The sequence below is a fragment of the Bos javanicus genome, chromosome 7 (assembly GCF_032452875.1).
Source record: "Bos javanicus breed banteng chromosome 7, ARS-OSU_banteng_1.0, whole genome shotgun sequence".
NCBI lineage: Eukaryota > Metazoa > Chordata > Mammalia > Artiodactyla > Bovidae > Bos > Bos javanicus.
In genome coordinates, this window is record NC_083874.1 from 2449326 (window position 1) to 2593504 (window position 144179).

At 43.2% G+C, this 144179-nt stretch overlaps 5 protein-coding genes, 1 long non-coding RNA gene and 1 pseudogene across 13 annotated transcripts; 2 read left to right on the forward strand and 5 right to left on the reverse strand.

Moving 5' to 3' along the window:
* Positions 1-320: 320 nt before the first annotated feature.
* Positions 321-22148, reverse strand: ZNF454 (zinc finger protein 454). 7 transcript variants are annotated; one of them, XM_061421318.1, is made up of 6 exons: positions 21885-22148; positions 20929-21230; positions 20571-20672; positions 18234-18360; positions 17744-17833; positions 321-3976 (listed from the first exon to the last, which is right to left on the reverse strand). In XM_061421318.1, exons 3-6 carry the CDS (start codon positions 20601-20603, stop codon positions 2643-2645), a joined length of 1584 nt encoding a protein of 527 aa, XP_061277302.1. In that variant the 5' UTR covers positions 20604-20672; positions 20929-21230; positions 21885-22148; the 3' UTR covers positions 321-2642. The 7 variants fall into 7 exon arrangements, with proteins under 7 accessions (XP_061277302.1, XP_061277298.1, XP_061277301.1 ...); XM_061421314.1 differs by lacking the exon at positions 21885-22148 and adding an exon at positions 21580-21665; XM_061421317.1 differs by lacking the exon at positions 21885-22148 and having other exon boundaries at positions 20571-20669; positions 21070-21422.
* Positions 22149-23082: 934 nt separating this feature from the next.
* ZFP2 (ZFP2 zinc finger protein) lies at positions 23083-28604 on the reverse strand. 2 transcript variants are annotated; one of them, XR_009737295.1, is made up of 2 exons: positions 26857-28604; positions 23083-23324 (listed from the first exon to the last, which is right to left on the reverse strand). XR_009737295.1 is itself a non-coding variant. In XM_061421322.1 (1 exon), exon 1 carries the CDS (start codon positions 28602-28604, stop codon positions 27210-27212), a length of 1395 nt encoding a protein of 464 aa, XP_061277306.1. In that variant the 3' UTR covers positions 23083-27209. The 2 variants fall into 2 exon arrangements, 1 of the variants encoding a protein (XP_061277306.1); XM_061421322.1 differs by having other exon boundaries at positions 23083-28604.
* Positions 23083-111816, reverse strand: RNF187 (ring finger protein 187). Its single transcript, XM_061424566.1, has 10 exons — positions 111733-111816; positions 110018-110494; positions 108470-108562; positions 108041-108262; positions 60847-61031; positions 49830-60165; positions 39854-39947; positions 30432-30554; positions 30043-30132; positions 23083-28681 (listed from the first exon to the last, which is right to left on the reverse strand). Exons 1-6 carry the CDS (start codon positions 111814-111816, stop codon positions 60039-60041), a joined length of 1188 nt encoding a protein of 395 aa, XP_061280550.1. The 3' UTR covers positions 23083-28681; positions 30043-30132; positions 30432-30554; positions 39854-39947; positions 49830-60038.
* An 8220-nt stretch (positions 111817-120036) lies between these two features.
* On the forward strand, positions 120037-121450 carry LOC133250299 (uncharacterized). The gene is made up of 2 exons (XR_009737296.1): positions 120037-120491; positions 120683-121450. It is a non-coding gene; the product is annotated as an uncharacterized LOC133250299 (long non-coding RNA).
* Positions 121451-128876: 7426 nt separating this feature from the next.
* On the reverse strand, positions 128877-137024 carry LOC133251773 (protein SAAL1-like; annotated as a pseudogene).
* Positions 134329-138173, reverse strand: LOC133250301 (histone H2B type 3-B). The gene has a single exon (XM_061421324.1). It carries the CDS (start codon positions 138121-138123, stop codon positions 137743-137745), a length of 381 nt encoding a protein of 126 aa, XP_061277308.1. The 5' UTR covers positions 138124-138173; the 3' UTR covers positions 134329-137742.
* Positions 138174-138370: 197 nt separating this feature from the next.
* Positions 138371-143371, forward strand: LOC133250300 (histone H2A type 3). The gene has a single exon (XM_061421323.1). The coding sequence runs from the start codon at positions 138436-138438 to the stop codon at positions 138826-138828; it is 393 nt and encodes a 130-aa protein (XP_061277307.1). The 5' UTR covers positions 138371-138435; the 3' UTR covers positions 138829-143371.
* The last annotated feature ends 808 nt before the right edge of the window (positions 143372-144179 follow it).

The following is a 144179-nucleotide window of genomic DNA, read 5'->3' on the forward strand; positions in this document are numbered from 1 at the left end:
GGCTTGGGTAAAGAAAAGTCCCTGTCAGTAACTGCTCAACTCTTTTCTAACGCCATGCAGACTGGCTGGCAGAAGCGAAGGTGGCTGAGGGACTCTAAGTCAGAGTTCTCAAAAATGCACTTTTGGGGTTAAGCCAAAGGCCAGACTGCTGGTGTGCAGAGTCAGACTACTTCAGATTTTAAAAGTACAAAATAGCACCCAGGCAACTTTTGGCTCCCTTAGTTGAGAAGGTCATACATAAGGTGTTAATAATGTGGCAGAATAAAGTCACTGCTAATAGTTAGGTCAGATGAAGTATAAATACATCCAAGTCGGCTCAGGCATTTTTAATAGGCCGTTTATTTTTGCCTTCCCAGACAAGGGAGTGACCAGTCATCTCAGAGGTCTAATTTCATGAAGACCCAAGCCTAACAGGAGCGGTCTCAGGGAAAATGGACTGTCATTGGATGGAGGGCCATCAGACTGCACTAATGCTGGTAGGACAGCTGCTGCAGCTGTCGCTGGGATGAGTGGCAGCAGGAAACTTAGCCCAAAGGCAAGCAAACACCAAGGGGCAACGGCTCTTATTAAAAAAAAAAGGAAGAACTCAGCTGAGAAATGTGTTTCTTGTGAGGGATTCAAGGTAAGGAGGTGACAGGACCAGTGGGACACAGGGATAGTACTGAAAGCAGATCTCTGCAGCAGTGAGCAGTTTTCCAAGTTTATTGTTGGATCTGGGGTTGCCAGCCCTGAGAAGCTACAGATGAACATGTATGGACCCAGGGCATGATGGGTTCCAAGCAACCTCTTGAAATGCCACTTCACCTGCAGGTCATCCAGGGAGAAAGGATGAGTTGTTGATCACCTAACAGGAGATAGCAACCCAAGTATGCGGCCTTTATTAGGTGGTAGCTGAATTTAGAGAACTTGGGACTTTAAGCTACTGGAAGCTTCCAAGTCTATGTTCAACCTGAAGTCCTGATTCCACCATCACAAAGAATATCCTCTCCTATAACTTGGAGCTGAGGTACAGCTTTCATGGGGGCTGGCAGGTCACCAGCTTGATGGAGAGCACTTTCACAGACCAGGAACCTGCCACACTGCTTCCCAGATGACAGATGACTTGCTCTTCCACCTTCATGCCTTAGCATGCTCCAGCCTGCAGTAGTGTGGGCTCCTCATTCTTTGTGATGGGGAAGGGGAGGTGCCATGAGGGGCTGTATTTGAAGGCACATGGATGTTATTTTATCTGTGATTTCTACTGACAGCACTAAAGAATTAAAGATAGTGAGGGAACTGTACCTGCAGGACTAGAGTATCACTCCAACTTCTGGGAGCGGCCCCTGCCACAGAATGTCACTCCATGGAATTACTGCTGATCACTCCATGGAATTACTCAACATGCTGCTCAGTACTGTCAGAATGGGGTAGTCTTTAAATGGTAGAATACCCAGATGGTGGAGAGGAAATGGCAACTTTTAAATGCAAAATCAGAAATTCAAAGCTCTCTCCATCTTCCGTGAACAGAGTTGATACCTTCAGAAAAGTAGACAACAGGAAGGCAAGGAACAGGATCCAGCAGTTCAATATTCTGGGAGCAACAAATATACTCTAATGCAGTGCACACAGAGGACTGCCCAGCCAAGGGAAAGGGTGGTTAAGAGCATTCTGACAACCCGCCTGAGGCTCTAACCTCATCAGCTGCACATCATGAAATGGCAAGTCACAGAAGCAGAGGTGGCCCAGAACATAGAGGTTTTAGAATCATCACACCCAAAGTTGAGCATGTCCCTGACTGCCATGTGTCGAGTACTACAATGCAGAACAATTGCAAGGAAATGTCTGCATAGACTATGTCCCTAATTTAGGGATTATCCAAGGGTGAGAGTCAAGCTGAAGCCCAGAGGAACTGGGTAACTCAGGAATTTAGATCAACCTCTGCCTTCCAGACAGGGGTCCCGTGTTCCGAAAGCTGGGTTTAGTGCAATATCCAGAATCATGGGCTGTGTATGAGGTCAAGTCACCAGTCCTCAAGAGCAAACTGGGTGGTAGTAATTGACGTGATGCTACCAATTAGGAGTTGCTAAATCAAAAAAGGACACGCTGTTCAAATGAATTATCCCAGGAGGAGAATACAAGTAAGAAGCCAGTGGACATAGGAACCAGGGAAATCTGACAAAAAGTGGTTTGAAGCAGAAGGCAGGAAGCATAATTTAACTCCTGGGCCAATGCATAGATAACTGTACTTTCTTTACACTGGTGTCAGCAGTAAGGGGTGAGGAAAACAAAGGTTCCATTAAAGGCAGAAATCCTCCTACAAGTAAAGTAAAATGCTTACAGACCATTTTCTTTTTTGTTCCTTTGCTTCTCAACCTTAATTTTTACAATTTTATAATTTCTCTTAATGGTGAACTAATTTCCATGTTGTTAATGAAGGTCCATTCTGGTTCTGATACTTGGTAATTCAGACTAATTAAATATCACTGCTATTCAACCAAGATACTTCCTGAAGTATGAAGAGTATTTGCCATTCTTAAGGTCTCAAAACCCAAACTAGTGTGAACCTTGACTCTCAGTAAAAAAATGACTATCTTCAAGTAAGCGTTCATGGTTATTCTCCTGCATTCAATAATTAATACACTCAGTCTCAAGGCTCTTCCATGTCACTTTTCTCCTATATGATGTCTCTGATGCTGAATGAGGTTTGCAGTCTGGTTAAAAGCTTTCCCACATTTATTACATTTATAAGGTTTCTCTCCTGTGTGAATCCTCTGATGTTGAGTCAGGTGTGTACTTCGGATAAAGGCTTTCCCACAGATTTTACATTTGTAAGGTTTTTCTCTAGTATGAATTCTCTTATGCTGAGTGAGGGCTGAATGGTCGCTGAAGGCTTTCTCACATATATTACATGTGTAAGGCTTCTCCCCAGTATGAATTCTCTGATGTTGGGCTAGGGCTGATTGGTCCCTGAAGGCTTTCTCACACAAACCACATCTGTAAGGTTTCTCCCCAGTATGGATTTTCCGATGTCGAGCGAAGGATGAATTATCCCTGAACGCTTTCCCACATTCATTACATTTATAAGGTTTCTCCCCGGTATGAATCCTTTGATGTTCAGTAAGGGAAGAGTTCACCCTGAAGGCCTTTCCACATTCATTACATTCAAAAGGCTTCTCTCCAGTGTGAATTCTCTGATGCTGAAGAAAACTTGTACTCTGATTGAAGGCTTTGCCACATTCATTACATTTATAGGGTTTCTCTCCACTATGAATATTCTGGTGTTTGGTAAGATGTGCCCTACACACAAAGGCTTTGTCACATATATTACATTTAAAAGGTTTCTCTCCAGTATGTATTCTGTGATGGTGGGCAAGGTGTATGTTTCGGATAAAAGCTTTTCCACATAAGTTGCATTCAAAAGGTTTCTCTCCAGTATGAATTTTCTGATGATAAGTAAGTGAGGAGCTCACTGAGAAGGCCTTGCCACATTCTTTACATTCATATGGCTTCTCACCAGTGTGAATTCTTTGGTGATGGATGAGGTGTGTGCTCTGGTGAAAGGCCTTCCCACATTCTCTACATTCATATCGCTTCTCTTTAATAACAATTTTCTGATTTGCATTAAGTTTTTCACTATGAATCTTCTGATGTTTATTGAGGGTTGAACTCTTAGTGAAGACTTTTCCACACTCACTACACTCAAAGGCTTTTTTGCTAGATTGAAATCCCTGACTTTGAACAAAAGATGAGTTCATGGTGCCGGGTTTCCCAGATTCATCACATTTCTGGTCGCCAACCACAGACGAAGTTTTCTCATGAGCAAGCACCACTTGCTCCAAGTTTATCTCCTGGCCTCCACGCTGCCATTCCAACAGGTCATCATATTTCCAGCAACTATCTCTAGTGAATCTTTCCTTTATCATCCACTGACCCAATTCTCCTTCAGGAATATCTGCCTTGAGAATAGATTTCTTATTCATAGGTGTAATCACCCAGTCTGAAAGACATTAAAAATAAACATGTCTGTTTTATCATAGTAAAACATCTAGTTGGGATAAGAACATGACCTTGTTTATAATGCTAACAAAGAAGTTGCAATTTTGAAGACTTCTTGAAATGAATATAGAAAAAGGGGAGAAGAGGTGGATAGAAGACATGGCAGGACCGGGTTGATTAAATATACTATGTATGAAGCAGGAAAATTTGGAGATGGCATTCAGAAATCATAGGCCTGAGTAAAATATTTATTTTCTTTGTGATTACAGAGAAGTTACCTGAATTTTAAAGTCTCGAAAAACCTATACAGACTGCAATATGCTAACAGATAAGGGAAAAAAAAAAAAAAAACATGCATCTTATCTATTTTAGTGATATGGGCTTTAAAATAACCTAGATGTGGCCTTAAGAAACCACTGCAACTAGAGGTCAACATCTGGTAGAAAAAAAGTTCAGCTTTCAGAGTAACTACTAAAACCAGCATTTATGTTTTGTGAACTCATTTCAGCATTCAGATGGAAAACAGAAAGTCAGGCTGTGAAACACTGATATCTACTAATCAAGTTAGGACTTTCTGCTGTGGTAAGGGCTTCCCCAGTGGCACTAGTGGTAAAGAACCCGCCTGCCAGTGCAGGAGATAGAAGTGACACTGGTTCAGTCCCTGGGTCGGGAAGACTCCCTGGAGGAGGAAATGGCAACCCACTCCAGTATTCTTGCCTGGGGAATCCCATGGACAGAGAAGCCTGGTGGGCTGCAGTCCATAGGGTTGCAAAGAGTCAGACACGAATTGAAGTGACTTCACACACATGCACGCTACTGGTAAGGAAGCAATGTCTTCAAACCTATATGAATGTGACATTGATATGAGGAAAATGTACCATGATGATATATATGTGAGCACAGAAAATTAGGAACAAAGCAGAAAATCTGCCAGGATACATCCAGTATGTCTTGGAGGCAAGGCCCTGAATTTGGGGAAAGGACTATACTAGTCATTAGAAATGGGACTCTGCTACTGGGATATGGGTCATGGTCTCATGAGTTGTCTGGTAAGATGATTCCTCTCCCCACAAACAAACTCCACACTTACTCAACAACATTCTCACTTGGTCTCATGGTAGCCTGATATTAACAAGCAGAATTCTGAATGCACATTAGTTTCTGGTACATATTTGTGAACGTCTGTCTTTTGTCTATTTAAGACTTTGTACCAAGAAATGCAATGATAAGCACTTGATATTAACATAGATGATGCAAAGATTCCTGGGAAAGCCTATCAAGAACAAGCCTCCCTCAACACTTTTTTCTCCTACTCCCTCCAGAAAATCTATTAAGAGCTATAATCATTATCATCATCATCATCTCCTTGTACTTATCTGGAAAAGAAAGTTAAACAGGTGCACTTCAAGGCTAAAATCCTTGTGAGCTTAGAATAACATATCTTCACTCAAAAGAAAGAATGTTTAAACACCTGTTTTGCCAAATCTCAAAATCTTAAGAACTGACTTTTGCTTCTGGACCTGATAGAGTGGCCCTGTGGCAGACCAATATTATTGCAAAAAATAACTGAAAAAATCTGCATAGAAAAAAGAATCTGTCTAAAGTCATCAGATATAACTTGAGACCAAAGTGATAGTCTAACATTTGAGAGAGAACAGAAATGCAGAAAGGTGATCCAGTTTTTTTCCTCACAGAATTTGATGAATTCTTAAGTTTCTCAAGGTAAGAAACTAAGCTAAGTAGAAATTCAGAATTCTCTATAGTCTTACAGTACCATTGAGCCAAAAACTGGAGTTCAGGACCTTCTTGGGGTGGGGTGAGTGATGGTCACAGTAAACATATAAAGCTCTCAGCTGGGACTCCTGGAGGGCTACAACTCAGTAGCAAGGGCTTCTTGAACATTCAACCCAATCTCCAGCTAAAGAGTCCCTGATGGATTAGGAAGGTTTGCTTTCACTCCTGCTGTCTACCAGAGGGAAGGCAAGCTTTCTCTGGAGGGAAAATAACATCATCCAGAGCCTATTCACTCCTTCATACATAATGTCTAGGATTCAGTCTTAAAGTACCAGGAGTACTAAGAAATTATTGAATCAAGATAAAAAGCAAATATTAGACAAAGATCCTCAGAACTCAGATACCAAAGTTATCAGACATGGGGTTTAAAAATAAGTGTGAATACTATGTTCAATAAAACAGATAAGAATGAGAATTTTAACAGTGAACTAGAACCAAAGAATCAAGTGAAAATTCTAGAACTGAAGAATATAATAAATGAAATAAAGAACCCAATAGATGGATTTAACAGTATATTATTGGACATAACAGAAGAGAGGAGTGTGTGCTGTGCTTAGTCACTCAGTGGTGTCTGTCTCTTTGTGACCCCATGGACTGCAGCCCGCCAGGCTCCTCTGTCCATGGGGATTCTCCAGGCAAGAATACTGGAGTGAGTTGCCATGCCCTCCTCCAGGGGATCTTCCCAACCCAGGGATTGAACCCAGGTCTCCCTCATTGCAGGTGGATTCTCTACCATCTGAGCCACCAGGGAAGCCCAGCAGAGCCTATGCACCACAACTAAAGAATAGCCCCCACTCCCTGCAACTAGAGAAAAGCCTACGCAACAAGGGAGACCCAGCACAGTCAAAATAAAAATAAATAAACAAAATCATTTTAAAAATATTATTGCACAAAATAATACTAGAAATGTTTTGAGAGGTTGAACATATATACATAATTAAAATACATAAGAAAAGTTAACACAAAAGATGAAAAAAAAATAGCATTGTTTCAAGTTATTAGCATTGCCTGGGAATTACTTGTTTTGGATAGTAATAACCTGGTTTTATTTACTAGACTTAGAAATAAAAGACAGTTAAAGAAGATACAAGCTCTTATGGGGGAATATAGAACAATAAAAATAGGTGATTCAAGAGAAGGCAAGATAGAAGACAAAAAAGAGATTTAAAGCTAGTGAGTAAAATTGAAAATAAATAATAAAATAGCAGACAGCCAATACTATATATATATATATATATATATATATATATATATATATATATATTAGCAACTGGTCTAAATTATCCTATTAAAAACTAAGGTTATGAGACTGTATTTAAAAAAATAAAATCCAACTATAAGCCACTCATGAGAGTATTACCAGAGATACAGACCCAGAAATAAAAAGAAAGAATAGAAAAGGATGTATCAAGCAAGCACTAACCACAAGTAAGCTGGTGTACCTATACTACTATCAGACAAGTCTCATTTAATTAGAGAAAACAGACTTTTAAATTGTTCACATTGACTAAAGGTTTGTTCAATTATCTAGGAATATATAACAAATCTATATTTTCATGTAACATAACTTCAAAATGTATAAAGTAAAAATTGGGACAATAAAAGGAAAAAAGAAATCTTAACAATGATAGATGTTTGCACACCATTCTCCAAAACTCGATAATCAAACCATTAAGAATAGGGGTGATCTGAGCTATAAGATAAACTTGACCTAAATGATATACTGAATATTCGGAATACCCAACAATGACAGAATATGTATATTTAAGTCCATACATAACATTAACCAAAATGGAGAAGGAAATGGCAATCCACTCCAGTATTCTCGCGTGGGAAATCCCATGGACAGAGGAACTTAGTGGGTCACAGTCCATGGGCTCGCAGGAGTCAGACACAACTTAAGTGATTAAACCACCACCACCAAAGTAGGATAAACACATTTCACACGACACAGATCATTCAGAATGTGTACTCTGAACTCAGTGGAGTTACACCAGAAATAAATAGCAAAATACCAAAAAGGTAGTTAGAAAATCCACAGATATTTTAAAACTAGTCCATACATTTTAAAATAACTGATAAAACAAAGAAGAAATCACAACACAACTTGAAAATATTGTAAACTAAATGGTAACAGAAATATGAAACATAACAAAATGCAGCTACAGCATGGTTAGAAAGAAATGTATATCTATCTATCTATATCAATTATCAATCTCAAGAAATCAGAAAAATAGAATATTAAATACAAAAGAGAAAGGAATAACAAAAATAACAGAAATCAGTAACTTAATTAAAAATCGAAAGACCTCTATCAAGACTAATGGAGAAAGAAAGAAGGCACATATTACCACTATCAAGAATGATATAGCAATACGGACACAGACAGAGAGAACAGACTTGACCCAGTGTGGGAAGGAGAGGGTGGGACAAACTGAGAGAGCAGCATTAAAACATAAACATTCCCATATGTAAAATAGATAGCTGGTGGGAATTTGCTGTATGACGAAGGGGGCTCAACTAGGTGTTCTGTGACAACCTAGAGGGGTGGGATGGGGTGGGAGGTGGGAGGGAAGTTCAAGAGGGAGGGGACATATGTATACCTACGGCTGATTCATGCTGCTATATTGCAGAAACCAACACATCAATGTAAACCTCCAATTAAAATAAATAAATTTTATTTATTTATTATCCTCCAATTAAAAATAAATAAATTTAACAAAATAATGATAAAGGTGACATCAAACAGATTCTAAAGAGATTTATAAGATAATAACATAATGAGTAAACTTTATGCCAATAAATTAAAAGACTAAGTTCTAGGAAGGTATACTATACCAAAACAGACACACACACAAACAGAAAATCTTAACGGTCCTATATCTAATAAATAAATTGAATCTTCAATTTAAAACCTCACAGGGGCTTTCCTGGTAGTCCAGTGGTTAACAATCCTCCAGCCAACGCAGGGTATACAGGTTTGATCTTGGTCTAAGAAAATCCCATATGCCTTCAATCAAGTAAGCCATGTACCACAACTGCTGAGCCTGTGCTCTAGAGCCTAAGAGCCACAAGAGAGGCCACTGCAATGAGAGGCGCAGGCACCACAATGAAGAATAGTCCCCACTGGCCACAACTAGAGAAAGCCCATGTACAGCAGTGAAAACCCAGCGCGGCCAAAAACAAAACAAATAAAAAAACTCTCATAAAGAAATTTCCAAGCAGATGGCTTACTAGTGAATTCTTCTCATCATTTAAGGAAGTACAGTCTGATACAAATAGGCCAATGGGACAGATTACAGACCCAGAATCAGACCTGTGCACATGTAGTCCCCATATGTATGACAAAGGTAGACACACTGCATACAATGGGGGAAAAATAGTCTTTTCAGTAAACGGTCCTGGGTCAACTGAATACCTATATGGAAAATAAGGAAAATAAATCTTCCATAGAGGAAAACACAGACGATCTCCATGACTTTAAATGTCTTTAGTAGAACACAAAACACATTTACTGTAAGGGAAGAATACCCTGATTAATTGGATTATCCTAAAAATTTAGAACTTTGGTTTATCAAGTAACACCATTATTTCAGATGTGAAATAATATTTATAATATACCTATATAACAAAGAAGCAAACCCCAAATATGCAACCTTACAATTTATCAATGAGGAAAGATTAGCCAACTAAATAGAAAATAAGGGAAAGACTTATAGAAATTTTACAAAAGAGAATATTAAATGATTAATAAAAAAGTTAAAAGATGATCAACTTCAGTCATAAATTGAGATACAATGAGATACTCCATACATCTGCTGCTGCTGCTACTGCTGCTAAGTCACCTCAGTCATGTCCGACTCTGTGCAACCCCATAGAAGGCAGCCCACCAGGCTCCCCCGTCCCTGGGATTCTCCACTCAAGAACACTGGAGTGGGTTGCCATTTCCTTCTCCAATGCGTGAAAGGAAAAGTGAAAGTGAAGTCGCTTAGTCGTGTCTGACTCTTAGCGACCGTGGACTACAGCCCACCAGGCTCCTCCGTCCATGGGATTTTCCAGGTGAGAGTACTGGAGTGAGGTGCCATCGCCTTCTCCACATACATCTTCTAGAAGGGTGAAAATATTTATTGACAATACTAAGTATATAAGAGGATATGGAACCCTCATATCCTGCTGGCTAGAGTATAAACTGGTATAACCACTTAAACTGTTTGGTTTAAGTATATTAAACTTGCATACTCAAGCACTTGCCCAAGAGAAATGTACAATGTATGTTCTCTAAAAGATGTACAAGAATGTTCATAATAGTTTCAGCACTACTGATAGCTCCAAGCTGGAAATAAAACAAAGATCTAGCAGTAGTGGAATGTACAAATGTGGTAGGTTACGCAGTGAAGTATCATACTTCAGTGAGAACCAACCAGCTACTGCTGCACATGACAACACGGATGAATCTCAAACATACACCATGGAAGGGAAGAAGCCAGACACAGAAGAGTAGAAATGTTTGATTCCATTTATTAAACGTTTTAAAACAGTCAAAGCAAAGCTATGGTCGGGGTAGTAATCATCTTTAGGACAAAAGAAACAGAAAGGATGGGAGGGGGTTTCTGGTATTCAAGTAACATTCTATTTCTTGATATAGGTGCTGGTTATACTTTTTATAGTATTTATATTGTAAAAATTATGCTTATAATTTATGTATTTTCCTGTGTTAGAACTACTTCAACAAAAGCCTACTTTAAAAAATCTGGGAGCAGCTTTCAAAAATAATAATAATTATAAAATAATTTACATATAATTATAATATTTATAAATAGTAATAATAATCATCATCTGGTTCAATAAAAACAATTGTTAACTTTCCTTTGTAGCAGCTATTAGACAGCTATGTCTATTAAAGCCTTTCCTTGATTGTGATCATAAAAACTCATCACCTATATATATAACAGAAAATTGGCTTTTTAATGTTTTGTGTTACAGGAAAACACCCCTCTAATTGTATGTCAACAAGGGGTCAAACACACTCTGGTTCTGGCACACTGAAGATGAACTGATATGGAGAAAGACTGGATCCTCAAGTCAGTTCTCACTGGGGCCCAGGTCACTTCATGGGGGCTGAATTAGGAGCAATACCCATAGCTGCATTGACCCAAATTAAAAAAACAAAGTATGGTTTTAAACAATTAATATGTAACTTGAGGGTATCAAGCAAAGCATGCAAGTAGTATGATCCAAACCCTATACAACGTAGTCAAGAGGTCACACCCAGAGAGGGCCCAGAAACTGACCCAGTTTCCTCCAAATCATCAGAAGTTTCAAGACCTGGCGCCATCAGGTACATCTGAGAGTGGCAGTGGGTAAAATAAGGAGTACTGGTCAGTTTGTGTGTGTTAGGTGCTTCAGTCAAGTCCAGCTCTTTGCAGCCCTGTGGACTATAGCCCATCAGGCTTCTCTGTCCATGGAATTCTCCAGGAAAGAATACTGGAGTAGGTTGCCATTCCCTTCTTCAGGAGATCTTCCCGACCTGGGGATCGAATCCAGGTCTCCTGCATTGGAGGCAGATTCTTTACTGTCTGAGCCCCGAGGGAAGCCCAAGGTCAGTTTAGGAAGACTTTATTGCCCCCAGGTCTTCTCCAACTCAGAGAAAAAAGAGAGCTTCTCTCTCCCAACTGAGGAAAACCTCTTAAAAAGAGGTTTTTAAGCAATCAAAGAGAAAATCTGAGAACACAGTGCCTATAAAGGGAGATGAAAGTGTTTTTGAAAATCATTATATTTAGAGGTAAAATATTTTAATTGCAAAATGTGAATAAGAGCTTACAAATAACACAAGAGTTCTTGGAAATTAAAAACGATGGCAGAATTTGAAACCTCAACAGAGAATTCCCACCATAAACAACTGGAAAACCAGGGGAGAAAATGAACCAACTATTTTTAGGCAATGGACAAATGACAGGGAAACACTGATTAAGACATTTTAAAAATCGCGACAGATGAAATGGAAGGCACCTGTCAAAAAGACACCTGTCAAAACGGAAGAAACCTGTCAAAAAGTAGAACAAAAAAATGCATAAAGATGGAAATTTTAATACAAAGCTAAAATTACAAGACCAGTCCAGGAAGTATCAGGCATACCATCAAGAGCAAATAGAGAAAGCTTAAGGTGGAAATTAAAAAATACTAGAAGAAAACGTCCTAGATCCGCAAGGCAGAAATTCAGGTGGAAGGCTCACCAGTGCTTAATGGATTCAAGCATAGGACCATAACAGGGTCCATCACTGAGAAACACTGGAGTAAATGAGGAGATCCTGCAAGCTTTCAGAGAGGAAAAATGGATCACAAACGATGAAGAACCTCAATGATTTTGGATTTCTCAATATCAGACTGAGGACTACAAAATACTAGAGCAATGTCTTCAGAATTCTGAAGGAAAAAAGACATCCACTGCTGAATTCTACCACTGTTATGGGAGAAAAAAAGACATTGACAGATGCTAGGTGAGCAAAAACTTATTCCCATGCATCCTTTCTTTGGAAGCTACTGGAAGATATGTGCCACAAAAGGAAGAAAGAAGCCAAGAAAAAGGATGACGTGGGACATGTGGGCCAGGAAAGATGGGATTTGTAGGAGGATGATAGCTAAGGCCCTGCGAGAACAGAGCAGGTCAGACTGCTCCAAAAGAAATTTTCCAGGAAAATGAAATTGTTAGGATGACTGCCAATCTAAACTTCTTGAGAAGAGATGCAGACAATGAGGCAAGGTCCGAGATTAAATTAAACTAAATGAACCCCATGAAAGACTGCTTAGGAAAGCAAAGGCAAAAGTCACAATTACTACATGGGTCAGCTGTGAATAGCGCTTCAGAATGTAAACACTGACTATTTCTCTGACCAAAAATATACTATACTGGGAAGACAGGGAATGGAAAAGGTAATAAGATGAACAGTTGGGGAAGTGAGTTTAGTCCTCACTTTTTAGAGGAGGAATTCAGTAAATAATACCTAAAACTGAGGTCAATAGGTAGCAATATAAACACATTCCTTGAAGACACGGAAGCAAATATACCAAATAATCTGCTGAAAGGAGAGAAAATGATTATTTCTAAAGAGGAGAGAATGGGGATAAACAGGGACAAGAGGCCATCAGTTTTCATAACGCATACTGTAATTTCATTAAACTAAATGTATTATTGTGATGAAATTTAATACTGAAAATAAAGAAAAAGAACACACTCCAAAAAAGTCAAAGGAAAGAACTAATGAAGAGCACTATTTAATGAAATAAAGATAAAATAGAAAGTATCAATAAAGTTAAAAATGTATTTATTAAATTTATTAAAAAAGGGAAACTTTGATAAGATTTATACAGGGAAAAAATGGAGAAGGAAATGGCAACCCACTCCAGTACTCTTGCCTGGAAAATCCCATGAACAGAGGAGCCTGGTAGGCTGCGGTCCATGGGGTCGATAAGAGTCGGACACAACTGAGTGACTTCACTTTCACTTTTCACTTTCATGCATTGGAGAAGAAAATGTCAACCCACTCCAGTGTTCTTGCCTGGAGAATCCCAGGGACAGGGGAGCCTGGTGGGCTCCTGTCTATGGGGTTACACAGAGTCGGACACGACTGAAGCGACTTAGCAGCAGCAGCAGCATACAAGGAAAAAAAGACAAAAGTAAATATTATTAGAAAACAATTACACTTTGATTCAACAAATACATAATGGGACCTGGTGAGCTGAAATACAAGAGCAAACATGATCAAGTCTTTCTCTCATGGATATAAGGATAGAAAGGATCATTTTAAAAGGACACAGAAAACAGTAAAATAAAGATCATTAAGACTAAGACTGATTAAGAACTTCAGCCAATAAAGAAAGAGAAAAGATAAGCTATAGACTGGCACACATATTAACTGATAAAGTATTAGATTCCTGAATATCTCCTACAAGCAAATAAGATAAACTGTAAAAGAAAAGTGGAGGAAGAATACGAATATTTCACAGAACACAAATAATCAACAAATGAAAAGATGTTCAATTCCACTAGGAAACAAGGAAGCGCCAATTAAAATCACAATGAGATAACATTTCTCAGGAAGTTTGGCAAGTTCCTGTTACTCTGGCAAGTAACAGGAACTTGCATCAACTATTAGTATAATTAGGACCAATTAATTTAATCAGCAGTCTGGAACCATCTAGTACAGCTGAAAAAGTATATACTCTTAAACCCAGTATTTCTACACCTATGAATACACCTAAAGAAACTCCCAAACAAGGCCCAAATATTTAAGGAAGCATGTACAAGAATATCCAGTCAGCAGTATTAAAAAAGCAGCAAAAAGTCTGGAAACAACCTACAGCCTGTCAACAAAACAGATTAAGGTATAGCCATTGAAGAAGTATCAAGCGCAGTTAAAAATGACTAAAGCTACACATCTCAACAAGGATTTTTAAAATGCAAGCTGTGAGACTTCCAGTGGTTAAGACTTTGAGCTTCCAATGCAGGTGGCTCGGGTTTGAGCCCTGGTGGGAAAACTAAGAACCCCATACGATATGGCTTGGCCAAAAAGTTAAAAAAAAAAAAAATCAAGCTGTGGAAAGGTATCTATAGTACAATACATATATATCAAGCTTTAAAGCATGCAAAGCTAAACAACATTGCTCAGAGCTATGGATAAATGTGGGCTTCCCAGGTGGCGCCAGTGGTAAAGAATCCTCCTGCCAATGCAGGAAACACAAGAGATGCAGGTTCGATCCCTGGGTCGGGTTTGATCCCCTGGAGTATGAAGTGGCAACCCACTCCAGTATTCTTGCCTGGAGAATCCCATGGACAGAGGAGCCTGGTGGGCTACAGTCCATGGTTTCACAAAGAGCTGGACACGACTGAAGTAACTTGGCATGCGTATACGGATGGATAAATGTGGCGAAGGGCATGAAGAGCCAGCACTGGAGCTAATGTAAAATTCAAGCTAGGGGCTCTCTGGTATGAAAGGAGGAAGATTTGGTGAGGAGGGACATATCAAACTTCACAGGTGCAGCTGTGTTCTGTTTCTTAAGCTGGACCATGGAGTATGGGGGCTGTTTGCCTATTCTTCAGACTGTTCAAAATACACCAGTATTTTTAGGCTTTCCTTGTGGCTCAGCTGGTAAAGAATCTGTCCACAATGTGGGAGACCTGGGCTTGATCCCTGGGTTGGGAAGATCCCCTGGAGAAGGGTAAGGCTACCCACTCCAGTGTTCTGGCCTGGAGAATTCCATGGACTATAGGGTCGCAAACAGCTGGACATGACTGAGCAACTTTTACTTTCATGCAGTGTGGGGGCTGTTTACCTATTTTTCAGGCTGTTCAAAATAGTACATGTTCTGTTCTGTAGACAGGATTACAGTATCAAAATACATCTGTCTGAAGTTAAAAAAAAAAAAAAGGAAATGATAATGCTAAGTGTTAAAATAAAATAATAGAATGAAAGAGAAATAAGAGCTAATTCTCTACAAAATGTCTCAACAAATTTTAGAGAAAAAAATGCAGATAAAAATGAGAAAGAGGATATAATACAAAATGTTAAAATTATAGATGAATACCATGCACAGTTGTAAATGGATACATTTTATAGCTCAAAAAAAGGTAATTTAAAGCTAAAGGGCAAAATGTGCAATTGATATAACAAAAAGAAACAAAAGATATAAACAGATTAATAAATAAGGAAAAAATGTAAAAAGTTACTAGCAAACTACTTAAATTAAGAGATAAGGCAGTTTTCTTCAGGTTTACTAAGCGAACCATTTCTGTAAAAGTAAAGCTATTTTGGAGAAGGGTGGAAAATGACACAGTTTGAGCGGCATGCTGGTTTAACCCACATCTTGCCTTGCATATGTTGAAATTAGTTAACCACACAGAAGCTTGTTTTTCTTTAAGTAGAGTTAATCATCTTTGCCTTACAGGTTGTTAAGGTTGAAATGGGGCAGCTAACACATCTCCAGAGATCACCCAGCAAGGTGCTGATCCACAAGGGCTCAAAAGTCAGCTCCCTGTGTGTACTAGCTCAAAGCCCAGGGAAGAGAAAAATTTTAAAGGAAAGCTACCAGAAGGACTTTTTCTTACTATGAAGAAAATTAAGTATCTGTCTAAATCAAGAGTGACTGATGCAACAACAGAAAAGTCATAGATAAACCTATTATCATTGTTCTATATGGTCTTTTAAGTTCTAGCCAGTAATTAAGAAGTGAAACAGAAAGAAGAAAACCTAAAACTAAAAATGATTCATTGAATAAAAAGAATAAGAATTGGAGAGTGACATGAGGGGAATAAATATTTGGAAATGACTACCACTTTCTTATAGCAGCAATTTGCAGTTGAAAAACAAAAGGAAAGAGGTTATATTAAAAAACAAAAATATAACTTTAACAAGAAATTGAAGGAACTTTATTGGGGTAATTCTCTGGTGGTCCAGTGGTTTGGTCTCTGCCCTTCCACTGCTGGGAGCCTGGGTTTGATCCCTGGTCAGGGAACTAAAATCCCACAAGCCTCATGGTGCAAAAAACAAACAAACAAACCCCAAAACCATATTAGGAGATCTAAAACAAGATTTCTTTCCGTGTCTGACTGGCTGACCACTAAACATCCTTCATGAATCAGCTCATGGTTTGCGGTGTTGAGGACATTCAGAAACAAGAGGTGCTGGAGCAGAGGTTTGTGAAATGCACCTGGGAAGGGCTGAATTATGATCCCCTGGATTTTCATGTCATCACTCACACCTGACTCTAAAATCCCTTCTAGGCATAAAAGTCCTCTTCAATTTCACAATTGCCCCACAGAAGTACAATAAAGAATTTGTGTCAATGATGAATAATGCAAGAATAAAAAGAATAAATGATGTTATTATGCCAGAGTACTGGGACAGTGGATTCATTTCTTTTAATTCCCACCCCATCTTTTTTTGTTATAACACTGCTTGTATAATACAGAGTGAAATACTAAAAATGCCTTAGTTTGGCTGTAATAAACATACAAACTCAGAACACTACTGAGGCAAGTTAAAAGATTTTGATAACTGAGTTTTGGCGTTCAGACATTTAAATTCTGTAACAGATTAGATCCTAGACATTCTAGGTAAAGTTATTTACTGTAGGATACAAAGTCCTCCCTACTTCATTGGGCTTCTGTGAAAAATCAATAACAAAAGGTTTTTAAAAATATTTCGCAGTTGGCAAAATGCTGGCAGAAAGTGAAAATGTTGTAATGTCCTGGATAATGCAATAGCTCTCTAGAGTATTCCCGGATTTGGGGAGAGGCACCCCTGCTCCTGCTCTTGAGCTGCCAGATCCAATGGGTTCCTCAAAACAAGTAACAGCCACTAAACTAGCGTGGTCTCTGTATCCCTAGGCAACAAGTCTTTGGCCCTTACTAGGTGCCAAGCACTTTGCTGGGTATGAGCAAAACAAAACATGCAATAAATCTGGCTATGCTTGTGTGGTACTTACAGCCCAGCGCAGCATCAGCAGAAGGTGGAGAATAGTACAATGCTGGGTGTAGGTACAGGTGGATGAACAAACATGGAGGTGGTGGAAGAAATCTGCCATGTCTGTCTGGAAGAGCTGCCTCAGTGGGCACAGTGACTGGCCCTGAGGACCGGAAGCTGCACAGCTCTGTTTAACCCAGTGCTCTCCCTCCTCACTGGAGGAATCTGAGCAGAGACTGCATGCTCAGGTGCTCAGGGAACAACAGGACACACAAGCACAGTGCGTGGCACAGAGCTGCCCATCTATGCCAAACAGAGAAAGAAGGAAACTCACAGAAAGGACGGTCCGGAGAGGCACAAACTGCCACAAGAAAGGAGTGCCAAACGCACATGGGGACAAATGTGGCAACAAAGCATTTAGGTGAATGTGAAGGGAAAGGTGCTGGTTTCTCAGTCCACAGGCCCGGTGCACATGCTGAGTCGCTCCCAATGCCTCCCACATGCAGGATGCTTACCAAGACAGAAGCCTCCCAAGGAGTCCTCTGGCATCCACTCTTCCCCTTTTCCCAACTGGGAAAACATATCTGGTTTGGGTCCTAAGAGTCCTGTTTTTGAGGGAAAAAAAAAGGGGGGGCCATATTTGTTCATACCAGAGATAAAATCACTGCAAGAATGAGACCTGGAACTTCCTGGAAAAGGTGACATGATAGGGGCCCAGGGTAGAGGTGAGTTCCCAGGAGGAGGAAAAGAAGGTTCAGGGGTAACAAAGCCAATCTGTTCCTGTCCTTCTCCCTGCTAGAAGGGAGGGAGGATTTGACTTCTAGTCGCCTTTGAGACATCTGCACTTAGACTCCAAAGAGCCCTGTGCCCAGGACACAAAGGAGAGGCACAGACATAACATCCTTAGAACAGCTCACTCCCAATCCAAGCTGCTGTATGGAACCAGTTCAAGGATTCCCAAGAAACCTCCCATTTGAAGATGAGCCTCCAGAGGCTCCCACTTACCCAGGGACACCAGGTTGCTGTAGTTCTCGAGCATGACATCCCTGTACAGGGCCCTCTGGGCAGGACTCAGCTGCGCCCACTCATCCTGGGTGAAAAGTACTGCCACATCCTTGAAGGTCACTGATTCCTGTAAGGGCAAACCCATCCCCGTTGACTGGGGGCTTCCCCCTTATGCGGCTCTCTGGGAAAGGCTTCAGCCAGGAGCTGGCTGAGACCTGCGGGAGTGTTAGCACAGAGGGAGCTGGTTTTCTGTGAGAGGGGAAGCATTTCCTCAGGGTCTCTAAGGGTCGAGCTTTTATCAGACTTAGTTTCCCACTCTGAAGAAAAGTAGCTGCTCATTTTGTCCAAAACATTTTCTCCCATCTCCATCAAACTGCCACAGCCCTGCCTGTATCCCCATCACTATGACCAATCATACCAGGTCTTGGCTTCAGTATTACATCTTCAGCACCCCTCCTCAACTGTTCCCATATCATCTATGCACGGTCATTCAAGCACTGCCTCACTTTACTGAGTTCTGGTTTACTTTCTATTTCCCCCACTGGACTGTTAACTCCAAGAAGCTACGGACCATTTCTACTTCTCCCTTGTCTTGCCATCATGTCTTCTAGAGCATGGCCCATGCACCCAGCACCCATTATATATGTATTACTCAGCAACTCCTGTTTTTCTTCAGCTGTTCACCTGCTCACCCTCAATACACACATACCATTCCCATGAAACAGTCCTTCTGAACAATGTGACCTTATTCCCTCTGATCACAACTCATCCCTTCTGTGGAAACTCTGGACAAGAGGCCAAGGGAGCTAGTGTGCACTGAGACAGAAGAGTTAAGTGGAGGCCCAGAGAAGAAAGCGAAGGGTCCAAGAGAAAGGACTCTCAGATTATTCTAGACCTTCCCTGCAGAGCTGAAGTACAGCTGCATTTTCGCCTTGACTTTGGGTGATACCCAGTATCCTTCCAATAAAGGCCTGCTTTTACTTAGTCTGAATTGGGTCTCTGTTACCTGTACCCAGAGCTTTGCACAAAGCAGGCTGAACCAAGGAACACTTGTTTGACTGAATCCATAAACCAATCTGTCAAGACCATTGTTCACCTTTGTATCCCAGGCACGGGACATAATATTTGGCACATTTTACACCCCTAACATAGGTTTTTTGAAAGGCAACCAAAAGTATAGCAGCCTGTAAACCCAAGACAATTGTGTGACACCAAAAATGAATTTGAGGAAAAGTCCAGGGAAGGGAAATATCACAGTGGACTGGCACCGTGAAGAAAGGTTTCAAAGAAAAACCGGTGCTTGAGATGGGCTCTAAAGGACAAGCTAGAAATCAAGGAGAAGGCTGAACAACCAATAAGCTTGGACTGGGTTGACACAGTACTTTCAGTCAGCGGCTCAACTCTTTCAGTGACTTCTGCCACAGATTCCTTCCCTGGACAGGTTTACATGTGAATGAATTAGAACAAATTCACCAAATTCATCAGAATTTATACACTCAAATGAATGCTGTCTCCTTCAAAGTGGAGTCCATATCCTTATTCTAAAAAAGCTAGCACTGCTGAAAGTTTTTTAATAATTTATTGAAATTGAAAACATACCATTTGAAAGACTTCACTGGTAACCAACATTCCTCTGAAGTAAAAAACCAAATATCATTGGAAAAAAACTGCTACTGTTGCTAAGTCGCTTCAGTCGTGTCTGACTCTGTGCGACTCCATAGACAGCAGCCCACCAGGCTCCCCTGTCCCTGGGATTCTCCAGGCAAGAACACTGGAGTGGGTTGCCATTTCCTTCTCTAATGCATGAAAGTGAAAAGTGAAAGTGAAGTCGCTCAGTCGCGTCCGACTCTTAGCGACCCCATGGACTGCAGCCTACCAGGCTCCTCCATGGGATTTTTCAGGCAAGAGTTCTGGAGTGGGGTGCCATTACCTTCTCCGTTGGAAAAAAAGTGTCCAGTAAATCCTACCTTCCTAAAAAAGCATTCCAACTTCACTCTTCTATCACTGTGTTAGGCATTGCCTTTATCACATTAGACCCTTAATTTTAGTTGCTAGTGGAAAGAGCGCAGGTTTCCACTCTGGACCAATCTGGGTTTCATGTCCAGTTGTGTCGTTTATATGACCTTTAGCAAGTTCCTGAGCTCTGACAACCACCAGAATGAACCCAGCAAGCGGGGTAGAAAGCATGGGAAAGGAAGCAAGTGGGTCAGGCTCCTGAGTGAGATGGACTGGGAGAAAAGCTTCTGGTGAGGAGAGAAACATGCCCACCCTCTTCAACCATTACATTCAAATCTAAGGCCATTTAGAGGGGGAAGCCCACAGTGAACCCTCACTCACCCGGACCATGGCGGGCAGGCACCTGACTGCCATTCCTTCTTCTCTGATGAGCCTTTTTAGAGACAAGCAGAGTGGAAATCCTCAGGCTGGAAACACCTTCTACTGTTCATGAGGAGAGGACTGGGTCAAAAGATATCACACAGCAGTCCAAAGGGGGGCTTTGAGCATTCACACCCTGGGAATCTGCTAATACCCCAAACAGTGAATTCTTAGTCCCTGTTTGCTCCCAATCCTCTCTCCTCTTCGGGGATATTTCTGCTGGCCTCCACTGTAAAGGGAATAGCTCATCTTGCTGCTACTCCCACCACCCCCCCCCCCATCAATTTCCCCCTAGCAATATGAGTCAAATTCTCAGTACCTTTCCTTCTGTATCTTGACTTTTCCTTGAAAAAAGCATCCTCCAGCCCGATTTCACACTTTTTACACACCCTCTGGCCTTTTGCCCTTAAATTATGCTGAGAGATCTCAAGAAACGTGTGACTCCTGCCTGGACACCTGCCTAATCCTGGGAGGGGAGTAGAGGAAGTAGGGAAGGAGGGTCGTCTTCTTTCTCCTCAAAAAAAGAAGCTAAGAAGGCTGCATCTTCACTGTCGAGACGTCTCTCAGGCTATGCTGTTCTCTAGCCTCAGGCCTCCTTCTCTGGGACCCGGTTTGGGTGACCTGGAGAGAAAAGGTGGGCGAGAAGCAGTGTATCTGTGGGGGTCGGGTGGGGGTGTCGGACGCAACTTATTTTAATCGTACAACCCACCCACCGGCCCTCTGCCTCTCAGCTAAGTCCCTTGGGGAGCTGCTGCAGTGGTTGCGCCGCTGCAGACCCGGCCTCAGCGAGTTCCAGATACAGGGAGCTGAACCACACCAGGAGCATCTACCACCGAGCGTAAACGGGATTACCGGAGTTGGTTCCAAATCACAAGCCAGTGACCCTGACCGTATCTTTCTCCACATGCACCCGCGGATTCGGACCCTAAACCCGAGCCCACACTTGGCCTTTTTGTCTTTGGAATCTAACCTTGGCCATACATCCAGGGAAGTTTGGGGCGTCAGATCAGCGCCCTTCAGAACGGACCACTACCCAGACCGACTCGGTTTTCAGCCGCCCTTCCCACCAGCTCCACCACCCCAAGGCTGCTCCCGCTCTCCCGATACGGCTTTGGCCACCGTGCCTAGTCACCGCTGGGTTGCCCTTCGAGGAGCCTCTGCCAGCGGTGAGATCCACACCGCCACATCGCAGGCAGAACACAATGAGCTGGGCTGCAGTCGGGGTCGGAACTGCGCTTGCGCGTTGCCGAGGGACCTGCTCCGCCGGATTCTCACCGGTCCGAGAGCTGCCGCGCTCCTGCTTCGCAGACTCCACTTCCCAGAAGGCATATCGGCAGCAAACGCCGGCCTCCGCGCGGGGCGGAGAAAGTGACGTTGCGCGCCTGCGCAGGTAGCCCCCCGCTCCCCGCCCCGAGCCCGGGCCAGAGAGGGTTCGGTGTCGAAACTACATTTCCCAGGGACTCGCCTGGTGGTCACGGTTCCCCAGGCAGGTGACCCCCCAACACGCTGATCTTCACGTGCGGATTTGGTTCCGTTCTGGTCAGCATGACGAAGACAGACACCAGCGAAAAGTTGACAAAGGGATACGGGAGGTCATGCCGGGCGAGCGGCGCCTGATCCGACGAGGAGAGCGGAACCGGGACGCGCCTCAAGTTCTCAGTAGGAGACAAGTCGAAAAGGAGCGTTCCCGAGTGAAGAACCGCGCGATTACTAGCGAAGGCAGTGGGGCCGTGCTTCGGCCACGGGAACGCTAAAGATGCTAACAGTGGGTCCTGGTGTTTGGGCCGGAGCGTGGTTCGGGCGATGAGTGGGACGCGGGAACCAGGTCGACAGAGGTGCGGGCAGATGACTGAGGAGGCTGCTGTGGTAGTTCAGGACTCAGCGGATGCTGGCTGGGAACAGAATGGTGGCCACAGGACAGAGGGCATGGTGCGAGAAACGTCCACGAGGTAGAATAAATTTGGTTCTCCACGTCTTAGCAAGGAGCCCTGATGCCAAGGAGTTTGTATTGTACAATTGGGTGCTGTTTAGAGAGATGGTATTTATTTTTGTGGACAGTATCTTGCGGAGGCGGGCAAGGATGAGATAAAGTATAGAAAACTCCAACTGGAGATATTTAGTTGCCTTTGAATATGTATTTTCTGGGAGCTCGGAAAGTAAACATGAAAGGGTTTTATCTCCCCCCAACCCCACCCCGCCAAAAAAAAGTCAATAATGAGACCTGAGATGTGTCAATTAGGGAACTGTTGGCCACATCTTAGAAAGCAGTGTTTACTTATGGCATTCTGTTTTCGTTTTTACTATTTCATTCTGTAGACACCTTTGGAGTGTCCGCTTGTGTCAGGCACTGTTCTAAGGACCGGAGAAACAGTGAAACCGTGGCATGCTGCCGTACATGGGGTAGCAAAGACACGACTGAGCGACTGAACAACAGCACTGTTGCAGGTTGAATTCTACTAGAGGTAGTACTCAATAAACAGAAAATATTTTATTAGGTAGTGATGACACACTGAAGGACTGATGCGGAAGCTCCAATACTTTGGCCACCTGATGCAGAGAACTAACTCATTGGAATGATGCTGGGAAAGACTGAAGGCAGGAGAAGGGGACAATGGAGGATGAGATGGTTGGATGGCATCACCGACTCCATGGACGTGAGTTTGAGCAAGCTCCGGGAGTTGGTGATGGACAGGGAAGGCTGGCGTGCTGCAGTCCCTGGGGTCGCAAAGAGTCGGTCACTACTGAGTGACTGAACTGAACGGATGACACACTTAGGCTGTTAGGTTTAGAGTGTGACTGGGTGGGGAAGTGGGGATTATTTTAAGTAGTACTTTGAGTTCTCTTTGAGGAGGTAACATTTGAGCAGAGATCTGAATGCAGTAAGGAAGGAAAACATGTGAATATTGGGAAGAGAACAGAAATGCTGACCAGAGATAGAGGCGTTGTTGGTGAGTCTGTGGTTTAAGAAGGCCACTATGACAGGAGAGGGCAGTCAACAACGGAGAGCGGGAGAGGAGATTAGAAGGGACTAGAGGGCTTGAAGGCCATGGTAAAAAGTTTGGGTTTATTCTATACGTTATAGGAAACCATCAAAGGGGTTTAAGCAAAAGAGTGGTGTGGCTGAATACATTTTGACAGAATCAGTGGTCTGCTTTGGGGAGAAAAGGCTGTGGTGGGGCTAGAGCTAATACAGGGAAAGCAGTTAGAAGGCTGTTACAGCAGTGGGGTAATAGGAGGAGGAGAGAGCCTCCTACAATTATATAACCTTCCTACAAGGTATTTGCTTTGAGAGCCCAAGATAATTGAGATAATTAAAGGCTCTGGATGCCATGCTAACAAGTTTGGATATTGTTCATATATATGAAAATGATAATATTTATTTAGCACTAATATGTGTTGGGCACTAAGCATTTTACATTAGTACTGAATGTAATCCAAAGCTATAAGGTCTGCACTGTTAACAAATAAGAAAATTGAGACAGCGATACATTAAGTGCCTTGCCCAGGGTCCCAGGAATCCTGCCCCTGCTGGGAAGAAAGGTGCAGGAGTTTCCGCTTTCCTTGTTGCTCAGGATGGCTGAGCACTGACATATGAGGACCCGAAGCTTCCAAAACTCCTGAAAAAGTGAAACCTTCATTTATCTGACCCACTTCTCCTGCTGCTCCCTCTAAAGGTTAACATTTTACCAATTTGGGGTTATCACATCCATCTTATAGGCTTTAGTACATTTTATTCTTCCTCTCCTCCTCGTCCTCTGCCTCCCTTTGAGCCTTTAATTTTGCTACATTTTCATTTTTCATCTATTTTCTGCCTCTCTGCTTCCTTCTTCCCTTCATTTCTATCTTTTGAGATCAGGTGGGGAACAAGAAAAACAAATATATGAAGGGAAAGGAAGAAGCTGGTGTAAGGGAGAGACATTATTTAAAATCTAAGTTTCTGAGGTTATAATTAATTGTTTCATTCCCCCTTAGTCCTTGCCTTTTTTTTTTTTTTTTAAACTCTGTAGAGGTCCTGTAGCCCATAGAGATCAAAATGATGTAGTTCCAAACACTCAAGAGTCCATGGGAAACCTCCATTGCTATCCAGAAATATCTTCTGTACCCATTGTTTCTTGTTCGCCCCTCTCCCAGTGGAAAGTTTCCTTCCTCCTGTTGAAAAAGATCCCTGTGGCCTCTGCCTCTGTCCTAGATCTGATTTCCCCACTTTGAACTGCACATTCCCTCCTCTCTGCACTTTCAGGCTCTCCCATGCAGTGATAAACATGCTCAATTCTTCTGCCTTAAATCATACAAACGCTCCTGGCAGATTATTTGTTGGCTAAATCAACACCTTTCTCAATCCCCCCCTTTGCTTACCTAAACTCCACTATAGAGGCTGGAAGAGCTAAATATTTTTTTCTGACTCCTTTGCTCCTAGCCTCCATGCAACACAGCACCTATGGTCAATAAGATGTAATCAGAAGTCTGCTGAGGGCTTCTGGGAAAACCTTTTCTGATAAAAGGCACAGATGTTGCTGGTGCTACCCACCCCTTCTTCCTGCTTTGAATGCAGATATTTTACCTGAACTATGGGAGCCATCCTGTGACTTGATGAAAAAGTCATGACACTCAAGGCACTGAATTATTTTGCCTTTGAAACAGTGCCAAGCACCTCCAGATTAGTTATGGGAGAAAAACAAATCCCTGTTTGCTTGCAAGCCATTGTTTTTTGGGCTTTCTGTTATTTGTAGCCAAAAGCTTTCCCTCTCTCAACCACAGTCTCCCTCTAGTTACCTTCCTAAATCTCTCCTTTGTCAATCAAGCTATTAAGTCCTTTTCAACCTTTAACTCACTCTTCAACCCGCTAAAAATTAGAGATTATAAAAAACCAAAGGCCATTTTCTATTTTTACCTTATTGTAGCATTTGAAAATCTATCTCTATGCTAAAATTCTTTTACTTCTATGCCACCACCTTCTCCTGATTTTTCTGTTTTTCTTTTTTTTGCCTGTTTTTTCTCCTCAGCTTCTACTAATTTGACATCTCCCACTTGTGTGTGCTAATTCATGTCTGACTCTTTATGACCCCATGGACTGTAGCCCACCAGGTTCCTCAGTCCATGGGGATTCTCCAGGCAAGAATACTGAAGTGGGTTGCCGTGCCCTCCTCCAGGGGATCTTTCCAACCCAGGGATCAAACTCAGGTCTCCCTCATTGCAGGCGGATTCTTTAACAGCTGAGCTACCAGCAAAGCTTCTTAGTTTAGCCTTCCACTTACTGCATTTAAAGACAGTACTCCCAGAATCCCCTTTTATCACCACCCTTCTACTTATTCAACTGCCTATCAGTAATCTTCATTTGGATACTACTCACTCATAAAATGCCCCCAGACCAAACTCATCATTGCCCCACAAAGTCAGTCAACTTTTTGTGTTAATTATGGCAGCCATCCACCTAAATAAATCTGAGTGCTCACACTTAATTACCACTATACCTAGATCCTGCCTTATCATTGCTTGAATTCTTCCTTTTCTCTCCCATCCCACTGCTAGTTTCTTAGTTTAGCCCTAGGAAAACAAAGACTATCTTTTTCAGTTTGATTTCCTAATCATTTTTATCACCTATAAATGAAATTGCTTTAACTACTCTCATAACTATAGATCTATAAAATCTCTCCCTATGACTGTTTTCAATATTTTATGAGTTGTAAAGATTTTGTTAATAACATCAGATTCTCATGTCTGTTAGTGTTTAGCTTCCTCTCCTTATCACTTTGATAGTTAAGAGTACAATCCAAAGATGTGTTTGAATCCTATGTACTCTAAGACTATATTTGTTATATTGTTTTCTAAATAATTAGCTTATTAACAATAGTTTAATGACTGTTATTGGAGAATTAAAACAGCATGCTATTGTGTTAAGATCTGTACAATTATTCTGTCATCTGGTAGCAACCAGCCAATATTTCAGAGGAGAAAGTAAAAGGGTGTAGAGGAGGACATGAAACAATCATAGAAGTTGGTGGAGGTACAAAATTTTGACTGAACAGATTCAGGGAAACCAGATTGTGGAATAGGAGCATCTAGATAACATATATAAGATGGTGAAAAATCAAGGATTTTCAAGCATTCATTATATTTATGGGATTGTAGATTGTAGCGATCTTGGAGCCTTCTAAATCTAAAAATCCCTCATTTACCAAATAAGGACACTGGGACCTGGTGAAAGTAAGTGACTTGTCCAAGTTAGTAGCAGATCAGGACTACATACCAGGTCTTTGGGCTGTCCAGTTAAGCACTCTCACATTTTCTCTCCAGTGTGAAGTCTCTGATGTCCAAAGGAGAATCTGCAGTATAATACAATAGAACTTATCTTCAGCATGAATCCTCACTGCTTAGAACATTAGTTATTTAAATGTTCTGGTATAAAGTAAGTTTTACTTTCTGAATCAAGATTTCTCTCCACTTTTATGTGGTTTCTCTGCAGTGGTCTGTATTTTCTGACATGGTATATTATACAACTAAAAAATTACTGGGATCATTACATTTATTAGGTTTCTATATTACATGATTTATCTGATTACCACTGAAGAGTTAATCATGATGAAGGGTCCCATGTTTTCCTCACGTATGAGTTCTCTGATGCCGTGTAAGATTTGTACTCCGACTGAAGGCTTTTCCACATTCATTACACTGATAGGGTTTCTCTCCTGTATGAGTTCTCTGGTGCACTATAAGGGATGAATTCTTAATGAAGGCTTTTCCACACTGATCGCATTCATAGGGCTTCTCACCAGTATGAATTCTTTGATGCTCAATAAGGTATGCACTCTGGCTGAAGGCCTTTCCACATTCACTGCATTCATAAGGCTTCTCTCCAGTATGAATAACCTGATGTACAGTAAGGGATGATCGCCCAGTGAAATGTTTTCCACATACCATACACTCATAAGGTTTCTCTCCAGTATGAATTCTCCGATGTTGAGTAAGAGATGAATTCTTACTGAAAGCTTTCCCACACTGATTACATTCAAAAGGTTTTACTCCAGAATGAAGTCTCTGATGCTCTATAAGGTATGTACTTTGGCTAAAGGATTTCCCACATTTGTTACATTTGTAGGGTTTTTCTCCAGTATGATTTCGCTGATGCAGGGTAAGAGCTGAGCTCTTACTAAAGGCTTTTCCACATTCACTACACTCATAGGGTTTTTCTCCAGTATGACTTCTCTGATGTACAGTAAGATGCATACTTTGACTGAAGGCTTTTCCACATTCATTACATTCATAGGGTTTTTCTCCTGTGTGAGTTCTTTGATGCACTGTGAGATTCATACTTTGGGTAAAAGCTTTACCACATTCATTACATTTGTAGGGTTTCTCTCCAGTATGAATCCTTTCATGTTGAATAAGGGATGAATTCTTGCGGAAAGCTTTTCCACACTCTTTACATTGATATGGTTTCTCTCCAGTATGAGTTCTTTGATGAACAGTAAGGTTCATGCTCTGACTGAAGGTTTTCCCACATTCATTACATTTGTAGGGTTTCTCTCCAGTATGAATTCTTTGATGTACAGTAAGTGAGGAACGTTCAATGAAGTGCTTCTCACATACATTACACTTATAGGGTTTCTCCCCCGTATGAATTCTCTGGTGCTTAAGAAGAGACGAACTCTGGCTGAAGGTTTTCCCACACTCATTACATTCATAGACTTTCTCTCCAGCAAATATTCTTTGAGTTTTAATTAATTCAGCATTTTGTTTAGTGTCTTTTCCATGTGAATTCCAGTTGTGAGGACTTTTCCCCACAGGAATAGTTTGTTGTATATCAATGATTGAACCCTGACTGGAGCATCTTTCAAGTTCATTACCTCCACATGTCCTTCGCTCAGTGAGGGTTTCCTTATGGGTAATGTGCACTTGGCCCAAATGTCTATCCTGGTTTTCCTGTTGCCCCTCTAACCAATTATCAGGTTCCCAGGTTTCCCCTAAAGAAGAATGCCAGAGACCTTCCCTTTCCATTATTACCCCATAAGATAAATCTTCAAGAACTTGGGCTTCGTTGTTGACTCTTTTGTTTCAAGTCTTGGTCTTCCAGTCTGAAAAAAATAAAAATTCAAAATTGTTTCTATACTAGATTGAAACCTGTATAAGATGGGAATAAGAGAATGCAACTGAGAATAACTATATGGCACATTTGAGAGCTTCCAAGGATGTCCCTATAATTAGGAAGAGAATTGGAAGGTAGGGAAAGAACAGTGAGCCACCGGTAAATAACAGAGGAACTAGAAGCAGGTAAGCAGAGGAAAGAGTGAGCCTATATGCAGGAGGGACAGATACTGAAATCACCAACTGTTGGACAAGGCTAAAAAAGGAATATGGAACTAAGAGAAGATATACAGAGAAGTTGGGATTAGGAAGCCATAGCAGATTTACCAGCAGTTTCTTCTTTTCTGCAGGCTGCCTATAATTCTGATATTAAATCCTCATAAAACATAGTAGTGTGACATAGTGAAAAGATTGTTTACACTGGAGGCAGACAAACTTGGGTTTAAACACTAGCTGTTAACACTTAGCATCTTAAGTACTTACTTGTTTCTCTGAATCTGAGTTTCACAGATATAAAATGAGGATGCAAATAATCTCATAAGGACTAAGTAAATTAATGTATATAAACTACCCTTAGGGTACATATTTGTCTGGAAGATAAAGTATCAGAACACACTTGAAACTTAAACTCTCAAGGGAGGATGGCACAATCTCAAAGAGCTCCTCCCTTCTGCCCAAGGAGCCTGTGATTTTCTCACTCTGTTTAGGGAAGAGAATCCTAAAGGGCCCTACCCTTTTCTAAATACCCATTCCTTGAAAATAAGAACTAGTGGTAGAGGCAGGTAGGGGAGAATCTGTTGAACTGCTTGAAATGGGGCAGGAGGAAAGGCCTTGTAACCACTCAAGACTTTGTTTTCACTGATCCCATTTCTTATCCCAGATATAGTGGCCTGGAAGCAATGAGAGGCAGAGGACAGGAAACTACAGTCTGAGAATCCACTTGTCAGGTTGATCAAAATTACCAGAGCAGAAATAACAGTGAACCAAGAGATCAAAGGCCTATGGGCAGGAAGCTCTACTGTGAAAGCAAAAGATATGCATGAACTGGACTTTATCCTTCTAATCTGACCCAGTTACACAGAAGAAGAGAAAAAGTGGAAAGCCAAGCAGGGTCCACCTGTAAAACACACACACCACCAAGTAACCTCAAAGAAGGCCTATCCAGTCAAGTGTGAAGTACCAACAAGTGCTACCCAGTAACAACACAGAGGACATAGGGTATATATTCACACTGTTAGACAAATACAAACACACAGCAAATGGTACAGGTCTCAAGAGACTCAGGGACCTCTGAAGTGGTTTCTCCCCAAGGTGACACTCATAAAACAGGTATTTGCAGCCTGATCCTTACCTGGGGAGATGCACCCAGGATGTTCTTTTGTCATCAGGTTCAGTTCTCAACCCAGCTGAGAAATCACATTAGGTTTGGAAAGCTGATGTCCTGCTTAGGAAGAAAAACACTACATTTGAGTTCTGAACTGAGCATAAAAATCACTCCCAGCATGTCTTATCCCTTCCTTTTCAGGGCTTCTGGAAGTATGTGGCTTCTGAGATTTCCCATTTTTCCATTCTCTACAGAAAAGACCTTTCACCTTGAGAGGACACCAAGGAACTACCCTAAAATAATGTCCTGTAGTATCAGGATTTCAAGTACAAATTCAAAAATTCCAGAGGCTATACAAGCTGTCAGTGGTAGGAAAGATGGTAATAGGTAGGTTTTGAGTTACAAGAAGTCCTTACCCAGTGAAACCAGGTTCCTATAGTTTCTCAGCATCACTTCCCCATACAGGTTCCTCTGAGGAGAATCTAGATGGATCTGCTCCTCCCAGGTGAAGTCCGCAGACACATCCTTGAATCCTGAAACTATAAATTCCTGCTTAAAAAAAATTATGCCAATAACACCTCTGAGGGAAGTAAAACAAAAATAACAAAAAACAAGCAGCATTAGACAGGATAGGATAAAGAGATCTGTGAGAGAAAATGTTACCTTCCAAAAGAAACTGAATATCTGCAACAGACATTATTATGAAACAATCAGGGACAGACATAAGGAGTAATAGGGAAAGACATTGAAGGCTGCTCTAGATTAGCAGTGGAGAAGAGTAGATGGTATTCTGATTGTATCCTATTTACCCCACTGATGAAAGGATGGATTCCCCACCCTAAATAGCATAAGATGACCAAATATATGACACACAGCACTGGACAGAAGAGACTGACAGCAGTTATTAGTCACATATTCTCACAACCTGGGGGAGGACACGCCACACCATGCAAGACCATTTGGTGGTCATACTCAGAAACAGTGAGCCAGCATGGGCTGTGGGAGGCAGGCTTTATACTGACAGGAGGGCGATATGACCCTTGGCTACCATGGGAAGATATGATTGGCTTGTTTAAACATTTTCAAGCTGGTAGGAAGGTAAAAAACCATTAGGTTGAGGATTAGTACAAGTGTACCTGGCCAGACTGACGGGAGCCAGTTGGGTGGGGAGCCCTTCCCACTAGGTGGGAGCATATCCAGTGAGAGCAGGGGAACTCACAGCTAGGTCTCTGGAGCTCCCTAAGGCTCAAAGTTGTAGAGACAGCACATGGAACTTTAGGCTTTACAATAACTGGGTAAAAACTCCAGTTAATGGGGGGAAAGCATGTATAAATAGGATAAATCTAGAATGTGGCTGGTCTGTGAGACAACCAACAAAACACCCAGCTTGACTTGAAAATGGCATTTCAAACTTACAAGCCCATTTGGGCCTTGTTTTCCATCTCTTAGACGAGGAAATAAAACTAAGAAATCACTATGTTTGATAAGTGTGATGGTTAATTTCACATGTCAACTTGACTGGGCTAAGGTATGATCTGAGAGTTGGTAAAGCATTATTTCCGGGTATTTCTGTGAGAGTGCTCCCATTTGAATAGGTAGATTGAGTAACAAAAAGGTGGAAGGGCATCGTCCACTCCACTGAGGGCCCACACAAAACAAAAAGGCTGAAGAAAGGTGAATTTGCTCTCTCTGCTTGAGCGGAGATAGCCAACTTCTCCAGCCCTTCAACATAACTCTCTTAGTTCTTGAGCCTTCAGACTCAGACCAGGACTTAGATCCTCAGTCACTGGATCTCACACCCCTTGGTTTGGAGTGGGACTGAAGCACTGGCTTTCCTGGGCCCTCTGCAGTACAGATGGAAGGTCATGGGAACTTTTCATCCTCCATAACTGTGTGAGCCAACTCCTCATAACCTCTCTGTATATCGACATATATCCTGTTGGTTCTCTTTCTCTGGAGAACCCTAACTAATACAAGAGGGAACACTAACTGAGTGGCAGTTACACTAAATGATAACTCAACTTGTACTCAGTTTTGTACCAAGAGGAGATTCATATGCCTCAGCTCATTTAACCCAAAGGACAACCTGCCAAAGTGATAGAATTAAAGTCATCGTTTTACCGATGAGGAATCTGAGGATCAAAAAGGTTAGTACATTCAAGTCATACAGCTTGAACCCAAGGCCATCCAACTCCTCATGTTGTCAGAAAGCCAAGAAAAGATCCCAGAAACTCTCAGCAAGCGTAAGAGTGAGAGAAAGACAGAAAGGGAGATGGAAAGAGACTCAGGACTGAAACTCGGGGGGAAAGGGGTTTCAAGGAAGAAGGGCTAGTCAACACTATCAGAAGTCAGGTAGGTCAAATAGCTTGATGGTTGAAAAGAATGTCTGATTTGAAAATTAGCTAATTTCAGAAGAATGAAGGAAGAAGTCAGCTTACAGTGGATAAAACAATAAATGGAAGATGAGGAATCAGAAGCAGCCAGATGAAATTACTTCAAACTTTTTGTAAAGATGAGAAAAAAAAAAAACTGTATGAAAAGAAGTAAGGAATAAGTTGTGGAAATAAAGCAATGGAAAAGGTTGCATTTAAGGACAGAGAGCACTGTAATATGTGAATAGGCAAAAGAGAGAAAAGGACTGATGAGTTCAGAGATGGAATGAAACCAATTTCCAAGCAATTTGGATATTTTACATCCTACTGGCTATGAACTCTAGAAAAAGTGTCAACCCTGAGGCACAGAGTTTACTGTATTTCTTTCTACCTCATTATTTATTTTCTCCTAGTACTTTTAAATCAACATATTAAAATAACAAAAACATGTTAAAAATTACTGACAAATATTGTCGAGAAAAGTAAAAGCTACTTGTTGTTCAGTTGCCAAGTCATGTTGGACTCTTCACAAACCCATGGACTGTAACATGCCTGGCTTCCCTGTCCTTCACCATCTCCCAGGGTTTGCCCAAGTTCATGTCCACTGAATCAGTGATATCATCCAACCATCTTATCCTCTGTCACCAAAAGTAGCTACTAGTAGTATATAAATACATGGCAGAAATTCCGTTTTATGAAAGGAAAAAAAGAAATGAGAAAAATCATCAGTTTGAAAAATGTTCTAAAGAAAGAGGAAGAAACAAGAAAGCATAATAATGATAAATCATTAAATAACAAAAGAAAGAGTCAATACATGTATAACAACAAATGTAAATGGGTTGGCTTTATCTATTAAAAGAGAAAAGCAGTAAAATTGGCTTAAAATACAATTATATGACACATACAAAAGACCTTGGATAATTACATGGACAGAGGAGCCTGGTGGGCTATAGTCCATGGGGCTGCAAAGAGTCAGTCGCAACTGAACAACTAACACATACATACATATAAGAGACACACAAAACACAAACCAAAAAGTTTTAAAAAGTGGGGATGCTAGAGAAAAGACATGGGCATCCCAGGTGGCTCAGTGGTAAAGAATCTGCCTGTAATGCAGGAGATACAGGAGATGCAGGTTCAACCTCTGGATCGGGAAGATCCCCTGGAGGAGGAAACGGCAACCTACTCCAGTATTCTTGCTTAGAGAATCCTATGGACAGAGGAGCCTGGTGGGCTACAGTCCATAGGGTAACAAAGAGTCAGACATGACTGAGCAACTGAGCACGCAAACACACAGACAAGATACAGCAGGCAAAAGCAAATAAAAAACAGGGAGGAGACTGTATCAAACAGGTAAGGTAGAATATATGTGGAAATAAAATATAAGCCCCTTTATGAAAAAGGTAATAGATCATAAATATGATACCCTCTTTCTGGGCTTCCCTGGTGGTCCAGTGGTTAAGAATCCACCTATCAATGCAGGGGACACAGGTTCAATGCTTGGTCCGGAAAGATTCTACATGCCATGGAGCATCTAAGCCCACACGCTGTAACTACTGAGCCCAGGCACTGCAACTACTGAAGTCTGCATGCCCTAGAGCCTGTGCACTGCAATGAGAAGCCACCATAATGAGAAGCCCACACCCCTCAGCTAGACAGCAGACTGTGCTCACCACAACTAGAGAAAGCCACGTGCAGCCACAAAGACCCAATGCAGCCCCAAAATTTAAAAAATAATAATAATAAAATTCATTTTAAAAAACAATGCATTAAAAAGCAATAATAAATATTATATTCTTTTTCCAAAAAATTAACTTACTTTCAATGTTAATAATAAGGCAAAATTAAAAGCCCAAATTTAGACTCTGATGGGTTATGTTGGTCTTCTCTACCTTCCTAGATTCTTCTCATTCCCTCAAGTGCAGAACCTACTACCCCCTCCACTCCTGCCACAGGCCGCAGAGCTTGTCCCTACTATGAAGCACACTATGGAACCCTGGGCAGATTAGTATAGAAAGCCATTTTAAAAAGCTACAATGAAACTTAACTGTACCAGTCATAAAATGTATTTGTTGCTAATCTCTTAAGATGTTTTCTCCCTTTCTCCTTTCCACTTATTATGGGTTTTTTTCTCCCCAGCACTACATTAAGCTCATGGTAAATCATGGTATTTGAAATAAGCAGCTTCATGGGTTTATCTCCTTCATGCAGAGGTTTCCTCAAATATAAAACACTGAGTTTTTTGATATTGTTATCCTTTAAAAAGGCCAAATATCAAATGGAATAAACAGGAATATTTTAATAATGAAAATATACTTTATAAAGAAGATACAACAGTGATAAAGTTTTAGACACCACAGGAGCACCATGTTTTCAGATATAATTCTCAGCAACCCAGTCTTAATTTTTTTTAACCAAGTCACAACTCTGGTTAAATTACAATCACCATAGAACAAAAATTGAAACACCTCAGAATACACTTACGAGGAATAAGCAAGATCCTCATGATGAAAGTTAACAAAAACCATAATGAAAGATCTGAATAAAAGGAAAGGTAATTTTTTTTCACTCAATAGGAAGAATAAATATTGTAAAGATGGTAATCTTCCTCAAATTTATATAGTTAGTGAACCCAAATCAAAACTGCATATTTTTTAACGATTTCTGTTGAACTTGATAATAGTTAATAAAATTTGACCCTAAGGATAAATGTAGATGAACAGTACAGTAACCAAAGGAGGTTGGGATGTTCTTTATAAACTAACAAAGAAAATTCTAAAACAAATAAAATAGAGTGGTACTACAGTAGAAATAGAGCAACAGAACAGAATTCAGAAAAATTAACTCAAGTGTGTATGTATATGTATCTAAATATGTTATATGTAAACATTTTATATACATATATAAATATAGTGTTATCTAATTTAGTATATCTAATTTAGTGTAAATTTAGGTAGTATCTCAAATCTTTCAAGAATAAGCAGAGCACTCAATATATTATTTCAATAGGTATACAACAGTTTGAATGCCATCTCCTCAAACGTGCCAACCTAGTTCTGCCTGGCTAAAGCAGACACCGTGTCACACTCAGCCAGGCTACCCTACTGTCTGGTGACCACAGCATGTAACAACATCCTCAGTAATATTTCTTCTTCATTGCTGCCTTCTCTTTCTAGAAGAGAAAATCAAGGAGGAAAGGGCTTTGTCCGTTTCATTCTCTACTACCTTCCCATCATCCAGAACATTGCTTAGCACATGGTAGGCAGGTGTTAAAAATCTGTTTAATGAAAGGATGGATGATGAAATGCCTCACCACACATTAAATGAAGTTAGATTCCAACCTCACATGTGTACAATAAATTCCAGATAGCTCAAGAAACTAAATTTAAAACTAAAATTTAAAACTAAATTTAAAACCAATAGAAAATGTAGAAGAGTATTTCTATAAACTTAGGCTACAGAAAACCTTTCATAGCAATAATTCCAAAGCCAAATAAAGGAAAAGAAATGTTAACTGCGTAAAACTTTATTTGTAGCTGAAGATTACAAAAAAAGTTTAATTGGGAGAATGGCATTGAAACATGTATAATATCATGTATGAAACGAGTCGCCAGTCCAAGTTCGATGCACGATACTGGATGCTTGGGGCTGGTGCACTGGGACGACCCAGAGGGAGGGTATGAGGAGGGAGGAGGAGGAGGGTTCAGGATGGGGAACACAGGTATACCTGTGGCGGATTCATTCGATATTTGGCAAAACTAATACAATATTGTAAAGTTTAAAAATAAAATAAAATTAAAAAACAAAAAAAGTTTAAAAGAAAGCTGAATGACAGGGAACAAGAATGGCGATTTATGGCAAAGGACTAATATCCATTTCTTTTATATATAAACAACATAAAAATGGACAAAGGACACAAAAAGGCATCTTAAAAGGCTAGAAGAATGTACATCCACAGTCATTTTTGAGGATTTGAGACCTAGAAGTATATCTTATAACCTTATCACCTTAATTTTTTTTACAACTATATGCTTAATATTTATATTCAGAAAAAGAGGATAAAACTTAAAGGCAAATGCAAGTTATACTTGGGCAATTCACAGTCACATAACTGGTTAATATAGGAAAGATGGAAATATTAGGAAAGATGAAAGAAGGAATACAGCTCTAACACTGCACTGATACATCCTAAATCAATCACTATACTCTTTGAAAGTGTCAAGGTCATCAAAGACAAAGACTGAGAAACTGTTCCAGATTAAGGGAGACTAAGGAGACAGGACATTTAGATGCCAGATGAGAACTGGATTCGTTCCTGGATCAGATAAAGGACATTTGTGGCAAAACAGGACTAAGGTCGGCAGATCAGCTAACAGAATTGTATCAGTGTAAGGACATGAAACAGGGTCCTTAACTTTAGGAAACAAACACTTAAGTATTTAGAAATCATACCAGTGATTGCCTGGGATGGGAGTTTTGTGTAGGAACCTGGGATGGGAGCTGTGGATAGGAAACAGGTGAGGATACTTTCTGGCGTGAGGACAATGTTCTATAGCTTGACTGGGGCACTGGTGATGTTGGGGCACAAATTTGTCAAAACTCAGTGAATTGTATGCTTTAACTGGGTTATTTTATGTAAATGATAAGTGAAAAATAAAGTTAGTTAGCACTATTAAACTAAATGGGCTTCCCTGATGGCTCAGCAGTAAAGAATCTGCCTGCAATGCAGGAGTCACTGGAGACACAGGTTTAATCCCTGGGTCAGGAAGATCCCCTGGAGGAGGGCATGACAACTCAATACAGTATTCTTGCTTGGAGAACCCTATGGACTGAGGAGCTGGGAGGCTACAGTAGTCCATAGCGTTGCGAAGAGCCAGATATGACTGAAGCAACTTGGCATGCCGCATGCATGCATTTTAACTAAATAAAATAAAATCAAGGCTATTGACAACCAAACTGAAGCCTTTGTCAACTAAAATCTTCTGAGTGCTTCCCCCTTTAAATCTTCCTCCTTTCCAGAAATTCTCTGATAGTACCTATTTTTGTGAATTATATTTCCTTTTAAAACTGAGCTTGATAACACTGAGGAGAGAAAGTAGTACAAAGAGAAATCATGACAGTCAACGCTTGTCTTCATGAAGTCTTTAGACTGGCTCCTTTTATAAATAACCAAGTGACATATTCAAGAGACTCCTAACATATTACCTTATGACTAGACAAAACACCACAAGTCCTTTAGGATGGCAGACAAGGTTAACTATACCTAAACTTAAAAAGTAAAACAAAAAAACACCTAAGAACTTAAGAGTTTCCTGGGTCAAATCCTCCTGATATCTTACTTCCTTTTCCAGAGAAGCAACAACTTCAAGTTCTAGCAAAAACTAGTAGCATCCATTTCAAGCAATCTCTCACAGCAAAACTAGCCTAGGCTCCTTATTCACCTTTTTCCTCTGATTTTTTCTGCTTCTTCTCAGAAAAGCTTTCATCATGCCAACTCCCTTATTTAAATTTCTCTGACTCCTCCTCTACTCTCAGGCCTACTACCCCACCCAACACACCAACTCCTCCTTCCTGGTATTTGACCCCAACTTTGTCTCTGATGCCCTCTTACTTCCAGTCCCTTGCTACCTTCACTCCACCTGTAAAACTTGTCACCTACAAATTGGTACTTGCCATCCACCTCTACACACGAGCTGCTGCAACTGCTGACCTTCAACACCCCCTGAAAAGAGTTCAGGGTGGAGATCAGGAATGAAGCATCTGTCTTCTGTGAAAACTGGCAGAACAGGTCTTTAGACAGGTCTTTATTTTCAGGAGACAATATTATGAGCCCAGTTCTTGCATCCTGTCATATCTAGAAAAGCACTAAAATCCTTCATGGTGACATCTGCTCCATGTGACTAGCAGTAACCTTCTGCAAAAAAAAAAAAAAAAGTGCTTGATTGCATGTACTCCCCTTCCCCAAAATCACATACATATTAACCTTCCCCCCTACCTCTTTGGAGCAGTTTCTAAGAGCTTTCTGAAATGCTGCCTTCAGTCCTCATTTTGCCCCAAATAAAACTTAACTCACAATTCTCATGTTGTGCATTTTTTTTCAGTTGACAAACTCTAAAACACCTAGTGTCTGGAATAATGTTAAGAATGCCTACAACTGAGCTAGTATTTTCAACATTCCAGGAACCAATGCTGGGCTCTTTTTACTTTATTTCATTTGAACTTTCACCACACCTATGAAGTAGGTATTACTAAATGAAACAAGTCCAGTGAAATTCTTATCGCTGTCAAGTATGTGGCAACCACTCAGTTAATGCTGTTATTTCTGTCATCACCATGAGGAACTAATGCTTAAGGAAGTCACGTCACTCACCCAACACAGTGCAGCTGTTAAATAATATTTGGAATTTAAACTTCAGACACTCTGACTTCACTACAGCAAATCCTCTCTACATATCCCTACTCAACCCTACTTCTGGTCACCACACTGATCTTCTCTTTCTCCTGAACTGTGGAAAACCTGGGTCCTGGAACTCTGACAACCTGGGTACTTAACTGTACTTGTTCTTATTATCATTCAGTTCAGTTCAGTTTAGTTCAGTCGCTCAGTCATGTCCGACTCTTTGCAACCCCATGAATTGCAGCATGCCAGGCCTCCCTGTCCATCACCAACTCCCGGAGTTCACTCAAACTCACATCCGAGTCAGTGATGCCATTCAGCCGTCTCATCCTCTGTCGTCCCCTTCTCCTCCTGCCCCCAATCCCTCCCAGCATCAGAGTCTTTTCCAATGAGTCAACTCTTCGCATGAGGTGGCCAAAGTACTGGAGTTTCAGCTTTAGCATCATTCCTTCCAGGACTGATCTCCTTCACAATGGACTGGTTGGATCTCCTTGCAGTCCAAGGGACTCTCAAGAGTCTTCTCCAATACCACAGTTCAAAAGCATCAATTCTTTGGCGCTCAGCTTTCTTCACAGTCCAACTCTCACATCCATACATGACCACAGGAAAAACCATAGCCTTGACTAGACGGACCTTTGTTGGCAAAGTAATGTCTCTGCTTTTGAATATGCTATCTAGGTTGGTCGTAACTTTCCTTCCAAGGAGTAAGCATCTTTTAATTTCTTATTATCGTATATATGTACAATCATCATGACTGTTCCCTGTAGAAATGTGACCTCTTTTATGTTCCTGGAGAGTCCATAGCCCTATAAGCACCTATAAGGACCATCTCTCACATGATTTCTGTTCCTTTTTTGACCCCTGAACTGCACCAACAAATTAACAGGCCAAGGCATCCAGCTGAATAAGGAACTGGCATCTGAGAACAGAACTGAGAGACATCGAGGGAGGGTTTTGTGGAAAACATCCAACATTCAGAGACCTCAATCGTTCTGTTTTCTGTGGTGAGGCCTACCTACACTACAGGAGCAAGGAGTAAGAGAGAGGTCTGAGAGAAAGCTGAGCTTACCTGAACTCCCCAAAGTAGAGGCCCAGCAGCCATTGCCTTCTTCCTTCCTGTGGTGTCCTTCCCAGGGGATTGGCAGGATCCAGAGAATATGGAGCTGAGGGAAGGAAAAGATGTGAGAAACAAGACTCCTGCCAAAAAAAAAAAAAATTACTGAGAAATGGAATATTGCCTGCCACATCAGTAAACAAAGGATATTATAGTTATCAGGGTTGCTTCTGCCACCAGTGAGCTGGGGAGCCTGGAGGGGAACTCAGGAAAGAAAGGATACCTGGCATCTAGCAGACATCAGACTTCAGCCCCTCCCCACAGTGAGCCTTGAGGAAACTTAGGCTGTGAAAACACAGGACACTGGCCCCAGGCAGCCAAGGAGCATATCGCATCTTCCCATACACAGAAAAGTGCTCAATTCCTTGAGATACCCAGTTTTCTTTAATTAACAATCATCTTTTGACATTCAGACTACCTGCCCTTTGTTGCAAAACTCCTATATACCCTGGCTCCTCCCCAGCCTCCTCAGAGCAGTTTTCTCAGGGTTTCTTGAGATAGACGCTGCCTCCCAGGCTTGAGCTTGAGGTCATAAAAATTTCTGCTGAATAAAACATAAGTCCCAACTTTTAGGTTGTGAATTTTTTTTGTCTACAATACCTACAGATAAGCCAAGTAAGAAGTATATGGTATTTATGTGAAGAATACCATAAAAAAATACCATTTAATTTACTGATTAAACTTATTTAAAGAAAGCTGAACAAAGACAGACATACCATCTTCCTGGATAAGATGTCACAATATCCTAAGTTGTCACTTCTTTGAAATTAATTTATGAACTTAACACATTCCCAACCAAGTTATACCTAAATAATAATCTTGAGAGGTTAATTGCGGAAAAGATGATTTTTTTTTAAAGTTAATTGTGTTATTAAACAATAGCCAGGAAATTTCTGAAAGGGAATAGCAAACTTGCCCTCCAAATATTATACAATTCCCTGGAGGAGGAAATGGCAAGCCAATCCAGTATTCTTGCCGGGAAAATCCCATGGACAGAGAAGCCTAGCAGACTAAGTCCACGGGATCACAAAGAATTGGACCTGACTGACCACATACACAAAATCAGAACACAGTGTTACTCCGTAGGGAGAGTCACTCATTCACCAGATATACTGTTGACCACCTACTGTGTACCAGGCACCTATTCTTAGGGCAAACAAAATAAACTCTCTACCCTCATGGATGTTATAGTCTAACAGGGAAAAGGGTCAGTGGAATACACTAAAATCCTAGCAACACAAACAGTTCAGGAAAAAGTTTATACATAAGAATTCAGGATATGAAAAAATGTGACAGTTCACATCAGTGAAGAAAATGTCGTGGTGTGAGCACAGGTTGGAAAAGAATTTCCAGACATGAGACAGAATGAGAGGGAAATAAAGTTTATTAGAGTGGGAGACACTGTTACAACAGTGGCCCAGCTCAAGGGAGAACCAACCTTGAACAGGGGTCCTTAGTTCACTTTTATACCCAGGGTGCAAGGCGTGGGATGGGGGTCTTGCGGGTCATTTGCTGATGGGATGAGGCACATATACTGGGTGGGTGGAGAGTAAGGCAAATACCCTCTCTTTCTAAGGGGTAGGAGGGGAGACAGGTTATATATATTTCAGGAGGACCTGAAATCCATTAATAGTTACAACATGGGGGAGGGAAGGACAATAAGGGTCTGGTTTTTCTGTTCCTGCATTCCAAGACCCTCTTTGGTTTTATCTGCTCTTTTGTCCCTGTGCTACCACATTCCCCCCTCTCTTTATTTTTAGGGCCATTTCTTTGGCCCCTGTTGATACCCTGCTCATATCTAACTATCTACCTATTTCCCTTCTCAGGAGTTTTGGAAACCAGTCTCAAAGGAAAAGAGGCGATGACCGCTCTGACTTCTTCAGGCTGTACAGGGTCGTCATGGGGCTCTCGGTTCCCTTTTGCCTGCTCTCTGTCAGGGTACATTTACAGAGGGAGAGGAGAGTCCACGGAATGATAAGGCGGCTTGTTTCAGCATTGTCTGGGTGTTGGTCAGGGTATATTCTTGTCATACTATTACTTGGAGATGTCTTGTATTCTAGAAGAAACAAACTTAACACGGAAGTTAGAGGTGCGTGGCCCAAAGATTAACAGAAGTAGAAACGCTGCTGAGGAGCTAGCCAGGAGAGACCGGACTAGGCACTGGTTCGCGACGTTCGTATTTCTCTGGGTATGAGAAGATGCAAGAATTGGGGCTCATAGAATCTTTACCTGAAAACATCCGATCATCTGAAGGCCGGGTCTTCTGGGTTTTTCCCAGAGCAGAGTGCCTTATTTCTGATCTCCACCCTGAACTCCTTTCAGGGGGTGTTGAAGCCCAGCAGCTTGCAGTGGTCGTGATGTAATCTTTGTAGAGGCAGCTGGCAGGTGCCAACTTCCAGTCAGCAGGGTCCCTACATGGCCACATATTTGACTATGCTTTGGGGGCATTTCATGGCTGTTGTGTCCCGCGGTGCTGGGAAGGCTCATTCTCAAGTCTACCAAAGATTCCACGGACAGTCTGCCGGGAGCCACCACGGGAGATCCCACCCATGACAAAGGTCATGCGGAAGAGACCTGACAGGCAAAGGTGGATCAGGCCTCAAGGGACCCCCTGAATCTGCTCGAGCACCTACCCCAAAACCAGAATCTGTCTGTCTTACTATTTTGTGCCTTTCACCAACTCTTCTGACATTAAAAGGGGGCTATCCCAGACCACCTTTCTCTGGAAAAAGTCAACTTAGGGCTTTGGTTAATAAGTCTCCTGAGCATGAAAGGAATATTTCTATTTTCACCCCTCTGTTGGCATTCTAGCTTGCCTGACAGGTTTATCCATACTCTTGCAATTAACACACATGATTGTTCACAACTCCCCAACCTTGAAAGGCACAGGAAGCCAAAACATTCTAAAAGTCCTAATAAACATAGAGTCCTTTAAGAGACAAAACATTATTAAAATAGATAGTACTGGTAAAGGGTTTCATTGTTGAGCCAATGCTTGCTGCCAAGTTCCCATATCCCTTATCCATTGTATACCTGGGAGTGTATTGGTTAACATAGTTGGAATGTAAGAAAAACAAGCAGCAGACTTGGAATTAACCACATCAGACCTTTGAGCTGCTTGGTTCTTCCTTTGTTGTAACTTACTGCACCTTTGCTCCGTGAGAATGTAACTCTGTTTAGCACTTTCTGAGGCTGACATAGATTAGAAATATAAAGAAAAAACACTCCAAGGGAAGATAAGTTTTCTGGGTGAGCAGCCTATATCAAAAAAGGGTCATAAAATGTCCACAGGCCTCCAAGGCCAGAAGATATTGTACACAACATTGTTTATGGGAAAGGTGTGCAGAAAAAATCCTGGTTTCGATAAAGACAAAACAGGTGTAATGTTTGGGCTGACTCTGTATGACTTTGCATCTTTCATTTCCCTCTATGTACAAGTCAAGGTATAAAAGTCCCTTTTGAAAATAAAGTATGGGCCTCGCTCACCGAAGCTTGGTCTCCCCGTGTCGTTCTTTTTTTCCTTTTCTCTCCTTTTCTCTCTCTGTTCTTCTTTCAGGATGACTCCTTGGAACACAGGAGCTTTATTGGCTTTCTGTGTTAATCAAGGAAGATCAAGCCTCTTTTTCTCTCTTTTTACTTTCCTTATCGCCTAGGCCGTCATCCTGAGGGCACCCCTGGATCCTGCTGGGGCTGGACCCCGGCAACAGTCTGCTCAAGTGTGCTGTTACGGGACCAGACCTTGCAAGTAGCAAAAGTCTCTGGACCATACCTGTCTTACTAGCCTCTTGGTCCAGGAAATGATTCTCTCTTGTTGCTTCTTCCCATATCTAGAGTTACATTATTATAATCATTGATCTTATATGGAACTGCATATCAGCATTTTATCACAGGCTCAGTCACACATTTAGTAATGTAAGAAACAATCATCTGAAACAAGCAACAGAGAAAATAACAAAGCTAGCGGTTATTAGTAAGGTCATAAGTAAGAAGTATAAGTCAAGAACTTTCGTTAGGTAGAGTCCAGTATACCACAGGTCATCTGACTTAGTTAAATAATTATAGCCAGGTGTGAATCTCCTGGTTGTACATCATGGAGCATCTGACCTTTATTCAAAGATTGGTTACTGAGATAAGCTTTAGAAACAAACTTAGAGTGTCCTTTTTAATAACTTAATTAATTAAACCTTTTAGCAATATAATATAACAACAAGGAACTAACTCGGAAGTAAACACAGACTTTAATTAACAAAACTAGAACTTAATATTAAATGAAATATAATTTTTTTGTCATTGTGAGGGCATTAGCCCTGTAGGCAGGGAAGGCTTTAACCCATCAAATAAAAATGAGACTTGTCAGGGAGCCTCGAAAAGCCAAGCAGCCATCTTGGATTTCCCGTAGCCCTGACTCTTTGATTTACAGCTACTGGTCACCCATTTTTAATCCCCCAATTTAGGAGTAGACTGTTGCCATGTTTTAAGGACATCAGGATAGCAAAAGTCTAACCGTGAGGGCTTATTTTTTGTAGAAGCAGAATGAGCTTTGTCTACATATACCGTAATCTTAAATAATGTTTATTTACCAAAGTAACAAAAGATTTTAAAAACAAATATAAACCACTTAAAGGCAAAGAAATTGATAATCTGTTATCAGAAACTTCATTCTAGGAAAACTTTGTTCTCTTAACATAGAGAGTAGACTAAATTCCAGTCTGTTACCAGTTTACCAGATAACAAACAAAATTTGTTTATCGCTTAATCTTAGAAAAGTCTTTTCCATAAATCTTGAAGTAGCAGGATTCTTGCAAAGGCATCAGGATGAAACCATGGAAGGCATGTTTAAAATCTGATTAAATTGCAATTGACAATGGAGCCTGGTCATTGCTGTGACTTGTAACACTTGTAACACGATAACTTGAATTATAATGATATTTTATCAGGACATATCAGATTTTCATGAATTTCACTTAATTTCTAGGATATCTGTATTAGTAACATCAACCATACACTATAACCTGAGATGATTCATCACTCTTCTAGCAATACTTCCCATGTAATTTAACATGTCAAATGAACTCAGGTAGTTTAATATCTCTCTTTGGGATGTCTCAGGGGTCTTCTGAAGCATCCCAAAGTTAGCTAGAAGTCAAATGATTTAGGAAGTGTTTTCAATAAATATCAAAAGGGTTTATAACACTCAGTCAGATAGGATCATATAAGTCACAGTGAAACAACAGTTATTCACTTAGCCAAAGTTAACAAAAGATTTCAAAGGTAAACATAGAACAGATCACTTCAGGGAAAAAGAAATGTAAAATCCATTATCAAAGGCAGTTCAACATCTCAAGAAAACAAAACTCTTCCCTTGGGGTCCACTTTCCATAAAACCTTCTTATCACTTTCTGTACCCATTACTTTGTTCTCCCATCCTGAAACAGTCACCAGTTAAGTCAGACCTACTTCCTTTTCCCTTCATAAAATGTAATTTCATTCCTCACACCTTCTTTACTGAAAACACACATCCTACTTTCCTTAAGCAACCAAGAACTGACCTTTATATTAGCATTCTATAGATTGGTGAACATAAATACCAGTGATAAATTCTAAAAAAAATTCTAGAGAACATCTCAGGATGGCATCAAACATTATTCAATAAATGTCCAAAATCACTAGTTTCTCTGTAAGAGGAAGTTAGTGTTCAGTAATGAATGTTTCAGAATCTTAGTTTATTTGGAAATGACCTAGCTATTCAATAAATTTCCATCACTTAGTTTAGCACAACCCTAGAAATTCAGGTTACCAAAATCTAGAGAGACTGCTGTTTTAGACAGACATTTCTAAAGTATAATTATTCTTACTAGTTTATCTAAAAGCTCATATCTCATTTACATTTTTCAGTTTTTTTTTTTTCCCCTACAGGTACTTTTCTTGTTGACAAACTTGTAACAGATACAACAATATAACAATATTTAACTTATAATAAACCTAGGCACAAAGGAAATATTATGCTTAATGTTAATGACTCTTAGATATGTCTATATCAGATTAGCAAACAAACATTAATACTAGATATTTAATATTGCATATTTCCCAGTTCACGTGAATCTGAAATTCATTTAAGTTAACTTCCTTTGTATTTAGAATTGTTTGATTTGTAAGTGCTTACTTTTCTTTAGGCCAATTAAATTAGAACTCATGTACAACTTCAGCAACATTATCAAAAAAACCCAAAAGACACACACTGAGACATACATAAATACAGAGATCGCAGTTTTCCACTTGAGATTTAAAATGTCTCTTTGATTTCCTCCCCCCACCCCCTTTTTAAAAAATTCTAATTTGCCCAAGGTTGAGGTCTCAGGTAAAGTGGGCTGTGTATTTCAAGGACATGAAAAGAGTTAACTTTAAGCTTTTCCCTAGGCAGGCCCTTTAATAAGCTGCTGCTGCTGCTGCTGCTGCTGCTAAGTCACTTCAGTCATGTCTGACTCTGTGCGACCCCATAGACGGCAGCCCACCAGGCTCCCCTGTCCCTGGGATTCTCCAGGCAAGAATACTGTAGTGGGTTGCCATTTTCTTCTCCAATGCATGAAAATGAAAAGTGAAAGGAAGAGTCGTGTCCGACTCTTCGTGACCCTATGGGCTGCAGCCTACCAGGCTCCTCCATCCATGGGATTTTCCAGGCAAGAGTACTGGAGAGGGTTGCTTAGTCATAGTTTTATAGCTAAAATATAAACCAAATAGTGCTCAAATTAACTCTGATATCAGGGGAGGATCAGCTGATAAAAATGTTGGATTGTCCCTCTGATGGGAAGTGAGGTCTTTGTCCCATCAGAAGAATATGAAGGGTTAAGGGAATTTGCAGGGGGAGGCTTGGTCCTTCCCCATCCTGAGAAATGAGAGTAGTTAGAAGGAAATTCTTTAGGATGTTCAGGAGTAGGGGAAGCTTGGTTCCCTCCCCACTTGAGAGATAAGTGTAGTTAGAAGGGGATTCTTTAGAATGTTAGGAGAGTTTTTGATCCTTCAGGCTTTTGAATATAGGGAAAGACCTGGACCAAATCCTTTCCAAGAGGTCATGTGGATATGAAAGGTCAAGTAGGGGTCATCTAGGAAATCTGACGGAGAGAGGCAGAGGGGGACAGGAGACAGGGAGGCAACAGAACATAAAGAAATTCTGAGTCCTTTCCCTGCTTTTGGCAAAAGCTAGTGTGCCATTCAGAGGCCATATTTTTTTGGGGTCCCCCAGTTTGTATTGGGGCCAGGTCTTCTGCAGGGTCAAAATTTTCCAGTTTCTGAGAATGTAGCCAAGGGGTGAGTCTGAGAGAGGATCCCAGATATACAGAGATTCCTGGGAGCAACTGGGTGACTCACTGGCGATTCCTTGAAACGTGGAAGCCACTCTTGGGATGGCTCAGAAGCAACACCTAGGCTCCTGTAAATCAATCTGGACTGAAAGGGAAAGAAGTGAAAGTGACAGGGAAGAAGGCTGAAGAGGAAGATGCCTTACAATCCTATTGGGGAGGCGGTGGCCAGGGGACAATGGTCTCTGTTTTCCTTCAATCACTATGTGCCTGACACGGCACATGGAAATTGTCTTGCTGCGGGCGGATGCCCTTGTGGCCGGATCCGTTCCGTGTCCCCCTTATCCTCACATGGGAGTCTTCATGTGGCAGGTGCCCTAATGGCTTTTAAGTGCCTGACCCATGCACACAATATTGGTTGGCCTAGTCCTCAGTTGGAAAGAAGACAAAGGAGAGACCCTCACCCATTTGGGCGGCTGCTACTGGGGTGCAGTGAACAGTGGGGCCTTTGGAATACACCAGAGGGTAACCCTGGCCAGAGTTCTTCAGTTGCTTCCACAGCACTTGCCTGTTTGCAGAGGGTCCCTATGAGAAAGAAGAGAGGAGGTGGGGGAAGAGGCCTAAAGGTCCCCATATGGGCCACCAAAACTGTCGTGGTCCAAGTGTGGGTTGGAAAAGAATTTCCAGACATGAGACAGAAAGAGAGGGAAATAAAGTTTATTAGAGTGGGAGATGCTGTTAGAACAGTGGGCCAGCTCAAGGGAGAACCGACCTTGAACAGGGGTCCTGAGTCCACTTTCATACCCAGGGTACAAGGAGTGGAATGGGGTTTTGCGGGTCATTTACTGGGTGGGCGGGGGGATGGAGAGTAAGGCAAATACCCTCTGTCTATAGGGTAGGAGGGGAGACAGGCTATACTGCTTAGGAGGACCTGAAATCCATTATTAGTTACAACATGGGGGAAGGAAGGACGATAAGGGTCCGGATTTTCTGTTCCTGCATTCTAAGACCCTCTTTGGTTTTATCAGCTCTTTTGTCCTTGGGTCACCACAGAAAGGATGAATGATTCAATAACTCAGAACAAGAGCTTACCATTTGGAAAAGAATAAAAATTTGCACATAAAGTGAAACTAAAGTACTAGAAGAAAATGCAGATGAATATCTTGTGACATATGGAATAAAAGACTCCCTAACAATGATGTCAAAGACCCAAACATGAAGGGAAGGTTTGCACGTCTAAACATATAAAAAGGCAACATTTCTGCATAGAAATTGAAAATATATTTGTGTATCAGACACACGATTTAAAAACACAATGCAAACTGCCTAAAAATATTCACTGGCTTTCAAAATGCAAATAGGTGCACCTTATTGTTTGCACCTCTCAGGAAGTTAGAGAACAGTAACACTCAGACTTAACTGTCTGTCAGTAAGGTACCCTTACCTTGCAATGTTTATAAACTACTACTGTTCTAGAGAGAACAGGACAGAAGCTATCAAAAACTTTACGGTATGATTTAGAAATTTCACTTGAGAAGATTTACAGAATGAGATAAGAATGCAAAGATAAATGTAGCCAGATGGCCTTTATTGTTTATAATACTAAACAATCAAAAAAAGCCCACAACAACCCTGAGAAAGAACACTAAGCCCTACAGAGAGGATTAAGCATGGCACGGACTTACTTTTCCTCATATTCATTAATAAGCTGACTTAGCTGTTCTTAAAAACTAGTGTAAGTAGATGGTTTCAAAATATTAAACTAAAAAAACTTTATTCCGCATCTTAAGTTGTACTACACAGATAAAAATATTTATTAAAAAAATCACGGAGCTTAAGATTCGCGCACATGTATTTCATAACTCATTTTTTAAAGTAAATGGAGAAAAGGATACTAATATCCACATATTTGTTTAGAAAGCTTTTCTATGTACATAGACATGCAGATGTTGACAGTTTTCAAATGATTTTTCCCTTTTTGCTCCTCTGAACCTTCTAGTTGTCCTATACTGAACTTTTTTATTTTTGGTAAGAGGGAAAAAACTGCTTTAAAAGAAAGAAGAAAGAAAAGAATTCCCTCAAGTAGAAATCTGCATAGGATGGCCCTCCCCATTCTTACGGAGAGAGGAGTGAAGCGGGGCCCGCGCCAGCGCCCCAGGAATCGGAAACCACTGAGGGCGGTCCCGAGATGCGGTTTACACAAACGGCAGGAGCTGGAGCCCCGAGACCCGCACCTTGGTCGAGAATCGCCCGAGATTTTCACGGCGGGTCCCGGGGACAGCTCGCGACGGGGAGGAACCCAGGGTCCGAGCGACTTCCAGAGGCTTCGGCCCCTCACTTGCCCTCCGACGCTGGGCCCCTGAGCCGAGCTCTCTGCCCTCGCCACTCGGGGGACAGGTGATCGAAGAACCGCGCCCGACCGCTCGGCTCTTGGTGTTCTCGCCGGCTGGGCTCCCAGGGCGAGAGGAGGCACACCTGGAGTTAAAAGCCCGGCGCCGCGCTGGGTCAGAAAGGTCGCGGCCCATCAGCAGCCCGCCCCACCCCTAAGGGGCCTCGCCTGGCTGCGCTAGACGCCTCCCTCCAAGGCCCCGCGCACCCTCCGGAGCGGGCGCTTCCGCCGCGGCCCCTTCACTCACCCTCTCCCAGAAGGAGCCAAGGCAGCCTGCGGACTGATGACGCCCCTCGCGGCACCGCCACCCCAGGAAGTCGGACTACATTTCCCACAAAGCTTCGGGGAGGCGTAAGGAGGGCGTAGGAATGCGCAGACGCGGGCCGCAGCGGGGCGGGACGATTCCACCCCCTGGGGTGGTGGCTCCCAGAATGGCTGCTTCAATTTGGTGGGTTTGTGGTTTGTCAAGCCAGGAGTCAAAGGCGCGGTGGCCTTACCCCCGCAACCCTGAAGAAGCCCCTTCATTAGAGCTTCTGGAGTCCTAACCCATGGGTAGGGGAGAAGGGGCAGCCATCCTTTGCTAAGCCTCACTTTTCCTTTTCTGAAATAAAAGGAGCCTAGAGGAGTCCCTCGGAGAAGGCAATGGCAACCCACTCCAATACTCCTGCCTGAAAAATCCCATGGACGGGGGAGCCTGGTGGGCTGCAGTCCCTGAGGTCGCGGAGTCAGACACGACTGAGCGACTTCCCTTTCACTTTTCACTTTGATGCATTGGAGAAGGAAATGGCAACCCACTCCAGTGTTCTTGCCTGGAGAATCCCAGGGACAGGGGAGCCTAGTGGGCTGCTGTCTATGGGGTCGCACAGAGTCGGACACGACTGAAGTGACTTAGCAGCAGCAGCAGAGGAGTCCCTTGCCAAGTTGTGGGAAGAAAGGGTAGATTGGTAGTTAACAAACCAGAAGCGTTTTTCCACGAACGGGGAAAAGGGATGGTTTCGCGATGATTCAAGTGTATTACATTTGTTGTGCACTTTATTTTTACTAGTATTACATTGTGATATATAATGAGATAATTATAAAACTCACCATAATGCAGAGTCAGTGGGAGCCCTGAGCTTGTTTTCCTGCAACTAGATAGTCCACCACCTTAAGTCTGTTGCTTGTGCCCAGTCTTGGTAATCTTGTTTTGGTTGCTGTCACTGAAGAAGACCCTACTTTGCGAAGATATGATGTTGGAAATGGAAGCAGGCTTTTCAGTGCTCTTGTGGCAGTCTCAGGATATTCTGCCTTAACTTTAGTCCAGAATGTATGGAGATCTGAAGTTGTCCCAAACATACTTTCAAGACCACAGCCATTTGCAACCTCAAGCGGTTTATCCTCTTCTAACACAGACAAAGTTGATTCACAGATGGGTCACCGATCCATTCCTTCCCAGTTCGGGGGTCTTTTGTGATTAGAAAGTAATACTCATCACAAACTCTTTTGAAAGCTGAGATAGGTGATCATGCACCAACTAGGAGAAAGAAGGCCCTGGTTCTGTCTCTTTCAAGATCTCTGTTAACGTTAGAAACATGTCAAAAATCCCAATGTTCATGCATCATCGCCATCATCCCAGTTTGGCTTTGAATACGGTCACTTTATCTGCTGACTCTAATACAGCTGTCATTCTCCCCTGAAGTGAGAGTTGGAGTTCGATGAGCAGGTTGAATATGTCACACAAGTAAGCAAGTTTTGCGACCCATTCTCTGTCACTGAAATATGCTACCAGTAATGACTGTTTTTCTAAAAGAAATATCTGAAACAGCTCTTTTAGCTCAAAAATTCTGACCAGTGATCTGCCTTTAGAAAGTCATCTCATTCTGTATTAGAGGAGACGTGTGCTCTGCTTCCATCTCCTCACAGAGCTTTGTAAACAGACATGAGTTAAGGGCGTGTACATTAATGTTGTTGATAATTTTAAAACGTTGTTAAGTTCAGGTGACATTTTTTGGCTAATCAGCATTTCTCTGTGGATGACACAGTCCATAGACTCACATTCAGAAGCAACCTCTTTGACTTAAGTTGTGATACCAGGAAGCCATCCAGTCATGGCAGTCACTCCATCTGTGCACATACCAACACAAAATGACCGATTCAGTTTCCCTGATACGTAATCATTCAGAGACTTGAATAGTTCTGCAGCAGTGGTGTTGATTGCCAACCAAAGTGCTCACAACATATCTTCATGCACATCCTCCTGAAAAATAACTTGCACAAAAACATGCCCTGTTGTCTTGTTGCCAACATCAGTAGACTCATCAACCTGGATTGCATGCCATAGTGACTCATGAATCCTCTCTAGCAACTGTGCCTCAGTATCCTCTGCTGTTTTATCCATTCGTCTAGTTATGGTGCTAGCTAAAAGAGGAACACATGCCACCTTTTGCACTGTTGCTGCTGCTACTGCTGCTAAGTCGCTTCAGTTGTGTCCGACTCTGTGCAACCCCACAGACAGCAGCCCACCTGGCTCCCCTGTCCCTGGGATTCTCCAGGCAAGAATACTGGAGTGGGTTGCCATTTACTTCTCCAATGTATGAAAGTGAAAAAATAAAGTGAAGTCGCTCAGTCGTGTCCGACTCCTAGCAACCCCGTGGACTGCAGCCCACCAGGCCCCTCCATCCATGGGATTTTCCAAGCAAGAGTACTGGAGTGAGTTGCCATTGCACTGCAGCCTCTCCTAAAAGTTCATGACAAATGAACTTTAGCAGCAGACAGGATCAACTCTTCACAAATAGTAAAGGACTTCTTAGATTTAGCAATGCTGTTTGCCACTACAAGTGATCCTCTCAGTACAGACATAGTTGATAACATTGTGGCCTTCAGTAATTGCTTCTGTTCTTCATGTCCACATTTTTATTTTTCTCTTGAAAAACTCTGAAGACTTGTCTTTTAAAACAGGGTGCCTGGTCTCACTGTGGTGAAGCAGTTTGGAAGGTTTCACAGCTTCATTGGATAGCCAGTTACCACATACTATACAAAGTAGGCTGGGGGAATGTAAATCACCTGCTGCGACAACACATAAGTAGAATTTTTTCTTTTAATGCAGCTTTCCAGCACTGTTTACAATAGCTAGGACATGGAAGCAACCTAGATGTCCATTGGCAGACAAATGCATAAGGAAGTTGTGGTACATATACACAATGGAATATTACTCAGGTATAAAAAAAGAACGGATTTGAGTCAGTTCTAATCAGGTGGCTGAAACTGGAGCCTATTATACAGAGTGAAGTCAGTCTGAAAGAGAAACACCAATACTGTATACTAACACATGTATAGGGAATTTAGAAAGATGGTAACGACAATCCTATATGCAAGGCAGCAAAAGAGACACAGATGTAAAAAACAGACTTTTGGACTCTGTGAGAGAAGGTAAGGGTGGGATGATTTGAGAGAATAGGCTTGAAATACTTACATTACCATATGTAAAATAGATGACCAGTGCAAGTTTAATGCATGAAGCAGGGCACTCGAAGTCAGTGTTCTGAAACAACCCAGAGGGACGGGGTGGGGAGGCAGGTTGTGGGGGGCTCAGGATGGAGGGACACATGTGCACCTGTGGCTGATTCATGTTGATGTATAGCAAAAACCATCACAATATTGTAAAGTAATTATCCTTCAATTAAAATTAACTAATTTTTTAAAATGTAGAAATACAAGTACAAAAAAAAAATGATGCAACTTTCCTTTTGTTGGAAGTCTTAGAGTCTTCTGGTGTCTCATCATTGGATCTTTTCCCCCTTTTCAAAGAAGCTCTCCAGTGACATTTGGCTTTTACTCATTTTGGCTAGTCTTAGCTTCTGGGCTTACCAAACCTTGACTGAGACAAGCGTGCAGTGCCAGACAAAGGCACGGATGCAAGCGGTAAATAAAATAATGAGCTGGCCACACATGGACTAAATTAGGGGTCAGATTCTGAGTTAAAACCTGCCACCAAATGCAGCTTAATTTTCACTTACCACTCGCTGATAGGGTTTTGATGAGTCTGTAAGCAATTGGTTTATTATGGTCTCAGAGTCACACCTCTCTGCTACTGCTAATCTGTATTCGCAGCCACTCCTCAGTGCTAAGCCACTCACCACTGCCTTAGTGCCACCTCAGATCATCAGGCATTAGATTCTCATAAGGAGTGAGCAACCTGGATCCCTCATGTGCACAGTTCACAATAGGCTTTGCACGCCTATGAAAATCTAATGCCACCGGTGGTCTGACAGGAAGTAGACCTCAGTAATGTGAGCAATGGAGAGCAGCTGTAAGTACAGATTAAGCTTCACTCACTTGTCAGCTGCTCACCTCTGCTGTGTGGCCTGGTTCCTAACAGGCCACAGACTCTACTGGTCCATGGCCCAGTGGTTGGGGACCCCTGCTGTATAGAAGGGCTTCCCTGGTGGCTCAGTGGGCAAAGAATCTGCTGCAATGCAGGAGACCTGGGTTTGAAGATCTTCCTTTCCCGGGTCAAGAAGATCCCCTGGAAAAGAAAACGGCAACCCTCTCCAGTATTTTTGCCTGAGAAATCCCATAGACAGAGAAGCCTTGTATAGAATTCTACAGTATAGAATGCAGCTGTATAAAATGCAGACAAAATCTCCAGTTTAATTTGTGGGCAGAATAGTCAGTTAAGCTGGATCTGCCACTGGAATCCAGAGAAGTATATGACATTCAGGTCAGATCAACATAGTGGCTTGGACTGTAGTATTTGTTTTTCTAAAAATAACTGCTAGCTTCATATGCCTCATTCTGTTGATGTGACAAAGACTTAACCCTTGATCAAACATTAGGAAGGTTCTTTGAGCCTTCTTTTCTACTAGGCTTCCACCTTGAGCCCTGTCCTTGGCTTGTGGAGCCCAGTTTGAGCAAGAATACTGCTAATTTAGGTACAATCACCCATTCCTGATATCTGATCAAAGCCTTCATACCCTACTCTCAATGTCTAAGTCCTTGGCCTGCTTTTAGCAAGAATCTCCAAAATTTGCTGTGTGCTTTTTGGCGATTTTCCATCCACTGACCCCTTTTACCCTGCTTGTTGGAGCTGTAAATCCCCAGCTATCTTTGCTGTATTGGGAGTTGAGTTCAGTTTTACTGAAACCCCTATTGCAGTAGTACTGAATAAAATACGTCTTCACTGTGTTTACTCGTGCTCAGCTCCTTCTCTTGAGAGCTGTTTGAACTATATCATGATATTTGATGTTGAAAGTTCAGCTTCTCTGTACACCAGTACCAAATCAAATCTCAGAGACAAAGTTCTGGGTGAAGTAGAAAGGACAGCTTCATTGCTTTGCCAGGCAAAGGGAGACACAGTGGAATGTGTCATGCCCTCAAAACCATGTGTCCCAACATGGGGAAGATAGTAAGAAGTTTTATAGTAATTATTCAAAGAGGGCATGATCAGTCCACGGACATTCTTCCAATGGGTGGATGGCGAGGTGAGTAGAAGTTGACATCATCAAGCTTCAGGTTCAGTTGGTCTGGGGTCTGCATCCTTGTGGTCAGTGTATCATCATTAATCACTAACTTCTCCCACCTGGAGTGGATTTCAGTATCTGTGAAATAGCTCAAAGATATTATTGTGTGTAACTGTTGATGGGGAAGCACAAGGCTGCTCCTGACTGTTTGTTTCCCCTGGTCTCACATCCTCTTCCTTCCCTAATTAACAATTGCTTGAATCTGCCCATTGGAACTCAGGGAAGTGACCTTATGAAGGAAGCCTGAATGAAGGTTTTTCCTTATAATCAAAGAAATGGGGACAAAGAAATTCTGTGTGCCCAGGAGACTCACAGGGCTCTGCATGGTATCATATTGAAAAACATGGAAATCTTCACAGTTCATTTAATCAAGTTAAGGTAACCCAGATGGCAACAAAGTAAAACTCTACCACTGTATTTTTTTAAATTCAAATACCTTGAATCAAAGAGTTGCTTCAGAACTACAAAGTCATTCTTACATTAAAAATTGCATGAACATCATCATGCTCTGGTAGAGAAATGGCCCTTGATAAAACCCATAACACATAGTGTGCAGTTTCAAAAAAAAAAGCAGACAGAGAATGTAGAATGGGGAGAGGGAAAAGGAACAAAAGAAACCAAACTTCCTTCAAACCCAACAATCCACTAATATAAAAATTAGGATAAATAAAAAACACATAAGAAGAGGACAGCAATAAATACAAGTCTATTAGTAATTACTATATTTGCACATGAACTGAACTTCCAATGGAAAGAAAAATACTGTCAGACCTACATTCTTATAAATCTAAGCTACATTTTAAAACATCAGATCACATCAGATCAGATCAGTTGCTCAGTCGTGTCCGACTCTTTGCAACCCCATGAATCGCAGCACGCCAGGCCTCCCTGTCCATCACCAACTCCCGGAGTTCACTGAGACTCACGTCCATCGAGTCAGTGATGCCATCCAGCCATCTCATCCTCTGTCATCCCCTTCTCCTCCTGCCCCCAATCTCTCCCAGCATCAGAGTCTTTTCCAAGAAACATAAGAATACACAAACTTTGAAAGTGGAAAACTGGCAAAAGATATACCTGGCAAATATTAACCCCCAAAAGTTAATGTGTGTGTGTGTGTGTGTGTGTGTGTGTACTAATGCTCACGCATGCACACACACACACACAGAAATTAAACCAAAAAATATCGCCAGAAGAAGAGAAGGTAATTAAATAACAATAAAAGAGTTACTTCATCAGGAAAAGAAAATATTCATAAACTCGCATACCCACTCCAGTGTTCTTGCCTGGAGAATCCCAGGGACGGAGGAGCCTGGTGGGCTGCCGTCTATGGGGTCGCATAGAGTAGGACACGACTGACATGACTTAGCAGCAGCAGCATAAACTTTCATATATTTAATAATGGAGTTTCAAAATAAATACAGCAACAATTGACAGAACAACAAAGAGAATTGACAAATTCACTGAGTTATTTTTAAACTATCTTTTTCCATAATTGATAGGAAAATCTACCCCCACATTCACCAAAATCACTAAAGATATATAATATCCGAAGAGCAAAATTAACCAACTTTGATTTAACTGACAAACGTAAAGAATGTTGCATGCCCAAAGTAATGAAAACACATTTTTAATCACACAGTTACGAAAAATGACTTCGAGTTAGTCTACAAAAGTAGCCTCAACACATTTCAAGAAATTGGTTTCATAAATATCACATTCTTTGACAACAATGCAATGAGAGATTTTTTTTTAAAGACCAGAAACCAGAAAACAAATTTATGGATATCAAAGGGGAAGGACAGTAGGAGGAATTGGGAGATTGGTGTTCACATATATACATCACTGTGTATAAAATAGATAACTAATGAGAACCTTCTACTCCTCCATCTTGTGATAGCTCATAAGAAATTATCTAAATCCAGATCAAATTCAAGGGAAGTTGTGATGCTCATTGGCCTTGTAGGAGTCCACATTTATGAAGAAGCACTGTGGAAAGAGTCATAGTGGCCACTATGCCTTGGGTCCTCTGGATGATCCACAGTGTGCGACCCTCCACTTGATGCTCCGATGCCACTGGGGTGCCAGAGACCCACGGCTGGGTCTTTCCTAGCCCCCACGTGCTGGCTCCAGGGACTCCCACACCTTGCTGCAGCCCATGGCCATACAAAGATGGGCACAACAAAGGACAGAAATGGTACGGACCTAACAGAAGCAGAAGATATTAAGAAGAGGTGACAAGAATGCACAGAGGAAATACACAAAAAAGATCTTCATGACCCAGATAACCATGATGGTATCATCATTCACCTAGAACCAGACATCCTGGAATGCCAAGTCAAGTCAGCCTTAGGAAGCATCACTATGAACAGAGCTAGTGGAGGTGATGGAATTCCAGTGGAGCTATTTCAAATCCTAAAAGATGATGTTGTTAAAGTGATACACTCAATATGCCAACAAATTTGCAAAACTCAGCAGCAGCCACAGGACTGGAAAAGGTCAGTTTTCTTTGCTATCCCAAAGAAGGGCAATGTCAAAGAATGCTCAAACTACCACACAATTGCACTCACTCAATGCTAGCAAAATAATGCTCAAAATTCTCCAAGCCAGGCTTCAACAGAACATGAACCATGAACTTTCAGGTGTTCAAGCTGGATTTAGAAAAGGCAGAGGAACCAGAGATCAAATTGCCAACATCCACTGGATCATTGAAAAAGCAAGAGAATTCCAGAAAAACATCTACTTCTGCTTTATTGACTATGCCAAAGCCTTTGGCTGTGTGGATCACAACAAATTGTGGAAAATCCTTCAAGAGATGGGAATACAAGACCACCTCCCCTGCCTCCTGAGAAATCTGTATGCAGGTCAAGAAGCAACAATTAAAACCAAACATGGAATACCATTGTTCCATGTCCATTGGTTCCAAATTGGGAAAGGAGTAGGTCAAGGCTGTATATTGTCACCCTGCTTATTTAACTTATATGCAGAGTACATCATGTGAAATGCCAGGCTGGATGAAGCACAAGCTGGAGTCAAGATTGCTGGGAGAAATATCAATAACCTTAGATACACAGATGACACCACCCTTATGGCAGAAAGTGAAGAACTTAAGAGTCTTTGATGAAAATGAAAGAGAAGAGTGAAAAAGTTGGCTTAAAACTAAACATTCAGAAAACAAAGATCATGGCCTCTGGTCCCATCACTTCCTGGCAAATAGATGGGGAAATGATGGAAACAGTGACAGACTTTATTTTAGGGGGCTCCAAAATCACTGAAGATGGTGGCTGCAGCCATGAAATTAAAAGATGCTTGCTCCTTGGATGAAAAGCCATGACCAACCTAGACAGCATAGTAAAAAGCAGAGACATTACTTTGCCGACAAAGGTCTGTCTAGTCAAAGCTTTGGTTTTTCCAGTGGTCATGAATGGATGTGAGAGTTGGACTATAAAGAAAGCTGAGCACCAAAGAATTGATGCTTTTGAACTGTCGTGTTGGAGAAGACTCTTGAGAGTCCCTTGGATTGCAAGAAGATCACACCTGTCAACCCTAAAGGAAATCAGTCCTGGGTGTTCATTGGAAGGACTGATGCTGAAGCTGAAACCCCAATACTTTGGCTACCTGATGTGAAGAACTGACTCATTGGAAAAGACCCTGACCCTGGGAAAGATTGAAGGCGGGAGGAGAAGGGGACGGCAGAAGATGAGATGGTTGGATGGCATCACTGACTTGCTGGACATGAGTTTGAGCAAGCTCCGGGAGCTGGTGATGGACAGGGAAGCCTGGGGTGCTGCAGTCCATGGGGCCGCAAAAAGTCAAACAATACTGAGTGATAGAACTGAACTGAATGAGAACTTACTTTATAACACAGGGAACTCTATTCAGTGCTCTGTGGTGACGTAGGTGGGAAGGAAATGTAAAAGAAGGGGGATATATGTATATTTGTAACTGATTCACTTTGCTATACAGCGAAACTAACACAACATCATAAAGCAACTCTACCCCGGGTTAACAACAACAACAAAAAGACCAGAAACCTTTTAAAAAGAGAATATTTAGAGATTAGGCTTGTCACACTCTAATCAGGCTCCTCCGAGCTCATTTTCAACTAGGCCTCAACTGATGGGTTCTTGTTTTTGTTTCTGCATTGTCAAATTTTAGCAAGAATCCTACTGAATTAGTATAGCCAGAATCCTCCCTCCCCCGTATCTTATCACTCTTGGTGGTGGGGGTGCTGGTGGTGGTTTAGTTGCTGTGTCATGTCTGACACTTGCGACCCATGGGCTGTAGCCCACCAGGCTCCTCTGTCCATGGGATTCTCTGGGCAAGAATACTGGAATGGGTTGCCATTTCCTTCTCCAGTGGATCTTCCCAACCCAGGGATTGAACCGGGGTCTCCTGCATTGCAGGCAGATTCTTTACCAACTGAGCTAATCTGGGAATTCCTCCTCTACCATGCCTCAGGTGATGTCTGCTTTCAGTAAGTATTCTTTTACGTTGGGCTTCCCTCACCCCTGACATTTCCTCCTCTTAGGAATTTTCTATTCTCTGACCATCCACCCCTTAACTCGGTTCCTTAGCCAAAAATTCCTACTTGTTCATGCTGTGTATGGAGTTGATCCCAATCCTTCTTCCCCACTGCTAGATTCCATTGCAGTGATCCCTGTACCCAATCACAATGCCCACCCCGCCTTGAATAAACTCTGTCTTACTGTTCTTTATTGTTGTTCAGTCGCTCAGTCACTTCCGACTCTGTGACCCTGTGGATTGCAGCATGCCAGGCTTCCTTGTCCTTCACTATCTCCCAGAGTTTGCTCAAACTCATAGTCCATTGAGTTAATGATGCTATTCAACTATCTCATCCTCTGTTACCATTAACAGCTTTTTTTTTTTTTTAACAGGAGGGATACAATTTTTATCTCTGATAATACACCAAATTTTGTTCCCTTCTGAAACCTGGTGGTTTAGTCGCTAAGTTGTGTCCAACTCTTGCGACCCCAGAGCCTGTAGCCAGCCAGGTTTCTCTGTCCATAGGATTCTCCAGGCAAAAATACTAGAGTGGGTTGCCATTTCCTTCTCCACTTCTGAAACCTAGCAAAGCCAAAATTAAGGTATTATTTGAAAAGTTAACTCACAAAGTCAGGGAAAATCAGGCAAGGACACACCAGCAACATTTTAGACCTGAAAAGCAGATAGATGTTATATTCTTGGTAAATCTTGAAAAATGCCAGATTCCAGACAGCTATAAGAAAAGCTAAAAGCCAGTCTGATTTTATATCTCAGAAACCTCAAAATGATGTAAGAAAGATATGGTCTTTTCTATCAGGGGAGAAGCTATAAGAAATAAAGAAGTGATTCTTTCTTAGAATAGTTGAACAGAAAGGTATATAGCCATCTTGTGAATAAGATTCCTAAAATGGTAGCTCTTGCCAATCCTTAGCTCTTTTCACTTCCTGATTCTCCTTCCTCATAAGAACATTTTGGTGGGCTAATTTCACAGGCTTTATCCTGGACATGAGCAAAGAACTGAAAGGGTGAGGAAAAGAGTTAATATAAACTCTCCAATCAGGAACTTCCAAGTACTACTTGTAGTCCTCATGGAGGAGGACTCCTCATGGAGGAGGACTCATGGAGGAGGACTCCTCATGGAGGAGTCCTCATGGAGACCAATTGTCCAATAAAAAACTTAGGCGACATCCAGGAAAGATCGAAACTCTGGTCATCAACCTATGAGGAGTCAGAGGAGGGAACCTGCGTCTTAGGGATACAAACCAAGCAGACTTCCCACTCAAGTGTGCTCGCTCCCAGGCCTTTGTCTGTAGCACATCCTTCTGCAGAAATAAAGACTGCCTTGCCGGGCCATTTTTGATTGTCTGTTTTATTCCTGTGACACCGTTTGAGAGCATTTCCAACAGTGGTAAATCAGATACTTCTGGAACTGGAACTGAAGGTGGTGGCTAAAATAAAAAAGATAAAGAGGGCAATGAGAAAACTCTTTGAGGCAGATCTTCAGATCATCTTTTCCAATCAACATTACAGGCAATTTCTCCTCCCCACCAAGTAGATGGGCTTTCTCTGTGGCTTAGTGGTAAAGAAACTGCCTGCAATGCAGTAGATGCGGGTTTGATCCCTGGGTCAGGAAGATGCCCTGGAGGAGGGCATGGTAACTCACTCCAGCATTCTTGCCTGGAGAATCTCCTGGACAGAGGAGCCTGGCAGGCTATGGTCCATAGGGTCGCAAAGAGTCAGACACAACTGAAGTGACTGAGCACGCACACATGCACCAAATAGACATCGAGGTAGTTAGTCTCTGGAGAGGAAATTGGGGAAAAGGAAGTAAGACAGAGGCCAGCCACATGGCAAGAGTGTTGCTGAATCTAAACTTGGTCTGCTTGCCACACAACAGGCTAATAATTGGGAGACAAGTTGTTGAGGCAAGGAATAATGACTTTATTTGGAAAGCCAGGCATCCGAGAAGATCTGTCCTAGAGTACCATCTTATCAGGGTCTGGACGCCAGTTTCTTTTCTAGAACAGAGATGGGGATGAGGTAAGGAACTAAAGTAAAATGGCCATTGGTCTTGCAAATATCTCCTGGAATGGCCAGCATCTTGGAGGAGATGTGCTAATTTTTTTTTTTTTTTTTTTCCTTTTCTGCAGACTTTTACAGGTGGGCAGGGTCAGAATGTCTCCCTGTGAGCTGTGAGCTGAACAAAGGCATTTCAGTTTAACTTTCAGGCAGAGGGGCAGGGTTCCCTGAGGCAGGCCATTATGTATGCTTAGAGTTACAGACAGCATGCTTTCAGAGATTATAGAAAGAAAAGCAATGGAAAGCAAAGGTTTAAAGTAAAAGAAACATATCCAACATGGAGTCAGATTCTGTTTTTCCCTGTTACGAGAGGTTGAAGCTTTTAAAGAAAGCTGTTCAGTGAGGAATTCTCAGGAATTTAGAGAAATCTTGGGGAACAGTTGAGAAAGCTGATCTCTGTATTCTCCATGCTTAATTCAATTTTTTTAATTAACTTTTAAACAATTGAAGTACAATGTACATACTGAGAACTCTTACGTGGTGTAAAAGACTGTGAAATGAATCAAAAGATTATTTGCTGTCTGCAGGAGAAAACTGTGTGTCTAGAGCAAGCCCTTCCAGGTCATCTGAGTCTATAAGCTATTGAAAGGCTGCTGCTGCAAGTTGGGAATGACCCTGGGATTCATGGCCTCTGGAGGAGAGGAATTTGATCCAGGGCCAGAGACAAGCCTTGATTATTCAGAGCTCTTTGTATAATAAAGTTTTATTAAAGTATAAAAAAGATAGAGAAAGCTTCTGACCTAGGCATCAGAAGGGGACAGAAAGAATGCCCTTTTGCTAGTTTTTAGTAAGGAGTTTTATACCTGTTAGCAAGCTGCTAATTAGAGAAAGGAAACACCTCAAAACTGAAAGAGCTGCACCAGGCCCCTCACCCACAACATGCACTTTGAGATAGCATTGGCTCAAGCTGAGTCATCCCGGGTCATGACTGAACTGACATGAATCTTGAAGAAAGGCAGATTTCCGAGCAAATAACATAGCTTAAGAAAACATTTCCCTGAGAAAAACGCATTGGTTAGCTCAAGTTTGAGATCAAGTTCAGGTGGAACCAGGTGGTGCCATGACAACACAGGATTAGAAGAGGAAAAAAAAAAAAGGTCCGCCATTTTCCTCCTGTGGCTTGGAGACCTCTGGCCTCCCTACTGAGCCTATTAACACTCTCACTATGACCATTTCATTATCTTTCAGCTATTTTAAAAGTTTGTAAGTTTAAATATCAGTAGACAGCTAAAAACAATGCAAATTATTCTTTTCTGTAGATTTGCAAATAAATTGTCCGATGGAGGGACAACTGATTTCCCTCCAGCCAGCCCCCACCACAAAAACCAGTTCTGAATCTGTTTGTAAATTCATTTCATGTCTTTTGCACCGTTTGTAACTTTCTGCTTGTTCCCTCACTAAGTAATTTAAAAATCTGTGCATTTTGTATCTATATGGCAGTCATAATTTTACCTTAAAAAAAAAAACCCTCCTCTTTAATAGTGTACTGATTAAACCCTCCTCTTTAATAGTGTACTGATTACATATATATTATATACATATATAATATATATAAAATAAAAACATATTTATATATATAAAATATATATAAAATAAAAACAAAAGTTGATCATTTCTTTATCTTATTCACAAACTTAGTAGTGCTGTCAAACCCTAGTTTGTGTGCTCAATATACAGTGAGGCCAAACAAACCAAAACATCAGAGTCTGGTGTGCAGAGAAAGGTTTGTTGTAAGGGCCAAGCAAGGAGAATGAGTGGCTTGTGTTCAAAAAGCCCAGATTCCCCAGTACTTTTCAAGGAAGAGCTTTTATAGGAAAAATTTGAGAGATGGATGGCAGGGAGTGTAAACTTCCTCTGATTTGGTTGGTGCTGAGGTATCAGGCTGATGTTCCAGGAATCACAATCATCAGTCATCTAGTTCCAACCAGTCTGGCTCCATATGCTTGTGCTCAGACTGAAGTTACCATCTTCCACCTGGGTGGGGACATTACTTTGCCGACAAAGGTCTGTATAGTCAAAGCTATGGTTTTCCCAGTAGTCATGTACAGATGTGAGAGTTGGACCATAAAGAAGATTGAGAGCTGAAGAATTGATGCCTTCAAACTTTCTGGTGTTGGAGAAGACTCTTGAGAGTCCTTTGGATGGCAAAAATATCAAACCAGTCAATCCTAAAGGAAATAAACCCTGAATAGTCATTGGAGAAGGCAATGGCACCCCACTCCAGTACTCTTGCCTGGAAAATCCCATGGATGGAGGAGCCTGGTAGGCTACAGTCCATGGGGTCGCTAAGAGTCAAACACGACTGAGCGACTTCACTTTCACTTTTCACTTTCATGCATTGGAGAAGGAAATGGCAACCCACTCCAGTATTCTTGCCTGGAAAATCCCAGGGACAGAGGAGCCTAGTGGGCTGCCGTCTATGGGGTCGCACAGAGTCGGACACGACTGAAGCGACTTAGCAGCAGCAGCAGTCATTGGAATGACTGATGCTGAAGCTTCAATACTTTGACCACCTGATATGAAGAGTCAACTCATTAGAAAAGACCCTGATGCTGGGAAAGATTAAAGGCAGGAGGAGAAGGGGATGACAGAGGATGAGCTGGTTGGATGGCATCACCAAATAAGAGTTTGAGCAAGCTCCAGGAGATGGTGAAGGACAGGAAGGCCTGGCGTGCTGCAGTCCATGGGGTCGCAAATAGACACGACTTAGTGAACGACAATAACCTGGGTAAAGGGCATGGCTAATTCCTATAGAAGAACCTAGAGACATATTATTATGTATATGTGTTGAGGTGAAACCAGGACCCTGCCCCACACTGCACTCTTTCTTCTTTCTGCATTTCCTCACTCCCCTAATTAGTACCTATTTGATTATGCTCTTAGGGAACTCAGGGAAGGTCTAGGAGGCAGAAAGCTTTTCCCTACAGATAAGAAATGAGGGGCATGAAACGACTTTGTGTCTAGGAGGGCCCCAAAGGGGCCTGCTCAGTTTCAGCCTCTTCCACTTTTCTTTGATACTTCTCAACCTTGAGGGAACAGGTGCTAGACAAGAAAGGGAATAACATTTTGGGTAGAGAGATTAATCATAAACTTGGCAGAAGAACTCAGCTTTCAGTTCAGTTCAGTTCAGTCGCTCAGTTGTGTCCGACTCTTTGCGATCCCATGAATCGCAGCACGCCAGGCCTCCCTGTCCATCACCAACTCCCGGAGTTCACTCAGACTCACGTCCCTCAGTGATGAGTGATCACTCAGTCAGTGATGCCATCCAGCCATCTCATCCTCTGTTGTCCCCTTCTCCTCCTGCCTCCAATCCCTCCCAGTATCAGAGTCGTTTCCAATGAGTCAACTCTTCACATGAGGTGGCCAAAGTACTGGAGTTTCAGCTTTAGCATCATTCCTTCCAAAGAGATTCCAGGGCTGATCTCCTTCAGAATGGACTGGTTGGATCTCCTTGCAGTCCAAGGGATTCTCAAGAGTCTTCTCCAACACCACAGTTCAAAAGCATCAATTCTTCGGCGCTCAGCTTTCTTCACAGTCCAACTCTCACATCCATACATAGGGGGACTCAGTTTCAACAGCATGTTGACTTTTAAAAAATGCACATTGTGAGAGTTTCAAGGTGAGTTTTATTTGGGGCAAAGTGAGGACTGTAGCCCAGGAACAGCACCTGAGATAGTTCTGAGAAACTGCTCCAAAGAGGTTGGGGGTGGGGGGTGGCGGGGGGGGGGGGTGGGCGGCAGTGGAGGGTAGAGGTCAACCTATACATTATTTTGCTGAAGGGAGAGTTCATTTGATCAAGTACTTATCTTTGCAAAAGTTTTCTGCTAGTCACAAGGAGCTGATGTTACTTTGAAGGGATTTATGAGGAGGACTTTCCTGGTGGCTCAGATGGTAAAGTGTCTGCCTACAATGTGGGAGACCTGGGTTCAATCCCTGGGTTGGGAAGATGCTCAGGAGAAGGAAATGGCAACCCACTCCAGTATTCTTGCCTGGAAAATCTCACGGATGGAGGAGTGTGGTAGGCTACAGTCCATGGGGCTGCAAAGAGTCGGACATGACTGAGCGACTTTACTTCACTTCATTAGATATGAGGAGATGCAAGGATCAGGCTCGTAAAATCAGTTTCTGAAAATATCTGACTTCTGAAGATCTGTTCTGCCAGTTTTCCCAGAGGACAGAGTGCCTCATTCCTGATCTCCACCTTGAATTCTTTGCAGGTATACTGAAGGTCAGTGACTACAGCGATTCGTGATCTAATCTTTGTAGAGGCAAATGGCAAGGGACAATTTTTAGCTGACACCACCATACATTAAAATTAGGATTTTCTGTTTATGAAAAGATAGTTAAGATAAATCAAAAGCAAGTGACGTGATGGGAAGAAGTCTTTGCAGTACACCTTCCTGCCAAAGGATTCATTCAGAATATATGAAAAACTCCTAAAAATAAAAGAGGAAAAGAAGCAGAAAATTCAAATTTAAAATGAACAAGTAATTTGAACAGAAAGATATCTAAATGGCCAATAAACTTTTTAAATTATTGGACAAATGAAAACTTTAATCACATCACAGTACTACAGAATAGAAAACATTAAAAGCCTGACAAGAGTCAGTATTCATGAGGATATGCAGTAGCCAGCTGGATACTGACTGTGTATTGCACAACTTCTTTGGAAAACTCTTCAGCTGTAACTACTCAAAATGAATATTTACATCCTTACGAGCCAGCAATTCCATTAAAAGTTCTTTAAGTCTCTCTGATTTTTAATAGTATGAGTCTATTACCAAGAGTAAGCTCATCTTTATATGCTGTCAGAAAGTCAGTTTGTGAATCTTAAAGAGAACTGGACTCAAATCTGGAAATGCAGTTGGAAGTCACCTCTAAGAGGGCTTTCAGCAACAACCAGCATCCCTTCACCTGCAGTCCTCAAAAATGTAACCAACTTAGTAGTCAGGGAGGTAGAGAGACAACTGAGAGAAATTTAATATGATTGATGTAGATTTAGTTAGGATCCTGAGTCCTCAGTGAAACTTTCAAGATTCACAGTAGGTTTGAGACAAGTGAAATCTGTATCACATAAATATATAACCAGATACTATAAAACTCTTAGAGGAAAACATAAGCAGAACACACCTGGACATAAATTGAAGCAATATCTTTTTGAATCCTAAAGTAATGAAATTAAAAGCAAAAATAGTAAATGGGACCTCATTAAACTTAAGCTTCTGCACAGCAAAGGCAAAAAGACAACCCACAGAATGGGAGAAAATATTTGCAAGTGATGCAACCAACAAGAGATTAGTCTCCAAAATATACAAACAGCTCATACAGCTCAAAAACAACAACAAAAACCCAACCAAAAAAAAATGGGCAGAAGATCTAAGAAGACATTTCTCCAAAGAAGACATATAGATGGCCAAAAAGTATGTGAAAAAATGCTCAACATCACTAATTATTAGAGAGATGGAAATCAAAACTGCAATGAGGTATCACCTCATACTGGTCAGAGTAGCCAGCATAAAAAGTATACAGACAAATGCTGGAGAGTATATGGAGAAGAGGGACCCTTTCTACACTGCTGATGGGAATGTAAATCAGTACAGTTGTTATGGAGAATGGTACAGAGGATCCTCAAAAAACTAAACATAGAATTACCAGCAATCTCACTCTTGGGCATGTATTCAGAGAAAACCATAACTCAAAAGGATGCATGTACCCTCATATTCACTGCAGCACTATTTATAACAGCCAGGATATGGAAGCAACCCAAATGCTCATCAACAGAGGAATGAATAAAAAGGATGTGGTATATATAGACAATGGAGTATTTGTTGTTGTTGCTTAGTCACTAAGTTGTGTCCAACTCCTGAGACCCCATGGACTGTATAGCCCACCAGGCTCCTCTGTCCATGGGATTTCTAATGGACTGGGTTGCCATTTCCTCCTCCAGAGGATCTTCCCAATCCAGGGATCAAAACCACATCGCTTGCATTGCAGGTAGATTCTTCACCAGGGAAGCCCAAAATGGAATACTAATAATACTCAGCCATAAAAAAAAATGGAAATAATGCCTTTTGCAGAAACATGAATGAACCTGGAGATTGTCATACTGAACGAAGTAAGCTAGAGAAAGACAGATATCATGTGATATCACTTATATGTGGAATCTAAAAAAAAAAAAAAGGTACAAGTGAATTTATTTACCAAACAGAAATAGAATCACAGATGTAGAAAACAAACCTACGGTTATTGGGGGGAAAGGGGAGGGGGATAAATTGGGAAACTGGGATCGACTTATACACACTATTATATATAAAATAGAAAACTAATAAGGACCCACTGTATAGTACAGGGAACTCTACTCAGTACTCTGAAACGAACTATATGGAGAAAGCATCTAAAAAGGAGCAGTTCTAAGTACATGTATAACCGACTCACTTCGCTGTAAACCTGAAATTAGCACAGCATTGTAAACTAACTACGTTTAATCTAAAATTTTAAAAAGCAGCGTAACTGGTCAACAAAGGAACATTAGAGACTAATCACTCTAATAAGCTTACATTTAAAAACCATCAACACAATATGACTACTGAAATGATTATATAGCATAGCCAAGTGAAGTATATTCCAGAAATACAAGGGTGGTTCATCCCAGGTGGAAAATCAATGTAATTCACCACATGAACATGAAAAAAAGGAGGAAAGATATATGATGATTCTTATTTATTCAGAAAAATCATCTGGTAAAATTCGACATCCATTCATAATGCATTTTCTGAAAATCCCTCTTAGCAAACTAAAAGAGAAATTCTTTAATTTGATTCGCCATATCTGTTAAATGGACTTTTCTGATGGCTCAGACAGTAAAGAATCTGCCTGCAATGCAGGAGACCACAGTTTGATCCCTGGGTCTGGAAGATCCCCTGGATAAGAGAATGGCTATTCATTCCAGTATTCGTGCCTGGAGAACTCCACCGACAGAGGAGCCTGGCATGCTAGAGTCCATGGGGTCCAAAAAGTTGGACATGGCTGAGGGACTAACTTGATAACTGATCTGTTAAATACCATAGCAAATACCATACCTAATGTGAGTTACTGAAAGCTTTTCCCCTAAAATCAGAAATGATGTCCACTCACAAATCTAGATGCCCACCCACACAACAACAAATTGCATAGAAAAGCATCATTATGACTTTGTGATCCACAAAACTTTCCTAAACAGGATATAAATCATGCTTCCCATAAGGGAATGTATTGATAAAGTAAACTTCACTAAAAAAACTTTACCAACCTTTACTGAAAGATATTCTTTTAAGAAAATGAAAGGCAAGCAGATGAGTGGGAGAAGGTATTTGCTATACTTATATGTTCACAAAGACTTGAACTCATGAAATAAAAAGGACTCCTTGAAAAACAAAACAAAATAGGTAACCTAATAAAAGGAAGGGCATGAAACATGAAAATCAGGACATCAAAATGAAAAAAAAAAAAAGTAGGATATCCAAATGGCCTATAAACATAGAAAAACATGCTCAGCTTGATTAGACTCCAGGAGATTATAAGACAAAACCACAATGAGGTACCAATACACACCTCCCAGATTCACTAAAATGACAGGCAGCACCTTGTTTGCATTGAAGAGCGAAATACACACTGGTATACTCACATTGTAACTTTTTTGTGGCAGTATTTATTAAATACTAAAGCTGACATGGATACCTTCAGTTCAGTTGACTAGTGTCTGACTCTTTGTGACCCCATGGACTGCAGCACGCCAGGCCTCCCTGTCCATCACCAACTCCCAGAGCTTGCTCAAACTCATATCCATTGAGTCAGTGATGCCATCTGAAAGTTTATTCCTGAGCCTTGAAAGACACTGGGATTCTTGGCCTCTGGAGGAGAAGAAGTCAATCCAGGGTCAGTGATGACCTTTTGTGTAATAAAGTTTTATTAAAATATAAAAGATATAGATAAAGCTTCTGACATAGACATCAGAAGGGGGCAGAAAGAGAGCGCTCCTGCTAGTCTTTAGCCGGATGTTATATAGCTACTAGCAGGCTGATAATTGGAGAAAGGAAAGGTCTCAAAACTCAGAGACTGACACCAGGCCCCTCATCCACAACATGCATTTTGAGATAACACTGGCACATAGTGAGTCATCTCAGAACATAAAATGATTGACATGAATCTTGAAGAAAGACAGGTTTTTAAGTAAATACGTAGTTTCATTAACATAGATTAGGAGAACAATGTATGAATAAAATATACTAGTTTGTTGACCCCTTATCGGTTCGGAGTCTTAAGCAGAATCAACTTGAAGAAAGACAGAGTCTAGGATAAATGCATAGTTCACTAACATAGCTTAAGAAAAACATTTCCATAAGAAAAATGCATTGGTTAGCTCAAGGTTTGGGAAAAGTTAAGTTCAGGTGGAGCCAGGTGTCATCATGGCAACGCAGAATTTTAAGAGAAACGTTTTAAATTTGTATAGAGAAGAGGGGAAAAATCTAACACGTTTGTTTCCTCCTGCTGCTTAAGAGAGATAAAAAATGTCTGACACTTGCAGCCTATTTCCTCCATTTGGAGACCCCTGGCCTTCCTGCCTATTACCCTCTCACAGCCAACCATCTCATCCTCTGTTGTCCCCTTCTTTTCCTGCCTTCACTCTTTCCCAGCATCAGAGTATTTTCTAATGAATCAGTTCTTTGCATCAGGTGGCCAAAGTATTGGACTTTCAGGTTCAGCATCAGTCCTTCCAATGAATTTTCAGGACTGATTTCCTTTAGAACTGACTAACTTGATTTCCTTGAAGTCCAAGGGACTCTCAAGAGTCTTCTCCAACACCACAGTTCAAAAGCATCAATTCTTTGGCGCTCAGACTTTCTTTGGTCCATGCATGACTCTCAGATCTATGCATGACTACTAGAAAAACCGTAGCTTTGACTAGACGGACCGTGGTCGGCAAAGTTAACATCTCTGCTTTTTAATATGTTGTCTAGGTTGGTTATAGCTTTTCTTCCAAGGAGTAAGGGTCTTTTAATTTCTTGGCTGCAGTCACCATCTGCAGTGATTTTGGAGCCCAAGAAAATAAAGTCTGTCACTGTTTCCATTGTTTCCCCACCTTTTTGCCATGAGGTGGTGGGAACAGATGCCATGATCTTTGTTTTTTGAATGTTGAGTTTTAAGCCAACTTCTCCACTCTCCTCTTTCACTTTCATCAAGAGGCTCTTTAGTTCCTTTTCACTTTCTGCCATAAGGATGGTGTCATTTGTTTATCTGAAGTTATTGATATTTCTCTGGGCAATCTTGATTCCAGCTTGTGCTTCATCCAGCCCAGCAATTTACACAATATATTCTGCATACAGGCTAGATGGTAAAGAAGCCACCTGCAATGCAGGAGACCTGGGTTCAATCCCTGGGTTAGGAAGATGCCCTGGAGGAGGGCATGGCAACCCACTCCAGCATTCTTGCCTGGAGAATCCTCACGGCCAGAGGAGAACTGGGGGTGGGAGGAGCTACAGTCCATGGGGTAGCAAAGAGTTGGACACAACTGAGCCACTAAGCATAGCATTCTGCATGTTAAATAAGCAGGGTGACAATAAACAGCTTTGACATACTCCTTTCCCAATTTTGAACCAGTCCATTGTTCCACATCCAGTTCTAACTGCTGCTTCTTGATCTGTGTACAGATTTCTCAGGAGGTAGGTCGGGTGGTCTGGTACTCCCATCTCTTCTCTTTAAGAATTTTCCACAGTTTGTTGTGATCCACACAGTCAAAGACTTTGGCGTAGTCAGTAAAGCAGATGTTTTTCTGGAATTCTCTTGCTTTTTCAATGACCCAACAGATGTTGGCAATTCGATTTCTGGTTCCTCTGCCTTTTCTAAATCCAGCTTGAACATCTGGAGTTCACAGTTCGCATACTATTGAAGCCTGGCTTGGAGAATTTTGAGCATTACTTTGCTATCATGTAAGATGATTGCAATTGTACAGTAGTTTGAATGTTCTTTGGCATTGGCTTTCTTTAGGGTTGGAATGAAAACTGACCTTTTCCAGTTCTGTGGCCACTGCTGAGTTTTCCAAATTTGCTAGCATATTGAGTGTAGCACTTTAACAGCATCATCTTTTAGGACTTGAAATGGCTCAGTTGGAATTCCATCATCTCCACTTCCAAAGAAGGTGATGCTGTGTATATGTTGGAATTGGAAGGGAGTCCTCTAATATGAGCACCTTCTGGAAAACCAAACGAGTAATTCTAATAAGCACTATTATTCCCAATTATACCAAATGAGAGCAGCACTCATTGACAAGCATCTAGAATTAGTCAACAGAAAACACATCATCTTCTATCAGGATAATGCGAGACTGCATGTTTCTTTGATAACCAGGCAAAAACTCTTAACAGCTTGATTGGGAAATTCAGATTCATCCACTGTATTCATCAGATATTGCACCCGGATTTCCATTTATTTAAGTCTTTACAAAATTCTCTTAATGAAAAAAAATTTCAAATACCTGAGAGATTGTAAAAGGCACCTAGTTCTTTGCTCAATAAGGTAAGAAGTTTTGGGAAAATGGAATTATGAATTTGCCTGAGAAATGACAGAAGGTAGCAGAACAAAATGATGACTATGTTGTTCAATATAGTTCTTGGTGAAAATGAAAAATGTGTCTTTTATTTTTACTTAAAATCTGAAGGAACTTTTTGGTCAACCTAATACTACTCCACCAACAGCGCACACGGGTTCCCTTTCTCCACATCCTCACTGCTGCTGCTGCTAAGTCGCTTCAGTCGTGTCTGACTCTGTGCGACCCCATAGACGGCAGCCCACCAGGCTCCCCCTGTCCCTGGGATTCTCCAGGCAAGAACACTGGAGTGGGTTGCCATTTCCTTCTCCAATGCATGAAAGTGAAAAGTGAAAGTGAAGTCGCTCAGTCGTGCCCGACTCTTAGCGACCCCATGGACTGCAGCCGACCAGGCTCCTCGGTCCATGGGATTTTCCAGGCAAGAGTACTGGAGTGGGGTGCCATTACCTTCTCCGCATATCCTCACTAGCTCTTGTTATCTCTTGTCTTTTTATTATGGTCATTCTAACAGTTGTGCAGTGATTTCTCATTATGGCTTTGATTTGTATTTCCCTAATGCTGTGTTTCTTTTCATACACCTGTTGACCATTTGTATGTCTTTGCCAAGTTTTTAATTGGGTTAGTAGTTTTTATTATTGAGTCATTTTCTGGTCTTTAAAAAGAAGGAAATCCTGACATTTGGGACAATATGGGTGGACCTGGAAGAAACTGTGTTCAGCGAAATAAGCCAAACACGGAAGGACAAATATTCCACGATCCTTCTTATGTGAGGCAACTAAAACAGTCAAACATATAGCAGTAGACAACAGAATGATGGTTACAGGTAATAGAGGGACAGGGAAATGGGGAGCTGAACTTCAATAGTTTGTCACACAAGATGAGTAAGTACTGCCCAAGATAATGCCTACCATAAACAGTACAAACAATATAGTTAATTGTGCACCTAAAAATTGATTGAGGGTAGATCTCATTCTATGTGTTCTTACCAAAATTTTAAAAAACACACAACAGAGGCACAGAGAAAAGTTTTGGATGTGATGGATGTGTCTATTACCTTGATTGTGGTGATGGTTTCGGGGGGTGGGTAGGCATGTGTCCAAACTCAACAAATGTGTACCCATTAATTATGTGCATTTTTTTGTGTATCAGTTATACCTCAGTAAAGCTCGAGGGGGGAATTTATTTGACTACAGTGTCCTTTCTTCATGTAATGCCTAATAAACATTTCCTGAACCTAGCTTTCTCAATCTTCCCGTGGGAAACATGACCTCACCCAACAGAGGAATTTTAATTTCTTGAACAGTGAAGTGAAGGCCAGCGCTTGAAGAACACACATCTTGGCAGAATTACTAAAACTATGGTGCAGTCAGATGGGAATGGAGAGTCAGATCTGGTGGTGATGTCCACGACAGAAAAAAGGGAAGGATGAGGAGGCCTACTGGGGATATTTTGATTATGATGGTCGGAGGAACAGATACTAAGGTTAACTGCCTTACTAACAGTGTGATGCTGGATAAGTGACAGAACCTTTGTGAGCCTAGCAGCTTCATCCATAAAAAGGAAAGAAAAACTAGAAATTACTTATTGGACAGTAGTATGATCAAATAAAATAATCTGAGTAAAACTGCATGAAACCTAGTAAAATCACAATCACTACAAATTACTGGGACTTTCAGTCCGTTCAGTTCAGTCACTCAGTTGTGTCTGACTATTTGCAACCCAATGGACTGCAGCACCCCAGGCTTCCCTGTCCATCACCAACTCCTGAAGCTTGCTCAAACTCATGTCCATTGAGTCGGTGATACCATCCAACCATCTCATCCTCTATTGCCCTGTCTCTCCTGCCTTCAATCTTTCCCAGCATCAGGGTCTTTTTCAATGAGTCAGTTCTTCACATCAAGTGGCCAAAGTGTTGGAGTTTCAGCTTCAGCATCAGTCCTTCCAACGAATATTCAGGACTGATTTCCTTTAGGACTGACAGCTTTGATCTCCTTGCAGTCCAAGAGACTCTCAAGAGTCTTCTCCAACACCACAGTTCAAAAGCATCAATTCTTTGGCACTCAGCTTTCTTTATAGTTCAACTCTCACATCCATGCATGACTACTGGAAAAACCATAGCTTTGACTAGATAGACCTTTGTTGGTAAAGTAATGTCTCTGCTTTTTAATATGCTGTCTAGGTTGTTCATAGCTTTTCTTCCAAGGAGCAAATGTCTTTTTATTTCAAGGCTGCAGTCACCATCTGCAGTGATTCTGGAGCCCAAAAAAACAAAGTATCACTGTTTCTCCATCTATTTGCCATGAAGTGATGGGATCAGATGCCATGATCTTTGTTTTCTGAATGTTTAGTTTTAAGTCAACTTTTTCACTCTCCTTTTTCACTTTCATCAAGAGGCTCTTTAGTTCTTTGTTCTCTGCCATAAGGGTGATGTCATCTGCATATCTGAGGTTATTGATATTTCTCCCGGAAATCTTCATTCCAGCTTCTGCTTCATCCAGGCCGGCATTTTGCATGATGTACTCTGCATAGAAGTTAAATAAGCAGGGTGACAATATACAGCCTTGATGAACTCCTTTCCCCATTTGGAACCAGTCTGTTGTTCCATGTCTGGTTCTAACTGTTGCTTCTTGACCTGCCTACAGATTTCTCAGGAGGCAGGTCAGGTGGTGGGTATTTACATCTCTTTAAGAATTTTCCAGAGTTTGCTGTGATCCACATAGTCAAAGGCTTTGGGTATTCAATAAAGCATAAGTAGATGTTTTTCTGGAACTCTCTTGCTTTTTCAATGATCCAATGGATGTTGGCAATTTGATCTCTGGTTCCTCTGCCTTTTCTAAATCCAGCTTGAACATCCGGAAGTTCACAGTTCACATACTGTTGAAGCCTGGCTTGGAAAACTTTGAGCATTACTTTGCTAGCATGTGAGATGAGTGCAATTGTGTAATAGTTTGAACATTCTTTGATTGTGATAATTACGATCACCCAATAGGGAACAGGGCTTCAACCAGTAGCTCAGTGTTAAAAAACCTGCCTGCAATGCAAGAGCCTCATGAGACATGGGTCTGATCCCTGGGTGGGGAAGATCCACTGGAGGAGGGCACAGCAACCCACTCCAGTATTTTTGCCTGGAGAATCTTCATGGATAGAGGAGCCTGGCAGGCTACAGTCCATAGGGTAACAAAGAATCAGACACGACTGAAGCGACTGAGCATGCACATACAAGGGGGAACATCCCCAACTATTGTGTATATAAATCTGATACTCATGGAGATGTGAGTTAAAATTTTCCAGATCCTAAGGATGTGCCTTCTTTTTGCTCATGCCCCATGTGTCCATCCATGGCCATCACAGGGCAACAGTGGCCCCCTCATTCCAAATTTCAACATGGTTCCTATCCTTATTAAATAATGCAACACATATGCCTAGGCAGTGGACCCCAGTTTTTGAGGCCCATGATATTCAGTTTTTCCATTTTCACCTCCTTATCACTGTCAACTTCCAGCCTTCTCCATATCCTGTTCATGTATTATCTACTTTGCCACCTGTTTTACAAATTTTCTTAACCTACAGAATTTTCTATGTGATATCATTCCATCCATTGCTTATTTTATTCCATCATTTCTTCATCATCTGATTATTTTTTCTTTGGGATTATTAAATAGACTCCTTGACCAAGCCCAACATGCTTCAAATCAATTGTATCATTTTGTATCTTCTATTTACATCAATCTAGTCACTCAAGTTAAAAAGGTTGAAGTTATTCTGGCCACCTTTCTGTCCTTCATTAATTCACCATACCAAATAAATGACCAACACCACTCATTTTATCTCCAAAGTATATGGGTATATATAAATATCAAATGTACCACTTATAAATCAATATAGATACATGTAAACATAATGTTTAAATGTATAAATAATACATTCAGATTCTCCTTCCTCTGTCATTACCCCAGTTTATGTCCTATCTTTTCTCAACTGAACTTCTTAAAGTCTCCTGCCGAAGTCCAACTCCAGCAGCCAGGGATTCAACCTGAAAAGATGAATGGTGTCGGTGAGAAAAATGAGGCAGCCTCTCATTTTTCTTGGACTGCCTCTTTATTTCAAGTTTAAGATTCTCTTTTATACTTTTACAAAAACATTAGGCCAGAGGTTTGACATTTTCAGTTCCCTCTATCCCAGATTTATATCTCCATAAATCAATGTTGCTCTTCAAACAGAGTTCCTGCTTCAGTGATTCTCTGGGAATCAGCCTTATCATCTATTATCTACCTCTTCTAATGTATCCTATAGTTAACTTGTGATTACATTGTAACTCATGCTACATTCCTGTTTACTACTTATCTTCCTAAATCCTGTTTGTCCCTAACATCCTGAGCTCACTATCTCTTAAAAAGGCTTCTAGCTATAGTGTCTCTAAAAATTCCTAACTTCTATAAGCTATAGTAAAATATGCTAACTTTACAACATTCCTTAAATCTTTAACTTCTAACTGTTTTAATTATTTCTAAGCCCTAAATTCAGTAAACTCCTTTGCCATAAACATTCTCCTCACAAATAGGCTTCAGATAGCAATCCCTTCCATGGCCTCAAGCTATGGCCTATGTGCTCATCCTGGAACACTCTTTTATAAAAGTCCTTGAACAAATGTCAATGATTAACTTTATGAATTATTTTCTGAGCACAGCTGCAGAAGGCTTTGTGCCTTCTCATGCTCCTCTCAAGACCAATAACACCTTAATACTCCTTTTCAGTCAACTCAGCAGAGAGGAAAAGACAAGTCAGAATTACAAGGCCTAACTCCTTCATCCCGGGATCCGTGCCTGCGGAATGAAGAGAGGGGTCTGGGGCCGTGCCTCCATTTTGTCAGTAATATCTAACGCGGCTCCTGACAGTCTCCCTGCTCATCTCCCTGTCCCTGCATTTATTTCCTTCTCCTCCTCCTCCCACAGAATCTAAAGTGCAAATCTGAGCCATCACTTTCTCACTGACATGATCCAATCACATCTTGCTGACCACAAAGGAATTGATGTCCCTGGACCTGGCCCTACGAACCTTCGCTGCAGCCCTGGGCACATGCCCAGCCACTTCGTTATTCACAGTTCACTGCAGGGCTCTCAATTCCATGGTTCAATGAACTTGAGGAGAAAAAAATAGACTTTTCAAGTTCACCAACCTGTAATAAGGTGTAGCATTTCTTTGGTTATGATTGTAAGCAACCAACTGCAATAAAATTAGCAATACCTATAACTTTGTCACCCACAGAAACCATATTTTCATACATGATTTAAAATATAGTTTCCACTGAGATCTAAAAATATCATTCATATATATTTCTGCTGCAAATCATGGTGATAATTAGTCCTAAAATACCTTGCACATAACTGAGTCTTCCTGTGTTTGGGAGAACATGCAAAACAGAAGGCCAGCCATGGGCAGAGTTGTGCCCACCAGATGTGAAGCTACTTGTTGTCAATTGCATGGCATATCTATGCTTTCTGGTCTCTTGTCTATAAAGTTCTCTGTCCACATATTTCAAAATGGAGTTTTGTAAATACTTGGAAACACCTTAGGACTCTGAAATTGTCTTCACGGCATCAACACTGTGCCATGAATCTGCCGTGCTTTTCTTTATCACACGGTATTGATGATGGCGATGGAGTCAGACATGAACTCAGTCTCAGAACTGAACTCTCACCACTGCTGGAGTTCAACATTTGTACCCATCAAATCAAAACATGAACATGAGGGATAGCCAACGTGGCGTGAATTGTCACGATGATCTTCCCATACACAGCTTAATGGTCTTCTTCAATTAAGCAGCAACTGTTCTCACAATTTTTTAAAATGTGAATTTTAAATTGCTTGTGTATCAAATGTGCACGCATGTTCAGTCATTAAGTCATGTTCGACTCTTTGTGACCTCATGGACTATAGCCCACCAGGCTCCTGTGTCCATGGGATTTTCCAAGCAAGAATACTGGAGTGGGCTGCCATTTCCTTCTCCAATGTATGAAATGTATCTCCTCGTCATTTACTGAGTTAACCAAAACATGTATTATCATAATACAAAAGCTTTTAAAATGTATTGCTGATGAAAATGTGTCTCAATACAGTTGGTTTCTCTTAAAATATCATGTATTGTATTTTAGGCTTTGAAACATGCTTTTCTGGAATGTAGTCTATGGGCTTCACCTCAACACCAAAGGGCCCATTTACACAGATGAATGGAAGTCCTGCATGACTCCATCTGGTAACCTTAATAACTCAAACTTTTGCTCACTTGGTTCTCTCTAAAATGGGGGCTTTATATTGTAGGGAGGGTTCCTGGACCCTCTTTCCCATCTGGAACAGAGAACTATTTCTCCATCCCCATAACATCCTGTCACACAGCCCCTGCTGTTGCACATAAAACAATGTCTTTTAACGATCACTTTGTCAACGTTGTCCTTTACATTAGGACAGCCTCGGGGTTGGGACAACCTGTTCTTTCTTCTTCATCTTTGAACATACAACGCACAGACCAAACCTGTCACATTGTAGCTGCTGGGCGTTTGCTGACAAAAGGGCACTCAGTTTCAACATAGATACAGAGCAAAACACACCACAGTTTCCTGGAAATGTATGAAGCACTAACAATAAGGGAAGGACAAAGTCTGATTGGGGCAGTGAAGGATGGCCTGAGTCAGAGATTTTGAGCTAAAATTGAGGGAATTGTTTTAGTCCATTCAGGCTGCTAAAACAAAAAAACTAAAGCTTGATTAGCATATAAACAGATATTCACTCACAGTTCTAGAAGCTGGAAGTTCAGCGTGGTTGGGTTCTGGTGAGAGGCAAATAGTTGATTTATCACTGTGTTCTCACATGGTGGAAGGCTATGGGAGATTTCTCTGGAGCCTTTATTATAAGGACACTAATTCCATTCATCGGACTCTGCCCTCAAAATCTAGTCACCTCTCAAAGGCCTCACTCCTAATATCACCAGGTTGGGGGTTAAGGTTTCTACATACGTGTTTTGGGGAGACACAAACATTCAGACGATAGCAGGGTTGATTAGAATTTGTTATTCTAACAAGCAAAAGTTGGGCAATGTAGGTACAAAAGGCAGTCTGCGAATCAGGTGTAGGGGCATAAAAGAGTAAGCATGAACATCCCAAATGTGGTCAGAGATCAAACTAGCTGAACAGCTTCAGAGATAGGCTGTAAAGAAAGGGCAGAGGGCACTGTATGCCAAAGAAACAAACTTCATTCCAGAAGAATTTTTGAAAATCCCTTCTCTGCTGTGTGGATTAATTGGATGGGGGCTAAAACAAAGACAGAAAGGTTAGGATATTAAAACAATGCAGTGAACTCAAAAGTGCCCCAAATGAGATGTTGTCAGAGGGTGCTAAGCCAGGATGGAAAGACAGGGCAGTTGCTACACACTGAACAACTGTGCTTTAGGACACTACAGCATGTGTGATGGTTAATCTTTAGTTGTTAACTTATCTGGGCCACGGTGCTCAGACATCTGGGCCACGGTGCTCAGATATTTGGTCAAATATCATTGTGGATGTTTCTGTGAGGGTGTTTTTAGATAAGATTAACAATCAAATACATAGATTTTGAGTAAAGCAGACTACTCTTCCCAGTGCAAGTGGAACTTATCCAATCAGCGCAGGTTCTAAATAGACTAAAAAGGCTGACTTCCTCCAAGCAAAGGAGAATTCTCCAACAGACTGTCTTCAGGATCCATGCATGACATCAGCTATTCCTCATTCTATGACAGATGGCTTTTGGACTCAAACTTCCAACTCTTTCCTGAGTCTTCAACCAGCAAGCCTTCTTCAGACTTTGGACTCACTAAGCTTCCACAATCTCATGAGCCATTTCCTTACAATAAATCTCATATAGATATAGTGTAGATACAGATTAAAGTATAGGTGTGTATATATATTTCTTTAAAAAAAAAATGAGGAAAACCCGTAGGCCAGTCAAGTGCAACTTAAATCAAATCCCCTATAAAAACACAGTGGAGGTGAAGAATAGATTCAAAGGGCTAGATCTCGTAAACCGAGTGCCTGAAGAACTATGGACAGAAGCTCGTAGTATTGTACAGAAAGCAGCATACAAAACCATCCCAAAGGAAAAGAAATGCGAGAAGGCACAGTGGTTGAGGAGGCTTTACAAACAGCTGAGGAGAGAAGAGAAGTGAAAAGCAACAGAGAAAGGGAAAGTACACTGAACTAGATGCAGAGTTCCAAAGAATAGCAGAGACACAAGAAGGCCCTCTTCAATGAACCATGCCAAGAAATAGAGGAAAACAACAGAAGGGGAAAGACTAGAGATCTCTTCCAAGAAAATCTGAACTATCAAGGAACATTTCATCCAAACATTGGCAAAATAAAAGACAGAAATGGTAAAGACCTAAAAGAAGCAGAAGAGATCAAGAGGAGGTGGAAGAAATATGCAGAACTATACAAAAAACAAAACCAAAACACCTTAAAGGCCTGGATAACCATGATGGTGTGGTCACTCATCCAAAGCCAGACATTCTGGAGTGTGAAGTCAAGTGGGCTTTAGGAAGCACTGCTGCTAATAAAGGTAACGGAAGTGATGGAATTCCAGCAGAGCCATTTAAAATCCTAAAAGATTTTATTGAGTCTTCTATTAAAATGTTGCACTATGTCAGCAAATTTGGAAAACCAGCAGTGGTCACAGGTCTGGAAAAGGTCAATCCCCATCCCAATTCCCAAGAAGGGCAATACTAAAGAATGTTCAAACCACTGGACAGTCGCACTCATCTCCCATGCTCATAAGGTCATGCTCAAAATCCTCAAGCTAGGCTTTACCAGTACTTGAATTGAGAACCTCCAGATGTTCAAGCTGGGTTTAGAAGTCAGAGGAACCAGAGATCAAATCAACAACATTCGCTGGATTATGGAGAAAGCAAGGGAATTCCAGAAAAACACATACCTGTTTCATTGACTACATTAAAGCCTTTGTGTGGATCATGACAAACTGTGGAAAACCCTTAAAAAGATGGGAATACCAGACCATCTAACCTGTCTCCTGAGAAACCTGTATGCGGGTCAAGAAGCAACAGTTAGAACCTTGTATAGAACAGCTGTTTCACGATAGAGAAAGGAGTACAAGGCTGTTTATGGTCACCTTGTTTGTCTAACTTATATGCAAAGCACATCATGCGAAATGCCAGACTGGCTGAGTTATATGCTGAAATCAAGATTGCCAGGAAAAATATCAACAACCTCCCATTTAATGGCAGAAAACGAAGAGGTACTAAAGAACCTCTTGAGGGTGGAGGAAAGTGGAAAAGCCAGCTTAAAACACAAAATTTAAAAAAAAAAAAAATCCAAAGACCTAAGATCACGGCATCTGGTCCTACCATTTCATGGCAAATAGAAGGGGAAAAGGTTGAAGCAGTGACAGATTTTTCTCTTTTTCGGTTCTAAAATCACTGCCAATGTTGACTGTAGTCCTGAAATTAGAAGACGATTGCTTCTTGGCATCAAAGTTATGACAAACCTAGACACTGTGTTAAAAACAGAGACATCACTTTGCCAACAAAGGTATGTAGTATATACATAAACTTATGTGTATATTGTATACCCTAACATTATGTATAGTCAATGTTATGGTCTTAACAGTAGTCACATACGGATGTGATATCTGGACCATAAAGAAGGCGGAGTGTTGGGGGCCAGCCTGAGGCACTCCGCCCATGGCAAAGGTCACGAGGAAGGAGGCTCGACATATGCAAAGGCGGGATCGAGCCTCAGGAGTCCCCCTGGAAATCCTTGAGCATCTACCCCCATAACCAGAGCCTGCCTACTTTACTACTTTGTGCTTTCACCTACATCTCTGACTTTACGGGGGGCTGTGCCCCACAGGGGGCTGTCCCCCACCACCTCTTTCGGAGAAGAAGTTAACTTAGAGCTCCGGTTAATAATAATTCCTGGGCGTGATAGGAGTGTTTCAACCTACAAACTCCTCTGAAGGTTCTTTAGCCTGCCTGACAGGCTTGTCTGACCACATGTGATTGCTCACAGCCTCCCAACCGTGAGAGGCACAAGATGCTTTAAACCTTCTAAAAACAGGTTCTTTAGAGAAGTTAGAAAATTATTAGTATAAGTATAGTGGGTTGATTAGAAATTGTATTGGTGAAGGGTTTTTCATTTGTTGAGCCAATGTTTGTTGCTAAGACTCCACATCCCCTGCCCTTATACACATTTATGAATATATAGAAGAAATAAGTATTAACCTTTGATTTATGAATATATAGAAGAAATAAGTATTAACCTTTGATATAAATAACGTTAGACCTTAGGCCAATTCTTTCCTTAACTAATACCCACTACACCCTCACCCTATAGGAATGTAACTTTGAGTGATGTCTGTTTTAAGAATAATCACCCTTGGAGAAAAAAGTGTTCTGGTTGAGTGACCGCTGTCACAAGGAGAGGGTCGTAAACTGTCAGCAGGCCCCCCTGGCCAGAAGATGATGTAACACCCCTAAGACCTCTGCATACATTTGTGTAAAGCACCTGACTTTAATAAAAGTCAGGACTGCTGTCCCCACGTGACTTTTGTATAACATCTCAGTGTATAAAAACAGACTGGAAAATAAAGAATTGGGATCAGTTCCTCGAAATACTGGTCTCCCCATGTCTCTCTTTCTCAAACTCTCCCGCGTAAACCAAGCTACTCAGCCTCTTTTCTCCACTGAATTTTCCTACTGAGCTATCCTCATTCTATTACTCTTTATATCTTTGATGAATATGTAAATAGTCACCGACGCCATCTCCCCGTTAAATACCCTGGATCAGCCCGGGCTGGACCCCAGCAGCAGAGCTCTGAAGAATTGATGCTTTTGAACTGAGCCCTGAGACTTCCTTGAACAGCAAGATCACATCTAAAGGAAATAAACTCTACTCATTGGAAGGACTGATGCTGAAGCACCAATATTTTGGCCACCCTGATGCTGGGGAAAAATGAAGACAGAAGAGATGGTTGGATGGCCTTATGATTTAATGGACATGAACTTGGGCAAACTCTGGGAGATGGACAGGAACAGGGAACCCTGGCATGCTGCAAAAACATGGGATACAAGTAGTTAATATATGGTGTTAGAAGGTTGGTTTATTTTCTTTGGTGCTTGACACCTCATACCAAAGACCTGGAAAGATGTACCACCTATAGCGCCAACACAAAATTCTAGTAAACAAACACCAGGCAGTATTCCTAACTACAGCCCAGATATTCACGAAGCACTAACCCCAACTCAACTGGTCAGTGACTTAAGTACTGTTCTTTATCAGCTCCCAAACCACACTCAAACTCTTGTCCGTTGAGTTGGTGGTGCCATCCTCACTTTTCTTCAATTCGCCGCGTCTTCTCCTTGCGAATAACGCCCATACCGCCCAGCGTCAACTTTCCGCCTCAGAGGCCCAAAACATGACACCCTCACCCACGGTCTTCCCGAAGACTCGTCACAGTTGATTTTTAGTTACAGCTCACACTAAACACAGCAGAACATCGTAATTTGAACATACCACAGTACGCTTGGCTTCCCTTTTTATACTTTTTGTCTCCTCCCCCTGGAACCTGATTGGTTCAGTCCTATGCAAAATAGGGCTTGTACCAGACCTACACTCAAGGCCAATCAGGGAAGGGGGATGTTTGGGGCGTGTTTTCCTGCCAGAGGTTCTCACTCTGGTCCTCCACAGCGTCTTTCTGAGGCTTTTGCTGTTCACATATTTCTGCCTTCTTCGGACCCCTTTTTCTACTCTTACCTAATGGTGTCTTTCCATGTTTTAGTTACTTTTGTGGGAGTCAATTGTTGCAGGCAATATTTAAACTAAGTAATGGCATTTCGCTCTCCCTTTCTTGGAAGTGAAGAGCGGAACACAGCTGGGGAAAAAAATTGTTCCTAATCAGGCCAGGTGCACCTATAAAGGCAGAATGTGTCACTTGCTGACCTCATCCATAAAATTCGTCTTCTGGCTGAGCTTTCAGTTCAGTGAAGTCGCTCAGTCATGTCCGACTCTTTGCGACCCCATGAATGGCAGCATGCCAGGCCTCCCTGTCCACCAGCAACTCCCGGAGTTCACCCAAACTCACGCCCATGGAGTCGGTGATGCCATCCAGCCATTTCATCCTCTGTCGTCCCCTTATTAGTTAATAAAAGATTTCCAACTGATTCAAAGAATATTTTTTTTAAACTGAAATGTGAAATTAAAATATGAAACAAGCTGAGTTACATCATTTTCATTTCTGTCTAATGTTACTCGGGCCACATTTTTGGTTTTCTAAAGCCAGATATAAATTGTGAATCTGAGAGCAAAAAACATCTTTTTGTTCCAGAGATTGAGCCAAATCTGAAGGATGGCATTTGTCAAGGAAATCGGACCTTGAGTTTGTGGTCTTCAATCCGGTCCGATGTCTGCTTATACAGTATTAGGCATAAGCGGCTGGCTTTTAGTATTTCCGTGTTCCGACCACTGTGGTCTCTAAGCATAGATCTTCCATTGGGGGCGGGGGAGTGGGGGGTAATATTTCAGAGGAAATCTGGGTGTTCCAAAGTGGTCGCCCAGTGCGCTGCTCTCCAGTTAACTTGGTGGAATGTCATCGCTTGAGGGAGAATTGTGACGGCCGTGTGGCCGTGCTTGGTCAATGGGCACACGTTTTTCTGGCTGCCTGGTGGGCTGCACAGGCTGCAACATCCCCTTCAGGGCCTATTCATATAAGGGAGGCTAGCAGGCAGACTGCGAGGAGGGAGGGGGAACCCCATGGGTTGAAGCACCATGGATGCGCTTTACATGAGAAGAGTTGCTACAACACATTTTTTTGTTGAAGACAGCACTTGAGCTTTGGGAGTTTATGCGTGTTTAGCGGGTTATGTTCTGGGAGTTAATTCATTCTCAGTTGGGTAAGTCGCCTTCAGTTCACAACACAAAATAACAGAACCTAGGCTGTGGTTTGTGCTGTTTAATTTGTATTTTTGGCTAGTCATGAACACTTCTATATCCAGTGTTTATCTTATAGGGATTACTCCCCGCTGCGACCTGTGCCCGTCCTCAAAGGGGCTTCTGACCAGACATTGGGTTGCCAGTGGGAATGCACAGGCCGGGAGCAAGTTGCTGTGGTAGGATAGATCAATCCTAGGATTCTTACGATCTTAATGAAATCGGTGAAAATGGAAATAGGGTTTGAAAATGATGTTTACCCACCAAAGGCAAAAGCAGCCTATTCAATCTTTCTACCCGGAAGCGGGGAAATCTAGATTGGAGTCGGGCTGACTGAACTTCCCCAGAAACGGAGTTACCAGTGAACAGCTACAGTTCAGGGTGGGTGAAGCCAGTGAAAAACAAAACAGTCAGAAGCAGAAGTCACACCCAAGGACTCTATTTAGATCTGCTTTACATGTCACATTAGGAATTTTGCACACAAAAAGTCGCCTGGAATAGGTTTTATATATAAGCAGGGGAATTTGGCTGTTTAAAGGTCGTGTTGAAATCCAGCCTCCTGAAAGGCGCTAGTGAGGAATTTGTCACGATGTCAGTGATATGGAGTGTATACGTGAGAGAGGGGATCTGAGAGTGCAACACTAAGAGTCTGCATATGCTTGGGCAAGCACGCAGCATCTATGTTCTATGAGGAAGAAAATAGTAAAAGAATCAATTAATAATTTCTTCCAGATCAACACTATGACACATTTTGCATTCCAATAACTAGATGTTTTGCTTTGCATCTGGAAAACCAAATCACTGCAGCTGACAAATCAATGTTTTAGTGAAGAAAAGTCACAAATAATCGGAAATTATTGCAGACTTTGGGAAACTTGTCCCCCAAATATAGACCTAAAAGAACTTCAGATGTGGGCTAACCCTGACTCCATTCAAAACAAATGTCTTTGTCTAGGTCAGATGCATAGGTTCTGCAGAGAGGAAGATATGAGATCCAAGGCATGGAATTTATTGGTCCATCAAAATAACGTTTATTGGCCTATCTCCTTCAGCCGTCAGCAAGCAGAAGCAGAGGAGAAGACACCTGCAGGCCAACCTATGAGCTGGAGGATGGATGGATCTGGCTGTGCATGCGTGCTCAGTCGCTACAGTCATGTCTGACTGTTTGCCACCTCATGGACTGTAGCCTGCCAGGCTCCTCTGTCCATGGGATTCTCCAGGCAAGATTACCGGAGTGGGTTGCCACACCCTCCTCCAGGGGATATTCCTGACTCAGGGATTGAACTCACATCTCTGGCATTGCAGGCGGATTCTCTACTGCTGAGCCACCAGGGAAGCCCAGATCCAGCTGTATCCAACCTTAACCAGACATGGGAAAGAAGAGGGAGTTACTCTGACATTTCCCTCTGCTGGTACATCTTTATCATCTCTTTGGCCTGAGAATGTGGTCATTTCCCTGGTTACAAAGACTCCTTCCTAGATAGTCTGGGAGACTGTGATAGTTCTAACATACTTGAGCATAGCACCATGCTCCAATTAAAAACCAGGAAGAAATCATAGGGAAAACAGTAATGCATAATCTTGATGACACTTTGCAAGTGAGTTGTGCAGACCTATCTTGGCCACCAGGAATGAGGGTGATCAGAGGGCTTGTGTTACTAGCAAGAGATTGACAGCTGAAGCAGGATTCCCCTGGAGCCTGGAGGGTGGATTCAAGTGAGTGAACATTTTTTATGAAGCAAATACTAGGAAGTGTGCCCATACTGTTCATTACTCCTAGGACATCCTTCCTTTTCCTTTCCCTTTTATCAACACACAGCTCTTTTTATTCCTCAATGAAAAATTTCCTGACTTTTCTAGACATGAGGCAGTAGCCTCTTCTGAACACTGGAAGTTCCATGCTCCACTGGGGATCATGTAGTGGAGGGGTAATTGCTCTTCCTTCTGCTGAGTGACCATTAACACCCCACCCTCTCATTTGACTGTGAGATTGGCACAACACAGATGATCATTTTTGCATCTGTGTTTCTCACTCACTATGCTGAGCACTCTGATAGGCACAGAACAGGGACCCCCTGCAGCTGTTTGGAGGGAAACTGGGCACTTGGACCTTTCCTGGTCTGTCTCACTTGATGCCCTTATAGGAATCCAATAAGCACCCAAGGGTCACATCAGCACGTCTCTGCTTTTAAAGACTAACAAGTCAATTCTTTGAGCAATGCAGGATATTCCTGGCCCTGTAGTTAGTTGGAGTCCTAGTTTGCATGGTTATTTGTTTCTCTAGGAAGGAAATAAAAAACGTTTCCAGTAAAATAGAGCAGAGCTCTGGAACAAATATCTTCATTGATAATGTTTCTAGCTTCATACCATTTCTCAATCTCTCAAACACATAGTAAAATATGCACGTTTTTTTCTATTATTGTTATTGGCATAATCATAATGCAGATTGTACACACACAGGACACTAGTAATCCTAATCTCTGCTTGGAAGCCCATGTCCAGGATGATGGCAAGGTGAGCACAGTGGGTGGTGGGCTCTGGGTCTCAGAGGTCAGAACATGGGAGGGGGCTGATCTCTCTCTGGGGATCATGCCCACAATGGTCAGTGGGTAGAGGGTCCAAGGGTGTCCTGCATGGGTTTCTGGGTGCAGCTGGGTTTCTGTTGAGATCATCAGGGTGAGGTGAAGACTTGAGATGAAGAGATAGGGGTCAGAGGCTGGGATGGAGGGGGGCTGGACTGTCATGAAGATTAGGTAGGGTTTGCATCTCAGTGTTACTGCTGCTTTCTCTGTGATCCCTAGGCAACATTCCCCTTCCACTCCATTGGTCTCATATGACCTGTGATAGCTTGGTTAAGATTCATCCCTGGGGCATGCACTTCTGAGTGTGCCCATTGATCTGATTCTAAGCTCCATGGAACCTGGAGAACCCTTGGCACAGTGGCATGCAATAGTCACACAAATAAAATTAAAATGTCTCTCCATCCCTGACTTGTACTGACACCCTGTGCATCTTTCCCTACAGCCACTAACTTTCAGCCTGGTACAAAGCTCCAAGATTTTTATGCCAAGTTCAGGGGCTTGTCCCAAAGATCCACAAGCAGACTAGACTTTCCTTCAATGGCATTCTTTCAGACCTTCTTCCTTTCTTCCCAACTGTGAAATAATAAGAAAATATGCATATTGGTTTTTGCTCCACATTCCTGACCCCTGTAAATAGAGGTGCTAGGAGAATTTTTTGCTCCAACATTTAGTCTTTGACCTCAGTTCCTGACCCAGCACTCCTAAATCCCTTGGCATTTCCTGGGTGATAGGAGTATCTTTTGTTCTAATGAGGTGACTCTGGGTGGACTCCTGGATTAGGGCTGGTTACCAGAAAGACAAAATCATTAGAAGCTTGGAATTTTCAGTCCCACCCTCCTTCTCCAGAGAGGGGAGAGGGGTTGAAAATGGAGTTAATGATCTATCATGCTTACATGACAAAGCCTCCATTAAAGTCTCAATAGTAGGGGGTTGGGGAGCTTCTGGATTGAGGAACACATCCACTTGCCCGGAGGGTGGTGCACCTCAACTCTGTGGGGACAGAAGCTCCTGGGCTTAGGATCCTTCAGACATTGCTCCATGTACCTCTTCATCAGTATCCTCTATCACATCCTTTATTATACAATAAAAAGGTAAATATAAGTGTTTCCTAAGTCCTGTAAGCTGTTCTAGCAAATGTTTGAATGGGACCCTCTGATTAGCAGGTAACTCAGACGGAAATTGTGGGTCACATGGGGCCTTGCTATTTGTGATGGCATCTAGAGTAGGAGCAGTCTTGTGAGACTGTGCCCCTCGCTCGTGTGGTCTGCACCAACTCCAGTTAGTGTCAGAACTGAATTTTAGGACACCCCTCTGGTGTCACAGACAGTCACCTGGTGTGGGGAAAACCCTCACATATCTGGTGTCTGAAATGTTGAGTGTGGTATTCATGGAGAATAAAGAGAAACACACAGGGAGTGCTTTGCCCCACTCACCAGCCATTCTTATGTTCATTTTCTGGAGCTCTGAATCAGTCCTGTGCATCACGGTGCCTAGGGAATGGCTCAGCATTTCGTGAGCGCTGTGTTTGGATGGTTTGCTGGGTCACTGTGCACTTTTCCTCTCACTTCATCCTCATGGCTACGTGGTAGGCTTGATGAGCAGAAGTTAGTGAAACCCGGTCTGACTGGGGACATACAAACATTGTCTGCAATATTGTAGACTAAATGTATGTCCCCAAAAATCTTATGTTGAAATCCTAATCCTCAGTGTGACGGTGTTTTTTGAGAAGTGATTACATCATGGGGTGGAACCCTCATGAATGGGATTAGTATCCTTATTAAAGAGCACATCACCAAGCTTTCTAACCCTTTCCAGGAGAACACAGCCAATAGATGGCCATGAAGGGAACTGGTCTGTCTCTAGAACCTAATCTGCCAGCATGTTGACACTAGACTCCATAAGTGTGAGAAGTAAGTATCTATTATTTATAAGCTGCAGTTTGTGGCATTTTTGTTATAGCAGCCCAGGTGGACTATGACAATACATATATATATGTATTTCTCATTTTCTATATATGAAGATTGTATCTCTATTTGCATATATAAATATTTTATAGTATTTTCAATATGTATTTCATATGTAACTTATCTATGTATAAATTATACATATATATAATATGTAAGTTATCTCTACAAATTATATACATATATATAATCTCTCTACATACAGATATATAAATTCTATGTATACATATATAACCTCTATATATAGATTTTCCCTCTCTCTCTCTCTCTCTCTCTATATATATATATATATATACGTACATATATTTATGTATAAATTCTTTCTATCAGTTCAGTTCAGTCTCTCAGTCATGTCTTTTTGTGACCCCATGGACTGCAGCACCCTAGGCTTCCCTGTCCATCACCAACTCCCAGAGCTTGCTCAAACTCATGTCCATCTGGTCAGTGATACCATCCAACTGTCGTCCCCTTCTCCTCCAGCCTCCAATCTTTCCCAGCATCAAGGTTTTTTCCAATGAGTCAGTTCTTCACATCAGGTGGCCATAATATTAGAGCTTCAGCTTCAGCATCAGTCCTTCCAATGAATATTCAAAACTGATTTCCTTTAGGATGGACTGGTTTGATCTCCTTGGAGTCCAAGGGACTCTCAAGAGTCTTCTCCAACACCACAGTTCAAAAGCATCAATTCTTTGGCACTCAGCTTTCTTTATTCTCTCTATGCATATGTCTAAATATAAATTCCCTGTATATATATTTAAAAATTCCCTCACTATATAAATTATATATATATATATAATTTCTCTATATATAATATATAAAATAGAATATAAAAGAATATAAAAATTCTATCTATATATACAAATTCTCTATATATTCTATATATACATTATCTCTATATATACATATATAAATTATGTATGTATAAATTCTGTCCATGTACCTATACATGTGTTTGTATGTATTATATATATATCTAGTGGGAATTTCAAGAGAAATCTGCCTTGTTCATGATTAAGCTGAACAGGCTGATGCTCGAGTATCCAAACACACAAGGGGCTTTCTGCTGATGTCCTGAGTTGCATCTGCCCTCTCTTTTGCAGGCAGATGAGAGTAGCTTACTCCCTAGAAGGCAGGACACTTAAGGCCAGTTGCCTACAAGTCCTTGAAGATGGTGAGGGCCTTGAGAGAGCAGCAACCTAAGGGATTCCTGTCTCCGTGGGTATCAGATGGGAGGAACTGTTTCCCAAGCAGACACAGGGATCTCTTTCCCAAGTAGACACTGGCTTCTTCGTGACCCAGAAGGAAGCAAATTTCTCTTCATACAAATCCACAGTACATTTCCATTACTGTATGGGCAGAAGGAATCTAAGGCTCCCCAAATGACCTAGTAAGTAGGTTTAATTGTTTTATCTCAGATTTAGTGAAAACACCACCTGAGGACACTCAGTGTCTGAGACCAAATCAAACCTGAATCTCTCCTGATTAGGATGAAACCAGAATGGGGGAAATACCACCACCTGGAGAATGCATATGGGACACTGGGCCGTTTGCAGCACTCATTCTAACTGCATAACAGCCTTGCATGTGACCGTCAGGGTCACACCTGTACAGATAAGGGGCCCAAGAAAGCCAGGCTTCATGACAGTCCAGCTCAGAGACAAAACAATTGACCTCAAGTTTACCTACTTTGACTCTGAGCATCCACCCACCACTGGCCAAGCTGCTCCACGTAATCTCAAAATGGGTCCTGGGACTTATGCAAATACATAAGTGGTATGAGATGAAGCTCCCAATCCCATAAGTGAGATCTTTTCAGGCAGCACTTTCCTCATACAAATATATATATATATATATATATATATATATATATAAATTCTTTTTCTGTCCCATGCATTCTGAGTGAGAACAATATATCCCTCTCATGGGGGCAAAAATCAGATACACAGTGGTTTGTGGCCCTCCAAAGGCCCAGCACATAAACAGATACACAGTGTATCTGTGCTGTGATATGGCATATTTCACAGCGATGGGAGCAGTTAGAAAACATAATGCCTAAAAAGTCTTAGAAGGACAAAATGATATAAAGGCTGAGAAGAAGTGAAGTGAAAGTTGCTCAGTCGTCTCTGACTCTTTGCAAGCCCATGGACTATACAGTTCATGAAATTCTCCAGGCCAGAATACTGGAGTGGGTTGGCCTTTCCCTTCTCCAGGGGATCTTCCCAACCCAGGGATCGAACCCAGGTCTCACACATTGGGGTGGATTCTTTACCAGCTGAGCCACGAGGGAAGCCTAAAGGCTGAGAAGCACCGCCTTATACTATCACTTCTTTTCCCCTGTGAATCTCAGCTGGAATGCAGTGTTTCTCAGAGTGGATCCCAGGGACCAAGGAGCATGTGTAAGGCAATTTAGAACCTGGGTCCCACCACAGACCTACAAGATCAGCTCCATGGAAGGAGCAGGAATTTTCATTTTTAATAAGTTCTTGTATCAGTCAGCTTGGGCTGCAAAGCAAGATCAAAGATTGAGTGGTTTAAACAGTGCATTTATTCTCTCACAGTCCTGGAGGCTAGAAGTCGAGATCAAGGTGTGGGAAGGCAGGTTTCTCCTAAGGCCTCTTTCCTTGCTTATAGCTGGCCATCTTCTCCACGCCTCAGACAGTTGGCCCTCTGCCAGTATCTGTGTCCTAATCTCCTCTGACTATCAGAATGGGAGTCACATTGGATTAGGGCTCATTTCATCTTCATCACCTCTTCAAGTCTCCATATCGAAACACAGTCATATTCTGAGCTCCTAGGGATTGGGGCTTCAACATATGGATTGGGGGGAACACAGTCAACCAGAAGCAATTCTCAGGATGTTTCTCACGCACTGAAACTTTAAGACCTGCTCTGATGGGTAAGGAGAAAGATACTGCCATCACCCACCAGGGTGAGCATATGGGGTCCCTTGGTCACTCACCAATGTCTATTGACACCCCCTCCCAAATGTGGAATACAGAGGAATGAATGAATTATAAAAATGAAACCTGGACTTGGAACACCCTCATAAACATATGAGGTGTTGACATCTTATGACATCAGAGAATGAGGGCAATCCCAGTAAAATAAGGTGTGTCTCAGAGCCAGGGCTGGAGGTCCCTTTGTCCAGAATGCCCCATCAGGGAGGGCACATCCTGGTAGACCTGATGGCTGCCATATTTATGGTGGGGACTGCTACTCATTGTTAATCAGTTTTCTCTATCCAAGCATGGCCCCCATGGTATTTACTAAGGGTATAGTGTTCCTAGGGTTTCCCTGGTAGCTCAGCTGGTAAAGAATCCACCTTCAATGCAGGAGACTCCAGTTCAATTCCTGGGTCTGAAAGATCCCTTGGAGAAGCGATAGGCCACTCCAGTATCTTGGGCTTCCCTGGTGGTTCAGATGGTAAAGAATCCACCTGAAATGTGGGAAACCTGGGTTTGATCACTGGGTTGGGAAGATCCCCTGGAGCAGGGCATGGCAACCCACTCCAGTATTCTTTCCTGGAGAATTCCCATGGACAGAAGAGCAGGGCAGGCTACAGTCCATGGGGTCACAAAGAATCAGACATGACTGAGTGACTAAGCACAGCACAGCACATAGGGTTCCTAAGGTTTGATTTGGGGGCACTGTGTATACAAAGTCAAAGCCAGGGAAAAGCATTTCAGATGGAAGGAATAGAAGAAACAGATATGCAGGACCATAGTAGCTATATGTGTCAGCATTGCCTTGGTCTCCTAATCTGTAAAATGGGGGTGTTAGGTACATATACCCTCCTCAAAAGATAACCAAGAGGATTGGTATCAACACCCCCATTTTGTGGGTTGAATGGTGACTCCCCAAAATGACATCCATGAGTCTGGGAAGATGACTTTATTTGAAAGAAGAATCTTTGCAGATATGATTAGATGAGGATCTTGAAACGAGATAGCCTTGGATTAGGGTGGACCCTGGATCCAATGACAAATGTCCTTATAAGAAAAAAGAGAAGACACATGGAGACAGCCATGTGATGACAGAAGCAGAGTTACAGGTGACTCAGCCACAAGCCTGAGAATACCAGGGCTATCAGAGTCAGGAAGGATCAAGAGCCAGGAAGAATCCTCCCCTGCAACTTTGAGGGAGCATGATCTCTCTCCCTGACATGCTCTGTCCCAATCTCCTTTCTGTCCTGTTGAACCACATGTTGCTTCCGGAACATAAGCCAGTAAAACCAACTGCAGAATGAGTTGAGACTGAGTGTTCTGGACCTCCCAAAGGGTCTCTCCTTGCCCACTTCCCTTAAGCAGAATTTCCCAGACACAGATGGCAGCTCATTAGTGGCTTCTCAAATCCATATAGTGGATAATGATCAACATTTTTCTAAATGGAATAGAAAACAAGATGTTTCAAACACAGAACGAGATGAACTTTTCATGCGTGGACTGGACCATAGTAGCTTTCTCCATTTGGGCCAGCTCTGCAGGCCTGCCTAGTCCTGGGCTCAGAGAAGATCCCCATCCCCACCACACTGTGTCCGCAGTGCCCCTGGGAACCACCTGCATACACTTCAGAATCAAGCCCATCAAGCCCAACCCAAAACGTGGGTCATGGAGAAGAACCTTGAAATGCGTCTTGTGGCAAAAGACGCATTTTGCCATTTCACATTTCATTGTGCCACCTTTATTTTATTGAAGTAAAATATACATAACATTTTTCTATTTTAACCATTTTTAAGTATACAATTCTACAGCATTAAGTACATTCACACTGTTGTACAACGATCACTCCATCTATCCCCAGAATGTTTTTATCTTCCCAAACTGAAACTCTACACCCTTTTAAAAATGATTCCTCCTTCCCTGAGCCCTTGGGATCTTTCTGTGTTTATGGCTTTGACTACTCTAGGGGCCTTATTCATACACGTGGAATCATACAGTATCTGTCCTTTTGTGACTGGCTTATTTGACTCAATACATTATTCTCAAGATTCACCTGGTTTGTAGAATGTACCAAAATTTCCTTCCTTTTCAAGAATGAATAACATTCCACTGTGTGAGAAACCCTGGGCCACCTCCTTATCCAAATCAAGTCTACTAAGTAATGGCTGGGTGCTGTGGGAGACCACTGCTCAGGTCAGCAAGGGAACAGGCGCATCCATTGAATGAACTTCAATGGATGCAAGGTTCAGGTGCCTCAAGGCCCCAGCATATGTGAAGGACAAACCAAGTGCCAAGCAGGGAATGACTTGGGGACTCTCAATGCCTATCAGCCTATAGGCTATTAGGGAGGGGAGACCGACAGAAGAAGTATATGTGTAGTGGACACTCCCACAGCAGAGAGGACAAGAACCTGGAGCCGGGGATCCCTGGGCAACTGTGAGGAGGAGTTTGTGGTGTGGTGTGGTGGAGAAAGTGCTGGGAGGGGGGCCCAGAAAGGCCTTTGAAGGTTCTCTCGAAGCAACAAGACACTGTGGAAGGGCTAGTGGGGAGCAGCCCTATGGAGAAAGGAATAGGAGAGAGGGGCAAGTGACTATTCTAGGGGTCCAGGGAGAAGGAGTGCAGGTCCCAACTGTGTCTATAGGAGGGCAGAATCATGATATAATTCATGCAGTAAAACTTTTATGTTAGTTTTAATTTTTTTTCCTAAAAGAGCACAGAAAATTTGCAAAGAGGAGTATAACATTATAAGAACTATATATTGGTCTCTGACCCTCAGTTTGTAACATAGAGCTCCTAGACCCCTGAGACTTTCCTGTGATGAAAAGGGTAAAGGTGTTAATGAGGTGACTTTTGGAAAGCACCAAAGGATTGAGTCTGGTTGTCAGACTCAATGGCAACCATGCTGATTAGAGGGTTGGAACTTTTAGCTGCACCCCTTGACTTTAGGGGCTTCCCTGGTGGCTCACCAGGTAAAGAATCTGCCTGCAATGCGGGAGACCTGGGATCAATCCCTGGGTTGGAAAGATCCCCTGGAGAAGGGAAAGGCTACCCACTCCAGTATTCTGGCCTGGAGATTTCCATGGACTGTATAGTCCATGGGGTCACAAAGTGCTGGACACACTGAAGGACTTTCACTTCACTTGACTTTCAGTCAGGGGAGAGGGGCTAAAGATAGAATCAATCACCAATGGTCAGTGATTTAATCAATCCTGCCTATGTAATGAAGCCTTCATAAAAGCCCAAAAGACAGGGTTCAGAGAGTTTCTAGGATGGTGATGTCAATGAAAAAATAATCAACCTTATTCAAGCCAATCTAAGGATTATAACCTGGGAGCCAGTCTCTCAGGAAGTCCGTCAAAGCACAGTTTTTGAGATAAAAGTTTATATGTTAAATGATATAAAGACAGTTTACACAATCCAGATCTGCAGATACAAAGCAAGAAGTGGGTTGTTGTGATCCCTTAAGAAGGAATGCTATCTCCTAGAGAGGTAGAGTTAATGCAGGTGCACCATACACACTGAGTGAGACGGAGGAGGCCCAAAGGGGCAGAAAACAAATTTTACATCTAAATTTTTCTTGTCTTGCATAAAATAGGCATTTTATTTCATCAGTGAACACACATCCACATGCCATGCCAGAGGAGGGTACACTGCAAATTCTACAGGGACAGAAATTCCTGCACTCAGGCCACTTCCAAAGTTCAGAACAGCCGAGTGTTTCCTAGAGCCAGGCTTATTCGCAGACCTAAGGGATTCCCTGGGAAATGACCAGTGTTTGGACAGGCACGCAAAGTTGACATAGTGCAGACAGCTCAGGTTGAAGAAGGCAGAAAGCTGAGGCCTGAAAGCTACCCTCCCTGTCAATGAGAACACAACTGAACAGAACAGTAATCGTTTTCTGAGACCCTCAGGGTCATGCTGTGAAGCTCTGGGTTTTCTGTCCAGTGCTCTCCCTTTTGAGCGAGTTGAGCTTCTCGGAACATCTCCAGGAAATAAAGGGTTATCGAGTTCTAACCTTCCCATGTATCTTGGTCTTGAGAGGGGAGTGGAGTGTGACTGCTCCTTCTGGGGTGATGAAAATGTTTTGGAATTAGAGGTGGTGGTTGCACAACATTGTGAATGTGCTAAATGCCACTGAATTGTTCCCTTTTAAATGGCTAACTTTATGTTATGTGAATTAGACCTAATATACACACACAAATGGTATAGCAATCCCATGCTCCAGAGCTCAGCTTGCAGACAATACAGGATAGCCAACTGATCATGAATCTTCATGTCCAGGAGCTCTTTGTTTTTTTTTAAAGGCCCCCTTTTTCCATGGGCTGGTGAATTCCCCTGTGTTCCTAGATGTCTTAGCTAATTCCCAGCACTGGCAAACAAGCACATACAAACTTCTCAGGCTCTGTCAGAATCAGCCAACACTTATCCCAAGTGAGGAGAAGATTTGGGAAGAGCTCAGACAGTTGTGTAAGCAGGGGCTGGAAGTCAGCAGTACAGAGGAAGGTTGCCTGGACAGTAGTGTCTGCATCCTAGCAGAAACAGTTGTGGTCCTTCTGCACAAAAGATCATCCTGTTAGTTCATGCATTTTCTGTCTTTACTTTTCTCTCCCCTTGCTTTGCCTCCCATACAGGGCACACAGACTCCACAGGCAGTACTAGGCCAGAACTCCAGGAGACTGGATTGGTCTCACCTCTTAAGTCATTTGTCTTAGACTTCCTTCAGGCCACAGCCACTTTGAAGGACCAGTAGCTTTGCCGACTTAGGGTTCTTAGTTGTATAATTTAGATGGCAATGGAGAAAAGAAGGCAAGTGAGTGAAAAGGGATGGAAAGGTTTTCCTTAGATTTTAATATTTTATGCTGTTTGATGATGAGTTGTGAATAAATATGACAGGTAGGGAGGGTGAGCTAAGTATAGTCAACAGCAGGAAACTTAGCAAAGCCTGTGTGTTCAGGTTCTTGTCAGAGTCCCCTTGTTCTCAGAGATAAGTGAGAGAGTCAATTCCTAGGCAGATTGATAAGAAGTCCAGGGGTCCCCAAGGAGAGCGGGGTCTGGAATTCTTAAGGAGGAAAAAAGGACAAACTTTTTTGTCCCTCTACATTCCTTAGGTTTATATAACAATAATGTATCCTGCTTGAGGACAGTCTCTGGAAAAAACCTGGCTAATCCTGTTATTTTAAGGTGTAAATTATGGGAGTAGGTCTAGTGAGGTCTTTACAACCTTCAGATATTCTTTTGATTCACTGTAATAACTAATTAGACAGTATGTAATTCCATGGCTAACACTAGCAAGAGGGTACTCTTTCTGCCTATGTCAGACGCTTTCTCTATCTCCTTTATACTTTAATAAAACTTTATTACACAAAGCTCTGAGCGATCAAGCCTCGTCTCTGGCCCCAGATTGAATTCTTCTCCTCCGGAGGCCAAGAATCCCAGCGTCTTTTCATGTGTCAACAACAACCTTTCATAAGGAGTCTCCTTTCTTCTGGGTATTTGGAGGATACGTTTCAAGTAGGGCCTATGGGAGAAGGGGGAAGTAGGGGAAGATCAGAGTAACCTTCCTGTTTCTGCCATTTTCTCAAACCCCTTCAGCTTAAAATATTCAATATGTCAAGCTGCTATGATCAGCTGTAGCATATCCTGAACCCCATCACAAGCTAACATAAAAGTTCTATGTTCTAGATGGAATCATTAAAAAAAAAAAAAAAAACTTCTGCAGTAAAGATCTGTGTGAAGCAGTAGGCGGGTAGAGCACAGACTGAGTCTGGTACTAAGCCAATTTCTTTCCTGGGGATGACTTCAGCCCAGGGGTACCAGGCCTGCTGCAAACCAGAGGGCCCTAAGCCATCTTGGGCTGCATCCCCAGGGAAACCTGTTCTTTATCCCGAGTCCCAACTATACGTGCCTCCAATCCCATGCAGCATTCTTGTCGAGTCTGAATGAACTCCGGGAGTTGGTGATGGACAGGGAGGCCTGGCGTGCTGCGATTCATGGGGTCGCAAAGAGTCGGACACGACTAAGCGACTGAACTGAACTGAACTGAAGGCACAAAATGAGCTCCAATGGCCAAGGCCCAAAGTGCTTGCTAAGGCCGATGATGATACACAATTTTCCTACTTAAGGGCCAGGGGCATTGCCAGCTGGTGCACCAATCTTTCAGCTGCACAGAGGCTAGGAAACGTAAGGACAGAGGAAAAAGGAAGTGATATTTCACAGCTCTCCTGGCCATGTGAGTGGCTTTGAGAAGAGCCTTTGGTGTCAGAGGGCCCGTTGGCGTTGCAGCAGCACGGCCTGGATACTGGAAGGGATACTGTGCTGCCCGATGACCATGTGTCTTTAGCAGCTTGTTGAGCTCCTCGCCTCTGCGGAAGGCCAACAGCAGGTGGCGTGCGCCGCCCCTCCTTACTTTGACAACCAGACTTCTCTAGGAGTGCCGGTGGCCAATAGGTTTCATACTCTGAGACTATGCCCTTGCATGCTGCAACCGCCAATAGGATAAAAGCGCTCTGCAACCTCGTACCCCACTGGCTCCTCCACTACAAGCTCTATGGCTTGGCCAATCAGACGAGCCCTAAAAGTCACCTCATTTGCATACGGCCTAGGGGATAAGTCGCGGAGAGTCAGTTTGTGTACGCCCTTCCTTACCTATCTGCCTCCTCAGGGCCCAAAGGGCAACCCAGTTGTTTCTGCGGGCTGGAAGGTGGGGTGGGCGTTTTGCTCGGCTACACTCCTTAGATCCCTATTCGGTCTCCGGTTTCTTCCGATGCTGTTGGCCCCAAGGGGACAGATGACCGTGCCCGAGCGGCCTAAGAGGGGCCTTCCAGGAGCCTCAGAAACTCCGAGCCCAAGACCGACTAGTCTTGCCATAGAATGTCGCGCCAGACCCCAGGAAGGGGGCGGGACTCCGCAGAAACGCCGGCAGCCATGAGCTCAGCGTAGCCCTGGGTGGAGGTGCGGGGGAAGAAGCCCTTGCAGACCTGCTCGGTCTCTGGAGACAGAGGATTGGTGTTCAGCAACCTAACCGTGAGGATAAAATCCTTAAAATTAACAAGGAGTCTGAGGCAAAACCAACCAGGAGAGAGTCCTTGTGCGGAGGAAGAGACTTCTCAGCACTGCTTTGTGTATATAACCAATTTGTTAGGTGTTCTTTTGACTTCTCAGACCTGCCTATTCTTTTTCACAAAACTTGAGCAACTTCTCTTGGCTGCCTTTTCCGTAGACTCCTTTCTTCCTTACTTGATACCATCGCCTGCCACAATTTAATTCTGACTGATTGATTATTCGATCATTCGTTGTATTGATGACAATGTTTAATGCACATTTCATTTCCAAAATAAATAGTTTTATAAATATTTGAAAGACTTATCAAGTGGAAGTGACTCACTAGCACATACTTCTTCAGGAATGAAGGTTTAATAACCTCAAGAGTCCAAAAGGTTATTTTTAAAAACAAAAAGGCTTGGAGGCCTGGGGCGCTCCAGCTGCCAACCGTGAGCTAGCCGTCGGCCCGCGGCAGGCCGGGTCACCGCTGTGTCAGCCTGTTACGATGCCGTCTCCTACCAACCTGGGTACTGGAATTCCCAGTAGCAGAGTGAAATACTCAAGACTCTCTAATATAGTTGATGGCTACGTTGACCTTCAGGGAGAAACTTAACTACTAAAGTCAGCAGATTGCGGGAATCTTCCTTCTTTCCTGATGTAACGAGATCCAATTTATTAAAGGTATCCTTTGTGGCAAACATTTAAGAAAAGCCCTCCCAAGATCCCATATAAGCCCATTGTGCTTGCTACAGTGCTGTTTTTGATTGGAGCCTTTCTCCTTGTCATAGGCTCCCTCATGCTGGCAGGCCATATCACAAAGGGCGGGGGGGAGGTGGCAGCGGCGCAGACCAGCCGTTTCTGTTTTGATCTTTGGCATCCTGGTGTTCTTGCCAAGATTTTACCACCTGTGCATCGCTTACTATGCATCCAAAGGCTACTGGGGATACTCCTACAATGACATTCCAGACTTTGATGACTAGCACCCACCCCAGCCCTGAAGAAAAGAGTCACAAATGGAACTAAGCCCAGCTTTAAGACATTGAGCAGAAACTATGACTAAGGGCTAAGGCGTTCTGCAATTTGCAGATGTTTAACAAAACAGTGGTCAGATTTTACGGGTCCATCCTAAAGATGTTAACTAAGCTCACAAGTAACTGTCATCAGCGCATTATCTATTTTTCATTTCCTGGCCCTGGCAAAAAAGCTCCTGACAAGTTTTTCCACATGAATGTACATCATAGCAGTATTAATTGTATGGGAAAGTGGGAGGTTATTCTGTAGTGGAAAGTGTTCTGCCACCACCCTTTTTAGAGTTGAGCATTCTTTTAAATGGTCCTCGTGGTCAATGTGTTCTTGTGGCAAAGGGAAGAATACACTATGTCAGATTTCTTATTACTAATTTATTTTGAAGTGTCTTATCCCCATACTTTGTGTTCTAGTGGAAGACGCTGGCAAAATCAAATATCAGTGTGGTGCATCTATAATATTTCCTACTTGCTTTCTTTTTAACAACAACTAGGAATTTTTTAAATCTCAGAGCAAATTTTCAAAATACTGTTGGCCAGCTCTGACCTGGCTCACTGATAGGTTGGCCAGCATATAATTTGGATCATTCTGTCCTGTGTGGATCAAGATGTTCTGTATATCATGCCCTTACAGACTAGACTTTTGGCTGTTTCCGAAGGAAAAAATACAGGCGAATGGTTATTATTTAGAGTTTATAATCCTGTTGTTAACACCTTGTATTATGATGTTTTTAGGGGAAGCACACTGACTGAAACCGCCCACCCTAGCCAGGCTTTCTAGTAACCATTCACAAATTGTTTTACCACAGGAGGTGTTGGTAAGGAATAGGGAACTAATAAGCCACCATTGACCGGAAGAGTTTGGGAAAGGTCAAAAGGAGACACCGCGTGTCCATCCACTCCCAGAATCCCTCTCACCAGCATCCATCTTGGCTGAGCGATGCGTGCACCACCAGGAAGGACTCCGAGTCAGAATGATTGGCCAAAGACAACCCGGAAACTACCCCATCACCATAAAACCCGAGACTGCAAGCCACGTGGCAGAGCAGTTCTCCCAGGTTCCCTTACCCTGCTGCCCTCTGTCCGGGTGCCTTCTTCCAATTAAGTCTTCTGGTTTGTCAGCACATGTCTCCTCAGGCAATTCTTTTCCAAGTGTTAGACAAAAGCCAGCTCTTGGGGCCCTGGAGGGCCACTCCCCGCCGCCCCCCCCCGCCCCCCACCCCTTCCTACAACAATGTCATTCTGATGAAGGTTTTAAGAATTGGCCTGGATCTCTTGAGGACTGGACTGCCTTAGCTTGATCCGCCTCTTAGCTTGCAAAAAGTGACTTGTATTCAGAAGAAATTAAAATGTCAAAATCTATTAAAAAAAGACTTAAGGCTCTTTATCTTCAAATTGATCAAGATTCTGTTAGGAAATGCAACACCTCAAGTTTGTACCACCTGACTTGGCAAAAAGTAGGGGTGCCTCAACTGTCAGCCACCTTGTGCCCTTCATCTCCTCCCAGGCACCAGCCTTCCCAGAGAAAACATTAGGTGTGCCCTGAGGCCATCTTTGAACCCCAGGTGAGAACTGTTGACACCACTCCTCCCACCCCTGAGGGTGAATGAAACTCAGACATCCAGAGCACAGGGCTAAGGCCATCTTTGAACCCCAGGTAAAAACAGTTAACTCCACTCCTCCCACCCCTGAGGGTGAATGAAGCACAGACACCCAGGGCACAGGGCTTTGAAGCTGCCATCGCTGGGGCTCAACAGAGAAACAGGTAAAAAGAAATGAAAACACTCCAAGGTGAGAGGGCACAGCCTCCCCAAAGAGTCAAAATGAGAATATGGGGGAAGGTCGCCTGCAATCTGAGTGAGGCAGACGGCCAGACACACCCACTGAGTCTGTAAGATCAAACCGGAGTGCTTGCACATTAAAGTATTCTTTGTTCACTTATTGCAAGGGCCCCCAACTTTTTCCAGCATGCATACCACCTTTATGCTCCAAAACGTCTAAGGCTCCTTTCACACACCTAGACACCCAGATTTGATAGGAAGCTAGTTAAAGAACTAGCTTGCCACCACAGAAACCCAAAAGTGACTTGAAATACTCTGGAACCCGACTTCCTTTCCTAACATGAAGTCCGGAGTTGAGTGGCCTCGGGATGACCAAAGACTCTCCCCTTCTCATTTTCCATCCCATTCCTGTGTGTCACCTTGGTTCTTTACCTTTTGTTCGTTGCTATTCCCCATTCCATAGGAAACTACCCTAACGGATTCCATTTACCAGCTTGAAGTATTCTTGCAAGTGTTCTCTGTGCACACGTTAAATGCTGTTTTCTTCTTCACTTTGTTTGCAGCATGATGCCACAGCCACATGCCATAAGCTCCACTATGTGTGTCCAGCAGCTCTGTATTTCTCTATCTCAAGGGCTTCAGCATACTTTATAGCCTCCAAACCCCATTTGATTTTCCACCTCCCCCACTGAGGGGCACTGGCGCTCGTCCTGCCTACCCCAAGACAATGATGCAGAGGATACCTAAGTGTGCATCCCCTTGTGGGCCTAGAGAAGACTAAAGAATACCTGGGAGTGGGTCGCTGGGTCCAGGGTCACTATGCCCCAAACCTGACGACAGCTGGCAGCAGTGCTGAAGAACTCAGCAGCAGTACAAGTAACAAAACATGGGAGCTTTCCCATCTCCATCAACCCAATAGCGTGTCATTACGCTTGTGGGCATGTGATTTCTCTGCTACAAAAACTAAGGAGTTTGAGCATCTCCTCCTGGGTTGCTGAGCTCTCTGGCTCCTCTTATGCACTTGCTTGTCCACATCTCTGCTGTTTTATCTCCAGGCACTTTTGGCTCTTCAGGAATTTGCAGGAGCTCCTTGCATTTTTGGTAAAAACCATGTTGGTCTGGACGCTGCAAACATCTACTCCTCCTGTCCGTATTGACTCTGGCCATGGGACACTTGGTTGAACGGAGGAGGCATATTGATAAGACCAGCCAGCTCACCTGAGAAAACCATTTCCGGCACCAGATGGTCCCCAGGTGGCAGAAAAGCAATGGCAGCATTCTCATCAAACCACTGTGGGCAGTTCCTGTGTTCCTTGACCCACTCCCCGCCCGGTAGGACAGAGTGAGCGGGACATCCTACCAACAATGGCAAGAATGGGCATCAGTCCATAGTTCTGCACAGAGCTCTGCCCCTGTGCAGGACTGAAGTAGCCATGACGCCTGCCCCACCCTCTCTAACAGGTCATACCCTGGAAAAAAGCTGCATCTGCATCAAAAGACTGTCAGCAGCCTAGCTTCCCTTGAGTTCTCTTGGACATGGAAATCAGGCTGGGACACCCCTGTGCCCATGTCACGTGGCAGAACCAGTTCTGCACTGCCGCGCATGCTGGCACCCCCACGTCCACCTTTCTGGTACCTCAGTAACACAGACCTGGGTCACCTCCAACCTCCTGATGCTGCAAATGATTCAGTATCCATCCTGTGCATGTTCCCTCATAGAACCATGCTGGCATCTCTTTGGCACGCCAACCCAAGGCTGGAATTGCCAAGTCACATGGAAGCAAACACAGTGTAGTCAACCTGGAAGTTACTTCTGAGCCCTGACAGATACACCTGTGGGCCTGGGCCACATTGGTGGTCTGATCTTTTGATGTATAGCAGGAGTTTTAGGTCCTGTAACTCCATTTCCTGTGGATACACCAGCCAGGCTGAGTGTCAGCATGTAGATGCAATGGACCCAATGAAGGCTACGGACACCGAGTCAGGTAGCCTACCCACCTCCCACAAGCCGTGCTTCATCCGGCTGGTCACACACAGATGCTGGAAGTGACACTGTCCTGACTCCACAAGACAATGCAACTGGCACTTTCCCTGATGTGTCTTTCCCCTTGGCTTGATGTTAACCTGTCTTCTCTTCCAGTATAAACCTTCACCATGAGCATGAGGGCCTTCAGTGAGCTCTAGGAGCTTTTCTAGCAAATTACCCAGCCTGAAGAGGCACTAGTTCCCTCTAAGTTCTTGGCTGGCCTGATTCTCTTTGGTTTAGTCATTCAGTTTAACCTTCTCAGGCTGCCCTCCCAAAGAGCAGCGGCACCTCTTGGGGAATTCCCGACTCAAGCTTGAGGTCATCCTAACAGCTGGGGCAGTACCCCACTGGCCTTTCCACATGCAAGTCTCTCTGTATCACAGTGCAAGTATCCTCTCTTATTTTGTCGTCATCAATCTGATGAAATAATTCAACTAGGAGTGTGAAAAAACTACCCTCAGCACTTCCCTCTGCTCCCCCTGGACAAAGGATCCTGACACCAAAAACAGGCCACAGGTCCTAACTATCCAAGACTTTCCTATTAAGCTCTAAGAATTAAAAGGAAAGGGATCTAGGTATTGAATGAATAAACGAATTTCTCTGAAATGTGCTCCCTACCGTTTGGCAGACAAAACTCTTCTTGTCCACCTAGCATGGGTTTCCCTTCACTCATGCCTCTGCACTGACCTCAGACATGCAGAGCTTGACATGGTCCTGAACCAGTCAAATGAACCTGGGTTGAGGAAAAGCCATACATTCACTGGGACCCTACTCAACTATGTCCTCAAGAGAAGGAGCATGCAAAGATCCTCCACTGCCAGAGGTTTCTAGAAACACCATTTCAGCAGGGACTTGAAGATGAGGGGACCAGCCATGGAGACGTCCGGAAAAGGAACATTATTCCACAGAGAACACAGGACCCACAGCAGAGGCCACTGTGACCAGTGAGCACAGAGCAGAGGGTGAGGGCTGACTTCAGTGAGGAAATGGCAGGGGTTGGCTGTCTGGTCCAGCAACCAACACAGAGCTTTAGACATTCAGAGGAACTGCTAAGAAAGGAGTCAAATCTCACCAGAATCAACGGCCATCTATGCTGCAGGGTTATTTGGCCAAGGTCCTATAGCTTGCCAAGAGGATGAACGTGTTTCCTATTCAAAACCAGGCAGCTTTTCCCACCCTCTGTTTGTCATTCTTATGTAGACATTATGTGAGAGAAAAGGAGAGGTGGCCAACGGGCTGAGAATTCTATCTACACACGGTTACAAAGAAACTGGATCCATGCTGGTATCGGGACCTCCTATCTCTCCCCAGCACTGGGAACCCAGGGGCTACCACTTTTCTGGACTGCACACCAGCCCTGTATAGCACATCAGTCTTGAAGTAGTCAACTTCAAGGAAAACAGGCAGATCCCTGCAGAGGAGAAAAACAGGCAGCTGGATCTCTAGTCATGGGAAACTGGGGCAGCACCCCAATTTCACTCAGCAGAAGCAGGAGCTGGAGGGCTCATCGGAGAAAAGTCCAACCCACAGAAGCCCCCAGCATGGCACTGTGCAGACACAGCGCTTCCTCGGAGACTGGCCAGGGTAAGGGGAGGATACAGATGAGGAGGGACGTCAACCAAACTGGCTACAGCGAGCCCTCTTCAGTAGGCTCTGAGTGCCGGCTACCAGCCAGGCAGGCAACCGACCCCCAAGCTCACAGAAGCACAAAGGCCCAAGCAGTGCCAAAGGCTAGCGACTCCCAGATCTGAGAGGTTCATCCAGAAATGGGCTACTCATCACAAACCTGCACTTGCGTGAACAACTCATAGCCTCAACCACCACCCTAAATGCCTGTCTGTGTCAATTCTCACACCCCTTGATCTTGTCACTTCATGCTACAAGCACTTCATGCTTTGTCACTTGGAGGAATCTACACAATGACACTGAATAAGGAGTTTTGCTAAATTCATCCAGCAGAGGAAATATGAAGGGAAGTCAGAGGTACAGGGAAAATGACACACCAAGGTGAGGTCTGGGGGTGGCCTGTCCCTGACGTTGCTCCTGCTGCCCCAGGAAAAGTTCCTGGGTCAGTGAGGGGCAGACAGGGCAGATAGAGGGTGATGCTAAGACAGTCTCCTGGGAAACCACCGGCATCCAAGGGGTGGAAGATGGAGAAGAGAAATGAGAACAGGTTGAGGAGATATACCAAGAGGCAGAGAAAAGATATAGCCTGAAAGACGTGCCAGCAAGGGGCTGCACTGTCCCTGAACACCCCAAGGCTCTCGTGTTTCTGTGCACAGACCCGGAGCCGTAGTAGGTGTAGGTCTGTGCAACATACGATGTTCAAGGACCTCAAGCAGAGGTGCCAAGTCTGACCGGCCCACCATCCCCACCCAGGCACACTGAGCATTCCTTTCCCTTGACAGTCGCCTCAAATTTCACCTTAACTGCTGGGTGTGGGCCTGCGCGTGCATGACTGGTGGAGCAGCCCCATCATGGAGCAGGTCTGCACAGCCCAAGCCTCCTGAAGACGACAACCACGGCTCACGGAGACCTCAGAAAATCTGATGAAACTTGGGGCAACGAAAAGAACTTTATGGAGTCAGGATACACTTGGGTTAACTTACCCCCAATACAGATCTCTACAGTGAAAGGTTTACAGCCTGAAAACATGAACACCCAGTGGAAAAGGGAACACAAACACTGTTCTGCAGAGTACTGTCGTCAGCAAGCCCAGGTGGGCACCTAGAGTTCGCAGTCCACATATTCACCTAGGAGAAGACACGCAGGGCTGGGGGTGTCTTGAAGGACGACAAGGGGTCCAGAAGGAGGCAGATGGAGGAGCTGTTTCAGGCCTGGGATGGTTAACAGCTTCCTCTGCCTGCTGCCTGGGCAGGCAGCACTTCACTGCACAGGGAGAGAGGGAATGAGTGAGCGAATTTCTATCCTGCAAGCCAGATGACTGCAGAATCCAGCCCCACCAGACCCTCGTGTCTCTTCACCCACAATCAGCACCCACTTGGAGCTGAGTAACCACTACTGCCAGAGGTAAAACGGCACCTCTCAGCTCAGAGGAGGGAAGGGCAGATGTTGCCAGTTCCAGGATCAGACTCAAGGGTTGCAAAGAGCCCAGAATCCCCAGGTTTAGGCAAGGCTTCAGAGCAGAGAGTAAGGAGGACATTCAGGATGAGGGCATGGCAACCATCACCGTCCCCAAGATCCCTGCCTCTTCTGACCTCGTGGCCAGCTCCTACCTGTCGAGCCCAAGGACAGGGTAGGGGCCCAGTATTTCAATACTGCAATGCAAGCACCCCCTCTCTGCAAATGTGAGGGGAAGCCAGTCTCCTGGATTACTCATTCCTGAAATTCAGCCCCAAATGGAAGCCAGGCAGTGCTGGTATGAAGGGTTCTCTCTGGATAAGCTACCCTCTTGCTAATTCTTGACTCTGCATCCTGCTGCCCTCCCTTGACCAGCAGGGCTGAGTGCCTACCTGGAGCAGCATACTGAGACCCAGGTTGCGGTGCCTCCTCTCCAGCTCCGACACAGCCTGCAGCAGAGACCTGAACCTCTCTGCTGGGTCCTCGTCCTCGTCCTCCAGGGACCCTTCTTCTTTCTCCGCTTCCTGTAGAAATCGCCCCTCCTCCTCGGCAAAGAAGGCCCGAAGCTTCTTGTAGTCAGTCAGAGCCTTCTTCCTCCGGTCCATTACATGTCCCTACAGGATGGGTGGGCAGCAGAAATACCTGTGTCCTCAGGCTACCCTGAGACCCCACCCATCCACCACTGACCGCCTCAAGGGAGGAGAGTTCCCTAACCGTCAGACTGTACAGCGCTCAGCTGTGGTCCAAGGCCCTGCCAGACAGGGTCAGGGTACACGTCCATGTTTCCTTGCTCATGTGGACTCAAACCCCACCCCACTTGCCTTCCACACAGCAGCAGCAGACTCAGCCTGGCCATGCAGATCCCGAGCATCATTCAGATCTTTCTTCATGATCTCCACAGACCCCTTGTTCTCCTGGAGAAAGACGCTGGTTAAGGGGTGTGTGGCCACTTCTGAAAGTCTGGGGCCCACCTAACCCGTCCAGAGGGACATCACATCACTAGAATCCCATCAGGCAGTCCCGAAGCCCCAGTTCATGATCTTAGCCCATCAGACACCTCAAAACTCTGCAGGCTGCAGAGGGGGTCTTAGTGACCCACTATGCTATTGTCTGAGAGAAACATTTGTGCTAAGAATCCAACAGGGTAACTACACAAGACTATTCACTGAGGACTCTAGTGTTACTGTCTCCAGCAGAGGGACGGAGGGTGGCCCCTTTAGGGTGACCATGGGCACACACAGGGCCTGCCCAGTTCCGTGCACTGACTGGGTGGGTGGGGTCCTTCACCAGGAAGTCCAACTCCAGTCCCCTGGCCACAAGCTGTAACTCCAAGGAAGCTCCTGGATGCAACATCCTACTGCTTAAGAAGACTGCAGGACCCAGTCCCTGGCGCACGAACCCTCAAACAGGCTACTCTCTCCCCTCAGGTGGGCAGGGATCACACTGACTCTTTCCACTCCAGGGGCCTGGCTGTCTTTATTCTCTCAGAAATAACGTTGCGCTCCCCCGCCCCCCGCCTCCCCCCACAAACATACACACCAGCGGGTCCCTGGGATTACCAGACCTCAGCTGTGACCAGACTCCAATGGCAGGTTCTGACCCAGAGCCAAGTGCCACATGTAAACAGTTGAGAGCACAGTGGGGAAGGTTCCAGAACAGAGTGGATGAAGGGACTCAAGAGGGCTCAGAGCAGGTGAGAAGACCGAATGGGAGGGGTGCACAGGACCAGAGAGGGGCCAATGCCCTCAGGCCACACCCCGACTCCAGTACTCTTGCCTGGGAAATCCCATGGACAAAGGAGCCTGGCAGGCAACAGTTCCTGGGGTCGTAAAGAGTGGACACGACTGAGCGACTACCACACCCACTGAGGGATGCCCGTGGGGGTGGGGCTACCACAGTATGACGTCATTCCAGGGGGCAGGGCAGTGACACAAAGGGGGCTGGGCGTGGGGGGGGGGCGGGCTTCGGCAGGACTCTTTGCCAAGGGGGGCGGGGCAGGACAGTTCAACCCTGGGAAAGTCTCGCGGGTATGGCGGGGCAGGGAGGTGGAGGGAGAAGAGGAGAAAGTGCCCCGTCCAGGCGTGGGAAAGGGGGACAGGATACCTTCCAGACAGGGGAGTGCGGAGAGCGCAACCTCTGGGGTTAGGGAACGGGGGAAACAAGGTCCCGTCCTGGGATGGGAGAACGGGTACTAGGCCCCAGAGGAAGGAAAGGGGACAGGGCACTAACTGGGGTATGGGGAGGGCAGCTAGGACACCGTCTGGAAGATGGAGATTGGGGGCCAGAGCGCCATCCAGAGAATACGGAGGGGGAACAGGGCGCAGTCTGGTGATGAGAAGAGGGACAGGGCACCCTCCGGGAAACGGCACCTTGCCGCGCAGCGCCTTCCTCCAGCGGGGCTCCCACTCGGGTGGCTCGGGCCCCGCGGCCATGCGGCAAGCTGCGCACAGCGGGCCCCCGTCGGCGCGGCACAGCAGCTGCAGCGCCGCTTCAGAGGCCGGGCCGTCGCGCGTGGGCGCCGCAGCTGCTTCCTCGAGCGCCAGCAGGCGGCGGCTGAGCGGCGGGCGGCCGGGCTCCACGGCGCGCTGCCAGCAGTCGTCGGCGCACTCGGGACACGGGAAGGGCCCGTCTTCCTCCGCCCAGAAACGCACCACGCACGCCCGGCAAAAGCGATGGCCGCAGTCGGCGCGCACCGGGTCGCGGGGCGCGCTCTGGCACAGGGCGCAGGCGGCCTCGCCGGGGCCCGCGGGAAGCGCCAGGGCGGCAGCGGCGGGGCCCCAGAGGGCGCAGACAGGGATGCGAACAGGGGCGCACTGGTGGCTGGGAGAACCGGGGACCCGGACGCACTAAAAGCGCTACTGGAGAGCCAGGAACAGGAATGCGTTGATAGAGATGGAGCGCAGGGACACAAGACAAGAAATGGCGACTGGAATGGCTGGGCGCCCGGCGCAGGGTCCTGGCAGGGGTGTTCTCCACGCAAGGTCCCGGCAGCGGTGTACTCCACCCTCCCGGGTCCTGGCAGAGGCCGCGCCACTCTGCCTAGGTCCTGGCAGCGGTGTACACTCACTCCGCCTCAGCTAGCAGAGATGCGCTTCGCTCCGACCCATGTCCTCGCACGCTGAAATCTTACAGGGATTGTCACTTCTCCCGTGAATGACTCGTGTGCGAAAAGGAAGCAGTTTCATTTGAAAACTCCGTTATAAAACGTTTTTTTGTAAGCTGCTAGGACCTAATCTGCAAGCGCCTCCTTGCAGCGCTGTGCTAACGCGGGGTGGGGACTGGGCTGGAAAACCGCAGCGTGAGACCTCTTGCGTGCAACCCCTCGCGTCAAATCGTTCTGTACGCACCGAGCTGCGTGGGCTTTTCCCGTGTGCGCAGGTTAGACGTGGACTCTCAGAGGAACACGTCCTGTGAGGGCCATCCTGAAAGGAGAATCCAGGAACAGCCCGCGAAGGAATGATCTTCCAGGGACACGCAACATACTCACAAAGGCCAAGTTTGTTTCAAAGAGTAGAAGTACAGAGCTCCCAGCATAGTCACTGAGAGGGTTTGGGTTCCCCCAAATCGCGGGAATCGCAACAGTTTATATCTTTACTAATGTTGACCCACCTATTTGTTTTTGGTTGGTTTAGGATCCCAGTGTACATAATCCCTGGTCTAAAAATCATCATGTCAGTTTGTCAATTTTTATGACCCTTTTTTCCTGATCTCCCAGTTCTTGAATTTTCTTATGGTATTGAGTCTCCATCCTCTCATCTTTTCTCGTGCCCTCTCCCCTCCCCTTTTCTGGTGACCTCAGGCCATTGTCTAAGGACCGTGTTCTAAAGTTAATGGGCCACCTGGTGTTTTTCTCCTTGATCAGTTGCTGATTGTTCTGTCACAGGTTCTGGTGTTTTATGGCCTTCAGGTCAAGGGAACTTAGAGGCACTCCCTTTAAATGTCAACAAACTGGAACAGCAAACACTTAGGTGAAAAATAAGAGGAGGTTGGAATTCGATTTTAAAAGAAGAAATCGAGTCCTTTTTTTTTTTCTTTTGACCCTAGGCTACACTGACTGCCTCATATTTTTCTACCTCAGCCCCACCTTAGCAGCTTGAAACCCAGGCCTTCGGTCCACTCTTTGTCCCTGAGCCACAGGAACGGAGAATTCAGCGTTGAGAAAACTCATTAATGCAGACTGAAGACATCTGATAAAACCCAAAGCTACCAGTATCCCGGTCCATACCAGGAAGTTTGTTAGCATTTCTTTAGAAAAGACAAAAAATGGTTTGGGGAGGAGCAGTCTACTAGGGCGAGGTTTTTTTGGATTTTTGGTTTTTGGTTTTTAAGCAAGCACGTGGTGTAAAAAACATAATCTTCAATTTTTAAAAAGTGAATCTTTCAGTCCATATACGTGCAGTCTTCCTAGGTATTGCATTTTGGTTTTGTGTGCGTGTTTTTAACCTGATGTTCACTTAATGAAAAACGCATAATGTAAAAGTTAAGTTTTTATGCCTATAGCCAGGAAATGGGGCTTCCCATGTAGCTCTAGTGGTAAAGAACCCGCCTGCCAATGCAGGAGACTTAAGAGATGCTGCTTTGATCCCTGGGCGGGAAAGATCTCCTGGAGGAGGACACAGCAACCCACTCCAGTTTTCTTTCCTGAAGACTCCCATGGAAGGAGAAGCCTGGGGGGGCTAAGGCCCATAGGGTCGCAGAGTTGGACATGACTGAAGCAACTAAGCATGCAAGCACGCACACATACGTAGCCAGGAAATAGCTGTTTACCGAAGAAAATGCTCAACCTAAAAGTTGAGAGTTGATGTTCTATTCGGCAGACTTGCTCCGGGAAGAGAGCCTCTCAAAACCCAGGTATATAGGAGTTTTTGCAACAAAAACCAAATAGTTGGACTATCAAAATTTGCTGTTGATTAAAGAAAACCAGGCATCTTACATTAATGAATTTAGTGCTTTTTTTTTTTTTTTAATATATGGGAAGATGTAATCATCTGGGGTTATTGGAATCATTCCTTTGATAGAGGTGGCTCAGAGGTTAAAGCGTCTCCCTCCAATGCAGGAGACCTGGGTTTGATCCCTGGGTCAGGAAGATCCCCTGGAGAAGGAAATGGTCACCCACTCCAGTATTCTTGCCTGGAGAATCCCATGGACAGAGAAGCCTGGTAGGCTACACGACTGAGTGACTTCACTTTCACTTTTGCTATCTAAAGGGCTAGTATCCTGTTCTCCTTCCTAAATTGCCTCAGGATGTACCATTGGCTAGTTGCTGTGCCACAACACCCTTTTGTTTACTGATAAGGCAAGCATGTCTTCATCCACACAGCCTCTCCTTACCTCCGAAGGAGGAGGAAAGGAGGAATGTGTGTGTGTGTGTGTTAATCGCTCAGTTGTGTCAGACTCTTTGTGACCCAATGGACTATAGCCCGCCAGGCTCCTCTGTCCATGGGATTTTCCAAGGAAGAATACTGGAGTCGGTTGCCATTTCCTTCTCCAGGGGATCTTCCCAACCCAGAGATCAAACCTGGGTTGCCTGCATTGCAGGCAGATTCTTTACCATCTGAGCCACCAGGAAAGCCTGAGGGGCTGCTCCAAAGAGATAGGAAATGAGCCAGTATATAGAAGAATTGTTTTGATTGGTAAATACTTGTAGTCAGACATACATCTTGATAAAAGAGTACTGCTAATCACAACAGATATCTCAAGTTGCTGACTTCAGTGCTCTTCTCTCTATGGGAAGATGCAAGAATATGGAGTCACTGAAACTATTCCTTAGTTACACATTTTAACTATCTAGGGGCTTGGTAAATCCAAAGTGCAGAATGTTTCATCAGTTTTCCTGTCTTGAATTCCCCTCAGGACACACTGTCAATGGGCAACTGCGGTGGGTTGCAACTTACCCCTTCCCATATCAGGATAATGAGTGGCCCTCTTTATTCTCTTTGTGTGCATTGGCATAGACTTGAAAATGCACTAAATGGGCAGTCAGAGGTGTGGCTAGTAAACTGAGGTTGGTTCTGTGGAGTGATGGGCAGAAGGAGAAAAGCACTTGAAGAAGAGCCTAACTGATTTGTTGGGTAAACTAGGAACATAATGGAGAGAAAAGTGGAAAGAAAAGAAATCAATGAGCAAAGTCCATAATAATCCTGTGAGTGTGAAAAATAATCAGGCACAGTCATTAAAGGAAAACAGCCAAACTAGGAAACTGCCAGCCAAAATATACAAAGAGTTCATAAAATTCGAACAGAAAATTTCAGTGGAAAAATACCACTGCAATTTGTCAGTTAGTTCACAAAAATACAAATAAAAGCAAATGCTGAATAGAAAAATTGTACACTCTACCCAGTTACTAAGAAATAAAACTATAAATTGAGATTTTTTTTTTCACTATTAAGTTGGGAGACCTTGTTAGTGAGCCAAACTTGGCTCCACTCATCTGTCTCAAAACAAAGCCAAGCTTTTGTGTAGTGAAAGAAAGTACATTGTTTATTAGCAGGGCTCCAAGCAAGGGGGGAGCCCTGCTAGTAGCTCAACTGGTAAAGAATCCACCTGTGATGCAGGAGACCCCGGTTCAGTTCTTGGGCCAAGAAGATCTGATGGAGAAGGGATAGGCTACTCACTCCGGGATTCTTAGGCTTCCCTGGTGGCTCAGCTGGTAAAGAATCCGCCTGCAATGAGGAAGATCTGGGTTGAATCCGTGGGTTGGGAAGGTCCCCTGGAGAAGGGAAAGGCTACCCACTCCAGTATTCTGGCCTGGACTGTGTAGTCCATGGCATTGCAAAGAGTCAGACATGACTGAGCAACTTTCACTTCACAAGCAAGGAGAATGGGCAGCACATGTTCAAAAAATCCAAACTCCCCAGTGGTTTTAGGGAAAGGTTTTTTTGGGGGTTTTGTTTGTTGTTGATTTAATTTTTATTTTTAATTGGAGGATAATTACTTTACAATGTTGTGTTGCTTTCTGCTATACAACAACTTGAATCAGCTCTAAGTGTACATATATCCCCTGCCTTGTTAGCCTCCCTCCCACTCCCCTAGGGAAAGATTTTTAAAGATAGCATTTGGGGTAATAAGTAAGCAGTAAATTCTGGTGAACTTTCTTCTGATTGGCTGGTGGTGAGATAACATCAAGGTTATGTTTCAAGAATCCTTACCATCAACCTGGTTCCAACCAGTCTTGGGTCTACCTACCTGTGGTCATCATATAGTCACCACCCTCCACCTGGGAGTAATTTCTGCAGGACAACTCAAAGATGCACATCAGATTATTATATCCCTTGAGAAGGAACTATGACTGTTCTATTGCTTAACTATTTTTCAAGCTATCTTGCTTTTCCTTTTTAAAAATATTTATTTCTTGGCTGTGCTGAGTCTTTGTTGTTATGCATGGGCTTTCTCTAGTTGTGGCGAGTTGGCTTCTCTTGTGGCAGAGCAGAGGCTTTAGGGCATGAGGGTTTCAGTAGCTGTGGCACATGGGCTTAGTTGCCCCAAGGCATGAGGAATCTTCCAGGACCAGGGATCAAATCCATGATCCCTGCATTGGCAGGTGGATTCATAACCACTGGACCACCAGGGAAGTCCATGCTTTTTCTTCATGTCTGCATTCCATCATGTTAAATCCTGCCCCAAGGCCACAGAAGTGGAGCCCAGAACCAAGTTCACCTCAGAAGCTGACTGAGCCCCTTTGCAACAGTTGTCAAAAGCCTCCCTAATCATCACTATCAGGCTTCCTGACCCCAAATTAGGCAAAAATGCCCAGCCTGGTAGTCATCTTATAGCACCCTAACCAATCACTTAATGCCAGCCTTCCAGCAGGAATTTTCTTTGTTTTGAGGCTATAAAAATTGGCTACTCACACAGGAAAACTGTCAGCTCTCCCTGGTCTGTCAAGGTCGGCCCACTCTGCTGGCAGTACCCACAGTATCTCTGCTGTTTGTTCTTAATAAACTAAATGAAATAAACTTAATAAAATAAATGAAATCCCTTCTGAAATACTCTGTTTGGGAATTCTTTTCCAACCTGAGCTTGGACTTTCTCAACACATCACTTCCCTAATTAGAGCCTGAGTCTGCTCTTCAGAACTCAGAGAAGACCTAGGATACTGAAGCCATTTTCTACAAACAAGAAACGGGGAACATGGAGGGGCTTTTGTACCTAGGAGGGCCCTCCCACTGGGTTTCAATCAAAAGAAAACTCTGATTTTGCAGATACTGCTTCTGGGAGACAATGTAGCAATATGTTTTAAAAATCTTCAATTTTTTTTATAACCTTTGGAATACCTTTTCTCAAAATATATTCTATAAAAATAACCTCAAATGGAAATAAATCCTCTTATCATTTGGCTTGATTTGGAGAAATGATTGTCATATCAATATTTGGGAGAGGTGGAATCTTGAAGTGCAATAATGGGGAATGACTCAGCAAATTGTACTAGCCATCAATTTGAAAAGGTGTGTATGAAAGAGTTTTAGGAATGAGGAATGGCAAACAGTATTATAATCCATCGATGATCTGCTCCCAGTTCCAATGTGTGGATTTTTTCCCACAGCAGGCAATTCTCTGTGTTTACAATTTAACATAATCTTGACAGTATCTGGAGATAGCGTCACCAGATCAGTTCAGTTCAGTCATTCAATCGTGTCCAACTCTTTGAGAGCCCATGGGCTGCAGCATACCAGGCCTCCCTGTCCTTCACTATCTCCCAGAGTTTGCTCAGACTCACATCCACTGAGTCGATGATGCCGTCCAACCATCTCATCCTCTGCTACCACTTTCTCCTCCTGCCCTCAATCTTTCCCACCATCAGGGTCTTTTCCAAGGAGTCGGCTCTTCACATCAGGGTCCAAAGTACTGGAGTTTCAGCTTCAGCATCAGTCCTTCCAATTCAGGGTTGATTTCCTTTAGGATTGACTGGTTTGATCTCCTTGCCATCCAAGGGACTGTCAAGAGTCTTCTGCAGCACCACAGTTCAAAAGCATCAATTCTTTGGTCCTCAGCCTTGTTTATTGGTCCATCTCTCGAATCTTTTGACTATATGGACCTTTGTCAGCAAAGTGATGTCTGCTTTTTAAATAGGCTGTCTAGGTTTGTCACTTTCATGCATTGGAGGAGGAAATGGCAACCCACTCCAGTGTTCTTGCCTGGAGAATCCCAGGGACGGGGGAGCCTGGTGGGCTGCCGTCTATGGGGTCGCACAGAGTCAGACACGACTGAAGCAACTTAGCAGCAGGTTTGTCATAGCTTTTCTTCCAAGGAGCAAGCGTCTTTTGATTTCATGGCTGCAGTCACCATCTGCAGTGATTTTGGAGCACAAGAAAATAAAGTCTGTCACTGTTTCCATTGTTTCCCCATCTAATTGCCATGAATCTTAGTTTTTTGAATGTTGAGTTTTAAGCCAGCTTTTTCACTCTCCTCTTTCACTTTCATCAAGAGGCTCTTTAGTTCCTCTTCCCTTTCTGCCATGAGGGCGGTGTCATCTGCATATCTGAGGTTATGGATATTTCTCCTGGCAATCTTGATTCCAGGTTGTGCTTCATCTAGCCCGGCACTTCGCATGATGTACTCTGCATATAAGTTAAATAAGCAGGGTGAGAATATACATCCTTGACGTACTCCTTTCCCAATTTGGAACCAGTCCATCGTTTCATGTTCTAGTCTAGCTGTTGCTTCTTGACCTGCATACAGATTTCTCAGGAGATCTGGTATTCCCATCTCTTTTTTTCCACAGTTTGTTGTGATCCACACAGAAATAACTACATGTCAAAATGTGTGGGACCCAATAAGCCATACTTAAAGGAAATGTTTCTTTAAACTTATTTATGGGTGTGGGGATGGGGGGGAAGAACTAACCAGAGAGGAACTAACCATTTGTTATGAGTTGAATTGAGTCCAGTAAAAAAGATAAAAGAAGTGTTGAAGTTTGCTAACCTGAAACAAGCGTGAATTTATTTGGGATTAGTAGAGAACTGCAACTTGGGGTCTGCAACCATGGCGAGCCACATTCATATTTCCACACAGCAAAGGAAGAACACTTTTATGAATAGGGAAAGAAAACTGGGAGGCTTCAGTAAACAAAGAGTCCATATCTTCATTGGCTGCTGCTGCTAAGTCACTTCAGTCGTGTCCGACTCTGTGCGACCCCATAGACGGCAGCCCACTAGGCTCCTCCGTCCCTGGGGTTCTCCAGGCTAGAATACTGGAGTGGGTTGCCATTTCCTTCTCCAATGCATGGAAGTGAAAAGTGAAAGTGAAGTCGCTCTGAGTCCTTGCCAAAAAAGAGGAGCATTCTTCTTCCTATTGGGCTCTGTTATCATTGCAGCACAGGATAGCTCCCCCTTGTGGTCTCCAAACTCTGCTTAGGAAACCCAGCAGGACTCTGCAAGGCCTTCCCTGCAGAGAGACTCGCTTCCAGCTAGTTCCAAATAACAAACTTAATCAGAGAAATGAGAAAATGCAGAAACAAAGGAAACAAAGGAAAACAGTCAAACAAGACAAAATAGCCATAAAACAAAGTCAAGAACCTTTAGTTCCTTCCCAAGACCAGGCTGTCTATGCTTCTGAGCCACTGACTACAGATCAGAGGTTTCCATACCCCCATCCTCAGTTCCATCAATTTGCCAGAGTGGCTCACAGAACACATCACCAGTTTATTATAAAAGCATGTAACCTGGAAACAACCAAGTGAAAGAGTTGCATAGGGCAAGATATGGGGAAAGGTGCAGAGCTTTCATGCTCTCTCTGGGCATGCTATGCTATGCTATGCTAAGTCACTTCAGTCGTGTCCGACTCTGTGCAACCCCATAGACGGCAGCCCACCAGGCTCCCCCGTCCCTGGGATTCTCCAGGCAAGAACACTGGAGTGGGCTGCCATTTCCTGCTCTAAAGCATGAAAGTGAAAAGTGAAAGTGAAGTCACTCAGTCATGTCCGACTCTTATCAACCCCATGGACTGCAGCCTAACAGGCTCCTCCGTCCATGGGATTTTCCAAGCAAGAGTACTGGAGTGCGGTGCCATTGCCTTCTCCGCTCTCTGGGCATAACACTCTTCAAATCTCTAGATGTTCACTGACCTGAAATCTCTCCAAACCCTATCCTTTTGAGCTTTTATGGAAGCTTCATTACATATCCATGATTGATTAAATCATTGGCCACTGATAATGGATTCAACCTCTAGCCCCTCTCCCCTCCCAGGAGGTCAGGGTGGCATTAAAATTTCTAACCCTGTCTCTCTAAGTTGGTTCCCCTGGGGACTGCGCCCATCCTCAAAGACTTTCCAAAAGTCACCTTACTAACACAGTCTGGTGTCATCAACAAACGTTTGTTTTGAATATCAAGACTCTTTTATGATTCTCATCACTTAGGAAATTCCAAGGGTTTTTGGAGCTCTGTGCCAGGAATAGGGAGGAAAACTAAATATATATTTACTATATCTCACAATATCACATCTTCAAAATATTTCCAGTACTTCATTAGACTTTCTTTAAAAGTGCACTGGAAAGCAGGCAAGCAAGAAAAATGGGCAGAGGGAAGATATTTGGGAATATACATATTTACACACACACATATATATATGTGTAAATAAACAAGAGGTGGTGCTCATTCAAATCGATGATAGTAATGAGCCCTGAGCTGTGAAGTGTCATTAGCAAGTCAATCATTGTATGAACAGCCGAATATAAATAACAACTGAATATTGTACTATACACTTAAACTCTATTAAGAGTTTTTTTTTCATGTGTTTTTTACCAAAATAAACAAATAAAATTTCAAATTTCTTTCTGGATTTTTAAAATCACCCAAACCTGTTCTTCCTTAACTAAAATAAGTCAAATGAATGACCACTGTCTTATCCCACAGAGCTCTTAAATCTAGAATAAAAAATAAATGGGCCAGTCTGCATCAGCTCAAGTAAATACTAGTATAATACTTTAATAAAGCGGCACAGTACATCTTCTAGGAAATGAAATCCATTTCATCTTTATTTGTCAGGGTCAAAAGTGACAAAGTGATTTGAACCATAGGACTGAAAATGGAGGCGGCACATTCCTTGGCTCCCCATCTCAGCCCACTTGGATTGTTATACCACCATAGACTGGGTAGATTAAAAGCAACAGATATTTATTTTTCATAATTCTGGAGGCTGGTAGGACTTACTTGGTGTTCCAGCATAGGACTCTGGGAAGAACGCTGGACCAGAGCCTAAGGCTGTTAGTACCAAAGGAAGGCGAGCCTGGGGTCTTGGCTCACTTCGGAGGAGTCTCCGGGGGAGACCAGGTGGTGAGCTCTTTGCCCCGTCCAGACCCATGAGTGACGATTTCCAAACCCAACCCATCATCGCACTCCGCTCCCCGCTCCCTCCGCCCTCGCCCCCCGCCTGCCTCCCCCCCGCCCCCCCCCGCCCCCCCCCGGCCCCCCAACTCTTCTCTTCCTAAAGGTGTGGGGGGAACTCATTCGCTCCCCAAATTCTGGACCCCACCCCCTTGCCAAGACAACGAAAGAAAAACCAAGGGCACGCAGAAAAGCCCAAGTCACTTGACAACGCGGGTGGCCTGAGAACAGCTGTGGCGTTGCCAGCCTCTCCGTCTCAGGACGGCTCCCCGCGGAGGCGCCTCGAGCGGTGAGGGTCGGTGACCCGCTCCAGGCTGGCCTGGCGCTGGGATCCAGCGCGAAGGGGCTTTCTGGACACACAGAGTAGCGCGCAGAAGGGCGGCCGTGCTCAGAGTCTGCAGCAGGGCAACGAGGCGGGACAGAGGGGCCCGTGGACAAAGGATTGCAAGCGAGCTGCAGAGTGGAGCTCAATGGCGCAGGAGTGCCGCAGTGCCAGGACGCAAGCGGATGGCAAGCGGCACAGGTTGCGTAAAGGCGCAGGTGGGGTGGAGGGTTGGGGCCGGGTCGGTGGACTTTCCCTGCAGTGTCTGCTCCACACTACAGTCGGGCGACTGCCAGGGCAGGAACCAAGTGAGCAGCCGCCTCCGGTATTTCCCCTAAAAGGGCCCATGTGGTTTGGTTCAAACTCAATCTCGTTCTCCCCTCACGACAAAGGCTTCCCTGGTGGCTCAGCTGGTGAAGAATCCGCCCGCAATGCAGGAGACCTGGGTTCGATCCCTCGGTTGGGAAGATCCCCTGGAGAAGGGAAAGGCTACCCACTGCAGTATTCTGGCCTAGAGAATTCCATGGACTGTATAATCCACGGGGTCACAAAGAGACTGGACTGAGCGACTTTCACTCACCACAAACCTATTGGCTAAAGCGCCTCTTTGAGCTTTCCAATGCTTTCCCTTATTCCACCACTTCTGCCGCGTCCTTCAATTTAGTGTCTGAGTTTGGAATTTCTTGTATTTTACGCACATTTGTATCTTAATGTTTTCACCAGTATCTTTGGATATTATCCCGATTTCCTGACGCGCTGGTAACACAGGAATGCTGCTGCTTTGGGGAGGGAGGGGTTTGGGTGAGGAGGGCTTTGGACAAAACCACCAAGGTGAGGCTGGGTGTCCACTGGGGTATGCCAAGGGTGAGGCCGTCTGCCCACCCATCCTCCAGTCACCTTTCGTTAACCTCCACTCCGCTCATCTCCCAGAACCCTTCCTAAACCCTTCAGCCCCCAACTTTCCTTCATGAAAAACCCATCACTCCCATCCCTTCTCCCACCGGGCTCCTGACCTCCTCCCAACACCTCTCCCTTCGCAGCACCCAACACCCCGCTCTACAGCCCTCCTCACCCACCCCCAGCTCTCCCTTCCCAGGTCCAGACTACGTCTCCTGAAAATACCAAAAATATAAAATATATCAATAACATATAGAAAATGATTGCCATAAAATCTCAAGTCTTGTGTTTTCTGTATTGCCTCATTACTGCTGGGAGCTGCTGGATTCAGTTTCAACACACCTTACGATCTTGAAATTAATGTAGTTAGGAGATAGGAGAAAAACATGGTGTATACATGCGGGAGGGGGTGGCGTTTCCCTGGAAGAACAATCAGAAGAACGTCCTTGTACCACGGCTTCGCAGGGGTTGCCACGGTGGGGGAGCCACCCTTCAGTTGCAGTGGGTGGGCTTCCCATTGCAGCGGGCTTCCTTTGTTGCAGAGCACAGGCTCTAAGGCACAGGGACTTCAGTAGTATGGTGCGTGGGCTTAACAGTTGAGGCTTGTGAGTTCAATAGCTGTGGTTCCCTGGCTCTAGAGCACAGGCTCAATAGTTGTGGGACATGGGCTTTGTTACTCCTGGCATGTGGGATTCTTCCAGATCGGGGGTCAAACCATGTCTCCTGCATTGGCAAGCAGGCTCTTGACCACTGAGTCACTAGGGAAACCCTCTTTCTTTCTTTCCTTCCTTCCTTTTTTCTGGAAAACCTCACGCCTGCACTATAGGGTTCCATCGGTCAATACAAAATACTGCTCTTGATCCTGAGGCCTGTTCCTTGTCCATTTGGGCTGCTATGACAGAATACCACAAACTGGGGAGCTTAAACAACGGAGTATAGCACTCATAATTCTGGAAGCTGGGAAGAGAGAGATCAGGGTGCCAGTGTGGGTGGGTTCTGGTGAGGACCTCTTCTAGATTGCAGATGGCTGCCCTCTTTCTGTGTACTGACCTAGAACAGAGAAAGAAGAGATGATTTTCTATGCCAGGTGCCTGGGATAAATTCTTTTGCTACTGAAAGTGTTCCGGACATATCATCCTCGAATATGCCGCACTTGTCATATTGATTATTTGGGACTGAAATCACTTGAGAAACAGCAAACACTGCGAACTCCCTGAACTCCCCCTAACTGCCTAAAAACAGTTCCTTCAAAATGAATTTAAGTGTCATCTGTTCCCTCCTGAGAACTGATTCATCACAAGAAGGGAGACTAGATGTCAATGCCACACCCAGACAGACTGTCACAAACTATACCTCCTGTGTAGTCTCCTAAGGGCCTGTCATCTTTCCTAATATCATTTACTCTCCTCTATGAGGACTACTCCCCTTCTCCTACTAAGATGGTATCTAAGCTCTCAAATCTCATTGCTTTTGGGGTTATTCATTTTTTTCCCCTGCAATAATAATTCACTTTTTCCATGCACATAGTATTTTAAAATAAATAAATTTGCATAACTTTTCTCCTGTTATTCTGCCTGTTGTCAGTTTATTCATAAACCTACCTACCGAACCCAAGAGGGTGGAAGGAAAGTTTTTTTCTCTGTAACATTACAAACGTTATTAACAGCTTCAACAACTACCACCAATGAGTCTTAACTGAGACAGAAAGACCTGCTCAGAACAGTGAGTTTTAAGAATAAAAGACAGCTTTCATTCTGAGAAACCTATACCAACTAGATCTACAGGCGAAACAAAAGAGATTTTTGTTTGAGTGTACCGCCGGTGCAAGATCAAGCTTCAGACCTTTTCCAAGGGTGAGACCAATCATTTGTATACATTGGTCATTAAGTGTCTGGTATAAAAAAAATAATGGTTACAAAAACAGTTTGAACAAGTGATCCAGAAGCAAGCATTTGTCTATTTTATAAATGTGTCTTGTATTCAAAAACTATTTTTAAAAATTTGAATTGGATTGGGAATGTCGAATTGAGTGAAATTTCATCTGCAGTTCTTTCAGCTTTCTACTGCAGTGTAAATTTTAAGATATCTGACTGATGTTTTTCCCTGGAAATTTAAACACAGGGCAATGCATTTTAATATTTTTTCCTACATATATTATTTCCTGTTCAATATGATACATATGTATATATTATATATATATATATATATATATATATATATATATATATATCTTGTGTATTATTTCCTCTTCAAAATGAAATTCCACATCCAAAGCCAAACAACCTAGGTGTGGTTAGCACAAAGCTTGGTACCGCTGACCTAATTTCCAGGGCTAGTTATCTCATCAGCTGTTTCACTGGAGAAGTGAAAGGACTGCCTTTTGCTGTCTCATCTGCAAAATGGAGTTCATAATAGTGCATATGTGGAAAGGATGTTATGAGCACTAAATTGAATTAAGTATTCATTAAGTGGATTCCCTGGTGGCTCAGACAGTAAAGAATCTGCCTGCAATGTGGGAGACACAGGAGATGCAGGTTCCATCCCTGGGTTGGAAGACCCCCTGGAGAAGGGACTGGCTACCCACTCCAGTACTCTTGCCTGAGAAATCCATGGACCGAGGAGCCTGGTGGGCTATAGTCCATGGGGTTGCAAAGAGTCAGACAGGACTGAGCAACACTTTCATTTCACTACCACTTGATAACAATGAGCTCTCTAGAAATGTTTAAGTAAACTACAGATTTTTTAAATAAACAGATAAAATAGTTAATACTGAGCACATTCAAAGCAGCTCAGCTCATAGACTTGCAGGTAGGGGACACTGCCTCAGCTCACAGACTTATTCATTCAACAAGCACTGGTTGCATCTCCACTATGTGCCAAGCTCTATGTTCCATCTTAAGAGATTTAGAAGTGAAGGACACATCTCTGGAGTTTACAGCTTAGTCCATGTTCTAGCAGACAAGAGAAAGGCTTATGCTCCATATTTATGTGATGTATTTCCCCTGGCACAGAGGGAGCTCAGCTGAGGCATGCATCCCTGGCTGTGGCTGGATGAAATGGAACCAACAGGACTTGAGCACTAAATATATGACCACATCCGCCATCTGCCTGACACATTCACTCATAGCAATCCCATTAAGTAGGCATCCATAGCCTCACTTCACAGATGAGGAAGTAGAGGGGCAGAGATGGTAAATTATTAGCCCCAGATAGGGAGCTAAGCACAGGCTATCTGAAGAGTGGCCCCCTGGCATCTCTCCTCCACTTTCTTCATACCCAAACTTTCTAAGACAAATAATATCCCATTTGGGTTTCTTCAAACTTATATCTTGAAAGCACCTTGCTAACTGCCCTGAACTCAGTGAGCCACTCTGTCTTTTGTGGGTGCTGTTACGTTTCCTCGTCTGTTTGGATAATGCACTGGATGGCTAAAGTTGCCAGGTAAATATAATAGGGGAGTTTAATCTTCTGTATATAACTGTAACTCTAAGTTGACTCCCTATTAAATTAATTCCTATATACAGAAGATTAAACTCCCCTATTATATTGACTCCCAAGATAGAAACAGAAGGGCCTATGAATTCACATTTCTCAGTTGTGTTACATAATGCCTGGGGAACCCCGTTAGAAACGCATATGCCTGGGCCCCACCTGAAATGTATTGAATCTGAATCAGCATTTTAAGCAGATTCCTACGCACATCACAGTTTTCCAGCGCTGGTGTGGAGGTCATTTACCTGGCAACTTTAGCTATCCAGTGCATTATCCAAACAGACGAGGAAACTCCGTTAAAAATAAGATAGGCCCCAAATGGAGTCTCTTATGCTAAGCCCCATATCACCAAACCAAGACTTGACTTAATTACAGTTTCGGCTTTCCTAAAAACAGAATCTTAAACCAGCCAATCAGGAATTGCCTGATCAACACCAGTTAGGTAATCTGCCTAATTAGAGCCCTGCCATCTCCTGAAGAGAAGTAACATTAGAGTAACCAAGCTGCTTTTTTGCCTAGTATATCTTCCTTGTTCCTGCTTCCTTCCGGCTGTAGAAGTCTTTCATTTTGTACAGCCCCTTTCTAACAGCTAGATTGGATGCTACCCAATTTGAACCATTTCTGCTCATATAAACTCTTTAAAATTTACCCTTTAATGGTTCCAAAACCTCCATTCTGATGGGTAATTACAGGACAATAAAAGTATCTAACCCTGGGGGTTATTAGGAGGCTACACGAGCTGATACATATACACTTATCATATAGCTGTCACTTCAAACGGGGTTGTTTAGTCAGTATTAATGACAATATAAAGGACTAATGTTTCCTTTGGAACCCATTCATTTCCTCCCTCCAGTTAAAAATCTGCCTTGTTGCATTCTATGTAAGTACCTTAGTTTGTTTTCAGTACTGTTTTCTGTACTTCTGAAAGAACCGTTCGCATTTACTCTTGAATTCTGAAAGGAATTATCTCTTCGGCCCTCGGGGGTAAAAAAAATGATAGGAAACAAATGATTGGAATGGTGGTTGGAAGCTGCTATTTCCCTCTACTAAATAAGCACAAGCTCACCGTCTCAGACTTCCCTGGTGGCTCAGACCGTAAACCGTCTGTCTGCAATGCGGGAGACCTGGGTTCGACCCCTGGGTCGGGAAGTTCCCTGGAGAAGGAAAAGGGAATCCACTCCAGTACTCTTGCCTAGAAAATCCCATGCACGGAGAAGCCTGGTGTCCATGGGGTCACTAAGAGTCGGACACGACTGAGCGACTTCACATTCATTCATTCATTCACCGTCTCAAGAAATGTCCCCTTGTGTTTGTCTGCTATCCAGGAAAATCGGAGACGCGGGATTAAAGCGGGGTTTTATTACCTTCTTCATTTTCTTGTCTGCTACAGACTCGGTAACTAAACAAAGACCCAGCTCTAGTTACAAAAAAGGGTTTGAATAGAAACCGGCAACCTGACTCGGGAGGCATGGCTAGCTGCAGCCTATTGGGTCGCTAACAGTCGGACACAACTGAGCGACTGAACTGAACTGAACTAAACCGAACCTGACTTCACTCATGGCCTTCGGATTGGTTGACCTATTGTCCAATAGGAAAGAAGAACTGGCATCTACTATTTACATAACTAGGCAGAGCGGGACCGACCGTCCAATCCGATTCTAGGGAGTTGGAGGCCTCATTTGAATATGAAGATAATAAATAGTCATTCCCGCCGCCCGTTCAGGGCTGGCTCCGCCTGCCTTCCCTTTCAGAGGCGCCGCCCAAGAACCGCTCCGAGACCGCTGTCTGGGAGGCTTAGGATAAGCAAAAGAATAAGCGCAGCCACAAGCAGTGCTAATATATCTACGTGTATAAGGTGCTGAAGGAGGTGCTCTCCAGCACAGGTATCTCTCCCATGGCCATGGATAACTTTGAACTCGTTGGTCAAGGGCATGTTTGAGCTCACGCTTCAGCGAGGCCTCGGCGCACTACAATTGTTACGAACACGTAAGGTGAGGCACAGAAAGTGCACATCTGCACGGCTACCCCATGCGCAGTGTGCCATGCCCGAAAATACCGAGACTGTCAAGGACGCGAGCTCCAAATAGGTGGGCCGCAGTGCTCTGAAATTCAAAGGCTCCTTTTACAGCCACCTCATTGCTCAAAAAAAGAGCCTGCCTCCTGGTGTGGTTGTGAAATGCTGTTCAGTCAGGATTATGGAGGAGATGGGAGTGCGCTCCTGAAATAAAGCCAAGTTTTAAAATGGCATATTCACCAAAAAGACCTGCTGTGTTAGCCTCAGCCCCAGTCAGAAGCCTGAGAGGGCGCAGCCCTGACGCTTGAGTTCTTGAACCCGGTCCAGGTCCTTCTGTCTGCAAGTGGCAAATGCCTTGCAGGTGAGGGGGTCACCTCCGACAAGGCTTAGTGCCAACCTCCCTCTTTAACCACACTCCCTCGTGGGTCACGCCGGGGTGTGCTGGACATGACATTTGGTGAGGCTCTGAGTGTTGAAGCACAGACCAGGCTGTGACTTTTGGGGGCGTCCTTCCGGCCTTTGCCACGGCAAAGCGCATGAATTTCTTTCCTCAAGCATTTAAGCAGCATTGAGCGTGAGCAGCTTCTTAGAAGTACTAAGGCTGTTCCTGTATAAAATATCAAAAGTGCGGGAGCACAGGTACTGGTCTAGACCCTCAAGACTCAGCTAAAATCCCTCTAACTAGGTTGGTTTTTTATCTGAAAAACATGTATACCTTTTTGACATATGCTTCATAAACGGTTTGAGTTGGGGTGTTTGTTTGTTTCCCTCCCCGGTGTTATTGAGGTATAAATAACACATAGCATTGTATAAGTTAAAAGGAACTGGAAGTGTACCTTTTGACTGCCTTCATCCAATTCCCCCTATTCCCTCCCCACCCTTGCCTCTGGTAACCACAAATCTGATCTTTTTCTATGAGTCTGCTTGTTTTTGAAGTGTAAAATACCTACAGTTCAGTTCAGTTCAGTCGCTCAGTCGTGTCCGACTCTTTGCGACCCCATGACTCGCAGCACGCCAGGCCTCCCTGTCCATCACCAACTCCCAGAGTTCACCCAGACTCACGTCCATCGAGTCAGTAATGCCATCCAGCCATCTGTCGTCCCCTTCTCCTCCTGCCCCTAAACCCTCCCAGCATCAGAGTCTTTTCCAATGAGTCAACTCTTCGCATGAGGTGGCCAAAGTACTGGAGTTTCAGCTTTAGCATCAGTCCTTCCAAAGAAATCCCAGGGCTGATCTCCTTCAGAATGGACTGGTTGGATCTCCTTGCAGTCCAAGGGACTCTCAAGAGTCTTCTCCAACACCACAGTTCAAAAGCATCAATTCTTCGGCGCTACAACACTATGTTAATTCCTGATACACAACATAGTGATTCCATATTTATAAAGATTTGAAAATTATCACCATGATAATCTAGTTGTCATCTGTCAGCATGCAAAAATATTATATAATTATTGTGTGTGCTTAGTGGCTCAGTTGAGTTCGATTCTTTGCAACCCCATGGACTGTAGCCCGCCAGGTTCCTTTGTCCATGAGGATTCTCCAGGCAAGTACCCTGGAGTGGGCCCCATGCCTTCCTCCAAGGGATCTTCTCAAACCAGGGATTGAACCCAGGTCTCCCACATTGCAGGCAGATTCTTTACCGTTTGAGCCACCAGGGAAGCCCATGTAATTGTTGACTGACTATATTTCCTACGCTGTACCTTTCGTATCTGTGACTCATTTATCTATGACTCATCCTTTCAGGTGCCTATTGGCCATCTGTATGTCCTCTTTGGAAAAACATCTATTCAGATCCTCTGCCCATTTTTTAACAACAATTGGGTTGTTCTATATTGTTTGGGGGTTTTATGTTGAGTCATATGAGTTTTGTATACTTTGGATATTAATTCCTTGCAGACATCTCATTTACAAACATCTTCTCCCATTCAGTAAGTAGTCTTTACATTTTGTCGTTGATAGTTTCTTTCACTATTCAAAAGTTTTTTAGTTTCAGATAGTCTTATTTATTTTTTCTTTTGTCGCCCTTGCCTGAGGAGACATATCCTTTGGGAGAAGAACCCCGCATTGGCAGGCTATTCTTTACCACTGAGCCACCATATTCCTTTCATAGCTAATAAGATTAGGGACAGCTGTGATGTGTTTTCAAGCACCCCCCCCACTCTCCCCCACCACCAATTCACATGGCCCCCTAGTTACAGCCTCATTCCCTATTATTTTGACAATGTTAACTAGTTTTTATTCCAAGCCATCAGTGATATTGGCCTGTAATTTTCTGTTGTTGTAATATCTTTGTCTAGTTTTAGTGTCAGGGTGATGCTGGTCTCAGAATGAGTTCAGAAGCATTTCTTGCTCTGCAAATTTTTGGAATCATTTGAGATGGATAGGTGTTAACTCTTCTTTAAATGTTTGGTGGAATTCACCTGTGAACCTGTTCAGTCGAGGATTATTATTATTACCCAGTTTCAATCCTGGTGTCAGTTTATATTTTCTATTTCTACCTGGCTCAGTCTTGGAAGATTGTACATTTCTAGAAATTTGTCCATTTCTTCTAGGTTTTTAAATTTATTGGTGTATAATTACTCATAGTAATCTCATGACCGTTTATAATTCTGTGATGTCTATTGTAACTTCTTTATGCTCCTTTGAAGAGGCTTTTCAATAAAACAAATGTAGTGCCTTTTTAAAAACTTCAGTAAAGTGTATGCAAAATAAATGTTGCCTGTATGACACATTTAATAGCAATTAAGGCATGCAAAGCCTTACGGGCCCATGCTGTTCTCAATCTAAAAAATATCTCATAGTGCTGGTGATTCCCAAACCATGAAAAACACCTTCACAAAACAGCCCAATCTCCAAGAGCCAAAATGCTATGTGAGATTTGGATTCACAGCTGTGTTCCCTCAGGTAGACAATGGCCATCTGATCCCTCCCCTCCCTCAGAAACTTCACACACATCATTTCCAGTGACTGCTGCCCTTTAATCAATATTTAACCTCTTGCACAGTAAATTCTTTTGCATTTGTAATTTCTTATTAAAGAGAGTTTTTCCTCCTCCAAAATATTTACTTCATAATAATTAACAAATTTGACTTCAAATTTCTGACATGAAAAAGGGAGGCACCTAGATGCATAGATTGTGTACATGCAGAATCCTCCAGTTCCTTTCAGATCCTTAATTTTAAGCATTTACCTTTGTTATTTCAGAGAATTTGAAATTGTCATTATTCTCTGGAGAATGACTCCATTGTGCTGAGTCCCACGTTTCCTCACCTCTGTGTATTCTCAAGGATTTGGTTAACTGCTCTAGTTTAACTTTCCACTCAGTGTAAGAGACCATGTATTTCTCTGTTGTAACAATATGATAAACATAGTTTCTATATACATTTTTTGTCAATTTTCTTAATCATAGAATCTCTGTAGCAGAGATTCCATGTGCCTTGCCTCTTCCTTAACAGATTCTCCTCCTAGGAGAGGGCCAAATCAGGTCCATTCTGCACCTGGGGCTGTGTGTGCCGCCTCCACTGGACTATTCAGCAAATGCTATGCTATGCTAAGTCACTTCAGTTGTGTCCGACTCTGTGTGACCCCATAGATGGCAGCCCACCAGGCTCCCCCATCCCTGGGATTCTCCAGGCAAGAGTACTGGAGTGGGGTGCCATTGCCTTCTCTGATTCAGCAAATAGGGGCAGTCTTTTAACTTCGAGCTAATTCTCTGTGCTAGTATAAAAAGTACTAAGAAATTAATTGGTGTTTTGCATTATTCACAGAAAGCTGTATTTTCTAGAACTATATATGCAAATTATTGTAAAATGTTCATTTTACTTCTTATTTTTACTTTTGATCCTAGACAGTGCTGTTGCCACTGCTAGCACTTTCTATCACAGTTTCTGCTTTAGACAATTTTCATTTGTTAGACCTACCTAGGGTTTAAGCTTATTAAAGAATCATGTGGATCTGTGAAACTAGTTTTATATGACTGTAAGTTTTCATTAAGAGACTGACTCCCAATCTAATCTGGTAGGAGGCTGAGGGCTTGGACCCAGTCAACAGGCCCCTATTTCAAAGTGAAGAACTGAATTTTAAAAAATTAATTTATTTTAATTGGAGGCTAATTACTTTACAATATTGTATTGGTTTTGCCATACATTGACATCAATCAGCCATGGATGTACATGTGTTCCCCATCCTGAACCCCCCTCCACCTCCCTCCCCATCCCATCCCTCTGGGTCATCCCAGTGCACCAGCCCCGAGCACCCTGTCTCATGCATTGAACCTGGACTGGCGATCTGTTTCACATATGATAATATACATGTTTCAATGCTATTCTCTCAAATCATCCCACCCTCGCCGTCTCCCACAGAGTCCAAAAGACTGTTCTATACATCTGTGTCTCTTTTGCTGTCTCACATACAGGGTTATCATTACCATCTTTCTAAATTCCATATATATGTGTTAGTATACTATATTGGTGTTTTTCTTTCTGGCTTATTTCACTCTGTATAATAGGCTCCAGTTTCATCCACCTAATTAGAACTGATTCAAATGTATTTGAAGAACTGAATTTTGTAGTTTTTTTTTTTTTTTTAAGAGTTTAACTGATAAGATTGTAATTTTATAGTTCAATTCTTTTTGGCAGGGTACTTTCCACACGAAGACTACCCCAAACTGGAAATTATATATTTCTTACGAACAGCACAGGGTAGCCCTGTATTTTATCGGCAAAAGTCACTCAAGGAAAGAATACAAAGTGTGAGGCAAGACCAATGCTTTAAAGCATAAAAGATTCTGCAATATACTGAGAAGAGGCTATACCAGAAGAGAGGCTTAAAAAGCTGGCTATTTCATTCATAACTGATGTTTTCTGAAAATCTACTAAAAGTCCACTTTCAGCAACTGAAATAATACAAACTGGGCACTTCCTATAAGTGTACCTGGTTGATCCTCAAATACGTTTCATTAGGAAGCAGTATAATAAATGATAGAGGGTGAGAGGAAAGTCACGTATAGCAGTTTGTGAACAACCAGATGTTATGAAGCTTCCTCAATGTTAATTTTAAAAATCTGAATTCACTCAAGCAAATCATTTTCTGAAATTAAACCAGAGAATTTTGCTAATGTTCTTTCATCAGAATGTTAGCATTTCCATTTTCATACACAAAACATTGGAAAAAATGTGAACTGTAACAAAACTAAACTGGTAATTACTTTTGATTGCTACTAACAACCTAGCATGGCATCAATACAATTTAAATGGATAGAAAGGTTTGCATATTGTGGCAAACACCATGAACTGGGTATACTCAAAAGCCACTCGTATCTCCTTTCTCTCTTGCCTTTCTCTCCTGTAGAGGCCAGAAAGAAAAAAAGTACTTGATGTCAAATACCTGCAGTTAGGGACGGACATTAACATGGTTCTGGCCAGGGAGGGCTGTCCTTTCCAAATAAAAAGGAAAGATTTGCTAAGAGAAAGCCCCTTGGCCTCTTTCTCTTTTTTCTTCCCTGAATGTGGAAGGACCAGAGATATTATAGTCCCTTTAACCAAAAGACAATAAAAATGAACACAAAGGTCTACCCGGCAGACCACACAGAGGTGAAAAGAGTAAGTGTCCCTGAGCCAACCTTCTCAGGGTTGGACTGCCCGCCTCTGGACTTCTTATTGCATTAAATACATACAAGCTAACAGATTAAGCTACTATAGTAGGGTTTTCTACTAGTGCAGCTGAATGCACTTGTAGTAGATATGAATATAAAGTTCTGAGTAAAAATCCAGTTAAGAGTTATGAAAAAATCCTCAGCAACCCCTCAAATATTCTTAAAAGGACCTTAATGATAATTTTGTTTTCTTTACCTGAAGAAGACAAATACTGCACAACCAATACAAAAAAAAAAGAGGAGGGGAGGGAGATGATGTTTGATGGTAGTGAGACTATTCCAATGCCAAACAAAAATGAGATAAGGCTGGAGAAGAGCTTGACTGTAATACCAAACAATTATGGTCTAGTATTTCCTATTTGTCAATTTCAATAGTCAGCGAGTCCATTTCTTGGGCAGAGGGATTCTAATATTTTTTAAGTCTGAAACTTCAAACTTGGGAACTTTTCCTCCAGGTTACCAGCAAGGGTCTTATCAACTTCACGGAGGATTTTAAGAAAGTCTTCCACCACAGGGCTACAGAAAGGGAGAAGAGTCTCAAATGCACAGGAACACTTCTGTTTGCTTAACTTGCTGTCCCTAATCTCTGAGTTACCTTTCTCCTTTGTTAATACTTGGAAAATATTAGAAAGAAATTCACATGAAATATTGTTCAAGATTTTCAAGTGGAAACCATCTTGGGTTAAATCAGACTTTTAGTTTCTTCTGTGTTAGACTCTGTTGAGTTCTCTGGGTTCTTCTGACAATGTTCCCTATTTTGTGAGACACAAATCAGGCTGTCAACTAGAGGAAGATCCACTTTTCCTATCTTTAGATACTCCTGTTCAGTCTGTGAAGCATAGATGGCGGACAACACTGAAAAATCAGAGGCCAGTACTGTTTTCTCTTCTTGCAGTATGATGGGCGGATCATCAGACTGGCAGAATTCATGGCACACCAGATCAAAAACTATATTCCAAGTGTCTTTCCCAGTGTCAGGACACTGTACAATTGCTTAAATTCCATCATCTACTGTGGTGAGCAGCTGTAAGACATGCATGTAAACATCGAGCCCTTCTGGATTTTCAGAGTACACTTGTTTGGCAGCTTCAAGTACACAGGGCACAATTCGAAATGCTGGCTGCTGTTCAGAATCTTCCTGGGGTTGGTCCAGAGCCTGAACAGCCCCACTTCTAATCTATTCCCACATTAGCTCCTCAACCAAATCAAACAGCTTGTCCACAACCTCCCCAACCTTTACCAGCAAGTCAACATTTGTTGAACTTGACATGATGAAGCAAATGCTATCATAAATAGCTGGATTTTCTCGGATTCTTTCAACCCAGACACTGGCCACTCCTGTCTGGGAAAGGCAAGTAACAATCTGCTTGTTTCCAGCAGAGTAGGCGTGTCTGAATACCTGGCCAAGATTTTTATCACTGCTGATGGACACACATATCTCCTGGAAACAGGCCATATTACCTAAAATTCCCACACATATTTCTCTTAATCGAGGACATTTTGATTAGGCCAATACTCCCACAAATATGTCAGAAGCATTAAATTCTTGGAGAAACAAAGCCACATCCTCATCCACTGACATATCCCATACTCTGCAAATCTCACTCTCCATTTCTTCATCAAGCTCCATCTGCTGCTCATCATCATCAGAGCTGGATTTGGCATTTTCAGGGCTAACCATCTGATGAGCCCGCTGAGGATGCCGAAGAGCCAGTGCTTGCTGGAGACCGTACTGGCGATGCAGTCCCCTGGCCACGGCCGCCTCTTTTGCCGTCCCAACTTGGCAGCCCTGTCGACAGGTTGCGGTCCATGGCTTGGCCACCTGGGGTGCAGGAGCTCCACCAGAAGCCAGTAGTTTTTAATGTGAATCAGTATCTACTGACAAAATGAAAGGTGTTGTCTTTTGATGACAGATCACTGTTTACATTTTGTATTACAGCTAGGAAGGCAAAGAAGTAGGTAAAACTACAAGGAAAAAATTTCCATTTCGAAGTATTTATTTTTGTAAACATCGTTTCAGACTATAAAAAATGCATTAGAACACTAGATATGCTCATATAGGTATCTTCAAACGTAAAGACATGTTCAAACATATACAGATAGAACATACAGATACGTTCAAACACTCACATCTATAAAAGAGAACAAGGGGAAAGAAATAATGCCTGCACACTGCTATCACTAACAATACTATATATGCCCATGAGTGCACAAACTAACTCAGGCAGAAAGGAAAGGAGGGTGTGGGAGCAGAGACCACTATCCATATCTTTAAATGCAGTTTTCACTAAAGTTTTATTATCAGTTTTATATATACCTATCAAAACTTAGTTATATTTAAACAATAGTGTGTTGTCCAGATGATTTTTAAACTTATTTCTGCTCACCAACAAATTTTTAAATTTCAATTTCCACTTCTGTGTATAAAGGAGGTAGATAAAACAATGCTAAATATACATATTTTACATTAGGATGAAATGCTGAATCTGAAGTTGAATGAAAATATGAATTCAAGGTGAAAAAAGAATTACATAAACTAGCTCAGTGTTAACGAATAATTTAATAGTGTATTCTATAAACTGACTGTGGTATTGAATAGCTATTTCAATAGAAACCTTTAAAAAACTGATGTGATCCAGAAAAATAAATGACACAATCAAAAAATGGGCCAAAGAACTAAACAGACATTTCTCCAAAGAAGACATATAGACGGCTAACAAACACATGTAAAGATGCTCAACATCACTCATTATCAGAGAAATGCAAATCAAAACCACAATGAGGTACCATTTCACGCCAGTCAGAATGGCTGCTATCCAAAAGTCTGCAAGCCATAAATGCTGGAGAGGGTGTGGAGAAAAGGGAGCCCTCTTACACTGTTGGTGGGAATGCAAACTAGTACAGCCACTATGGAGAACAGTGTGGAGATTCCTTAAAAAACTGGAAACAGAACTGCCTTATGACCCAGTAATCCCACTGCTGGGCATACACACTGAGGAAACCAGAATTGAAAGAGACACGTGAACCCCAATGTTCATCGCAGCACTGTTTATAATAGCCAGGACATGGAAGCAACCTAGATGTCCATCAGCAGATGAATGGATAAGAAAGCTGTGGTACATATACACAGTGGAGTATTCAGTCAGTTCAGTCGCTCAGTCGTATCCGACTCTTTGAGACCCCATGAACTGCAGAACGCCAGGCCTCCCTGTCCATCACCAGCTCCTGGAGTTTACCCAAACTCATGTCCATCGAATCAGTGATGCCATCCAGCCATCTCATTCTCTGTCATCCCCTTCTCCTTCTGCCCCCAATCCCTCCCAGCATCAGAGTCTTTTCCAGTGAGTCAACTCTTCACATGAGGTGGCCAAAGTATTGGAGTTTACGCTTTAGCATCAGTCCTTCCAAAGAACACGGAGGACTGATCTCCTTTAGAATGGACTGGTTACTCAGCCATGAAAAAGAATACATTTGAATCAGTTCTAACGAGGTGAATGAAACTGGAGCCTATTATACAGAGTGAAGTAAGCCAAAAAGAAAAACACCAATATAGTATACTAACGCATACATATGGAATTTAGAAAGATGGTAATGATAACCCTGTATGCGAGACAGCAAAAGAGACACAGATGTATAGAACAGTCTTTTGGACTCTGTGGGAGAGGGCGAGGGTGGGATGATTTGGGAGAATGGCATTGAAACATGTATAATATCATATGTGAAACGAATCACCAGTCCAGGTTCCATGCATGAGACAGGGTGCTCAGGGCTGGTGCACTGGGATGACCCAGAGGGATGGGATGGGGAGGGAGGTGGGAGGGGGTTTCAGGATGGCGAACACGTGTACACCCGTGGCGGATTCATGTTGATGTATGGCAAAACCAATACAATATTGTAAAGTAATTAGCCTCCAATTAAAATAAATAAATTCATATTTTAAAAAATAAAAAACTGATGTGAGACCATTTTGTTTTGTAAAACATCCTATCTTGGGATTTGCATTCTGGCAACTATTAACTAACCATAAAGTATTTTGGATGCCAACTTTAAAATGTGTGGGGTTTTAGAAATTCTTTTACAGTGGACCCGTGTAGAAAAAGGAATGAGGTGGGCGTTTTCCAGCCGCTGTGGTTGAGGGCACCGTGGCGGTGGGCACGTTTTCTCCCAAGTCCTACCAACCGAATCAAGCATGCAACCTTCTTCCTTTGGAGATGATTTGCAAAAGCCCGCTTGTTAGCCTTTAATTGAACGTCAGCTCCTCGCCCGAGATGATGACACGACCTTTCAACAAATCTAATTCTCAAAACAGCTCAAGAAAGTGATTATTTGAAATCCCCTTCTTACAAATAAGAAAAAACAGGCAAAAAAAGGTAGGCGATGTCTTCCTCAGAGTGAACTCTTCACGCTAAAGCACTTTCTTTGAACTGACACTTTTCAAATGAATGCCATAAACTCAAAGGGAAAATTCTGCGTCACTAGTGCGTCACTGAGAATAATGGGGCTGAAGTGGAAGTTTACATTTGCTGAGAAAAAGGTTATTTTTCTCGTAAATTGCTCTCCTCTCCCCACCCTCGCCCCCAACTACCTGCAGCCGGGGTGGGCTTATTATATCCAGTTCTAGAGCACAGAGCGCTGTGTTCCACCACGCTTCCATTTTCCTTTCGGTTTCAAACATCCCGCCTTTGAAGAATCCAGACAAGCAAATATCCTCCCGTAAATGTTCATTGCCTTATGATAAAGATATCTGGTCTGGGCGGAGATGCATTGCCAGGCGCCAGCGCCAAAGCTGTACAACACCCCCGGGGGCCTCACCCAGCGCGTCTTTCAGTGCAGCTTCGGGCTCACTCATTAATGAACACGGAGGTATTCGAATGGCATACGGTCCCTCTGGGGAAGCGGGGGATTAGGGGGTGGGGGTGGTAATGACCCGCGCCACCCACCCACAGGCAAACATCATGCGCACACAAAATTGTGCCATGCCCGCAAGCCTCGGAAATGGCACTCTCCAGACCCTAAAGATACTTGAATTCAAGGTTCCTATTTTGCTTAGAGAAGCGTCGATAGCTTTGAGCGGAAACAGGTGTGGACACGCAGCCTTTTCGTTGTTTCCCGCACTGTTATTTTTCCTCGGCAGCCCATCCCCGACCACTGATAAAATATAGGTACGCTTTCGCATTCTGCTCACATACACACACGCGCACACGTCTATGGGGCAGGGGGTGGGGTGGGGGTAGGGGGAAGAATCCCAGCGCCCTCCTAGTAACCTAGGAGCCGCTACGAAGTAGACAAGGGATGCTTTTACATAACAAACCCTTCACGTGTTCGACACCCTTTCTTGATCTTGTGAGTGGCTCTGAAAAGAGCCTTTGGGTTTCCGGGCACCGAGGTGCACCTCATTTAGAGCTCGTATATTTGGTGACGGCTTTGGTACCTTCCGAGACAGCGTGTTTGGCCAACTCGCCGGGCAATAGCAGGCGCACAGCCGTCTGCACCTCCCGGGACGTGATGGTAGAACGCTTGTTGTAGTGCGCCAAACGGGAGGCCTCGCTAGCGATACGTTCGAAGATGTCGTTCACGAACGAGTTCATGATGCCCATAGCCTTGGAAGAGATACCGGTGTCCGGGTGCACTTGCTTCAACACCTTATACACGTAGATGGAATAACTCTCTTTGCGGCTGCGCTTACGCTTTTTGCCATCCTTCTTCTGCGCTTTAGTAACAGCTTTTTTGGAGCCCTTCTTGGGTGCGGGAGCTGATTTGGACGGATCAGGCATGACGACGGATCCTTCGGGTAGAAAAGAAGCCTAGTTGCAGAGCAACTCAACTTATACGTCCTGTATTCAAATGAGGGATCCAGAGTTTCTAATTTATGATAGGATCAAGCAACGTGCAACGTCATCACTGGAAAAGGCAGATGCAAATTAGGGGGAAATGGTGACTTTCTTTTCTGGTTGGTCACCATCACTACCCAATCGGGCGGCGCCGGCTGTACTACCTCAAGACCATATATAAGGACTCTCTGAGTACAGCGGGTTTGTTGGTGGTTTGCTTTTTGGCTGTGTTTTGTCGTTGTGCGTGACTGGGAGATGTCAGGCCGAGGCAAACAGGGCGGTAAGGCGCGCGCGAAAGCGAAGTCGCGCTCTTCGCGCGCGGGTTTGCAGTTTCCTGTGGGCCGAGTGCATCGGCTGCTCCGTAAAGGTAACTATTCTGAGCGTGTGGGTGCTGGCGCGCCTGTCTATCTGGCAGCCGTGTTGGAGTACCTGACGGCTGAGATCCTGGAGCTGGCGGGCAACGCGGCGCGCGACAACAAGAAGACGCGTATTATCCCACGCCATCTGCAGTTAGCCATCCGTAACGACGAAGAGCTCAACAAGCTGCTGGGTCGCGTGACCATCGCGCAGGGCGGTGTCCTGCCTAATATCCAGGCCGTGCTGCTGCCCAAGAAAACGGAGAGTCACCACAAGGCCAAGGGCAAGTGAGGCGGCGGAGGCGGGCCGGAAACGGTCGTGCTCCCCGGGGGCCCCCTGACACCAAAGGCTCTTTTCAGAGCCACCCACAGTGTCTAGAAAAGAGCCGTACTGGCCAAGGGCTGTCTTTCGCAGCGCGTTTCTGTGCGAATCTGAGCAAGGCTGGGCTTGTGGGAAATCGAATACCAGAGACATGATTTGGGTGCGTATAGGGGCTCAGTAGGCTGTGTGTTGGTTTGCAGCAGGGAATGTCTGACATTTTCTCCTGAATCTCGCCCCCAAGGTCATGGAGTTTTAATCCCACTCATCTTTTAAGAATTTGTTATTACGGGTGACAAGCTACTTTTGACTCCGGGAAGTCATTAGTGTGACATTCAGACGCCAAGTACGGACTGTTTTCTTATCCCAGGAGAAATCCATACATTGAACCGGTATTGAAAGTATTTAATATTAGAAGGAAATCTGCCATTTGAGGTTCTGATAGATAAACGTGATTTCCATTTTAAAAGGTATGAATGCATGAGTTAGATTTTTAGAGAACATGAGATCAGAATTGTCTATTGTATTGTGAATTCTAAGGTCTTGGGAAGGGTATGTCTTGCTAGGTGCATTTCCAGCATTTGAAATGTATCAGTTTACATTTTGAAAATAGGTGCACATTTTTAAAGGAAATTTTATTGTATATAGAATATTTAAAGGAGTTTAAATTACTATATTTGGGTTGGCTAAACGTTAATAAGAGATCCCCTTAAACTGATAGCTAAAGTAAAAATAGTATAAAATCTGATAAAATTACTTTTGTGAATTCAGTACATTTAAAATGAACAGTGTTAAGACCAGATTAAGTAATATACACGTGGATATTTCGAAAGATGATTGTTCATGAATTCCACATGCTGTTACAAATAAGGGGTGGAGTGTCCCAGATATACTTCTGCAAAGTCTACTGAGAAGTGAAAATGTTAATAGCACTTACTTCATGGGGTTAAGGGATTAAATGAGTAAATCCATAGTAATCTCCATGTTTAAAAATCTCCAGCACACTATGAGTTTAATAAATGTTATTCCTGCTGTCATCCTTACTGATTCCATTAATTTTTTTATTATAATAAATACAGGCCACTAAAACAATTTGAATGTGAATGTGAAGTCGCTCAGTCGTGTCCGACTCTTTGCAACCCATGGACACCAGGCTCCTCTGTCCATGGGATTTTCTAGGCAAGAGTACTGGAGTGGGTTGCCTTTTCCTTCTCCAGGGAACTTCCCCACCCAGGGATCGAACCCAGGTCTCCCGCACTGTGGACAGACGCTTTACCGTCTGAGCCACCAGGGAAGTCTAAAACAATTTAGGAACGTTATATAGTAAGTATTTATCTTACAAAATTGGGGTTCCCTGGTGGCTCAGGCGGTAAAGCATCTGTCTACAATGCGGGAGACCTGGGTTCGAGCCCTGGGTTGGGAAGATTCCCTGGAGAAGGAAATGGCAATCCACTCCAGTAGTATTGCCTGGAAAATCCCATGGACAGAGGAGCCTGGTAGGGTACAGTCTATGGGGTCGCAAAGAGTCAGACATGACTGAGTGATTTCACTTTTAATTAGATGTACTCAAACCAGGGCTCCCTAGACACTATCTAGAGCTAACCACATATTTGCTAGTCTTTAGAAAATATCCTAGCAATATAAAACTGTTTGCCCCCAAAATTGATAAGAACCATCAGTGTGGGTGAAAACAACACCCAACTCCTCTGCAGTGTAGGTAGATAGTAGCATTCACATTGCCAATTGGGACCCATTTCAATGAAACAAACTGCAAGGATTATGCAAGAGATTATAGAGTCTTCTGGAGATCTGTACATTGTGTTTCCCGTGACAGCCTTGAATTCTACTTTCAACTTTTATTTTTGTATTGATGATCATGTAGGTCGTTGTATGTTTTCACCCCCTTCAGTGTTATTTAAGAAAGAAAGGTTTCTCAGGAACGGAGAGCTCGGGTCTTCCAAGTGTCATCACTGAGCTCCAGATTTTCAGTTCCTCAAGTGGAGTGTTCACTGGGAAACCTGAGATGGGAGGTGCTCCAAGAGGAAGCCCTTCTTTTGTCACTTCTAAGGCTGAGTTTATATAGCCACAAGCCCTGATTAATTTTCAATTAATTAAAATTAAATACAAAGGTGTAGTTTTTCAGTCGTCCTAGCCACACATGGCTAATGGCTACCACGCTGGACAGAACAGATACAGAAGGTCTCCATCATTACAGAAAGTTCTTTTGGGCAGCTCTGGTCTGATCTATAAGGATTATCAGGTTTAGAAACATGATGCAATATGCAGAGCTGCCTGCCTTGCATAGAGAAAGCTCATCAGACTCATGCTTAAAGAAGAAAACAGCATATGGCCCAGCCATTCCATCCCCCAGATACATACAAGGACTCTGCTACCCAGACACCCATCTCACATTCACGGCAGCATCCCAAAGATAGAAACAGCCCAAATGTCTATAACAGATGAATGGATAAACAAAATGTGGTTTATCCATATAGTGGAATACTATTCAGTCATAAAAAGGAATGACATGTTCATGGATGAACTTCAAAAATGCTGTGGTAAGTTAAAGAAGCTGGACACTAAAAGTCACATATTGTATGATCCCATTTATATGATTGCATACACAACAAATTCATAAGGACAGTAGATTAGTTGATGCGAGTTAGTTGTTGGGTATTAGAGGAATATGGAGTATTGTTCACTTTTGGGGTAATGAAAATATTTCAGAGATGGAAAGAGGTGATTGTGAATGCCTATATGTCACTGAATTGCTCACTTTAGAATGGTTTATGTGAATTTCACCTTGATTTAAAGAGATACGGTGAACCTAATTCAAGGATATGCACTAAAAAGGAGAGGAGTTTGTGTCTCCATCACTTTTATCCAGTAGGTGGAGTGTGGGCTGGCCTGCCTGCACAGTAGCATCCCTCAGACACCACGTGGGGAGAGGGGCATGGAGTCTTTTGGGTAGCCACAGCCTTTCTCCCTGCCTTGGTGGAGCTTCAAGCCCTCTTCTCAGCCAACTGACACATATCATACATTCCCTTCAATGGAATTATTTTGGTCATTCTCCCCATATTCCTATGTGTGGGCACTATTAAGAAAGATGAAGTGGGAGGGAGTTCCCAGAAGAAGAATGCAGTCTGGGCAGCCTCAGAAGCATCCATGCTCACTGCAGATAAAGTGTTCCTAATTTTTGGAATTCTCAGTTTAGCCTGGCCCAAGTCTAGTAGGCGATCTCACCTCTCTCTAGGTGTGGCCTGTACCCAGCCTCTGCTGCACATCTAGACTTTTCCTCCCTGCAGTATCAGTTTCCATATACGCACCAACAAATTTAAGAATCTTCCAAGTGAAAAAGCAAATGGACTCCTCTCCACAAAGTTTCTGTGCTCCCCTAGACCAGGGAGAGCAGAGGAATTTGGGGTTAGCACTTGAAGTGTACTGGTCACCCAGTTCCTAGTGCCATCAGATCTGGGCTGAGCTGAGCTGTTCTCCTACATCATCCTGTTACATGGCTGCCCCAGCCCTGGTCATCAGAATCTGCCTAATGCCTCCCCCTCCACAACTTCCCTACCTCCAGCCAGGGTCATTTCTATGCATTGCTCACAAAGCCTCATGAAGCTTTGATTTTCTCCAGTGTATGCCCAGCAAAAGCTTAAAAAGCATCCCTTTCTCTGCCTGCTTCCCTCCCTCCCAGTTCCTGGTCAGCTGAGTTCTACTGCCTCCTGCAGAGGTCTCCAGGGACACCCGGTCTTGGTGCTTCTCGCCTCTCTCAACTTTGGACCCAACAGCTCCTCCTGTCAGTGCTGCCCATGGGCCTCCAGAACCCCTCTGCCTCCTGCTGCCGTGTCCTCAGCTCACTCCCAGGCACATGCAGCCCTCTGGGTCATGTCCTTCCAGGTCACTCCTGCAGGATATCAGATCTGCCCCCAAATGTCCTAGAGAGCATGTGGGTCAGCAGTTTGAACTGAATTCCATCACCTCTACTAGCTTTGTCAGTGATGCTTCCTAAGGCCCACTTGACTTTGCACTCCACGATGTCTGAGTAAAGGTGAGGGATCACACCATCGTGGTTATCTGGGTCATGAAGATCTTTTTTGTATAGTTCTTTGTATTCTGGGCTTCCCTGGTGGCTCAGATGACCAAGTGTCTGCCTGCAATGCGGGAGACCCAGGTTCGATCCCTGGGTCGGGAAGATCCCCTGGAGAAGGAAATGGCAACCCACTCAAGTACTCTTGCCTGGAAAATTCCATGGATGGAGGAGCCTGATAGGCTACAGTCCATGGGGTTGCAGAGTCGGACACAACTCTGCATGAGTTCACTTTTTGTGTATTCTTGCCACCTCTTAGTATCTTATGCTTCTGTTAGGTTCATACCATTTCTCTCCTTTATTGTACCCATCTTTGCATGAAATGTTCCCTTGGTATTTCTCATTTTCTTGAAGAGACTTGCTAGTCTTTCCCATTAGAAGGAAAAAAAAAAAAAACAGGCTAAATTGATTTAAATAAGCATAGAACCAGACTCAGATATGACACAAATGTTGAATTATCTTTCAGACCAGAATTTTAAAACTAAGATGTTAAGGGTTCTAATGGATAGAGGGCAAATGCCAAGAAAGTATCAAAAGGGTATGTGAGAAATTGAAAACACTAACAAATGAAGACTGCCTTTGATGGGCTCATTAGCCAACTTTCCACAGTCTAGAAAAGAATCCATGAGCTTGAAGAAATGTCAATAGAAATCTCCCAAACTGAAATCCAAAGTGGAAAAGGAATAATAACAATAAATAGAAAATAGAATATCCTAGGACTGGGATAATTACAAAAGCTGTAGCATATGTGTAATTAGAATAGCAGAAAGAGGAGAGGAGAGAGTAGAAGAAATATTTGAATAATGGTTGAGAATTTTCCAAAATGATGGAGACTAAACCACAGATCCAGGAGGTTCAGAGACCCCCAGTAAAAAAAGAAATGGTACATATACACAATGGAGTATTACTCAGCCATTAAAAAGAATACTTTGAATCAGTTCTAATGAGGTGGATGAAACTGGAGCCTATTATACAGAGTGAAGTAAGCCAGAAGGAAAAACATAAATACAGTATACTAACGCATATATATGGAATTTAGAAAGATGGTAACAATAACCCGGTGTACGAGACAGCAAAAGAGACACTGATGTATAGAACAGTCTTATGGACTCTGTGGGAGAGGGAGAGGGTGGGAAGATTTGGGAGAATGACATTGAAACATGTAAAATATCATGTAAGAAACGAGTTGCCAGTCCAGGTTCGATGCACGATACTGGATGCTTGGGGCTAGTGC

What these genes read in the sequence shown, in the direction of transcription:
- ZFP2 (XM_061421322.1), bottom strand. Translation starts at nt 28,604, where the DNA reads ATGGAAAGGGAAGGTCTCTGGCATTCTTCTTTAGGGGAAACCTGGGAA.
- ZNF454 (XM_061421318.1), bottom strand. Translation starts at nt 20,603, where the DNA reads ATGGCAGTCAGGTGCCTGCCCGCCATGGTCCGG. An exon ending in GCCTGCCCGCCATGGTCCGG is followed by an intron (nt 18,361 to 20,570) that starts GTGAGTGAGGGT and finishes TTGCCCTTACAG; the next exon opens with GAATCAGTGACCTTCAAGGA. An exon ending in CAGCAACCTGGTGTCCCTGG is followed by an intron (nt 17,834 to 18,233) that starts GTAAGTGGGAGC and finishes CCTCAAAAACAG; the next exon opens with GACTCTTAGGACCCAAACCA.
- RNF187 (XM_061424566.1), bottom strand. Translation starts at nt 111,816, where the DNA reads ATGAGTTTTCTCAACGCTGAATTCTCCGTTCCTGTGGCTCAGGGACAA. An exon ending in GGAAGGCGCTGCGCGGCAAG is followed by an intron (nt 108,563 to 110,017) that starts GTGCCGTTTCCC and finishes GTCTTTCTCCAG; the next exon opens with GAGAACAAGGGGTCTGTGGA. An exon ending in TTGAGTGGGAAGTCTGCTTG is followed by an intron (nt 60,166 to 60,846) that starts GTTTGTATCCCT and finishes TGGCTTTGCTAG; the next exon opens with GTTTCAGAAGTGGAGAAGGA.
- LOC133250300 (XM_061421323.1), top strand. Translation starts at nt 138,436, where the DNA reads ATGTCAGGCCGAGGCAAACAGGGCGGTAAGGCGCGCGCGAAAGCGAAG.
- LOC133250301 (XM_061421324.1), bottom strand. Translation starts at nt 138,123, where the DNA reads ATGCCTGATCCGTCCAAATCAGCTCCCGCACCCAAGAAGGGCTCCAAA.